This window comes from Bidens hawaiensis, unplaced genomic scaffold (assembly GCF_021521415.1).
Source record: "Bidens hawaiensis isolate Kalapana, Puna unplaced genomic scaffold, B.hawaiensis_p1.1 tig00001269_1, whole genome shotgun sequence".
Lineage (NCBI taxonomy): Eukaryota > Viridiplantae > Streptophyta > Magnoliopsida > Asterales > Asteraceae > Bidens > Bidens hawaiensis.
In genome coordinates this window covers 2,885,148-3,029,326 of record NW_027491072.1, presented here as the reverse complement: position 1 = coordinate 3,029,326, position 144,179 = coordinate 2,885,148, and the positions used below count along the sequence as shown (strand labels likewise).

The 144,179-nt window shown below is 36.4% G+C and overlaps 4 protein-coding genes, 2 long non-coding RNA genes and 2 pseudogenes across 8 annotated transcripts; 7 read left to right on the top strand and 1 right to left on the bottom strand.

Annotated features, from left to right (window-relative positions):
* The first annotated feature begins 2,141 nt into the window (after positions 1-2,141).
* On the top strand, positions 2,142-8,734 carry LOC143570384 (uncharacterized). The gene is made up of 21 exons (XM_077056047.1): positions 2,142-2,268; positions 2,667-2,746; positions 2,849-2,935; positions 3,020-3,070; positions 3,183-3,300; positions 3,749-3,805; positions 3,885-3,949; positions 4,039-4,122; positions 4,847-4,897; positions 4,986-5,048; positions 5,137-5,183; positions 5,280-5,349; positions 5,422-5,484; positions 5,565-5,654; positions 5,745-5,783; positions 6,049-6,276; positions 6,349-6,434; positions 7,064-7,112; positions 7,207-7,287; positions 7,362-7,455; positions 8,313-8,734. Exons 1-21 carry the CDS (start codon positions 2,151-2,153, stop codon positions 8,477-8,479), a joined length of 1,788 nt encoding a protein of 595 aa, XP_076912162.1. The 5' UTR covers positions 2,142-2,150; the 3' UTR covers positions 8,480-8,734.
* Positions 8,735-14,405: 5,671 nt separating this feature from the next.
* LOC143569794 (uncharacterized) lies at positions 14,406-24,897 on the top strand. The gene is made up of 6 exons (XM_077055621.1): positions 14,406-14,501; positions 14,612-14,737; positions 14,794-14,868; positions 24,380-24,439; positions 24,516-24,620; positions 24,709-24,897. The coding sequence occupies exons 1-6, from the start codon at positions 14,406-14,408 to the stop codon at positions 24,832-24,834; spliced, it is 588 nt and encodes a 195-aa protein (XP_076911736.1). The 3' UTR covers positions 24,835-24,897.
* A 4,920-nt stretch (positions 24,898-29,817) lies between these two features.
* Positions 29,818-32,736, top strand: LOC143570213 (uncharacterized). The gene is made up of 6 exons (XR_013141887.1): positions 29,818-30,216; positions 30,295-30,337; positions 30,417-30,508; positions 31,235-31,284; positions 31,396-31,466; positions 32,715-32,736. It is a non-coding gene; the product is annotated as an uncharacterized LOC143570213 (long non-coding RNA).
* On the top strand, positions 32,734-35,675 carry LOC143570218 (uncharacterized). The gene is made up of 3 exons (XR_013141889.1): positions 32,734-32,779; positions 35,292-35,389; positions 35,631-35,675. It is a non-coding gene; the product is annotated as an uncharacterized LOC143570218 (long non-coding RNA).
* Positions 35,676-39,527: 3,852 nt separating this feature from the next.
* On the top strand, positions 39,528-40,060 carry LOC143569774 (importin beta-like SAD2 homolog pseudogene; annotated as a pseudogene). The gene is made up of 3 exons (XR_013141795.1): positions 39,528-39,673; positions 39,745-39,832; positions 39,910-40,060. The product of XR_013141795.1 is annotated as an importin beta-like SAD2 homolog pseudogene (transcript).
* Positions 40,061-40,920: 860 nt separating this feature from the next.
* On the top strand, positions 40,921-64,236 carry LOC143570370 (importin beta-like SAD2). 2 transcript variants are annotated; one of them, XM_077056039.1, is made up of 18 exons: positions 40,921-41,049; positions 41,260-41,444; positions 42,145-42,318; positions 43,219-43,364; positions 43,975-44,098; positions 44,210-44,390; positions 46,282-46,441; positions 46,521-46,562; positions 46,651-46,769; positions 46,833-47,031; positions 47,104-47,235; positions 47,345-47,448; positions 47,603-47,782; positions 55,890-56,029; positions 61,975-62,114; positions 62,205-62,365; positions 63,557-63,683; positions 63,773-64,236. In XM_077056039.1, the coding sequence occupies exons 2-18, from the start codon at positions 41,308-41,310 to the stop codon at positions 63,934-63,936; spliced, it is 2,430 nt and encodes an 809-aa protein (XP_076912154.1). In that variant the 5' UTR covers positions 40,921-41,049; positions 41,260-41,307; the 3' UTR covers positions 63,937-64,236. The 2 variants fall into 2 exon arrangements, with proteins under 2 accessions (XP_076912154.1, XP_076912156.1); XM_077056041.1 differs by lacking the exons at positions 40,921-41,049; positions 41,260-41,444; positions 42,145-42,318 and having other exon boundaries at positions 43,226-43,344.
* A 3,318-nt stretch (positions 64,237-67,554) lies between these two features.
* Positions 67,555-70,967, top strand: LOC143570202 (putative amidase At4g34880). Its single transcript, XM_077055919.1, has 4 exons — positions 67,555-67,763; positions 67,824-68,069; positions 68,154-68,349; positions 70,516-70,967. Exons 1-4 carry the CDS (start codon positions 67,618-67,620, stop codon positions 70,870-70,872), a joined length of 945 nt encoding a protein of 314 aa, XP_076912034.1. The 5' UTR covers positions 67,555-67,617; the 3' UTR covers positions 70,873-70,967.
* A 514-nt stretch (positions 70,968-71,481) lies between these two features.
* On the bottom strand, positions 71,482-102,429 carry LOC143569765 (65-kDa microtubule-associated protein 6-like; annotated as a pseudogene).
* Between the last annotated feature and the right edge of the window lie 41,750 nt (positions 102,430-144,179).

Here is a 144,179-nt window from a genome sequence, read left to right as displayed (position 1 = left end):
AGGTAAAGGTCTTACCAAACTCAGATAGCTCTTAAACGGGTTATAACATCTCATTATATTAAAAATTAATCTCATCAAATATTTGATATGAAAATCCTATAAAATAGAGATATACTAAAAATTAATATCTTATTTTATTTATAAAAAAATATTATTTATAACTAAGAAACAATTTTATAATAAAGAAAATAAATGAGTAATGTGTAGCAGAAACCTAGATAGCTTTTAAACCGGATTATAACATATCATTTATTTGTGAAACCATTTTATCATCAAACCTCAATTGTATTAATTATTAACTTTCTTACAATAAATAAAATTAAAATCCAAATATATATATATATTAAAAACGAATAATGTAAAACAGCCCCCGTAATATGGGGGATAAAATCTAGTTATATATAAACGAAACCTTTAAAAGCTTTCTGATTGCTCCCTACATTCTCTCAAGCCACCAGATTGCTTTATTTGTAAATGGAGACTTCTCATGCATTTGACCCATATTCATGGGTATGGGTCTCACCAAACCCAAATAGCCCTTAAACGAGTTATAACAACTCAATAAATTAAAATTTAATCTCACCAAATATTTAATATGAAAATTCTATAAAATAAAGATATACAAAAAGTTAATATCCGATTTAAAAAAAAGAAAGGTATTATTTATAACTAATAAATAATTTTATAGTAAAAAAATAAGCGAGTCATGGGTTTTACCAAACCTAGATAGCTTTTAAACCGGGTTATAACATCTCATTTATTTGTGAAACTCTTTTGTCATCAAATCTTAAATATATATAAACGAAACCTTTAAAAGCTCTCTGGTTATTCTCTAATCTTCTCAAGTCACCAGATTGCTTTATTTGTAAATGGACGCTTCTCATGTATTTGACCAGAATTCACAAGTATACGTCTCACCAAACCCAGATAGCCCTTAAACGGGTTATATCTCATTAAATTAAAAATTAATCTCACCAAATATTTAATATGAAAATCCTATAAAATAAAGATATACTGAAAGTTAATATCCGATTAAAAAAAAGAAAGGTATTATTTATAACTAATAAATAATTTTATAGTAAAAAAAAATAAGCGGGTCATGGGTTTCACCAAACCTAGATGGCTTTTGAACCGGACTATAACATCTCATTTATTTGTGAAACTCTTTTATTATCAATCTTAAATATATATATATAAACAAAACCTTTAAAAGCTCTCTGGTTAGCCTCTAATCTTCTGAAATTACCAGATTGCTTTATTTATAAATGGATGATTCTCATGCATTTAACCCAAATTCACGGGTATACGTCTCACCAAACCCAGATAGCCCTTAAACATGTTATAACATCTAATAAAAATAAAAATTAATCTTACCAAATATTTGATATAAAAATCCTATAAAGTAGGGATATAATAAAAATTAATATCCGATTCTTTAAAAAAAATGTATTATTTTTTATAATGAAGAAACAATTTTATAGTAAAACAAAAATAAGCGTTTCATGAGTCTCACCAAACCCAGATAGCTTTGAAACGGGTTATAATATCTCATTTATTTGTAAGACCCTTTTATGATCAAACTCTAAGTAAATTATTAAATTCCTTACAAAAAATAAAATTAAAATAAAAAAATATATAAATATTATAAACGAAAACTGTAAAACAACCACCGTAACCGACAATAAAACCTAGATATATTATAATAGAATTGGTATGCATGTGTAAACCCAAACAAGAAAAAGAATAACTAGAAAAAGGAAAAAGAAAAAATGTAAAAAGGGTTTGGGTGATGTGAAATGGGTTGTAGGGGTTTAAGCATGAGCAAGTATAATAACAAGTTAAACTAAACTATATTATTATTCTTCTTCTTCCCCTGCATATATAGCCGCCACATCTCACACCTCTTTCTTCATCTTCACTCGCATTCTTCCACCTTCAACCTACAACCTACTATATGCAAAAGGGTAAGTAATCCTTTTCTTGTTTCTCATTCACCCCATGTCTCTGTTTCATGTATCTGTTAAACAGGGCTGTTATTATTATTTTCTTTGTAGAATAATTATGTAAAAAATGGGATTATTATTTGAGTAATCAACTACTTATTATTTTGATGCATAAATGGTTGTAAATCAGCAGGAATAAAACAAGAGATGAAGTATGTTCTTGTGACTGGAGGTGTTGTTAGTGGCCTTGGAAAAGGAGTAACTGCTAGCAGCATCGGTGTTCTTCTTCAAGCTTGCGGTCTTCGTGTCACTTCGATTAAAATCGGTTTGTCATTCTATCATATGCATGCAACTAGGATTAAACTTTAGTAAATCATTTGGATAATAGATATAAGAACATATTAAATATAGTTTGAAGATTGTTGAAGAAGACAGGAATAAAAAGCTTTCATTGTTTTTTCCCCAATGGATAAATGGATAATTTAGATTAATGAGATGGCTTTGGTTTTGTGTCTAGTCATCATATTCATTTTAGTAGTTAATTTTTATGACAAAGAAATGGTCTTTGGTTGTCTCTTGTATGTATCACTTCCTATTTGATGGAATTTTTTATAATTCTTTTTGGTTTAAAAATGGTCAAATTAAGCTGCTGCTATCTAACACATGATATTTAACAAAAGTACTATATAAAGTTTTAATTTTTATGATATGCTTTTCTTGCAGATCCATATTTAAATAAAGATGCAGGAACAATGTCTCCTTTTGAGCATGGAGAAGTTTTTGTATTGGATGATGGTGGAGAAGTAAGTAAAAAATTGTTTTTTATATTAATAGGTTTGATTCATAGGGGTAATCATAAATTTGTAAATAGTTGAGGGTTCAATGGATTTATGTTTTGTTTGAAGGTGGATTTGGACCTTGGAAACTATGAGCGGTTTCTTGATGTCAAGTTAACGCGCGATAATAATATCACCACCGGAAAGATTTACCAGGTAAATTTTTGTTGAATTGTTAAGTGTAAGATGCAAATTTGATACTTCTTTATTGTCGGTTGATTTTGTAATTATTGTATGCAGTCGGTTATTGACAAGGAGAGGAAAGGGGATTATCTTGGAAAAACGGTTCAGGTATTACAAATTACGACTTGCGTGTGACATAAAAACATTGAAAATCATATTAATAAAATAGGTTAAGAATGTATTATTAAACAATGGATTAATGGTATCATCTATGGTTCAGGTTGTTCCCCATATCACGGATGCAATTCAAGATTGGATCGAACGCGTGGCTGCAATACCTGTCGATGGAAAAGAAGGTCCACCCGATGTGTGTGTTATTGAACTAGGTGGTACTATAGGTATGTAATGCTATTATACATACATATATCATTTCAGAACTCCAAAAAATCAAGAACTTCTACAAACTCATAACAACCAAACATTTTTTTTTTATTTATTAACATTGTTTGAGACTAGTTTTACCATATTTTATAAAAAAAAAAATTATTACATATAAAAATCAAAAGTTTACATATGTGTAAACTTTATGTAATAACAAACTTACATATATGTAAAAAAATTTAGATGTGTAGAAACTAATTTTCATAATCATAATCGTAAATATAGATATTAAAAGTGATAAAACTACAATCAAATAACATTAACATATAAATCTTTTTACAAAACACTTTAGTTATTAAGAGTTCCTTCAGGTTCTTAAATAATTTAAGAGTTCTGTAATGATACTCATCCTATATATATATATATATATTGGGTTTTTTGCCTGACAATTTCCTGTTCATGCAGGGGATATTGAATCAATGCCATTTATTGAGGCACTTGGACAATTCTCATACCGTGTTGGTAAGTATTATTGTTAGTGCTGGGATTCTTCCCAACAATTCTCATGTTTCGTGTCGTTAAATTTGTGCCATTTGGTTAGGTGCTGGGAACTTTTGTTTAATACATGTCAGCCTTGTGCCTGTTCTAAATGTTGTTGGTGAACAAGTGAGTTTACATTTAATTTAGAGTTTTTTTTTTTGAAAAAAAATGATAATGTTGCTTATGTGAAAGTAATTCTACTTTTATTTTTGCAGAAAACAAAACCTACCCAACATAGTGTTCGGGGATTAAGAAGCTTGGGATTGACTCCAAACATATTAGCTTGTCGCAGCACAACGGTCTCAAATTCTTAAATCAATTTTCTTGCTTATATGATAACTAGAGGTGGCAATTTGGATCCGGTTACTTATTAATGGGTTATTCGGGCTACGTTTTTTAACAGGTCAAATGGGTTGAAAGTCAAAATATTGTTTTAAATGCATGACACCTTCTACATTCTTGATAAAGTTAGATTATTGTTGAAATGATATAATCTAATTTGACCCATTCTTTTATTAATTGGTTGATTTGGGTTATATTCATTAACGGGTCAAATAGGTCGAAAATTGCCCAAAGTGTATTTTTAATGCTTAAAACCTACATTATATTCAAATAGTTAGATTATTGTTGAAATGATATGATCATATTTGACCCATTTACTTATTAATTGACAGTTTCGACCCATTTGTTGTGACGGGTCGAAAGTCAAATTGTATTTTAAATGCATTTTTTTAGCAAAAAGTTATAGCTTATTGTTGAAATGATATAATCATAGGCTGACTTGGGTTACATTTCTTAATGGGTCAAATGGGTTTAAAATCGCCCAAAGAGTATTTTAAAATTTTAATTTATAATTGTATTCAAAAGGTTAGATAATTGCTGAAATGATATAATAGTTGTGATCATATTTGACAAAAGTTATTACAGGTCAACCCGACACGACTATCATTTTTGCTACCTCTAACACTATCAATATGACACAAATCCGTTTAATTACTAACTTTTTTAGCACTAAATATGCAGGAATTGGATACAAATGTGAAGAAGAAACTTTCAAGATTTTGTCATGTCCCGGTAACATAATGAATAAGAAATATTCAGAAAATTTTAATATTTTAAAATCTAGCTTTTAGTTTATAAATGAATCGCTACTTGCTTTCAGGAGGAAAACATAGTCACTCTGTATGATGTTTCCAACATATGGCATATCCCTCTACTCTTACGTGTATGTAAAATGAGCATACCGTTTAACTTTACTCATATTTATTTAATATCAACAGACACACTTTAATTATACATTTCTTCTAATATAGGACCAAAAAGCACATGAGGCAATATTGAAGGTGCTAGACCTTCCTTGGTATGTTCTCTAACATGTTTGAATATCATTCATTTATGATCTGATTATAATTATTTTATCTTTTAACGAGTTTGAAAAAATTATTCTTTTGTATAGTATCACATCCAAACCCGTGTTGGGAGAATGGACGGCTCGTGCACAACTTTGTGACAAGCTAAATGAGCCGGTAGTTTTTTAAGATAGTTTTAACATAAATTTATCTTTTTGCTAATATTTTATGTTTTTTATATCTATATAGATTAGAGTTGCAATGGTCGGGAAGTACACGGGTCTTTCAGATTCTTATCTTTCTGTATTAAAGGTGACACTTTATTTACACAAGATGTTTATTTTAGACTTTTTAATTAATTTTTTTTTAAAACGGGTGCATTCTTGTTTCAGGCTTTGTTGCATGCATCTGTTGTTTGCAGAAGGAAATTAGTCATTAATTGGGTCTCTGCTAGTGATCTTGAAGATGCAACCGCCATTGAAGTAACTATCTACCTATATATGTGTGTGTGTGTGTTGCATGCATCTGTTTGTTTTACTGATAGATCATGATGGACGTTTTTATTTTCACAGAATCCTGATGTTCACAGAGCCGCTTGGGATTCTTTAAAGGTTAGTCAAAGTTAGAGGTGACAAAATGGGCCGGTCAAACGGGTTGGATTTGATTGACTGAATCCTTTTTGTCCAGATTTCTTTTATATTTTTTTAATAATTAAGTAGCGTCAAACATGATTAAATAATTACATGATTTCATAATAATCTAATCTTGAATAAAAAGCACACTTCACGCAACTTTTGATTTTTTTTTCTTATTATCATTTTTTATTATTACCCATTTGACCCGTTAAACATAACCCAAAGAACAATATGTTTACAGTCAGCGGATGGTGTTCTCGTTCCGGGCGGTTTTGGTGACAGGGGCGTAGAAGGTAAAATAATTGCAGCAAAATACGCGCGTGAAAACAATGTCCCGTATCTCGGGATTTGTTTAGGAATGCAGACTGCTGTGATCGAGTATGCAAGATCTGTTCTCGGTCTTGAAAATGCTAACAGCACAGAGTTTGACCAAAACACTAAAAACCCATGTGTTATATTTATGCCCGAGGTTTGTGTCGTTAGACTTCCTTTAATTTCTAATACATGTATACAGTTACTTTGATACACTCTGTTTTAACAGGGTTCAAAAACTCATATGGGCGGTACTATGCGGCTTGGATCCCGAAGGACTTATTTTCAAGTTGCAAGCTCTAAAGCTTCACAGTTGTAAGCATACAAATTCACATCAATTTTTGAGGGTTTTATAAAAAGAAATTTTTTACAAGGATTTTGTAATTTGGGGCAATTTCATATATATCCCTACAAACTTGGAAAATATCGTATAAGTCCTTACAAAGTGGTTAAAATTATCAAATAAGACCATCTTACCTTATTTCTAAAACTTTCAAATTTCATCGTTGACTTCCAAATTCTATTTATTTACTCATTTTTAGCTTAAGTTTTCTTTACCCATTTTAACTTAAATTAGTTTCATTTTTACCCGTAAACAATAATTTTCTCAGTATGTTAGATTGCTTACGTTTCAATTACCATGCAATTATACCTTGTTCGATTATCTGATTCGAACATACAAATTCGATTGTTCAATTATCTGTCGTCAAGAGAACCAAATTGGAGAGACGACGGTTTGGCTCGCTTGCCTATCGTCAATGCCGATTAAAATCTAAATAAAAATTAGGGTCTAAACACATATAATGGGAAGGGGTAGAATGGTCATCAAGCAAAAAAGCATTAAAGTCGGACATATATAATATTTTTAGTTTTGCTTGATTATATATGAGTAGTTTGTAAGGGTATATATGAAATTGATCCTTTTATTTTTGGTTGGTTTTTAGGTATGGAAATCACAGGTTTATAGACGAGAGACATCGCCATCGATATGAGGTATGGTTTCTTTCAGGCTAATATTATTTATGCAGTCATGTGGAATTTTTTTTTTAAACTATGTAACCTTTTTAAAACTTTAAATTTTATTTAGGTGAATCCCAACATGGTGTTGCAGCTTGAACAAGCTGGTCTGAGTTTTACAGGCAAAGATGAAAGTGGTCAGCGTATGCAGGTGGGTACATATGCAGGTTGGTATCAGATAATTTTGATATTTGGTTTGACATTTTTTTTGTAATTGATTTGCAGATTATTGAAATTGGCAATCACCCGTACTTCATTGGTGTTCAGTTTCATCCTGAGTTTAAGTCCAGGCCGGGAAAACCTTCTGCGCTTTTCTTAGGTACGAATATTGTAGCTCAATTACATGATAAATAATTACATGTGATTTGCATGTACGGGATGTAGCATGTTGGTTTTTGGTTAAATGAAGTGATTTAAACTTTCTGTATTGTTACCATTATCTATTTTTTAAAATAAAGTGATTTAGAAGCACACAAGGCGAGCCGATCCCGAGCTCGGCTTGTTTAACTTACGAGAGCTCTAGCTCGAGTTCATCTTGAAAACTCTATTTTTAAAGCCTGAGCTTGGCTCGCTAGTAGTTTTTCAAGCTCTAAATGGTCTTGTTTATTTTTTGTTAGTTAATTAGTCTACATTTATTAATCTGTTTATATGTATATATTTTAAATAGGCATATATATATAGGGTTCCTATATATATATATATATAGAGAGAGGAGGGCTATTCTAAAAATAAGTAGTTTCCTAGGAAGGCTAGGAATAAATCATAGTCATTGGATTATGTTACTCAATGGTTGAGATTTAAAATTACCAAAAACCGATATAGTTTCCTAGAATTGGTCTTTCACCATAGTTTGTAATGCCACATGTCAAAAATCTACTGGTTCTTTACCAATCCTAGGAAACTTCTTATTTTTATTTGAACTCTTTTTTTTTTATATATATATGCTTATATATATATTTATATATAAAATAATATATTATTTAGTTCTTTTATCACAGTTTTGTATACTATAGTTATCATACAAGTATATGCCACATAAAAGTTACAATAAATATCACTTTGGCAAGTTTAACCCGTGTTTTTTAATCTTTTATCACACTTTTTTTAGCATTGTATTTGTTAATAGATTGAATGTTGGAATGCTGATATCTAATGAAAACTGAAATATGATTGCAGGGCTTGTAGCAGCAGCTAGTGGGCAGTTAGATGTGCTGCTTAAGAAAAGTGTTGCTACAAAGTCGAACGGGTTTACAAATGTGATGGCAGCAGGATCGCCACATAGGTATGGGAATGGGGTCAATGGCATTCATAGCAACGGGAATGGCAACGGTTTGCATGCTTGAAGCAAGAAGCAAATGTCTGTGATGGGATTTTGTTTTGTTTTATTTTTTGAGTAGTGGGTTTTGTATAGTAATCGTGTCGGCACGGTGTTCTTTTGTTTTTCATAATGGAATTAGGAAAGAATGAATACTAGGAAGTTGGAAATCTGTGGTTTCACTAAGATTAGTACTTGGGACAAGTTTTGATGCTAACACCAAGGCATGTTGGCCTCCTAGAAAAACAAAGATAGCTTAATGGATATGAACTTTTCCAAAATTCTCTTATTATTCTTTTTAATGAAGTTTTATCAGTTTTAAGTAACATTTACAAACATCTAGACCCTATTATTTACAAACATATACTGTTTGAGTAGGAGGATTGTGTGTGTTAAATCTGAAAAATGTTTCACATATACTGTGAAGATCTGAAGTGAAGAGTTGTTTGTTTGCCCTTTTTTTTTTTTTTTTGTAGAATATCTTGATTATTGCAAACTGTAAGGTTAATCATATGTTCACTCACTTCAGGTTTTAAAATCTTTTTTTTTAATGAGTATGAAAAATCTAAGAGTTACTATTGGTTATTAAACCTACCAATCAACCTTAATTCTTGTGAGTCGTTCGCAAGGCAATTTCAAGATGTTAAGGGTGGTGTGGATCTTAGCCTTTAACAATGGAGTTTTACAAACAAAGCATGGTAATTAGTTCTTAAAAGTATTTAAATATCAAAAGTACTAAACCTAACTTCGCTTTATATATATATATATATATATATATATATATATATATATATATATATATATATATATATATAATACATGAGACAAGGGTAAATTAAGACACTTGATTTTAATAGTTTTACAAATACTAATGCATAAATTACATGCGTAAGAAGGGGTAAACTTGTCTTTTAAACACAGTTAACCTAACTTACAAGTTTGCTCCGTCATCGTTAACCATATTATGTTTTGAATTTTAGGGTTAGGTTCAAATAAGAAGTTTGATTTTTCCTAAGAAGACTAAGAAGGAGGGTATTTTAGTCTAATACTTTAATATGAAAACCCACTTACTTTAATCTCAAAACCCACTTAAATTAATTTCAAAAACTCACTTACATAAAACCCAATTACATCTTCACTCATCTCTTACAACCACCACCACTCCACCGCCCACCGTCACCACCTGGCCGGAAAAGTCCCAAAAAACACTATGAAAAACACAATGAAAAATACACTACGAAAAAAAACACAATGATAAAAACACGATAAAAAACACAATTGTATGACACAATGGAAAAACACAATGAAAAATACTATTTTATAACACAATTTTGTAAAACACAATTTGTAAAAAACCCACTAATTTTTTTTTAATTTTTATATTACAATATGGTACTCGTATAAAAGATAAAAAGACACTCGTTATTATGGTGAATTTGTTTTTCAATAAAAATATCGTAAAAAAAGTTATAGACGTTTTAAAATAATGGGGGAATTTAGCATGTGGAGAGAGAAAGTCAACAAAAGTGTTATTTCATTTATGCCCTTTACCTTATGTTCACACTTGAGTTCCTCCTAAACTAATCTCAACCCTTTATATTCAAAATCAATGGACAAGATTACTTCTTATCCTTCCTACAAAAAGTATACTTCCTATTATAACCTAACCCTTGAATTTTAATCCTAAACTAACTTCATACCACGATTTTTAAATGACCATAATTTTTTCGTACGCTAATATTTTTGTAAAAAAAAGTGCACCATAAAATCGAGCATTTTTTTTATTTGAGTGTGATATTATTATAATTCTTTCAATTTTAAAATATTAATAAGTTATGTAGGGGAGCTCAGTGCCGGTTTTTTATGATTTGTAAGTTAAACTTGTAAGCCCAACCATTAGTATCGATTTTTCATCGTCCAAAACCAAATATGAATCATTGAAAATTGTAACCGAATCGTTACCAACTCTCTTATATATAACAAAATAGGAAAAATGATAATTTTAGCTACATAAATGGTAAAAATTAATGGAACACCTAGGATGCGAAATTATAACAAGAACGAAGATTATAAAATATCATACTGGAATTAGGTTAACTTAAAGTTTTAATATTCATGTTTACTTGTATTAAAAAAGACTTCTTCAATTATATACTATCTATATCTATAATCTATACTATATATAATACATGAGACAAGGGTAAATTAAGACACTTGATTTTAAGAGTTTTATAAGTGTTAATGCATAAAGTACATGTCTAAAAAGGGGTAAACTTGCCTTTTAAACACAATTCACCTAACTTACAAGTTTGCCCCCTCATCTTTAACCATATTATGTTTTCAGTTTTAATCTTAAACTAACTTACCATCACGATTTTTAAACGACTATAATTTTTTCGTCCGTTAATATTTTTGTAAAAATGTGCACCATAAAATCGAGCATTTTATTCTCTTTAATTTGAGTATGATATTGTTATAATTTTTTCATTTTTTAAAAAACTAATAAGTTATGTAGGGGTGCTCGATGTAGGTTTTTGATGTTTTGTAAGTTAAACTTGTGAGCCCAACCATTAGTATCGATTTTTCGTCAACCAAACCAAAATTGAATCATTGGAAATTGAAACCGAATCGTTCCAACTCTCTTATATATTACAAAATAGGAAAAATAATAATTTTAGCAACATAAATGGCAAAGATTAATGGAACACTTAGGGTGTTAAATTATAAAAAGAACGAACATTATAAAAAATCATAGTGGAATTAGGTTAACTTAAATTTGTAATAGTCATGTTTCCTTGTATTAAAAAAAGACTTTGTTCTATTATCTCTTATCTATACTATATATAATACATAAGACAAGGGTAAATTAAGACACTTGGGTAGCGTTTGGTATGCAGGAATGACAGTGGGAATGGAATGTTTCATTACGTGGGAATGAAAAAATTGGTGTTTGGTTGCTCAATAGAATGGAATCAATCATTACACATGGAATTCCATTCCATCAAAACCATTACTTCCCACCCCCCATTCTTTTTTTTTCATTCCATTCCTCATTCACCATACTTTCTCAACAACACCACCACCTAACAATGACCACCACCACTATCGGTGCTGCCACCACCACCTGATCGCCACCGTGGTTGTTGCCACCACCTTCGTCACCACTACCGCCCTCACACCACCACCACCGTCGTCGCCGCCCTACCATCGCCATCACTACCAATGCTACCACCGCCACCCCCCCACCACTACAACTACCGCCTACCACCACCGTCGTCGTCCTACCATCACCATCACTACCAATGCTACCACCGCCACCCCCCACCACAACTACCGCCCACCACCACCATCGTCGTCCTACCATCGCCATCACTACCAATGCTACCACCGCCACCCCCCCCCCCCCACCACAACTACCACACACTACCACCGTTGCCACCAACACCACCATTTTCGTCGCCGGAGCTACTATCACCATCGCTATTGCGAGGTTTTTTTTTCTGTAAAAAAAGAAATTTAGATAGGAGGGTTTTTATTAATTCTATTTCATTCCTACAATTGTTTTTGGATACCAAACAACATAAAGTAGTAATTCATTTCATTCCCATAGGTTAACCAAACAAGACAAATGAATGGTAATGATCAATTTCATTCCCTTGTCAATTTCATTCTTTCTCCTATTACATTCCCCCTTCATTCCATTATCTCAAACCAAACATACCCTTGATTTTAAGAGTTTACAAATGCTAATGCATAAAAAAAACATGTGTAAAAATGGGTAAACTTGTCTTTTAAACGCAATTCACCAAACTTACAAGTTTGCCCCCACATCTTTAACCATATTATATTTTCAATTTTAATCTTAAACTAACTTCCCACCACGATTTTTAAACGACCATAATTTTTTCGTCCGCTAATATTTTTGTAAAAAAAATGCACCATAAAATCAAACATTTTATTCTCTTTTATTTGAATATGATATTGTTATATTTTTTTCAATTTTTAAAAAACTAATAAGTTACGTAGGGGTACTAGATGCCGGTTTTTGATAGTTTGTAAGTTAAACTTGTGAGCCCAACCATTAGTATCGATTTTCCGTCGTTCAAACCAAAATTGAATTATTGAAAATTGAAACCGAATCGTTACTAACTCTCTTATATATGACAAAATAGGAAAAATAATAATTTTAGCAACATTAATGGCAAAGATTAATGGAACACCTAGGTGCGAAATTATAAAAAGAACGAAGATTATAAAAAATCATACTGGAAGTAGGTTAACTTAAAGTTGTAATAGTCATGTTTACTTGTATTAAAAAAAGACTTGGTTCAATTTATATCTTAACTATCTATATCTATACTATATATAATACATGAGACAAGGATAAATTAAGACAATTGATTTTAAGTGTTATACAAATGCTAATGCATAAAGTACATGTGTAAAAAGGGTTAAACTTGTCTTTTAAACACAATTCACCTAACTTATAAGTTTGTCCCCTCTTTTTAACCACATTATGTTTTTAATTTTAATTTTAAACTAACTTCTCACCACGATTTTTAAACGACTATAATTTTTCCGTACGCTAATATTTTTGTAAAAAAGTGTACCATAAAATCGAGCATTTTATTTTCTTTAATTTGAGTATGATATTGTTATAATTTTTTCAATTTTTAAAAAACTAATAAGTTACGCAGGGTTCTCGATGCCGGTTTTTTGATGGTCTGTAAGTTAAACTTGTGAGGCCAACCATTAGTATCGATTTTTCATCGTCCAAACCAAAATTGAATCATTGAAAATTAAAACCGAATCGTTACCAACTCTCTTATATATAACAAAATACGAAAAATGATAATTTTAGCAATATAAATGGCAAAGATTAATGGAACACCTAGGATGCAAAATTATAACAATAACGAAGATTATAAAAAATCACACTGGAATTAGGTAAACTTAAAGTTGAAATAGTCATGTTTACTTGTAGTAAAAAAGACTTTGTTCAATTATATTTTAACAATATCTAATATATATAGCAAAACTTGTCAAATACTACATAATAAAAGAGATTAAAATGTATACAATATTTAAGTTTGGTCTGATTTCATATGGTCGGTTTTCAGCATAAGCCGTGAACCAAACCGTTAGCTACGGTTTGAAAATTTTAAAACCAACCAACCGAGTGAAAGTAAAAAAAAAAAACCGACCGTAAAACCAAACTGATAACCGGTTTAAAAAGTTTAAAGGCTTTAAACCGAACTATGAACACTCTTAATTGTTATGTGATTCACAGGATTTGCGTTCGGACACCCGCGGCATCACGCGGGCACTCAGCTAGTGTGTGTGTGTGTGTGTGTAAACGAAAACCCTAAAATCCTACGTGTCGTGATACGGTCGCTTCCCATTACCGCCAGCAGCCGCGACCCATGAATAATGACGGAGGCGGTGGAGAGGAGGTGATGGGGTGGGGGTGGTGGTGGTTAAAGGGTATAATTGTAAAAAATATATTTTTCTAAGAATTTGAAAATATGGACGGGAAAGGTAGGAAACATAAAAAACAGTCTCACAAGACGGTTTTTTGAATAAAAAAGATTTGAAAAAATATGGACTTTTGTTCCAAGATTACAAAATACTTTGGACTTGCACGACATTATTTCCCCAAATCTCATATTTTACAAATTTTGATATCATGGAAGGTACGGTGTAGAGTAACTTTTTAAGTTTCCTGAATGGAAATGGAATAGAAGCATGACTATTTGCCTTGTTCCATGTTTGTACAATCCTTATTATTATTACGAGTATCGTATGGTTTTGTGAAGGGGATGAATTGTGAAGGAACGTAGTTTGTTGATCAACGTTGTCAAAACAGTCAGGCATCTACTCTAACTCTATTGAATTGAATTCCCCAAATAAATAAATTATTCTCTCTTCATTTGCCAATACAGTCATATAAGAAAATGGGTGTACATGGGCTGTTGTTTCAGGTCATGAAAGCAGCTGAAGCCACCATCAAACTACAGGTCATAAACAAAATTGCTGCTGCTGCTTCTGCTGTACAAACATTATTATTATTTGTTAAGATCCTGATTTATTCTCTTCATCAGATGGTAGAAAAATTTGGACTAATGCTTTTCAGCTCTGCAAATTCTTTTCTTTATTCTAGAAAAATGAGACTGATATAAAGGCTCAACCCCTTGCTCATGCCTCTTTGCTACTAACATATAGTCCAATAGAGGCTGTTGCAATGGTCCCTGGTGGTCACACAACCACTTTAAACCCTTTTAATCAGGTGCCTTTTTTTCCAACTCTTTTTGAGTTATAAAACTTGTATATTTTTGTGCTTAGGCTGTTATTGGCACTCGAGATCAGGAGCAACAGATTTTAATGTTGACAAAGCATGTTGCTCACTACTCAATCAAGGTAGATTGATGAAGAGGTAGGTCCCAGCAGAGCCCAGTTGGACCCACAGACTCACCTTGAAAAGGGACGTCTGCGCAGTTCAACCCGCAAGACTCCTTAACGGACGTCTGCGCGGTTGAACCAGCAAGACTAAACTAAAGGAACGTCTGCGCAGAAACCAACTGGATCAGCAGGACCCACCACGCTCAGAGACGTGACGTCCTCACGTGCGGTACGCAAGCTGTCCCCGCAGGAAACGCCTACCAATGGTTCTCAGGTATTCCGCCTGTTCCCGCAGTTACGGATACCGGCCATCAGGGAAGGCCACCCGCGCAGCATGGCTACACGCACAAGGCTTAACTCTCATAATAATTCAGCAGTCACCTGAAGAAGGAATGAGCAAGCCGGGAACATTCCCGCACAAAGGCAGGAGGGGGAATACTCCCGCCCAAATGAGCCAGTCCGTACGATACTGAGGATCTTTTACTGTACCTGACGAGGTATGGGCAAAAGATATGTCCAAAGATACGACAGCTCATTGACAACAATATGGCGAGCAGCATGCTCCTGTACTGTATGTCACTATTAGCCGCTACCTACTCCCCAACTCCTGACATACCACGTGCCTAGCCTGTAGTTGGTGAAAAAGGAATAGTACACAGCAGGCCTGGTCACTATCAGCCGCTGCCTACTCACCAACTACCAGCATGGCACGTGCGTAGGCCACTGTTGGTGGAACAGGAATACTATTCAGCAGGCCACACCTCCTTGGAAACCTACCTCCGGCTATAAATACCACAAATGGTATGACCATCTTATCTTAACATATCTTATCATATTATACCTGATATTTGCTCTAGCAATCTCTTAATATACATTTATATTTAAAGAGCAATCTAGTCTGATTCTCACGCCGGAGGGTGGTCACAAGGAGGAACCCCCCCCCCCCCTTCTCAGTGACAAGCTCACGGTGTCTGTTTTGCAGGTTATCAGAAGAACCATCTTTGCCGGGTCTAACCCCTCGTGGGAAACAGCTATCTAACCCCCAGGTTACCCGTAATCTGCCCGGGGTCCGGTTAGTGTTTCTTCATTGGCGCCATCCGTGCATAAAAGCTAGAACTTCATTTTTCTCCAGTTTTTTCAAACTTCTGGAAAGATGGTTAACGTTACTCCGGTCCTAAGGCCAACAAGTTACCAGGAAGCCCCGGTAACCACAACCCCAGCTACTGGGGGGAACACCGGCGAGCACACAAATTTTACGAACACTACCCCGGTTACCCAAGCCGGGGCAAATGCAGTAAATTTTACGAACACTACCCCAGTTACCCAAGCTGGGGCAAGTGCAGTAAACAACCATCCCCTGGGATTCAATAATACCCAGGTGGAAAGACAGCGGACGAGACTCCCCCGCCAAACAATTGAACAAGTTAAAGCGTGGGCGGAGGCACGTCAGAAGGAATTCCAAGCTGAGTTGGACGAACGCTTACGTTCCGTCCAACAGGCTGACGAATTTGGAAGCACTCGCCAACAGCTCAACATGAGCAGTGAGTGCGAGTCCTCGGACGATGATCAGGAGGAATCCGACACCGACGCAAACCCTCGCCTTAGGGCGAAAGGGAAGCGTAAGGAAACGGACTTCCAAACGAGAAGGAATTTCGGAGAAACCTTCAAACAAAGAAACGCGGGGAGAAACCCACGTGACTTCTCCAAAACCTTCAGACCAACTGCTGCAAACGCGGGAACATCCAAGTTTGCAAGGGATATTGCGGAAGCAATCGCCCCAAAAAGTGCCGAGCAGATGCCCAACATCGGCACCTATGATGGTATATCCGACCCAGATGATCACCTGAACAGATTCATAGCGGGGGCAACCGTCAGCAGCTGGACGGAACCCACGTGGTGTTATATGTTCCAGATGACACTGGTTGGAGCGGCTAGAGCGTGGTTTGACCGTTTACCGGTCCACCACATTTATGATTGGGCGGACTTCCAACACAAGTTCAGCCAACACTTCAGTCAACAGAGGAAGTATATTGAAGAGCAGTGGACGATCCTCAACTGCGTTAGAGATAAGGATGAACCTTTACTAGACTTCATCACTCGCTTTAACTCGAAAAAGCTGAGTCTGGGCGTTATAAGCGAAGACCTTGTTCGCGCCGCTTTCATCCAGGGCGCCGAATACCCAGAACTTATCCGCACGTTGACGGGAAAAGATGGCATGCCACCCACATGGGATGCCATCATGACGGCAGCCAAGCGCTTTGCCGAAACGGAGAAGCAACTGGGTGGGAATCTGCCCCAGACTACAAACTTCTACACGCAGGGGACTAGAGAAAATAGCATCCAGTCCGCCTGGCAAAACAAAAGGAGGAAGCCAAGCATGTGGCAGTCAAGGGTAAACTTTGACACCTCATCCAGCTCTCGCTCCCTATTAGGCGGAAGGGATAATACACACCCATCAGGCCAACACACCAGGTGGACGCCCCTCGCCAAAAGCGTCACGGAGATATTTGCCACTGAGAAACTCCCATGGCCAAAAGCTCCAATGGTCCGACAACGACCTGACGCGGACCAGAGAAAATACTGTGACTTTCACGGCACAAAGGGTCACACCACTGAGAAGTGTTTATCTCTGAGGAATATTATCGAAACATTCGTCAAGGAAGGCAAACTTACACACCTGGTGGCATCAATCAGGAATAGAGGGCAGAATGACAACCGATACAAAAGCAACGGACGAAAGCCCGTTGACATCAGCATTCACATGGTTCGTGGTAACATCAGAGGAAGAAAAAGACAGACGACAGAACCATGCGCATGGAAAGAAGCTGAGGTGCGCTTCCCGCGAGTGCCAGGAGGACCCAGCAAAGAGGGCCCTATCGTCATCAAAAGCCAGCTGGGACACTACATCACTTCCCGCACTCTTGTTGACAACGGTGCCTCATCAACAGTTATGTACAGGCAGTTCTTCGACAAGTTAGATGATGAAGACAAGGAACGCTTGGAAACGGTCTACGCCTCGATGGAAGGGTTCGACGGCAGCACAAACACCCCTCTGGGCATCCTATCTTTCCCCGTCACTCTCACAGACGGAAAACTCTCCCGCACAGAGGATGTAGACTTTGTCGTAATGAGGAAGCCACACCACACGTACGACATTCTCTTCGGGAGAGACGGGATGGCAAGATTCAACGCCGTAGTATCTTCAGTCCACGGCATGATGGGATGGCCAACAGCTGAGGGCGTGGCGATGGTCACCGGTATTCCCCAGGTATGCATCGCATCTGTCTCATCAACACCCAAACCAAAGATGGCTAAACCCACCATCACCGAACCAGAAGAATGGGCTTTTAATGGAAAATACCCCGACCAGGCGGTTACCATTGGCCCAACAATAACTGATCCTACGCGCACATTACTCAAACGCTTACTACAAAAAAACGCTGACATCTTCGCATGGAAACCAGCAGACATGACTGGTGTACCTCGAAGTAAAGCAGAGCATAAGCTCAAGTGTGACCAGGCTTTTACGCCGGTCATACAAAAGCGTAGAGTAATGGGGGCGGAACAAGCTAACGCGTGTAGAACCCAAGTCAAGGAACTCCTTGACGCGGGCATCGTACGCGTTAGCAGATATCAAACTTGGGTTGCAAATCCCGTTATGGTACCAAAGTCTAACAAGCAATGGCGCATGTGCATAGATTTCAAAGACTTGAACAAAGCATGCCCCAAAGATTGTTACCCGTTACCCGAAATTGATCTTAAGGTAGATTCGTTATCACCGTTTCGCCTTAAATGCTTCCTTGATGCGTATAAAGGATACCATCAAATCCACATGGCCGTTGACGATCAGGACAAAACCGCATTTCGGACGCCCGATGGCACATTCTGTTATCAAATGATGCCATTCGGACTTAAGAATGCCGGGTCCACATACCAGCGCCTGATGGACAAAGAGTTTCATGCCCAAATTGGGAGAAACTTGGAAGTATACATGGATGACCTGGTCATTAAAAGCCTTAACCCAGAAGCGATGTTAAAAGACATCGAAGAAACATTCAACACACTCAGAAGGATAAACATGAAGCTCAACCCGAGCAAGTGTTCCTTTGGGATGGAAGAAGGGAAGTTCTTAGGAGTCATCGTTACAAAAGATGGCTTCAGAGCGAACCCTGAAAAGGTCGAAGCCATTATTAAAATGGAATCACCTACCACCATCAAACAAGCTCAGACACTGAACGGACGCCTAGTTGCACTTAACCGCTTCTTGGCAAATCATGCGGATAGGTCGTTCCCATCGTGTCGACGCTGAGAAACTGTCTATAGAAAACGCACTTCCGCTGGACACCAGAAGCGGAAGCAGCTTTTCAGGAAATTCGGTCACGTTTGATCGAACTCCCAACGCTCACAGCACCAGAAGCGGGAGAGGAATTAATCCTATACCTCTCCGCCACAGATAGAGCGACCGGGGCCGTCCTGTTAGTCGAGCGAAAAGGCATCCAGATGCCAGTCTACTATGTTAGCCGTCTCCTAACAGACGTCGAAACTCGGTACTCTACCCTGGAAAAATTAGTTTTAGCACTTGTACAGGCTTTACGCAGGCTAAGACGATATTTCCAAGGTCACCCAATTACTATTCTCACCAACTTCAAACTTGCAAACGTTTTAGGCAAACCCGAACTTTCGGGACGCCTAGCCAAATGGGCAATAGAATTGGGAGAATACGCGATAAAATACAAGCCAAGGCCAGCTATAAAAGGCCAGGTCTTGGCCGACTTTATTGCCGAAGTCCCCGCATCGCGGGAGAAAGAGTGCCAGGACGAGGCTCAGCCCTCTCCAGCACTAGACATCGATGAAGTCTGGCGACTTTACACCGATGGAGCGGCCAGCAGCGAGGGCTCAGGCGCAGGGTTAAAACTTACCAACCCAACAGGCCAAGAATACACTTACGCTATTCGACTGGACTTTCCAAGTACGAATAAGGAAGCTGAGTATGAAGCATTCTTGGCCGGGTTATGGATTGCGCGTAAAATGGGAGTAAAGAACTTGGAAGCCCATGTGGATTCCATGTTAGTTGCCAATCAGATAAACGGGACGTACACGGCCGTGAACGACACAATGGCCATGTACCTCGCTCAAGCAAAAACCCTCATGCGCGATTTTAATGATTGTAAAGTCATACACGTCAAGCGTAGCGAAAACAAATCTGCGGATGCGTTAAGCAAGCTTGCGTCATTAGTTTTCACTCACTTGGGAAAGGACATCCGCATTGAACTTCTGGGAGCACCATCAGTCCCACACAAGGAAATCTGTGTCATCCAAACCGGCACAGAAACGTGGATGACACCAATAATAAATTACCTTGCGGCGGGCATACTACCAGAGTCAAAAACACAGGCAAGAAAAATACGCTGTAAAGCATTGAACTATCAATTCATTGATGACGTCCTTTACAGACGTAACTTTCTTGGCCCCCTCCTCAGATGCGTTGACGACCAAGATGCCAACTACCTCCTAAGGGAAGTACACGAAGGCATCTGTGGGATACATGCAGGTCCACGCGCAGTTGTAGCTAAGCTAAACAACGCGGGATACTTTTGGCCGGGGATGCATACGGATGCGCTGGCGTACATCAGAAAATGCAGGTCTTGTCAGCTCTACGCACCCAACACGCATCGCCCGAAGAATGAACTTGTTCCAGTCACCTCTGCATGGCCATTTCAGAAGTGGGCCATCGACGTGACTGGCCCATTTCCCACAGCAGCAGGGAACGTCCAGTTTCTAGTGGTCGCCATCGACTACTTCACCAAGTGGATAGAAGCAAAACCCTTAGCCCAAACGACCGCAAAACATATCAAGAAATTCATTTGGGAATTTATCATTTGTCGTTTCGGGCTCCCACAGAATTTGGTGAGCGATAACGGCACCAACTTTGCTGACAAGAAGCTACAACAGTGGCTTAAAGAACTTCAAATCACCCACACCTTTACCTCGGTGGCGCACCCGCAGGGTAATGGTGAGGTGGAAAGAGCAAATAGGAGCATCGTCGACGGCATAAAGAGAAGACTATTGAAACACAGATCCGGCTGGGTGGACGAAGTTCCACACGTACTTTGGGCACACAGAACGATGAAAAAGGCAAGTACGGGAGAAACCCCGTTCAGCCTCACTTATGGCACTGAAGCCATGGTCCCGGTCGAAATTGGTTTACCCTCACCAAGGGTCATGATTCAACCAGAGGACAATAATGCGGAAAGACGGTTAGACCTTATGCTAACCGAGGAACGCAGAGACTTAGCCGCAATGCGTGAAGAGAACTACAAACGACAAATGCAAAAGTACTACAACACGCGGGTAAAACTCTGCAACTTCAATGAAGGAGACTACATATTGCGTAACAACGAGGCTTCGAACCAAGATCGCCCAGGAAAGCTGACTCCTGTCTGGGAAGGTCCGTACGTTATCAAACAAGTGCTGGGAAAGGGCGCATACCGGCTCGAAAGGCTCGATGGCACTCCCGTCCCAAGAACATGGAACGGAGCTCAATTACGCAAGTGTTACATGTAGATCAATTCCAAATTTGTAAAAGGCCCAGAGCCACTTTTAATGGAAATGATTCTCTTTAGAACATTGACGCTGATGATTTTATACTTGTAAACTTTCCACACGGATATGCCGGTCTTCACCGCATAATTACGAGGAAAGTCGTTGCGTGGGGAAGGCGGCAAAACCCGCATAAACCCAAAAAACGGCAAACCTTCACGCAGGTCAGTTGAAGGGGAAAAGTTCAGTCATCCCACTAAATGAAAGTGCCGGTCTATCCGCATGAATCATGATAAAAGAAACTGAACACTAACCTATTGACAACCGCGCATCGAACGGTTCAAAACAGAATTTCTAACAAAAGGATGAGGAAAACCTACACGCAGGTCAGATATAGGTAAAGTTTAGCCATCCTACTAAGTGCAAGTGACGGTCCTACCCGCACAATCACGAAAGGAAGCAAAACTTCACACCTATTCTGTCACGTTCAAATGTTAACTTATCCAAAACACTGGGAAAATTGCTAAAATAAACTAAAATATGCATGCGCAATTCATATAACGTTTATAACGCAAGTCTCAAAGATTCAAAAGTAAGCGGGAATATACCCCTTACCTTGGCAACCAAGTAACTATAAGACGGGTGCGGGTACAGTGTCAAGGCAAAACCCTTCACATACTTAGCACCCGCAGGGAATTGAAGCCAAAAATACCTCGGCAACCAAGTAACTATAAGACGGGTGCGGGTACAGTGTTAAGGCAAAACCCTTCACATACCTAGCACCTGCAGGGAATTGACGCCAGGAATACCTCGGCAACCAAGTAACTATAAGACGGGTGCAGGTACAGTGTTAAGGCAAAACCCTTCACATACCTAGCACCCGCAGGGAATTGACGCCAGGAATACCTTGGGAGTAAAGTAACTATAAGACGGTTGCGGGTACAGTGTCAAGGCGAAACCCTTCACATACCTAGCACTCCGCAGGGAAATGAAACCAAGAAGGATCTTCTGGGCCATGCTTGCGCACACGGGAATAACATCCCCGCATAGCGGGAACGTCGAGAACTAGATTGTTTGAAACTTCAAGATGGAATTTGTGGTTTTAACATAATTGATCACTATGTTTAAAACTACCAAAACCTCATGGAGAATCTACACAAGAGGTACTCAACGCTCCTGACTTGCGAGGAGGTTACAGACCTACCCGCATCATACCCAAAGATCAAGCAGAACAGTGGGAAATTCTGCGTGACATTAGGACTTCCGTGGGAGGAATCCCCATGGAAAACCTTAAAACTAAACCCTTTTCAAAAACCCTTTGCTTAAGTCCAAAAGTTCACCTCACTTTATTAAACATTCATGAGAAGAACATTGGACTGGGGGGACTTGAAGAGGTAGGTCCCAGCAGAGCCCAGTTGGACCCACAGACTCACCTTGAAAAGGGACGTCTGCGCAGTTCAACCCGCAAGACTCCTTAACGGACGTCTGCGCGGTTGAACCCGCAAGACTAAACTAAAGGAATGTCTGCGCAGAAACCAACTGGATCAGCAGGACCCACCACGCTCAGAGATGTAACGTCCTCACGTGCGGTACGCAAGCTGTCCCCGCAGGAAACGCCTACCAATGGTTCTCAGGTATTCCGCCTGTTCCCGCAGTTACGGATACCGGCCATCAGGGAAGGCCACCCGCGCAGCATGGCTACACGCACAAGGCTTAACTCTCATAATAATTCAGCAGTCACCTGAAGAAGGAATGAGCAAGCCGGGAACATTCCCGCACAAAGGCGGGAGGGGGAATACTCCCGCCCAAATGAGCCAGTCCGTACGATACTGAGGATCTTTTACTGTACCTGACGAGGTATGGGCAAAAGATCTGTCCAAAGATACGACAGCTCATTGACAACAGTATGGCGAGCAGCATGCTCCTGTACTGTATGTCACTATTAGCCGCTACCTACTCCCCAACTCCTGACATACCACGTGCCTAGCCTGTAGTTGGTGAAAAAGGAATAGTACACAGCAGGCCTGGTCACTATCAGCCGCTGCCTACTCACCAACTACCAGCATGGCACGTGCGTAGGCCACTGTTGGTGGAACAGGAATACTATTCAGCAGGCCACACCTCCTTGGAAACCTACCTCCGGCTATAAATACCACAAATGGTATGACCATCTTTTCTTAACATATCTTATCATATTATACCTGATATTTGCTCTAGCAATCTCTTAATATACATTTATATTTAAAGAGCAATCTAGTCTGATTCTCACGCCGGAGGGTGGTCACAAGGAGGAACCCCCCCCCCTTCTCAGTGACAAGCTCACGGTGTCTGTTTTGCAGGTTATCAGAAGAACCATCTTTGCCGGGTCTAACCCCTCGTGGGAAACAGCTATCTAACCCCCAGGTTACCCGTAATCTGCCCGGGGTCCGGTTAGTGTTTCTTCAATTGAATAATAATCTAAGTCCTGCAACAACACAAACATTCGCCATATTAAGTTAATGCATACAGCCCCATAATTGTTATTTCAAGGACTTAATCTTCATCTCATAAAAAACACTTTTCTCCAAATTTACATTCTCTATATTGTTTTCTTTTATCATTTTTTTCTCTTTCTTTCATGCATAAGGTACTATACTAACTAAAATGCATAAAGTACATTTCAAAATGCTTAATATACAATATTTAAATTTTAGAGGTATGATTATTGAGCCTATATATAAATCAAAACCTCTATATTTTAGAGATGAAAATAAAGAGAGAGATTCGGATGATGAAGAAAAGAAAGATAAAGAAATTCTTTATAATTTAGAGATGGAGAATAAAATAGAGACGCCAATGTGAGTGCTCTTAGATTATTATTTTTCTGTAATCAAAAACCAACGCATTAGTAGTTTATAAAAGCATCTATAATACCAGACTTTTGTGTGGTTACTTAACTGCTTTTGTTTTACTTTCATGGTAGTAAGATTGCAACTGCTATGGTTTACAGGAAGCTCAAATGCACAGTGAGAAGTCTGCTTTGGAGAAACGAATTGCTTACATGCGTTTGGTCAGCAAGATGTTTATTTACACTTATCATGTAAACTTTCCTTGAGGTATACTAAAACTTACAATGCCTGCTATAGGTCTTTGATCAGCAACAAAAGGATCTTGTTGATGCGGAATCTAAAGCCCTATCGTACAGACAAGACATTATTGAAGAAAACATACGTATGACATATGCATTTCAGGTACTTACCGTTCGTTGGATATGTTATCAGTATGCTTGATTTGTTTGTTGTATATGCAGGTGCAAATGTTTGACTGTCTTGTTTTCAGGATGCAGAAGAAGAGAGATCTACATTTGTATCGTCTTTGATGTCTTTTCTTGCTGAATATTCTCTTCAACCATCGGTTGTGGATGCACAGTCCATTTTTAGTAATGTTAAGGTTTGTATTAATTAACATGTGTCTTTGTTCTTCTAGTTTTTTGGCTTGTTTTCAGTATTTTCTTACCTGATGTATAATTGATGGACAATTGTGTCTTGATTGGTTCTTTTTAGACATTTACAAGAGAAGCTTGTAGGTATTGAGGTAAGTTATCTTTGTGTGTTGAATAATATGAGTCTATAAATATGCTGAAATTTCAGCCCGTATGTTGATTCATGCCAAATCAGTAAAGTCATAAACTTTTGCTAAAGAGGGAACGATCAATGGGTCAAATGATCAGAATTGTTTAAATTATCTTAAGAGTATTTTATTGCATTCAGTTTGTTCAAACGTTCGATTATTGCTGTAATCTATTCAAGCGGATTCTTCATAAGAGGGACAATTTCATATATATATACCCGTACAAACTTGAAAAGTAATCATATATACCCATGCAAAAGTAAAAATATCATATATCTATCTATACTAATAAATAAGTACTTCAAGATGCCACTTGTCATCTTCTTAGCCATTTTCACCAATTGTAACCCATTTTCATAAAATGGTATTTCCATCGGTTTAACCCGCTCCAATAGAAAAAACCAGATCCACTTTTTTCATTCTTTTTTTTTTCATCAACCCTAATTCCATTCCAGTTCCTCTCTCCTTCTCTCCTGCTAGCCATCATCAACCCTAATTCCAATCACTTGCCGTCGCCTCCTTCATCTCCACCGCCATCGCCCTATTCTGCTGAACAGCCACCGTATATGGTTATGGTGGAACAGGGAAAACGTACTTATGGAAGACCTTGTCAACTGCCATAAGATCAAAAGGCGAAATCATCCTAACTGTTGCTTCAAGTGGAATTGCTTCGTTAATGTTAACCGGAGGTCGCACAGCACATTCCAGGTTTCATATTCCTATAAATCTGAACGAGGATTCTACTTGCTACATGGATCCAGGCACAGACGAGGCACAATTATTAGAAAAAACCAGATTAATAATCTGGAACGAAGCTCCAATGGCTTCCAGGCTCTTGACAGGTCTTTAAAAGATGTTTGATCTTCTAATTTGCTATTTGGCGGAAAAGTTGTTGTATTTGGTGGAAACTTTCGACAAATCCTACCTGTAGTTCAAAAGGGCACTAGACTAGACATAGTAAACGCCTCTCCATGTTCTTCTTACATTTGGAGTGAATGCAGTGTCTTGAGATTAACAAAAAATCTAAGGCTAACTATAGGTAGGCAATCATGTGATGTTGAAGAAACCAAATTATTTACAAAATGGCTTTTAGATATAGGTGAAGGTAATGTTGGAGGTCCTAATGATGGTGTTGCAATGATAGATATACCTGACGATCTACTTATAAAAGATTCTGTGGATCCTCTATCTAAACTTTTTGACTTTGTGTATCCTGATATTCTACATAATTACGAGAAGCAACATTACTTTCAGGATAGAGCGAAATTGTTGATGAGATTAATGACAGTTTGCTCAAGTTTTTTTCCAAATGATGAAGTCGAGTACTTAAATTCAGATACCATATGTAGTTCAGAATATATCAATGACACGGTTGATGCGGCTTTATACTCGTCTGAACTACTTAATGGTCTAAGAATATCCAGACTACCAAACCACAAGCTTGTGCTAAAATTTGGTGTTCCTGTTATGCTCCTTAGAAATCTTAACCAGAAAGAAGGCTTATGTAACGGTACTCGACTACAAATTATATCTTTGGGTACTCGTGTAGTTGAAGCAAAAATTATTTCTGGAACTAACATTGGACATATAGTTTTGATCCATAGATCACCATTGACTCCAACAGACAACAAAATAGCATATAAATTTCAAAGACGACAGTTTCCCCTTGCAGTATGTTTTGAGATGACCATAAACAAAAGCCAAGGTCAATCATTATCTAGGGTTGGTTTGTACTTGAAAAAACCCATGTTCTCACATGGACAGCTATACGTCACCTTGTCAAGAGTTACAAGCAGGTTTGGGCTCAAGATTCTGATTCTTGATAAACAAGGCAATCTGACCAATACAACCACAAATGTAGTGTACAAGGAAATTTTTTCTTATTTGTAAACTCATTGCGTAATGTTTTTCTTTCTAATTCCCATAATTTTAATGAAAGTTGTAATTGTATTAACAATATATGATAATTGTGTTATTGATTGTATTTTGTTTAACGTTTAAATATTGTAATTTTCATTAATTTCCTGTGTAATAAACAGGTCTCAAACTAGTGTTCTTATGAAGTAGTTAAAATATCAAACATACCCAATTCAATAGGCAACTCATTTACCCTTGTATTCCAAAACTTTAAAACATATCATCTTTAACTTCAAAACGACACGGCGTAATTTCGAATAAACTTAAAAATAAGTTCAACCTTTTGAGTTGCCTATTTTCCCTCCACTAAATTCGGATCCCTAATTAAATCCCTACAATCGATTTGTATGCGCTTTCTTCTTCAGAATGGATTTATCATATAGCTAGAGATGAAAAATTACTTACTTGAAATGTTACCACCCATCATATATCACATTAAAGTATTATCCATTTATCAGAATTCAAATTAGCGGTTTATGAAATCCAATTAAAGCTTTATTTTTACTACATAAAATTGTTAAATTCTCCATAAATTTACATCTTCTTCGTAATTTTCTAAATCAAAATACAGAAAGAATAATTTCTCCAAATCAATATAAAGAAAAGGCATTAAGTGGGAGTTCTCATATTCGATATTTAAATTATTTGAAAAATTAAGTTGTAGCCTTTTCATTTGAACATTACTTCTACATTGCAGACCTACGGAATACAGAAGGAAATAAAACTATTTGTTTCAGCACAGGCTACAAATCCATGGAGGCTGATTGTTTGGTTGAGTCAGTAAATTCCGAATGTTACGGATTTATCTAGGGAAAAGAATAAAACATAATAAAAATTAAAATTTTAATTGTTTTTAATCAAAAATACGTCGTTTTGATGGTTTTGTGTGTAAGCTTAGGTGCCCAACAACACCGTATTCAGTTTTTCTTTTTTCATTTACCCCTTTTTAGCTTAGATTTTCTTTTACCCATTTTTAACTGAAGTTTTTTTTTAATAAATACTCATAAGGAATAAGTTTCTCAAAATATGTTGTTGATGCCGGTCAATATATAAATAGAATATAGGGTGTAAACAAATATAATGGAAAGGGGTAGAATGGTCATTAAGAATTCATTAAAGTTGGGTATATATGAAATTAATCCTTTATATTCAAAGTAGAAAATTAAACAAAAACTGTTTTGGATCAATCCATGAACCCAACATGAAAAATTAGTGTTTTTGACCGAACCCACTTGTGACCATCACTTGACCCGTCCCATATGAATGACTAGTCTCGTGTGGGCCCTACAGAAGTCCCAATACATGTATACGCTGTACGTTAACAATTTCAAACTGTTCATGGTTTGATTTAATAAACCATCTTATAAAATTCTTAAAAATTTTCAATTTTCATAGAACCAAAACGGGCTTGAACTGGTCTCGCAACAAAAACAAACATACCCCGATGGTCAATTACAAAATTCATCAGATCATATAGCTGCAAGAGGCTGGGATGTTGCAGAAAATGTGGGACCCGATTCAGGGAGGTATTCATCTCTAATAAACAGGTGAGAACATTATATCACGACTAGGCCATAAATTAACCGAACGTACACGAACGGTACATGTTTGCGTTTCTGTATTTAGGAACTTTAACCAAACAAACGAACAGGGTTTTCTTGCTCGCGTTCGTTCGTTAAGAAAATGAATGTGTTCGTGCTCGTTTATTTTCGCTTGTTAACTGTATAAATGAACAGATCACGAATGTAAACGGACATAGATGAACAAAGATAACTGAACTAAAACTAATTAGAAGTAAATACGAACACCAATTTGTTGGTTCTAAAAAGTTATTAAAAATAGACTAAATTTTAATGGGTATAGAATATATTAACGAACGTAAACGACGAACTTAAACGAACAAACTTAAACAACCGTAAACTAACGAACATAAACGAATTTAAGTGACGTATGTTCACGGACATAAATGAACGAATGAGACATGCGTCCCTGTTCGTTCGTTTAACTAAATGAACAAATTTTTTTGTTCATGTTTGTTCGTTTATTAAACAAACGTTCTGTTCGTTTACTGGCCTAATCATGGCGGTTCGTTCTATTGAATAACACTTGATTCTGTTTGATGTATAATCTTTAATAATAGTGTTATTTTTTGCAGAAGTGAACATACTCTAGATGCAAATGCTGCTAGAAATCAGGATAATTCGTTTCCAACGAGTAAAAATGAGGAAGTTACTAATAAACAAGTTACATTTAGTTATCCCGTTAGCAGTAATGATGTTGATGTGGAGGGAAACCGTGATGAAGGTAACAAGGGAGAACCGTTTGCGAATTGGAATTCCAGGAACTCGCCATATGCGAACACTATTGAAGATCCTAACTCGTATTCGCCATATTTAACTCCAGTTCTTGAAGAATCTGGTTCTTCTTTCTCTGAAGATGTTAATACAATTTGGTAATTCAATGCGTTAGTTATGAGTGGGTCAATACCGATTCAACGTGTCAAATGGGTAGAAAAAATTAAATTAGTTTATTGGGAAATAAATCGAATAACACACCAGTTATTCATAAAATATAGTGTTTTAGGTGAACCAGTATGACCCGTCTCGTTTTTACAGTAAACGGACCGAATGCTCAGTGAACCATTCGACGGGAAGTTCGTTCATGTTTGTTCATTTAATAATTGAACAGTACACAAAATTTAGTTAAGCAGACGAATATAAATGCATGCCCCATTCATTCTTGTATGCTCGCCAACACTTGTTTATGTTCGTTTGTTGACGTCCGTTTATGCATTGCTCTTTTATTTACGCTTGTTTATAATCGCTTTTCATGATCATTCGTTTGAACATTCATTCAAGTATAGTATTACTAATGATAAGTTGTAACAGTTTTCATATTTTGAAACCCTTTGTTTACTTTTAAATTTTTAGATGTAATGATGATGGTGCATTAGAATTTAATTTGGATATTCACGTTTAATTTTAATTATTATTTGTTTATATTCGTTGATTCATGTTCATATATCTTCGTGAACTGATCTTTTACAATATTAAACCTGTTACTTGCCTGACCAGACCATTTTGATAACTCTAGTAATACTGCTAACGTCTATCTGGTTTAATGAGTTTTAGCATGAGTTGGTGAAAGTCAAATTTGATTTTTCTGTTTCAATGTTCAGCTACAGATGATGATCTGCTTCCTACTGTGGAGTCTCTCCAAATTTCAGGTGATGCATTCCCAGGTCGAGAACTTCTTGCAAGTGGTTATTCTCTTAACGGAACCACAAGTTGTAATTTTGATGTCACCATGACACCATCTTAACCTTTTTAAGTTTGCTATTTCTAGTGTTCTTATTTTTGTTTTATGCATATTTGATAGTGGGTACGTCATAAGGAAGATGGGTCTGCTTACTATATAGATGGTATTCCTCCTTTTGGCCTTACGTATTTCTTCTTTTATTGTTATTATTATTCATTTTAATTGGAGAAATTGTGAAACAGGTGCGAAGCAACCGACTTATCTTGTTACTGCTGATGATGTGGATACATATCTTGCCATTGAAGTCCAACCCATGGATAACAGAGAGAGAAAGGTGTTCTAACTGAATCACTGATCTAACACATACCATTAATTGAACGGGGATTTCTCGTTCATGTTCGTTCGTTAAGAAAATGAACTTTTTTTATGTTCGTTCATTAATTGTATAAACGAACGGTTCGAATGTAAATGAACACAAACAAACTTAAACGGATTAACTTAACTAAATGTAGATTATACATAAATAAGCAAACACCAATTAAATGTAAACGTGAACATAAATCTCTCTGATTAAGAAAATAAAGAAAACCTAATTAAATTGTAATTGGGTGATATTTTGATTTTCATGAAACTAGATTAAATTGTGATGGGCCTGAAGTATTTATAAGAATATATAAACGAACAAACTTTGCTATTTGTGGGATTTACTGGGTATGGTTGCTGTTGTTGTATATAAACGAACAAACTAGCGTAGATAAACATAAACAAATTCAAATGTATGAACTTAAATAGATGTTCATAAGCATAAATGAACGAACTAGGCATGTATTCATGTGCGTTCATTTTAACATAATGAACAGAACATTTTGTTCATGTTCGTTCGTATAATAAATAAACGGACATAAACGAACTTCCCGCTTAACTGTTTACTGAATGTTCAGTTCGTTTACTAACCTATCTGTTTGTATTATATCTATAGATTATTCTAGCTTTTATTTGATATAAAATTTTGCAAATCCATGATAGTCTATATAATATTTTATTTGACCTATATTTTCAGGGTGAACTTGTAAAAGGTTTTTGCCAATGAGCACAGAAAAATTGTATGTGGTAAGCTTTTCTTATTTCTTCCTTCTTGAGAACATTTTATGTTATCATTTGTTTTAGTTATAACTGTTATCATATATTAATTATCAACCCTGTTATCTCTTGTTCGTGCAGATCCTGATATGCATGAACATATCAGAAAAGCTCTTCATACTGGTCATGCTGAACACGGATTGTCCTTATGGGTATGACTTCCTATACGTATAATTATGTTGTATCAGTTATTCAGTACTACTAGTAGCCAGAGCTGGCAAATACCGTTTCGGTTTCAGCCTGTAAACGAACCAAACGTTCAGTGAACCATTTGTCGGCAGTGTCGTAGAACTCGCTAGGTGCTAGTCAGGCAGTGGGGTACTGACTAGCGATCGGATTGGAATTTTATATGTATTTTTTCACAATTATACGCACACACACACACAAAATTTTATATGTAACTTTTTAAACTTGTTAATCGGATTGGATTAATAAGTATTATTTTTCAAATACTTCAAAGATTTTAACTGAAATTTGACCATTATTGACAGATTTTGATCGACATTTGTCTGATTTTGAATGATTTGGCTTGATTTGGACCGAGTTTGACCGATTACTGATTATTGCATCTGATTATCTGAAATCGAATTGGTCGCTCACTGGTTTTGGATTAAACGCCGACTAATACCTATTTTTACAACAGTGATCATCGCAAAGTTCGTTTATTTAATAAACGAACGGACATAAACAAAACTTTTGTTCATTTAGTTAAACGAATGAACATGTACATGTCTCATTCGTTCATTTATGTTCGTGTTTGTTCGTTTATGTTTGTTTAAGTTTGTTCATTCATGTATTCATTTAAATTGTCAGGTCCATTACAAATTTGTCTGCTTCTATTAAATTAAAATATCACTCATTGCAATTTTGTTTAGTTTTATTAAATTCTTTAGGGCCAACAGATTGATATTCACGCTTACTTTTAATTGGTGTCTGCTCATTATGTTTGTTTATATTTTATGTTCAATTCGTTCTTTTATGTTCGTGAACCAATCACTTATACTATTAACAAACAAACATTAACAAACAAACATGGACATGAACAAGAAAACCCAGTTCGTTTTACTTTTGTGTCGTTTATCCGGTTAAAGTGAAACAACAAAAACGAACATGCCTCGATCGTCTTCGTGTGGTTCATTTACAGGCCTAGTTGGGTTATGCACATGTGTTGACACAAAACATTTGCGGTCCAAATATTAGGACCGCTTTGGTGTGTAATTATGATTACAAAACTATGTCATTTTATTACAATTAGTTTTCTGAATGAAATAATGTAGGCGGTTTTATGCACTAAAATGACACTTTGCACTCATTTCAAACCCACTTGAGCCGTTTTAGGAAAAAATATAATCCGAAGTAACCTAAACAGTTAAATTTCTTTTTTACTTGTTAATATGCAGACTGAATATCTTGACATATGGGTAGTGGCACTCCCAAAACCGACAAGTTCTCTCCAACCACAACAGTATGTTTTCCCACCCTTTTAATTTAATATGTTTAGAGCATTCCCATCCCCTCTACCATTTCTAAATCCAAAATTACACTAAAAAACACTACATTTTCTCTCTTCTTTTCAATTAAATAATACTTTTTTATACCTTTATCATTACCCTTTCTCTCTCTTTCACCCACAACCACTTTCAACAAATATTAAAAAATTATAGGGGGGTGAACAGTAGTTTTTCTACTACATTTTCTCTCTCATCTACTCACAACACCCTAAACCACTCCCTAAATTATAAAAAAAACTCACTCACAAAATTTGATGGTTTGAATGCTCTTATACTTTTATTTTTGCTAAAATGTTAGGTTTTGTAGCTTTCAATTTGCATGATACACTTCTTTTGTGATCTTAAAGATTTCATATACCCACTTCAAAACTTGGTATAAATCAAATAAACCAACAAATATCATAATATCAAATATACCCTTTTTCAAATTTATGACATTTATATCCTCCGTTAAAACTTGCAATAGGATATGAGTGTTTGGAGTGTAAGGAGAAAGACAAGGGCTTAATAGTCATATTATAAATTATATTTAATGAAAGGGGTAAATATGAAGTTTAAAGTATTTTGAATGGGTATAAACTATAATCATATTACCCAATAATATCATAATATCAAATATACCCTGTTTCATATTTATGACATTTATACCCTTACCTTAAAACCTGCGTAGGATATGAGAGTCTGGAGTTTAAGGTGAAAGATAAGGGTATAATGGTAATATTAGAAATTTTATTTAATGAAAAGGGTAAATTTGGAAGTTTTAGGTATTTTGAATGGGTATATATAATATTAATACTTTTTTTGGTTGGTGTAGATGGAGAGCAGCTACAGGAGTTTTGTGTGACAGGAGGTTCCCAACTAAATTAAAGGGGAAATTTTATAGGGTTGCCATTCGACCGACAATGTTGTATGGAACAGATTGTTGGGCCATTAAGAAGGCACACGCTCGTAAGCTAGAGGTAACAGAGATAAGAATGTTGAGGTGGATGTGTGGGAATACAAGATCTGACTGAATAAGAAATGACGTTTTTCGGGAAAGATTAGGGGTAGCTAATATATCAGAAAAGATAAGGGAGAGGAGATTGAGGTGGTTTGGACACGTGAAGAGAAAACAAACGACAGATCCTGTTAGATCCGTAGAGAACATTACTATAGAAGGCAAGAGGGGTAGAGGTAGACCCAAATTAACTTGAGAGGAGACGATTAGGCACGATTTGATAAACCTGCATCTCTCAGAGGATATGGTTGATGATAGGACTTCTTGGAGACGTAGGATTAAGGTTAAGGACTTTTAAGGAGATGATATAGTTTTGGTTTAGAAATATGTCTTAGAGCCATAACCTTACCAACTTGTAGGGGTGAGCAAGATAAGGGTCAGACCCTTGAAACCCTTTTACCCGACTTGTAAAACCCTTAACTAGACTCGAATATATAATAAGGGTCGGGTAAAGGGTATTTAAATTTCTCCTTAAAGGGTAAAAGGGTTTCAAGGGTCCGACCCTTTTTCAGACCCTTTACCCGTTTACTAGTTTCTATATACATCGGATTCGTGATTAATCTGAAATGTATGAGAGGTTTGTATTTTATTTATGATTCATTCATCATAAATTTTCCAACTACTAAGAAAAATAAAAATAAAAGGCCATACTACTGATTGGAAACATATAATGTATATATGAAAATCACTGAATTGTTCTCTATATGAAATTTGTGAATTTGAATATTATTTGCATCGGTTCAAATGGTTGATAAACTTTCGAAGTTAGAATTTACTGTGTTATTAAATGATAGTATAATGGTTCTTGGATTTATATATTAAAGTCATATATGATATATGCAACTAGTAAATGCAGAAGATGAGCTGCGGTTACTGCTTTAAAGGGTAAAGGGTTGGACCCTTGAAACCCTTATTTATACCCGACCTTTTTATTGTTTAGAGGGTAGGGTCTCGGGTCCACATTTCTTCCTAAAAGGGTAAAGGGTCCGGGTAGGGTATTAGGTAAAAGGGTAGGGTCTTACCCTTTGAACAGTCCTACCAACTTGGTATAATTTGTTTTCTGTTATCAGTATTGTTTATTTTTACTACTAATACTATTATTTATTATGATTATTTTACTTATCATTTTTTTCTCGTTAGTACTAAATATTACAATTTTCAATAGTCGATTTTATACTTTATTTACTATTCTACTTTTATGTTGGTTGTTTTGGAGCCGGGGGCCCCTTGGACGCAGCCTCTCTATTCCCTAGGGATAGAGGTAAGGCCTGCCTACATCCCACCCTCCCCAGACCCTACTAATAGTTTTTGCTATATGTGGGATTTACTGGGTATGATTGTTGTTGTTGTTGTAATACTTTTTTTGGTTGAATAAATATGATATATTATGCATAAACGAACAAACTGCATTTCTGTTTATTTGACTCGATGTTTTCAATTTAATTCCAGAATTTTGTTGACATTTTCAGGTATTTATTCCATGTGGAAATCCCTTTGAGTTTTTTATTTATGGTTTAGAAAGTGATAAGATACGGCGTCAAGTTGAGCAAGGATCAGCTGCTATCAGGTGGTTTTATTTTAATATTCTCATTTGACCAGTTGGCCCATCATCAATAAAATAAAAATCAAATTGATTAGTTTTCTAATGAAAAGTTGAAATTGCCGGCCTCTTATTATGCACATCAAAATTTATGACTTTGAAGGGTATTATTGTAATTTACTTGCTAATGGTAATTGTGGGAACTTATCTAGATTCCGTTGTGTTTGTTAGTCTGTTGTTTGTAAACAAAGTTTAATAACTTTTGCAGTTTAAGGGATGTAATTGTTCTCACGATGAGATACTTCATCAAACGCGTACGTCTCACTTTGACATATAGCCAATTCCGGAAATTACATTAACACATGTTAAACAAGAAGAATGAAGGTGTATGTCAAGGTTCATGTTGATGTTATTCCATGGAAACCAAAATTTATATTATGCCGAAAGGAACTAGAGGTTCAACCCAAGACTGAGGCTTGGGTTACCTCTTTGAACTGATCTTTTACTTGTATGTGCAGAGTTCATCCAAGACTATTTCAGGAGATAAATGGATAATGGATAGTGGATGTTCTCGGCATATAACAGGCAATATTAATCTCCTTACAAACGTAAAATCTGATCACCAAGATCGAATCACTTTACAAGTTGAAAGTGAGGGATATCCGAATTGATAATGGCACTGAATTTAAGAACAATATGATGAAGTTTTTCTGTATTCAACATGGTATTCATCATGAATATAGTGCTCCCTATGTGCCACAACAGATTGGGGTTGCCGAAAGAAAGAATCAGACCATAATTGAAGCGGCTAGAACCATGCTAGCAGATTCTAAGCTTCCTATTCAATTCTGGAACGTGGCTGTGAATATTGCTTGTTATACATTGAATCGGGTTCTCACGGTAAAGAAGCTGAAAAGGACAAGTTATGAACTGCTGAATAACCATAAGCCGAATCTTCAATTCTTAGAGCCTTTTGGGTGCCCTTGTACAATGTTAAAGAAAGAAATGGGTAAATTTAAAAAGAAGGCTATTGAAAGTTACTTTATTGGGTACATGTCACCTAAGAAATGGGTTTTTAATTTCTCTTCTGGGTGTGCTGAAGAACTGTACCATGTAGATTGTCAAAGGTACACCACACCACCCGCTGACGAAGAACCTGATTGGATGTTTGATTATGATGGTCTGTTTGATTCTTTCTCTCCCTCGGTTGATGTACAAACTAAAGATTTGGTTTGTGCTTATTTGGAAGACGAACTTTTATCTTCTCCATGATCTTCTACTTATCAGTCTACATCTGTACATGCTCAACCAGAAGTTTCATATGATGTTTCTGTTTCATCTGATGATGCCGACTATGAAGATTCTACCGCTAAACCATTAGTTAAATCTCATGAAGTTCTTAAGATACAATCTGGAGAATCTTCCAAACCTTTGATTGTTAAAGCGGCTGAAGAAAAAATCACCAACTTACACGATAATGTTGAAGTTCCTGAGCATCTGACTCTTTGGATTCATTCTTATCATCCCCAGGACAATGTTATTGGTGATTTCAATGAAGGAGTGTGTACAAGACATCAAGTTGCTAATGTTGTTGATGATCAGTTGTTGTGTGTATATGCTAACATGAATGCATCGGGAATTATGAGTATCGCCAAATGCACTTGCTATCTATCACAAATTGAGCTGACGAGTGTTTCTATGGCACTTCAAGAACCATCATGGGCAGAAGCAATGCAAGAAGAACTGCAACAATTCGTCCAACTTGGTGTTTGGGATCTCACAGACGAACTAGTTCGGGTGAAGAAGGAAATCCTAACAAAATGGGTATTTAAGTGTAAGAAAGATGGTCGTGGGGTAATTGTGCGTAATAAGACAATATTGGTAGTCTAAGGATTTAATCAACGTGAAGGAATAGATTACAATAAAGTGTATGCTCCGGTTGCAAGACTAGAGGCTATACGAATATTTTGGCCTATGCAGCTTTCAAGAATTTCAAGGTTTATCAAATGGTCATGAAGAATGCATTTTTGAATGGGGAAATTCACGAAGAGGTGTATGTGAATCAGTCTCCTGGTTTTGAAGGTCCAGACTATCCTGAGCGTGTTTACCGATTAAACAAAGCTTTTTATGGTTTTCACCAAGCCTTGAGAGCTTGGTATAGCACTTTGGCAAACCATCTTATTGATAGTGGCTTCAAACGAGGGACTGTGGATTGTACTCTTTTCTACAAGACTGTGGAAGATGATCTTCTCCTTGTCCAGATATGCGTTGATGATATTATCTTTGGCTCTTCAAACGACACCTTATGCAAGGAATTCGAGAAGACAATGCGGACGAAATTCAAGATGAGCTCAATATGAGAGATGAACTTCTTCTTGGGGTTGCGGGTCTGATACTGGTATCTTTATTCATCAGACTAAGTACGTGAATGACATCTTGAGCCGATTTAAGATTACGGTCAGAGAAGTCCCCTCAATTCCTCTTCCTGTGGGTCACAATTTGTCACTGGACGAATTGGAGGATATTGTCGATCCGGGCATCCGGCCCTATATCGTGCGATGATCGGTTCGTTAATGTATTTAACTACTATCGTCCTGATATTGCGTTTGGTGTCTGTTTGTGTGCTAGATATCAAACGAGTCCCTGAGTGACTCATCTGGAGGCTGCTAAGCGTATTTTCCACTATCTGAGGGGTAATCCTGACATTGGGTTATGGTACCCCAAGGACGATAGTTTTGATCTTACTGCTTATACAGATTCAGACTATGGAGGGTACAATATTAACTTCATGTCTACCACAGCAGGATGTCAATTTTTAGGAAACCGGCTTGTTTCCCGGCAATGTAAGAAGCAGACAGCGGTCTCCACTTCAACTGGCGAAGCCGAATATGTGGCAGCCTTGAGTTGTAGTTCATAGGTTTTATGGATCCAGCAACATCTGCGGGATTACAGTTTGAAGTTTCTTACTACTCCCATCTTTATTGATAATTCTGCTGTGATATGTATTACTAAGAACCCCGTCCATCACTTTAAAACTGAACACGTTAAAATTCGTTATCATTCATCCATGATTGGCATGAAAAAAAATTAATCAATCTTGAGAAAATTCACACGAATTTTCAGATAACTGACCTTTTTACCAAGACATTTAGCAAAACGAGATTTACTTATCTGTTTGGTTTAAATGGTTTAAAATCTTTTTCTGAAATCAAAAGCTCGTTTGATCAATTTTTACTTTTTTTTGTACAGTTTTTTGTTATTTTCTTTCATTATGTTTTTAATTTTTGAGAGAAAATACATGAGAAAATAAAAAAAGATTCTGATTCTTGTTTGAATATATAAAAATACAAAAACATTGAAAAATGTAAAACTTTGAGAAATTTGATCCGACCAAAATGGGAAATGATGGTACATTGACTTAATGGACCTAGCACACGGATAAATTAGACTAAAAATTGTCATAAGCTCAACTGTATGATGTGTGTGATAGACTTGACAAATCGTACAAGTGTTGAAAAGATAACATATACAAAAACATATACAAATTGGTAGGCACCTATTTCTCGAGATAACATATACAAAAACATACATTTGGCCCGGATCATGTTTCAGATATTGGAAAAAATCGGTTCCGTGTATGAAACCAGTTACGGTTTTTGGGTATTATCAGGTACAAATTGGACCCCGTTCTGGATACAGGGTTTTATACTGAAACGCAATCGGCATCCATACCCTACGAGTAAAGTCGGGTCTGGATACTAAAAAACCGGGTCTAAAAGTTTCAGTTCCAAATATTTTGATCGAATACGGTTCCGAGTACCCATTTTTTGCGCACCTCTAGATTTAGGTGAGCTAACAAGGTAAGAGAGTCTTTTAGATTTGAGACACCCTTAAATTCATTAGTTTTTGACGTCTGAAAATGTCCAACCAAAAATCTAGAAAATTAATTTTGTTCTTGAGCTTAGTTAATAAATAAATAAATAAATACAATTAAAAATAAAATTGTAACAACAGCCGCGTGAGGACGGTTGTTAAAACAACCAAAAAAAGACTAAAATTTACCCGGCTCGGCTGCCTCAATAAACCCTGCCCTAATGGTTTATTAATATTAACTGGTTTCCTTCATTCTCTTGATCTTGTGTAAAGGAATCTGAGTAATCGGCGGATGGATCTTCCAAATCTCGTTGCACTTAGCCCCAATCCAGCTCAACGCAAGGCCGCTGAAGACACTCTCAATCAGTTTGAGTATACTCCTCAGTATTCATTTTAAAAACTTCATTGCTAAGAATTGGTCACCTCATGATGCTGCAGGTACGCACTACTACTACATCATCATCATCATCTTATGTTTAATAATCAACTGTGCTATTATGTATGTGCAGAGGAACAATCCAGGATTCTGCCGGGCGATAAAGATGTTGTAAGGCAGAACATTCTTGTTTTTGTGCCACAACTTCCTCCATTGTTGAGGTAACAACACATGATTTTGCACCCATGGACTGACTGCATAGCTTGTGCTTTTGTGCCTTTCTTATCTTTCTTTTCAGGGCACAGTTAGGTGAGTGTTTAAAGACAATTATACACGCCGATTATCCTGAACAATGGCCAGCTCTTTTGCACTGGGTGACGCATAATCTGCAAGATCAGCAAGTCTATGGAGCCCTTTTTGTGCTTAGAATTCTATCTACAAAAAAATGAGTAAGTACTTTGCTTATCAATTACCATATATGAGCTACATTTGTTATTATAACTTTTCCTTCATAAACCAGAATCAGTTGTATCTGATTCATGGCGACGCCACCAGTTGCATTTACAACATCTATTATTAGCCTTTGATTGTCGTGGCTGATCTATATGCGTGTATGCCATACCAAGTTCCATTTTTTAAAAGTTTCAAACCTAGGCACACAATACTTACATGCATCTGATATGTAAGAACACGAATACATGCACCTACTAGTGCTTCTTAGTCCGTTATGCAATATATGATCTGAACACCTTATAAAACAGTTCTGCCTTTTTTATCTCGCACATTCCCTTGTGGTAACAACAGTTACTAGTTCTGTATCGCAAAATAATGTTTTCATTGCTTATTTCTTATGCCAGTAAAACAGTCAATACTTTGCTTTTTCTTGTAATTGTAACATGGTAGTTTTGTAAATACTACAGACCAAATGGGTTTATATGTTCACATTCATATCGATTTTTAATCGATTCATTCAAATAGTTGTGGTTTGGAACTAATTTATCACATGAAGATGGAATATTCTAGGGCATTATTCTTCTCTTCGTGAAGTTAGTTTGAACATTGTTTAGTTGTCATCAAATATGTTAATGAGGAATGATATTCTCATAGGCATATGCTCCTGGCTGCAACTTAGTCCCTTTTCGATACCTATGAGACAAACAGTACCTTATATGCTGTCATTGATATATTTTACTTTTATGTATTAAACAATTAATGTCGTTGCTTGTTAGGTCACTTCAATTTGATCAATACGTGTACCTGACCTTGTATTTGTAGATTCAAGTCAGATGAGGAGAGGATTCCAGTTTATCATGTTGTTGAGGAGACATTCCCTCATTTGCTAAACATATTTAGCAGGCTTGTTCAGATAGGAAATCCTTCAATTGAAGTAGCAGATCTTATTAAACTCATCTGCAAAATATTTTGGTCATCCATTTATGTAAGTTGCTATATTGACATATTGACACATTCACATAATTTTAGCATATAATTTCATGTGTTCATTCATGGCTAGTGTACTTTCTTGGTTATGAATTTATGATCACGGATTTAAATATGGATTTACCTCCGACCCTACCAATAGCTTTGCTATGGGTGGGATTTATTGGGTACGATTGTTTTTTTTAATATGGATTTAAATGTCGTTCAGTTGGAGATTCCCAAGAAACTGTTTGACCCACTTGTGTTCAATGCTTGGATGGTTCTATTCTTAAACATGTTGGAGAGACCTGTTCCATTAGAGGGTCAACCCACCGATCCTGAGCTACACAAGTCGTGGGGATGGTGGAAGGTTAAAAAGTGGACCGTTCATATATTAAACCGCCTCTATACTCGGTGAGTCAATGCTTCTCAAAGTTTCTGGCTTTGAGACTGGTTTAAATCTTCCAAGGGTTGTAAATGAATTGAAGGTTTAGCGAATAGTTTGGCTGGAAGTTCGTTTATGTTCATTCGTTTAATAAATGAACAGACATGAACAAGGAATCCTGCTCGATCAATTAAATGAACAAACAGGAACAGAGATCACGTTTGTTTATGTTCATTCATTTACACTAGCTAAGGTTTGTTTATTTTCGTTTGCTTATGTTGCTCATTAGAAGGTGCTTATATTTTGTATTTTTTATGTTATCATCCAAAAATTTGTAACTTTTTTTTTTAAATTTGCACCGCAGCTTAATTTCTATTCCATGTTTATTATAATGCTAAATGATTTCAGATAATAATGTCAGATACTAATTGTTTGCAGTGATTGCGTCTTACTCAATAGATTAGGAATGCTGATATTAATTTTTTTAAACTAATATATGTTTGTGTTCGTTTAGGTTTGTTTAACAAATTACGAACAAACACAAACGAACAAGAACAAATTCTTTTCCTAAATGAAGGAACACGAACAAGGAAATCTGTTTTGTTATCTGTTCGTGAACCGTTTGTTTGTTCGACGTATGCTTAACGAATGGACATGAACAAGTTCTTGTTCGATTCGGTTTGGTTTGCTTACACAACTCTAGTCTCACCTATATTTCTCTTATCTCAGGTTTGGAGATTTAAAACTGCAAAATCCCGAGAACAAAGCTTTTGCTCAACATTTTCAGAAAAATTATGCTGTGAAAATTTTGGAGTGTCATCTCAACTTGTTGAATGCAATCCGTGTTGGTGAATATTTACCTGACAGAGTCACCAACCTTGTTTTGCAATACTTGAGCAACAGGTGTGCTTCATATAATTGATTTCAGAGTAAATTAAACTTTTTGGCTTTTAAGTATATAGAAAGTTTTAGGTTTTGCTTTTTCCTTAACTAACATTAAATTTCTTAGTTAAATCCTGTCATGTGCGCTGGACATGAGGCAATGTGGATTTACCCCTTTTAATGAAATTAATAAAGAGTAAATTATTTATGGGGCCAGGTGTTAATAGATTTTGCTTAAATAATGTAGGAAACAATTTGTGCCCTTAATCAACTAAATCTAATGGTTAAGATTAATCCAGTGGCAGGTTTGTAATTAATTGGACGTTAGCAAGGGCTGGAAAGGGTAAACGAGAGAATGTCTATGTGTTAAGACTTTTTACATTAAATATTTTCACCATTTTTTTGGACTTAATAACTTTTATGTACTATACTATTTTTTTGAAGTTATACCATAAAATGGGGTAAACTGGTCATATTGCCGCCCTCATGTGCACGACTGTACTTCACAAAAAAATTAACACATGTTAGTGGAAAGGACAACACATCCAAACTTCTCTAACCGATTCTTGTTATTTTTTAGTTTAAGTACGAAATCTGAAACTTTCTACATACTAAGGACGAAAAGTTTAATTTACTCTTTATTAATTACTTAACTCATTAGTTTTATAAATTCACTTGATATTATTGTCCATCCATGCTGCAGTATTTCCAAGACTACCATGTACGAAATCTTGTTATTTTTTAGTTTTAAGTACGAAATCTGAAACTTCTCTAACCGATTCTTGTTATTTTTTAGTTTAAGTACGAAATATGAAATTTTCTATATACTAAGGACGAAAAGTTCAATTTACTCTTGATTTAATTACTTAACGCATTAGTTTTATAAGTTTTACTTGATATTATTGTCCATCCATGCTGCAGTATTTCCAAGACCACCATGTACAATCAGCTCCAACCAAGACTTGATGTTGTTCTTTTTGAGATAATATTTCCACTTATGTGCTTCAATGACAATGATCAAATGCTTTGGGAAGAAGATCCACACGAGTATGTGAGAAAGGGTTATGGTGAGTTATTCGCATATGATTGGTTCCTACTTCCATTCAAGATCATAGGCTTGTAAACGGACGAAACGAAGAACGGACCATGTTCAATTTCGTTCTTTTAACTTTAACATGAACAATTAAGACGAACATGGTTTTCTTGTTTGTAAACAAATGAAGTAATGAACATGCTTGTGTTGGTTTATGTTCGTTCTTAACAGTATAAACGAGCAATTCACAAACATAAACAAATGAACATAACTGAGCTAAAACTAGTTAAAAGGTAATGTGAAAACAATGTGTTAAAGCCTAAAAAGTTATTAAAGTTTGACTACTTTGTGATGTGCCTGAAAATTTAAATAAATATATTAACGAGCGTAAGCTAATGGACTTAAAACAAATATAAACTGAACATAAATGAACGTAAACAGACGAACATACGCAATTTTAAATGAACGAACATACACGTGATCTTGTTTGCTTGTTTAATCAAATGAACGATTTTTTTTGCCAACATCCATTCTTGTTTTAAATAAACGAATTTCCAGCCGAACGACAGTTCATGAACTGATGATTGAATGTTTGGTTAGTTTACAGGGCTACAATCACTTAAAATTACTGTACTTATTTGCAGATATCATTGAAGACCTATACAGTCCGAGGACTGCAGCAATGGACTTTGTGAGCGAGTTGGTTAGAGAACGTGGAAAAGAGAATCTTCAAAAGTTCATATTATTCGTTGTGGAGATTTTTAAGAGGTATTTGATATTCCAATCTGCTATAAGCCGATAACACATATGTGTGTATATTGCATATGCAAAGAGGCTGCAAGTTTTCAATAATCTATCGTCTTATTGTATTTTTTTTAGATATCAAGCGGCATCAGTTGAGTTTAAACCTTACCGACAAAAGGATGGTGCCCTTCTTGCCATCGGGGCGTTATGTGATAAACTAAAACAAACCGAACCCTATAAGTCTGAGCTTGAGCCCATGTTAGTACAACATGTTTTCCCAGAGTTTGCCAGCCCTGTTGGCCATCTTAGAGCAAAGGCAAGTATCATACTTTATTTTATATTTTTGGTTCTTTTGTCATTTCAGCAAGTAGGCCTGCAAACGAACCATAGTAATCAAAAGCGCTCGCTTTGGACGCGTAGGCGCTAATTTTAGTCGAAGCGCAATTCCAGCGACTGCCATACTAAAGGTGCAATTTTAGGAGGTTAACACGGTTTTGATTTTGATTTTGATTTTTTTTTTGATTTTAATTTATCACTTACCATTTTAAACCTGCATACCTAAAATTCATTGGATTAACAAAATTAGTCCTAGTCTGTCATTCTATCTCTAGTGATCAATAATTAACTCTGTATTTCCAAAGCAAGAAACAGAGGGTACCACAGGTTAGTAATTGTAAAGATAAACATGCTTATTTATTGATTTTTTAAATGATGTGTACGACGATGTTAATAAAGAGCATGCAACTTTTAACAGTGATCGATTCTCATATTTTTTAAACTTTAGTTAATTGAAGATGCATGTTTTTTATTAACAATGATGAATTCTTTTAGCAATAATTGAAGATGCTCGTGCGTTTTATAATTTAAAATTATTTAGTTGTTGAATAAACTGTCTTTGTTTTAATCAAAGATACTCAGTTTATTATCTTTTGAATTTACAGTTCATTTGATGATATATTTTGTTTTGCTTATATATTTTGGGATTTGAGATTGATTTTGGTACTTCATGTTGAGGAGTATGGTATTGGAATATTTTGGTAATTGAAAAATGTGATATTGCATTACATAATATATTTTGTTTTATTTTATTTAAGTACGCTTTCTTTATTTGAGGCCCACACTTTTTTTGAGCTTTGCGCCTAGGTCCTCAGAGAGGCTTTTGCGCCTTGAGTGTGCCTAACGCTTTTAATAACTATGAAATGAACCGAATGAACAAGAACTACGCATGTTCATGTTCGTTCGCTTAATGCTAACCAATTAACCAAACAACCCGAACACAAACAGTTAAACGAATGAGATCTTGTTCGTGTTTGTTCGCTAACTGCTCAAACAACGGTTCGCGAATGTAAACGAAAGCACGTAACTCAACATAAACGAACAAACTTAACTGAGTTGCAACCAATTAAAAGTAAATGTGAACATCAACGTGTTGGGCTTGAAAACTTATTGAAGCTAAACTTAGGTGTAATGCGAAACAAATGTAAACTAGTGAACTTAAACGAACGAACATAAACAATTCAAATGAATGAACTTAAATGAACGGTTCATGAACATAAATGAACGAATGAGATATCATGTTTGTTCAAGTTTCTTCATTTATTAAGTAAACGAACATACGTGAACAAAGATTTTTTGTTCCATTTAGTTAAACGAACTTGAACATGAACACATGTCTCGTTCATTTGTTAACGTTCATTTAGTTTCATTCATTTAAATTTGTTTATGTTTGTTCGTTTACGTTCATTTATGTTTATTAGTCATCATCATCACGATGATGATGATGATGATGCTTGTTTGTTACTATAATTGTTCAATTTTTTAGGCCCATTACAATTTGTTTAAAACTAAAGTAAATTGCAATGTGCCTCAAAATGTAGACGAATATATTAACCAATGAACTTTAAACAAACATAAGCTAACGAACGTAAACGAATTTAAATGAATGAACGTAGTGAGTACATAAATGAACGAGCGTGACGTGCTTACATTTATTCGTTTTAACAAAATGAACAGAAATCTTTGTTCATGTTCGTTTGCTAATCAACTAAACGAACTTCCCACCGAATAGTTCACTGAATGCTCAGTTCGTGTATAGGGCCTACCAGGAAGTTATCAATGTGCATTTTTACTTTTTGAACGAACGTTTTATCCGTTCATTTTGTAGTATGGCTACCTTAGTCTAAAGAAAACTACTTTTTGAATGTTAGGCTGCATGGGTTGCGGGACAATATGCCCATATTAATTTCTCTGACCCAAATAATTTCCGCAAAGCACTACAAAGTGTGGTTGCTGGTATGCGTGACCCTGAGCTTCCAGTTCGTGTTGATTCCGTTTTTGCATTGCGTTCTTTTGTTGAATCTTGTAAAGGTAAATAAATGCATATCCAGTTGACTTCTGTATATTGTTTTGTTTTGTAAAAACTGGATCATATTTCTAAAATCTACAGATCTAAGTGAAATCAGGCCAATTCTTCCACAGTTACCTGACGGTATGCACTTTTGAACAAGTTTTTATTTTCATATTATGGAATTGGTTATATTCGTATTTCATTCACATGCTTTGTTTTTACTTTTTAGATTTCTTTAAGCTAATGAATGAAGTTGAAAATGAGGATCTGGTGTTTACCCTTGAGACAATTGTTGACAAGTTTGGGGAGGAGATGGCGCCCTATGCTCTCGGCTTATGCCAGAATCTGGTAGTGCTTGAAATTGTGAACTCTACTTTTTTTCTTATTCTCTAACTAATGTGATGTCATTAGGCTGCTGCATTTTGGAAGTGTATTAATACTTCCGAAGGTGATGAAGAAGCAGATGATCCTGGTGCTTTAGCAGCTGCTGGTTGTTTACGTGCCATTAGTATGATTCTTGAATCAGTAAGCAGGCTTCCTCACCTATTTGCTCACACTGAGCCGACTTTACTACCGATGATGCGTCGCATGCTTACAACTGATGGCCAAGGTAATATGATTGATTATTGTCTCATAGTTTTCTATGAAATTGCAAATAGCTCAATTACAAACCCGATTGCAGATGTCTTTGAAGAAGTTCTTGAAATTGTGTCATACTTGACCTTTTTCTCAACAACAATATCAATGGAAATGTGGACTCTTTGGCCATTGCTGGTGGAAGCTCTTGCTGACTGGGCTATTGATTTTTTCCCAAGTATGACACCTCTCTTTAAGCCTTTATTTCATCCTTGTCTGTAAGAAGTTATATTTATTTCTTTGTTAGTTATTATCTTTTTGTATTTTGAATTTTTGATTTGGTGCAGATATTCTTGTCCCATTGGACAATTATATATCCAGAGGTACAGTGCACTATCTGACATGCAAGGAACCTGATTACCAACAAAGTTTGTGGAATGTGCTTTCCAATGTATGCTGCTCATCTTTTTTTTTTCCAATTTTTAAAATTTTAAAGAATATTTTCTTGGTCCATTTATAATGTGTTTTACCGATAAAGTGCTATTCATATATGTCAAAATTATCACTATAGTTTCCTAATTACTTTTTTTTTCTCGTTTTATCAGATAATGAGTGATAAGAGCTTGGAGGACAATGACATTGAACCTGCACCTAAGCTTATTGAAGTGGTGTTCCAGAACTGCAAGGGCCAGGTGGACCACTGGGTTGAGCCATATATTAGACTCACCGTTGAGCGCTTGCGTGTTGCAGAGCGACCGTACTTGAAATGCCTTCTGGTGCAAGTGGTATGATAGGAAATGGAACGATTAACAAAGAAAAATTAAGAACAAACTCAGAGATTGATAAGAAACAGGAGAGCTTATTCTCATAGAAAAGAAAAATACAAAATGATAACCAGGGAAAAACCCTCTCTCCTCAAAGGAGCCACAATCGTTTGTAACAAACTAAATCCTGAAAACAATCAATCATATGCTCTCCTATATATGCTAATAATATTCTAACAAATTCTCTTAGCCACTTGTAGTATTTCCACTTCGCCCCTTCCTAGAATAGACAAATAGCATTGGAGGTTTTTCTTTACGTCCTCCATGTTTACCCTTTGTATTACTACTCTCGCCTTCAAAATGAGTCTTGTCCCCAAGACGTATGTTTGGAAATTGACCGGTTATCCATTCCTTGTCCTCCCACGTAGCATCTTCAACCAACTGCCCCTGCCAATGAATTAACCACTGTTCGACTGTTTCGTCCCCTAACTGAACCATACGTGCAGTCAACGCTTCCTGAGGAATCATAACATCACCCATATCAGCTGATAAATCAGGAGAAAGGACAGTCTCGGCCGGTTCATACCGGTCCCACTGTTGCATCAATCTGGAATGGCCCAAAAAATTTTGGTGCCAGCTTCTGATTAATGCGAGAAGTGACCGACGATTGACGATATGGCTTTAGTTTCACATAAACCCACTCTCTGACCGAAAAGCTGACCTCCCGACGTTTCTTGTATGCCTGAACCTTCATTGAATTTTGAGCATTAGCAAGATGAACTTTTAATTGGCGAAGAGCCTCATCTCGATCCCGTAACTCACATGCCACGGCCTCCACCCTAATCTCACCCATAGCATAAGAAAAAACCGATGGTGGAGAGCGACCATAAACTGTTTCGAACGGCGTGACCCCGGTAGATACATGAAACGTCGAATTATACCAAAATTCTGCCCAAGGTAACCATAAAGCCCAAGACTTGGGCTGGTCTACCGCAAAGCACCGTAGATACGCTTCAAGGCATCGATTAATCACTTCGGTTTGGCTATCCGACTCGGGATGATAAGCCGAACTCATATGCAATTTCGTTCCTTGAGCCCGAAAAATCTCTTGCCAAAACTTACTAATGAACAACGGGTTACGGTCACTCACAATAGTGCTCGGAATCCCATGAAGAACAATTTCCTTGATGAACACATCGGCCACCGAACGGGCTGTATAGGGGTGTTTTAAAAGTACAAAGTGAGCATATTTTGACAAACGATCCACGACTACCATGATGACATTGTAACCTTTGGACGAGGGTAACACGGAGATAAAATCCATGGAGATGTCTTCCCAAATAGCAGCCGGAATCAATAACGGTTGAAGCAACCCCCCCGGAACTGTTGTACTTGCCTTACATCTTTGACATACGTCGCATTCATGAACAAAGGTTTTTACAGTTGCGGTCATACCTGGCCAATATAAATTGGCAGCCAAACGACGGTATGTGCGGTAAAACCCGGAGTGACCTCCTGAAGCAGCCGAATGGAACTCATAGAGAAGAGCCGGAATGTACTTGGAATGTTTGGGAATAACCAAACGATTGTGATAATATAGCAGCCCATTTTTCACAGAATACCTCGGGTGTTTGGACGGATCCGCGGTACAAGAAGTAATTAATTGCTGGAGAGTCGGGTCAGCCCTCGCTTCCTCAATTAGTAAGGCACCTTGGACCCAAATTGGAGAAGATATACATTGTAAGAATTCCCCGCTTTCTGCTCTTCGAGACAACGCATCGGCTGCTCGGTTTTCTCGGCCCGGCTTATAGAAAATATCGAAATCATACCCCAAAAGTTTAGTGACCCAGTTTTGTTGATCCGGAGTCGAGACACGTTGTTGCAATAAGAACTTCAAGCTTTTTTGATCGGTAAAAATGGTGAAACGAGAGCCCAACAAATAAGGTCTCCAATGTTGTACTGCAAGCACAGATTTTGAAAGGTTCTTGTCACTAAGAGCTTTGCTAAAATATGCAATTGGACGATTGTGTAGCATAAGTACAGCCCCTATTCCACGCCCCGACGCATCACACTCCACTACAAACGGTGAGGCAAAATCCAGTAAGGCTAGCACCGGCGCTGAACTCAACGCATCCTTGAGTTGAACAAACGCTTGTTGAGCCGTCTCATTCCATGAAAAAGCGTCTTTCTTTGTCAAGTCAGTAAGCGGTCGAGCAATACTACCATAGTGTTTTATGAACTTCCGGTAATAGCCGGTTAAACCCAAAAACCCTCTTAACCCCTTGATGTTTTTCGGGACTGGCCAGTCCCGTACGGCTGCCACTTTGTTCGAATCCATAGCCACACCTTGTCCATTAATTACATGGCCCAGATAGTCCATCGTGGTCTGAGCAAATGAACACTTATATGTGTTGACCCTAAAGTGGTGTTGAGTGAGGAGTTGGAATACCAATTGCAAATCAGCCACGTGAGTCTCCCAAGAAGGGTTGTAAATCAAAATATCATCAAAGAAAACGACTACCTTTTGGCGTAACAGGGGTCGGAAAACATCGTTCATAATTGCTTGGAAGGTAGCCGGAGCATTCGTTAACCCAAATGGCATGACGAGGTATTCGTAGTGACCGTCGTGGGTGCGGAAGGCTGTTTTGTCAATACTATCGTCTCGCATTCGAATTTGGTTGTATCCCGATTTCAAATCCAGTTTCGTAAAGAATTTAGCCCCAAATAACTCATCTAATAACTCATCCACCACGGGAATGGGAAATTTATCCAGGACCGTAGCCTTATTAAGGGCGCGGTAGTCTACACACATCCGCCACGACCCATCTTTCTTCTTAACCAAGATTACCGGACTAGAATAAGCACTACGACTTGGTCGAATCATACCTAATTTCAAAAGTTCCTTGTCGTTCAATCTCTGTTTTCTGAGCATGAGGGTAAGGACGAACCGCGATAGGATCCGGGGTAATTAATGTGATGCCATGGTCATGTGTTCGGACCGTGGGTAGACCCGTGGTGTCCTAAAACAGGGCAGGGTATGAGTTCAATAACTGTTGTAATTCAGAACGTTGAAACTCGGTTACGGTGTTTGAAGAATTACCCTCCATGGAGCACAGAGAGGAAACGACACCACACTTGGCAAAACCGTCCTCCATGGCTAACCACTGTTGCAGGGCAGTCGGACCCGTTTGACCATGAGAAACACCTTGTAAGGTTACTAACTGCCTGTGATATGTGAATTTCATCCAAGCGTTCATCCAATCATGAATAACCTCACCTAAGGACTTGAGCCAATCCATTCCCAAAATGACATCCAGGTTACCGGTATCCAAAACTAATGCATCAACTTTAAAAGTACAGGATCCAATACAAATGTTGACCCCCCACACAACGCTGAGAAACCAATACAAAGTGCCCATCCCCCAATTTAATTCGAATACCTGAAAAAGTAACCACCGGGAGACCCAAAGCACGAGCTAAACGACTCGAGATGAAGTTGTGGGATGCGCCGCTATCCACTAACATGCTTACCGGAATTCCCAACAGAGCCCCTTCCAATTTTAGAGTTTTCGAACCCCCTGTGATCGTCGTGACCCTGTCTAATTCCAAAGAAGTGCATTCCCTTGTAGGAGATTCTAAATCAGAGTGACTGTTATGTTGGGTTCGTAGGCCTTGTTGGCCCGGTTTATTATATGAAGTCAAAAGAGGAGACGGGTGTGGGCGGTCGGGCCCAAGCCCGGCCCGGTTTAGATTTCTTGCATAATAATTTACTAACCCTAGTTCAGTCTCTATATAAACAACATTATGTACTTGTAATATTTGTCACTCAATAAAGATATACCTAGTTGCCACCCGTGGACGTAGGTCAGTTTAGACCGAACCACGTTAAATCCTCGTGTTCGTTTATTGCTTTCGTGTCGTGTTCGGTTTCGTGTGTGCGTTTAATCCTAACAAGTGGTATCAGAGCTTAGGTTCAGATCACGCGAAGAACACGTTGAACCAGCCGAGTCGCCGCCAAACCATCCAGCCGCCGCCACCCTACTGCGCTAGGGTTCCGCCGCCGATACAGTACCGCCGCCGCTACAGTACCGCGCCGCTGCTACAGTACCGCCGCCGCTGATTAGGGTTCCGCAGCTGCTGGTTCGTTTTTTCTGATCAGTTTCGGTTTAGCAAAGTACGAGCTAAGAACAGTTGAATCGATTCCTATTTTCATTGAAGAACAGTTTTAAGTCAGAAGAAGCGTTAAAGAAACGGAGAACCAGTGCCAACCGCGTTTGCAGGTTTATCGTTTCAGTTTAAAGTTTCGGTTTCTGATTTTCAGCTCGATATTCCGCTGCGTATAAATAGGTTGATTTGTTTAACAGAGTTCAGTAGAACAATCGTTAAGTTCAGGCTCGTGTTGCTGTGTCTGTCTCTGTTTTTATCCAGTTTTTCGTTTTAGTCATTGTTATGGCAGAAGACGGAAAGTTTTCGATACAGAAGTTTGACGGACAGAAGTTCGGTTGGTGGAAGATGCAGATTGAGGCACTACTTTGTCAGAAAGACTTGGATGTAGTGTTTGAGGATGAAAAACCAGAAAAGATGTCAGAAGCAGATTGGAAGAAGTTAGACAAGAAAGCTAGGACTTGTATTACATTGTCGTTGTCGGAAGATGTGGCGTTTAACATCATGAAAGAAACCACAGCACGTGGTATGATGGAGGCGCTATCCAACATGTATGAAAAGCCTTCGGCAGCGAATAAAGTCTATCTTATCCGAGAGCTAGTGACAACAAGAATGAAAGAGGGTGGGTCAGTTACAACTCATATCAATAATCTTAATTCGATCTTGTCCCGCTTAGTGTCAGTTGACATTAAGTTTGATGATGAAGTTCAAGGCCTCTTGTTATTATCCTCTTTGCCCGACAGTTGGTCGCAAACAGTGACTGCAGTTTGTAGTTCGTCTACAAATATTACTTTCGATGGGATTCGAGATCTGATTCTGGGAGAAGATTCAAGACGCAGAAGTTCAGGTGAATCATCAGGCAATATGCTAGTCACAGAAGGTAGAGGTAGGGGAAAACAGCGAGGCAGTGGGAGCAGGAAGAGGAGTCAGTCTAAGACTCGTAAGGATATTGAATGTTGGGGTTGTAAAGAGAAAGGACACTTCAGGAATCAGTGTCCGAATGGTAAGAAAGAGGTGAACGTTACAGAAGACGACACAGATGACGGGGTCAGTAGTGATGAGGCTTTGGTTTGTAGTGTTGAGAGTAGCGTTGATGCTTGGGTGATGGATTCTGGTGCATCGTTTCATGCCACTCACTGTAGTGAAACGATGAAGAATCTTAAATTTGGGGATTTTGGAAAGGTTCGACTAGCGAATGATGATATTTTAGAGGTTACGGGTATGGGAGACGTTGATTTGATAACTTCAGCCGGTACTTCTTGGACTTTGAAAGACGTGAGGGTTATTCCAAGTTTGAAGAAACGTTTGATATCAGTTGGACAGTTGGATGACCAAGGGCACGATGTTAAGTTCGGGAATGGGCAGTGGAAAGTAGTCAAAGGGAATCTCGTGGTTGCTCGTGGCAAGAAAATGGGTTCGTTGTATATGGTCGATATGTCACCGAAAGGAGTGGATCCAGTTTTGGTGAAAGACAAAGTCCGGTTCACAGAATCTCGTGGGCAGAAGAAGGTTCGTTTTGCAAGTAACAAACCCAGAGCCAAAGTGAAGATTCAGGATGAACGAGCTAGGAAGGTTAAATCAGTTGGGGGACATCGTGACAGTGGGAGCACAGGTCGTGTTTCAGTTACAGTTCCAGGTCGACAGTGGATTAAGAAAACCAGTATTCCAGCTGTAAAAGTCTCTCCAATGAATTACTTGCTGAATATGGAGAGTGTTTGTTCTCAGGTTATCTCAGGATCCGGTAGTTCGTTACAGTGGGAGCCGGTAGGGACAGAGAACGGGTCAGGGGCAGTTTCAGCCATGACTGACGTGTTGGAGCTCCGGGGAGCTTCAACGGGCCTTCAGGTTAATTGATGAGAAGGCGGTGGCAACTAGAAGAAGTTTAATGTTCAGATTACAGAAGTACAATCAGGAGTGCAGACGAGAGTACTCAAGGCCTCCGAGTGGGAGATTGTTGGGTTCGTAGGCCTTGTTGGCCCGGTTTATTATATGAAGTCAAAAGAGGAGACGGGTGTGGGCGGTCGGGCCCAAGCCCGGCCCGGTTTAGATTTCTTGCATAATAATTTACTAACCCTAGTTCAGTCTCTATATAAACAACATTATGTACTTGTAATATTTGTCACTCAATAAAGATATACCTAGTTGCCACCCGTGGACGTAGGTCAGTTTAGACCGAACCACGTTAAATCCTCGTGTTCGTTTATTGCTTTCGTGTCGTGTTCGGTTTCGTGTGTGCGTTTAATCCTAACATGTTAGGGCTATTCGGTACCTCGAGTCCTAAGTTAGAACCCTCTGAACCCTCGTCTTCATCCTCTCCAAGCAAAAGGATACGAAGCCGGCCTTCCGGGCACTTATGAGCCGGACCGTACAACTGACCGCAACGGAAACATAAACCCTTCCGACGACGTTCGTCATACTCTGGACGTGACAAAGATCTCATTCCCCTATCCCGTGTGATAGACGGAGATTGGGGTAGGGCAGGTGACGACCCTGTACGAGGTGGGGTATAAACCCTAGGTCCCTCCCATCGGCTGGAGTTGGACCGATCCAGAGGTCTAACCATAGATGGGCCTGAAAACTCCCTCGGCCCACTTGGAGGTTTGGATTCACATAATGATGAAGCCCATTCTTCTCTGCATAACGGAAACGAGAGAGAGAGCCTAACGCCGACGATGGACGGAGCATAGCTTCCACATCTTTTGCTAAGTACATGGCATCCAGACGGGATTGAGGTCGTTGCAAACGCACCCGTTGCTTGACATCATCTCGAAGACCGGCGATAAAATACCCCAAAGATTGGGCTTCCGGTAAACATGGAACAAGGGGCAACAAGTATTCAAAATCATCAATATAATCCAAAATCGACTCACCTTGATGCAGAGCAGCCAGTTGCTCATACGGGTTGTGAATCTCGAGGCCACTAAACCGTTTGAGAAGTTCGGATTGAAAGTCGGTCCACGAAAGAGACGGATTCACCTCAGTTACGATGGTGAACCAGTGAAGAGCGACCCCCACCATGCTCAATTGAGCAAGGCGAATACGAACACCGTCCGGTGTGTTGTTGATATCAAAATAGAGATTAGCCTTCTTAATCCAGCCTTGAGGGTCGAAACCCTGAAATTCCGGTAACTTAATTTTCTTCACCGCCCATGGTACCGCCGATTTGGGAATGGAGTTGCCGGAGAACTCGAATTTGGGTGAAGACGGACCCTCTGTTTCCGGTAAATCAAACACGCCTCCTCCCTCCGGAGGCGGAGACGACAACCTAGACACGACCGGACGTTTCTCTAGCTTATTCATCCAAGAGACCATCAACTTCTGCAAATTCGCTACCTCTGTGTGGACAGTGTCGATCGACGATTGCATAGCAGTGACATTCGATTGGATCTGGGATAATTGTTGATCATGAGCATCCAAACGATCGGAATTGGAAACCATGTTGCCGGTAACAGGGAGGTCGGACCAATGATAGGAAATGGAACGATTAACAAAGAAAAATTAAGAACAAACTCAGAGATTGATAAGAAACAGGAGAGCTTATTCTCATAGAAAAGAAAAATACAAAATGATAACCAGGGAAAAACTCTCTCTCCTCAAAGGAGCCACAATCGTTTGTAACAAACTAAATCCTGAAAACAATCAATCACATGCTCTCCTATATATGCTAATAATATTTTAACAAATTCTCTTAGCCACTTGTAGTATTTCCACTTCGCCCCCTCCTAGAATAGACAAATAGCATTGGAGGTTTTTCTTTACGTCCTCCATGTTTACCCTTTGTATTATGGTAAGTCATCAAATTTTTTATATATCTGGTTACTACGCACAAGTGGAGTTTTTACTTGTATTGGAGTTTTGAAACAGTTACTGTTGAGATCTCATTTACATGAGAACAACTAAAAAGAATACTATTATTTTTATAATTAATCTGGTTCTTGATTTTAGATGTGTGTATATTATGCAGATTGCTGATGCTCTTTACTATAATCCATCTTTGACACTCAACATATTGCAAAAGCTTGGCGTCGCTACAGAGGTTTTCAATCTCTGGTTCCAGATGTTGCAACAAACTAAAAAGAATGGTGCGCATGCTAACTTTAAGAGGTAATTATGTTTCTTCGGTTTCCTAAGAACATTGAATTTGGGCGTTTTTATGAACAGTGTCCAATGTAATTACCAAATTTATAGTATTTTTGTAATAAAGTACTTTTTGAAAATGATGATTTAGAACATTTTATGCTTCAGATGTACACTTTAGGAGACATTCGATCTATTTGGCTCATTTCCTTTATAAACTAATTCTTTAGGTTTTACCCATTTGATCTGTTAAGAGATAAAACATGTAAATGGATTGTTTCTAGCTCTGCTTGTTACGGAGTGTAAGCTTGTAAATGAACCGAATGAACATGTTCTTTTAACTTTAACCCAACAGACGATTGAACATGAACAATTAAACATACAGGGTTTTCTTCTGCGTGTTTGTTTGGGAAGAGAATGAGCATGCTTGTGTTCGTTTAAGTTTGTTCGTTAACAATATAAATGAACGGTTCATGAACGTAAATGAGTCGAAGATATTGAACACAGATAGACGAACACAACTGAGCTAAAACCACTGAAAAGTCATGTGAAGAATGTTATGTTGTGGTCTCCGATCCATCATGGGTCGGGTCCGGTTTAGACGAATAGACAGAATTAGGAGATTAAGCTGTTTGAGTTTTGGCCAAGCTCAAAAGCTCTAATCAGGCCCAGTTTAGTTAAAGGGTTAAACCCTAATTGTCTAGTCTATATATTCTCTCCTGTACTTGTAAGTTTGTATCACTCAATAATAAGAAAACCCTAGTTATCGACAGTGGACGTAGGTCATACACCGTGACCGAACCACTTAAATCCTTGTGTCTCTTTCGTTTATTCTTTCGGTTTTACTATTGTATTCGTGTGTGTGTGACTCCGAACCTAACAATTGGCATCAGAGCCTGGTTCTCGATTATACACACAGTTCCGCCGCCGCTGCTCCGTTGCTACAGTTCCACCGCCGCTGCTTCAGTACCGCTGCCGCTGCTACAGTACCGCCGCCGCTACAGTACCGCCGCCGCTGCTACAGTTCCGCCGCCGCTGATTAGGGTTCCGCAGCTGCTGGTTCGTTTTTTCTGATCAGTTTCCCGTCCTTTTATTCCTTGGGTAGTTTGGTTGTTTGCTGTAATCAAAACTCAGTTTGGATAATGGCTGAGGACGGAAAGATCAAGATTGAGAAGTTTGATGGTCAGGATTTTGGATGGTGGAAAATGCAAATTGAGGATTTGCTATGTCAGAAAGACTTAATGGAAGCACTAGATGAGAGGAAACCGGAAAGTATGAAAGATGATGAGTGGAAGGTACTTGACAGAAAAGCCATAGCTGTTATTAGACTCTCACTAGCTAAGAATGTGGCATTCAATATTGTAAATGAAACTACCACGTATGGTCTTATGAAAGCCTTGTCAAATATGTATGAAAAGCCTTCTGCATCAAACAAGGTATTTCTGATTAGACAGCTAGTTAACACCAGAATGAAGGAAGGGGCATCTGTTACCTCTCATGTTAATGACTTCAACACTATTATTTCTCGTTTGTCTTCTGTTATCAAGTTTGATGATGAAGTTCAAGCGTTACTCTTGTTATCCTCGTTACCCGAAAGTTGGTCAGGGACTGTTACTGCAGTTAGTAGTTCTTCTGGGAATACTAAGCTTACTTTTGAAGGAGTCCGGGATTTGATTTTAGGGGAGGACATAAGAAGAAGGAATTCTGGTGAGACATCTAGTTCTATATTGAGCACCGAAGGGAGAGGTAGGAGAAGAGAGAAAGGTAATGGGAGGGGTAGGTCAAAGTCTAGAAGAAGAAGTCAGTCAAAGCCCAGAAAAGACATTGAGTGTTGGAATTGCAAAGAAATGGGGCATTTCAGAAACCAATGCCCTAACCCCTCAATTTCAAAAGAAAAGAAAGAATCTAAGAAGGAAGTTAATCTGGCCACCGGTTCAGATGATTCAGAAGGTTCAGAAGAGACTCTTATCTGCTGTGTTGAAGAATCAACAGATTCATGGATTATGGATTCTGGTGCATCTTTTCATGCCACTTATAGCACGAAGAAGATGAAGAATCTCCGAACAGGTAATTTTGGTAAAGTTCGTTTGGCTAATAATCATGCTGTTGATATCACGGGGATGGGGGATATTGAACTAAAAACTTCATTGGGCACCTCATGGACTCTAAAGGATGTTCGGGTCGTTCCTAGCCTTAGAAGAAAGCTAATTTCTGTTGGGCAGTTAGATGACCAAGGATATGATGTTATGTTTGGTGGGGGTCAATGGAAAGTTGTGAAAGGGAATCTTGTGATCGCCAGAGGTAAAAAGAAGGGCACTTTATACATGGTTGAAATTCCAGCTGATGGGGTAAATGCAGTGACCAGTGGACCGAGTCAGTCTAGTTTGTGGCACCAACGACTCGGCCACATGAGTGAAAAAGGGATGAAAATGTCGTTGCTAGAGGAAAAATTCCAGAACTGAAGAAGGTTGAATCTGAATTTTGTCAACCATGTGTTTTCGGTAAAAAGAAGAAAGTATCTTTTGTGAAGACCGGAAAACAACCGAAAGCTCAGAAATTGGAGCTTATTCACTCTGATGTCTATGAACCAACTTCAGTCTCTTCTTTGGGAGGATCGCACTATTATGTCACCTTCATTGATGATTCGACACGCAAGGTATGGGTTTACTTTCTTAAAAATAAATCTGATGTTTTTGATACTTTTAAGAAATGGAAAACTGCTGTTGAATTGGAAACTGATTTGAAGGTGAAATGCTTGAAGTCGGATAACGGTGGCGAATACGTTAGCAAAGAATTCCGTGATTATTGTGAAGAGTACGGTATTCGGATGATCTTTACAGTCCCTGGCACTCCTCAACAAAATGGAGTGGCAGAACGAATGAACAGGACGTTAAATGAAAGGGCAAGAAGTATGAGACTTAATGCCGGGCTTCCAAAGACGTTCTGGGCAGATGCAGTTAACACTGCAACTTATTTAATTAACCGGGGATTGTCAGTACCGCTGGGTTTCAAGACACCAGAAGAAGAGTGGAAAGGTAAAGCTGCAGATTATAAGCATTTGAAAGTCTTTGGGTGTAGCACTTATGATCTAGTGAAAAATGACAAGCTTGATGCTAAAGCTAAAAAATATGTTTTCATTGGATATGGGTCAAACGAAATGGGCTACAGGCTTTGGGATTTAGAAAGCAGAAAAGTAGTCAGAAGCAAGCATGCAACTTTTAATGAGGCTGAGTTATACAAAGATAGAAACACTTCAAAATCAAGGGTTCAGAAAGAGCAGGTTGAATATGAAATTGATGCTCAGAAAAAGACAGTTGAGTCAGCTACCGAACCCGAGACAGAAACTGAAGAAACCACAGTTCCTGAATTTGAAGATGATGATATTGGTGGAAATGAAGAGTCAGAGGGAGTCTCTGACAGTGGGAGTTCAGAGTCTGAGGATGAACAGTCTCCACAAGAACCTGACCCGCCTCAGCACTGGGTTAGGAGGTCCACCAAAGTTTCTAAACAGCCGGTACGTTACAAACCTTCAGTTAATTATCTCCTTTTAACTGAAAATGGTGAGCCAGAGAGTTATTATGAAGCACTTAAGTTGAAAGATTCGCTCCAGTGGGAGCATGCTATGAAGGAGGAGATGAACTCTTTGAGTAAAAACCAGACATGGGTTTTAACCAAGTTTCCACCAGATAAAAGAGTTCTACAGTATAAATGGGTCTATAGAGTCAAGGAAGAACATGATGGGTCTAAACGATACAAAGCTCGTTTAGTGGTCAAGGGTTTCCAGCAAAAGAAGGGAATTGATTATAATGAAATATTCTCTCCAGTTGTGAAGATGACCACCATCAGATTGATCTTAAGTATTGTTGCTGCAGAAAATTTACATCTAGAGCAATTAGATGTTAAGACAGCATTTTTACATGGTGATCTTGACGAGGAGATCTATATGGCACAACCTGAGGGATTTCAGGTTGCAGGGAAAGAAAAATGGGTCTGCAAATTGAAGAAAAGCTTGTATGGTCTGAAGCAGGCACCTAGGCAATGGTACCTAAAGTTTGATGATTTTATGGTGAGAACTGGGTACAAGAAATGCGAGGCCGACCATTGCTGCTACTTAAAGAAGTTTAAAGGCTCATATATCATTCTACTTCTTTATGTAGATGATATGTTAATTGCAGGATCTGATATGAAGGAGATTCGCAAGTTGAAGAAACAGTTGTCTGATGAATTTGAGATGAAAGATCTTGGTCCAGCCAAACAGATTTTGGGGATGAGTATATCCAGAAAGAAAGATGGCTCCATAACACTATCCCAAGAGAAATACATAGGGAAAGTGTTAGAAAGATTCAGGATGAATGATGAGAAGACTAAACCGAGAAACACACCTTTGGGAAGTCATTTCAAACTTACCAAAGACCAGTCTCCCAGAACAGAGGAAGAAAGAACAGAGATGGCTAAAGTTCCGTATGCATCTGCTGTTGGCAGTCTCATGTACGCCATGGTTTGTACACGGCCAGACATTGCTCATGCTGTCGGGGTAGTTAGTCGTTTTATGTCGGATCCGGGAAAGGAACATTGGGAAGCGGTGAAATGGTTACTCAGATACTTAAAGGGTACTTCCAGTTTGGGGTTATGTTTTAAGGGGAAGGATACAATTCTCAGGGGTTATTCAGATGCTGATCTGGGTGGATGTAAGAAAACGTTTAAAAGCACTACTGGTTATGTCTTCACAGTTGGGGGAACAGCAGTATGTTGGATGTCCAGACTTCAGATAAGTGTTGCTTTATCAACCAATGAGGCAGAATATATGGCAGCAGCCGAAGCAAGTAAAGAATTAGTATGGTTGAGAACTTTTCTTGAAGAGTTGGGAAAGAAACAGGCAGAGTTCTTCTTATATTGTGACAATGAGAGTGCAGTGAAACTTGCGAAGAATCCAGTCTATCATTCGAAGACTAAGCACATCGGGAGGAGATATCACTTTGTCAGAGATTTGATCAGTGATGGTGTTTTTAGTTTGAAAAATATCTCAGGTGCTAAGAATCCAGCAGATATGTTCACCAAGCCGGTGATACTGGATAAGCTGAAGCTGTGCAGAGCTTCAGCAGGCCTTCAGGAATAATGTTGAGAAGGCGAAGGGTAACTAGGAGGTGCAAAACCAGATGGGTTTTATTTTACATGTACAAGGCAATGCAGGTAAAGACATTTTACGTCTCCAAATGGGAGCAGGTTGAAATGTTTGACGCATCCAAGTGGTGGTTTAGAGAAGATGTCTCGAAGCCCAAGTGGGAGATTGTTATGTTGTGGTCTCCGATCCATCATGGGTCGGGTCCGGTTTAGACGAATAGACAGAATTAGGAGATTAAGCTGTTTGAGTTTTGGCCAAGCCCAAAAGCTCTAATCAGGCCCAGTTTAGTTAAAGGGTTAAACCCTAATTGTCTAGTCTATATATTCTCTCCTGTACTTGTAAGTTTGTATCACTCAATAATAAGAAAACCCTAGTTATCGACAGTGGACGTAGGTCATACACCGTGACCGAACCACTTAAATCCTTGTGTCTCTTTCGTTTATTCTTTCGGTTTTACTATTGTATTCGTGTTTGTGTGTGACTCCGAACCTAACAAAGAACAGTGTGTTGGCCTAAAAAGTTATTGACACTACACTAAGCTGTAATGGACTAATGGCCTAAAAAATTTTAATGAATATATTAATGAAAGAACTTAAAAAAATGTAAACTAACAAATCTGCAAGAATTTAAGTGAGCAAACATAAACGAATTTAAATGAAAAAACATTCACAAATATAAATAAATAAACGAGATGTGTTAATGTTTACTTGTTTAACTAAATAACAACTTTTTTTTTATTAATGTTCATTAAACCAACTTCTTGTCGAACGGGTCACTGAGCATTCAGTTCGTTTACAGGATTAACTAAGTGTAATGTTGCAGCTATTGATGACTGTTACATTTATTACAGGGAACATGATAAGAAAGTGTGCTGTTTGGGTTTGACATCTCTGCTCACACTTCCTGCGGATCAGTTACCTGGGGAGGCGTTGGAGCGTGTTTTCAAGGCAACACTTGAGCTGCTTGTTGCTTACAAGGATCAAGTAGCAGGTGCTATTTTTGTATTTTGTCAATCACAATGAGTTTTATTGCTTTTGTAGGTCTACGTTTCTTATTGTGATCTTATGTTTCTATGCTCAGAGGCTGCAAAAGAGGAACCAGAAAATGATGATGACATGGATGATGGTTTAGAAACAGATGATGATGACGAGGATGATGATGATGACGACAAGGAGATGGGTGTTGATGCAGAAGATGGTGATGTTGCTGATAACTTGAGACTTCATAGACTAGCTGCACAGGTATTGTCGTTTGTTTTCCTAAATAAACGAGAAAATAATCATATATAGGGGGTGTAGAAGAGCCAAGCCTAAGCCCGTCTCGTTTAAAGAGAGCTAGAGCTTGGCTCGTTTGGAGTCTAGTTCTAAAGCTCGAGTTCGGCTGTTTAATATCTATTCATTAATTTATTATTATTATTATTATTATGTATAGAAAATTGCACAAATGGTCTCTGTGATCTGACTATATTGCAAGTTTGGTTTCTATATTTAAAAATTGCCAACTTAGTCTGAACATTTGTGAGACGGTTGCACATTTAGTCCCCACTGTTAATCCCAGTTAGTATTTCATCCTTTTCAAATTTGGAACCCTAATAATATGCTATTTCAAACTACATAACTCCTAACATCGACTTCATCACCTTCGGTTATGCACTTTAACGCTAGGAGTCTTGGAGTTCGAAAGTATTTTATTAGGGTTCTAAATTTATAAAGACATAATTACCCTCACATGAATGGTACATGACATCAGTTTTTCGTTAAACACTAACCAGAAATAACGGTGGGGACTAAATGTGCAACCCTCTTGCAAATGTTTGAACTAAGTTTCTAGATTTTTAAAATCTAGAGACCAAACATGCCAAATGGTCAAACCTTAAGGACTATTTGCGCAATTTTCTCTAATAAAATATTAATTACACAGTTGGTCCCTGTGGTATACCTATATTACGTATCGGATACATTTTTTCTAAGAATAATTAAATGTTTAGTCCAACGGTTGGTCCCTTAAGTTGAATAACAAAAAGTCTGATGGGACTCACCTATTCGTTATTAAAAGATAATATACACCTTGGGCCCCATCAATGCCTAGGGTTCTTTCTTACCCAGTATGGCAAGTTGATTGCATGATTTTATAATTAACTGTTCGACTAAACATGTAGTTTTTATAAAAATGTATCAACTCCGTAACATGGGTATACCGCCACATAATTAAAAAATGTAATAGTTATGTCAGTATATATTTAATGTATGAAGTAAAATTTATATATAGAGCAGTCTCGATCCTCTGTTTAAGTTCGGCTCAGTTCGAGCTTTTGGCAAGTAGATATTGTGTAGCTCAATAGCTGCTTGGCTTGTTTACACCGCCTGACTCTTGTATTAATTTATAATAAAGATTCTGATGTATTTGTCGGTGTACCAAACACATACATACAGGCCAAGTCATTCCGTCCAGCTGATGATGACGATGATGACTCTGACGATGATTTTAGTGACGATGAGGACTTGCAATCACCTATTGACGAAGTCGATCCGTTTATTTTCTTCATGGATATTGCAAAAGGTAAACTGAATACACATATGCACAATATGCTATCTAGCAATCATGTCTAACACTGGAATACTGTGTTTTTGTTGTTTTGATTTTATAAGCAATGCAAGCTTCAGATCAAATCCGGTTCCAGACTCTATCCCAGACACTTGACTTCCATTATCAGGCACTTGCAAGCGGTGTTGCTCAGCATGCCGATCAGAGAAGAGTGGAGATTGAGAAAGAGAAGTTAGAAAAGGCAAACGCTGCAACAGCCGCCTTGTGAGGTTTTTAACCGGTTTTCAGATTTTTGTATCAATTTTTTGGTTGGAGATTTTGGCGTTTGCAGTCATTGGCGACTATCTTAACGAGAATTCAACAGAAGTCGTTTGAGTTTTATTGAAAGTGTGGGTTGTGGATACTAGTCGAGTCGTATGACGGGCATGTCTATGGGAGATGATGCCAGTCAAAGTCCCTTGAGGCTGGGGTACATAGTCTGGATTCTTGAGTGTTCTATCTTTATTGTAAAGCATTTATTTATTGCTTGGATACATGTTATGGGCTGGTCATGAGAAGTTGATGTACATTCAAAAGGTTCTATTGGTATTATTGTTTACATGATAATGTGTATGGTGCTTTTGTTTGCTTCATATGTTATGAATTATTTCTTTATTACTCTTCATGTACTTAACTCCTCTTTTATATTAATTAGGTGTTAATGTATTGAGCCTGTAAATAGGGGCTTTGTACTACATATTGATATATCAATAATAATCAATCTTTTTCTCTCTATTCTCTCTCACTGTGGATATAGATCTTGTTAATAGGTTGTTTCATAATGAAAGTTGTGTGGTGCTAATTTATTACCTGAAGTGAATGTGATAATAAAATGATCGATGTAAAGGCAACGATCATGTACATAATTAATGAAACCGTAATTCTCTCTCCATGAAAGCTGTGTGGTTAATAATCCATTCCTTGAGGTTAATATGATGATTGGTGTAAACTCTATGATCATGGTAATTGAAGAAATTGTTATGATGCTCATGTTAAGAACGAGCAAATTGTAATGACCCTCACGCGGATGATGAGACCGACCGTGGTAATAGTAAAATCAACCACAAGAAGTGGCACACTAAGGGAGTGATTATACGAATATAAAATCGGGAAACGTGTTTTAACATGAATGTTTGAAATGATATTCTCTCGTATTTTTTGTCGTGTATTAAACAAACACGAGTGAATGTTAGTATACTTTTGGTGTGACAAGTGCTAACAGCTGAAACGATTAGTCGCTGTGTCTTTGTAATAGTTTATTATGTTGAGTTAGGCTTAGAATGGTTTATAAGAAATATGATCAAATGCTTAACTGTGAGGGGTTTAGACATGCCATTCGCCTAGGTTATAATACCATACGCAAGGAAGGAAGTGTATGGACACAAGCGAATGATTGGAAACTTAAGCCAATGCCATGCTACAGCATAAATAGTTCACTTGTATAGGCATATGATAGCGAATCATATGTTACGAGCCACGTATTGTAACAAACCTCTGCTGAAATTTCTAACCGAGCCTCAACACGTTATTATTTACATCTCGTGTTAGGACTCGCTTGTTTTCGCTGATGTGTTAATCAATCTGTTTAGGTCATTCATTTTGATCAATTTTTCATCACAACAGTTTGTTCACATGTACGAGTTTGATCGGGAAATAGTAAAAATGATGGTGACGTTCATTGTTGCCGTGATCCTAATTTGACTCTTTCTCTACGTTTCCGGTGATAACAAATATTTCCAGCGACAAACAGAATTTTCCTTCCGATCTGAAAATCAAGTTACATTCAGTTTTCATCACCGTTCAGACTTAGTCATCGATGTGTGCTATTCTGAGTTGGTATACAAGCTCAAGTTCTGTGTTTATGCGAGTGCTGTTTTGTTCGATTTTTCATAGATCAGTTTGGGTTTCGTATTCGGTGTTCGGTTCATTCGCGTGTTCCAATTCAAATTTTGTTTTCTGGAAGGCCCCGGACCCGGTGCCCTACTTTGACGTTGGATTTACTGATAAACACAGTTACAAAATCATAGTTAATTAAAATATTTCGTGGAATAATAAAACTTCAACCATCCTTTATTACCAAACAGTCGAATCTCTTTCAGACGGACATTAGAACTTGTCTCAAATTCAAAATATAAAAGGAACATGATAAAATTCTTGTTTCTTTCGATATCAGTCTTTATTCTCCAACACCATGTGTGCTGCTCAAGCTAACTACCTCAGTCTTTATGCAGAATCATAAGGTTGTGAAAGTTTGTTATAAATACAAGATATATACATGAAGGTCAGGTAGGGAAAAGTAAGTGGAAGAAACTGGGTGAAGAAGAGAAAAGAAAAGAGAAGGAATGTGAACGTCAGATTAAGGAGAATGTAACAAGTGCTTCATGGTCGAAATTTCAGTATAAGGGTATTGGTGTTTCAATTCCTACCAACCAGAAGCCTTCTGATAAACGTTCATGGGAAGATATGAGGCGAGAGTACAGAGAAAGAGTATTTGGTATGAAAGACTGAAGCTGATTGAAGATTCAAGACCTAGCAACATCCAAGAGGGAGTTTGCTAGAGCATAATGTCTATTGCTAGGGTCTTAATATGCTTTGTATGCGTTTAATGCCAAATGTATTTTTGTATGTAACTATAGTAGCGCATAAGTCATAGGAATGGATATGTTATGCGCCGGATAACATATACGTCCTTATGATCTTTCATGTCAAACCTATAAATAGGATGACTTATGAGTGAACAGTAGCTTTTAGTCATTAATGTCAATTGCTAGAGAGAGAAAGTAGAGAGAGAGAGTGCTGTGTCAAGTCATTTCTTCTGTAATTCATTGCTATATTAATGAATATGGACTTAACATTTCTTGTGTTTTTCCGTCCTTGTTGTTTTCCGCACCTCAAGGCTTGAACGATAACATATTCGATCCGTACGTACATTCTACGTCACCCTCCAACGTCTTTTCAGGTGTGACAGTAGACGGTGGTGGTGGCCGACGGTGGGTGGTGGTGGTGATGGACGGTGTTATATTAGCTTACTTTCTAAAACTATAAAAACATTTTTCAGGTCTTACTTTTATATTAGAAAAAAATAATAAACTGTGACCTTTTAAACAAGGGAAAATTCCCAAAATAGCCCATCTATAAAATGAGTTTCCAACTTTGTCCCTCTAAATTCAAGTTTCTAGTTTTGTCCCATAGTTATCTTGTCGCCGACGACGTGTTAGGGAATACCGACGACGTGTTACTAAACGAACCGGAGAACGACACGTGGCCGGAATTTGGCCGGAATAGGTCGTCGACGATGTGTTTCCGCTGCCATTTATCGCCGACGATATTTTATATCACGACGTCAACGCCGGGCTGCCATATCTGACACCTGTGTTCACATCGCCGGCGACGGCTTGCCGGATCTCATGGCCGGCAACTTGTTGACAAAACATAGGGTCGAAAATGCATTTCTGGTGCTAACGCAGGGTTGAAGACGCGTTTTCGGTGCTAACGTAGGGCCGTTACCTTTTAAACCCAACAGAAACTTTTCATCATCCAGCTTTTACTTAAAAATTAAAAGACGCGTCGTAATCCAAAGTCAACTACAATAAGATGAGTAATAGTAATAATAATAGTTTGTATAATTCCAAACCATGAACGCCGGTGAACCCTCTAATTTTAATTTCAGCATACCGGAATCCACAATCAGCCTTCACCCAGAAGAAACTCACATCTTGTCCAATTCTACCTCCACCAAATCCAAATCTACAAAGCCGTAATCGAAGTCAACCCAGACGCAATTCATCAAACCGCCCGGTTTCCAGATTACCCTTACACGGTATCCCCGTTTTGCTCAAAGAGCCCATATGTATCAACCCTTGATCCATGTGGTTCAAGCACCGGATCGGCTATATCAGTTGCAACAAACATGGCTACTGTATCACTGGGAACAGAAACAGACGGCTCAATCCTATGCCCTTCAAGTGTCAACTCGGTTGTCGGGATCAAACCAACCGTGGGCCTCACAAGCCGATCAGGAGTCGTTCCAATTTCCTCTAGGCAGGACACCGTCGGGTAAGTCTAGAATCATATTCTCACCTTCCATTCAAGTTTGCTAACCGTTTTCCGAGACAGACCGATGTGTAGGACTGTTTCAGATGCTGTGTATGTTCTTGATGCCATTGTCGGTTTTGATAAATATGATGCGCGTGCAACTAGAAAAGCTTCAAAGTATATTCCAAAAGATGGCTATGTAAAACACTTAGTTTCAAGTGGACTCAAAGGAAAAAGATTAGGGGTAATGAGGGAGTATCCTTACTTTGGATTTGGTAATGACACCGAAACGTTGAATAAGTTTGAGAAACATTTTGATGTATTAAGGTGAACATTCAACAACCTTTGTTTATCTTTTGTCTCTAAAATCTATTTGTGACGTTTCTATCTTGTAATTTTGCATGAAACAAGACGAAACGGGGCTATCTTGGTAGAAAATTTGGAAATTATCGACTTCGAACGCATAATTACAATGTTTAATGGGGAGGATATAGCACTAACAGCAGAATTCAAGATGGCTTTGAATGCTTATTTAAAGAAGCTCGTGGTTTCACCTGTTAGATCTTTAGCAGATGTCATAGCCTTCAATGAGAAACATGCAGATATGGTAAGTAAAGATCACATCTTGACTGGTTGACCTTGTGTATAAAGAATAAACTTTTGAGGAGTGGCCTAGTGGTAAGTAAGGGTGTAAATGAGCTTGAGCCAAGCCAGAGATTGACTAGGCTCGCTCAAGCTCTATTTCTAAAACTTGAGCTCAGCTCTTGAGTAGTTTTCTGAGATCAGCTCGGGCTAGGCTTGTTTATTACTTGTTAATTATATATATATATATATATATATAAATATATATATTTATTATTATTTTTTTGTATAAAATATAAAATACGTTATTTAGTTATTTTAATACTTATATAAATCTAAATTCAATATATCAAGTTAAAGTTATATAAATAGTAGGCTCGTTCTCTCTCGTGAGACAACTTAAGCACAATAACTGGCCCAGGCTCGTTTAAACAAAGCTCAAATCGAATTATTAGCTAGCCAATCTAGAGTATCTCATGAGCGGCTTGGCGCGTTTACACCTTAATGGAAAGCACTTGAGCCCCTCTACTTCCACAAGCTTAGTTTTAGTCTCAAGCTCGTTTAATGTGTTCTCATAGTTGAAATTGATGCAGTTTCGGAGGCGATCAATGGCTCGAGAGACTCATGATTAATCAAAAGACGATAAATTGAACCGAAGTTCCAAGAACAATGTTCTTCTAATAATAAACTTAATCACAAAACTTCTAAACAACCTTGGATCCATATTTATACTAAACATGGAAAAAGATAAAACTAGGAAACGAGATAACATAAAATAATAAAAGATATTAAAAATCAAAATTCAAATATAGAGATAATTCTGCATCACACTCTCCATCTTCAAAAAAACTCGTCCTCGAGTTTTGCCTTCTGATCAAAGCCACCCGAATCAAACGGAACATCAACCCAATTTCGGTTTTTTATTATAACAACCCAACTAAACAATTCAATCTCGCAGGTCATCTTGCCCAAGTCTGAACCTATACCACCAGGGTCGAAGGGAGCATTTGGCGAACTGTTTTCTTGATCGATAAAAATATTTGGACAGGAGCTTCGTAAGTCTAGCCTGAACAAAGCAATGGGCTCATGTGCATTCTCTTTCTTCTTGGTTTGCATGCCATCACTAAATTTAGAAACAATAATATTATCGTCAGTTTGAATCTTAATCAGTTCCGAAGGTTTTGGTTCAAAAATCGAACCATTATCTTCAAATTAAATTTTCAAATCTGCACTTCCCGAAGAATTTGGCATTTCAGTTTGCAATTTTCCCATTACCCATGGCTGAATTGTTGGTGACTTCACGAACGATTCATCTCCTCCGTCCACTGAACCACCCTTAACTACTATTGTGCCACCAGAGACCATCGCATCCTCACCATCTTAATCGTCTCCTTGTGCTTCCTTTTTTCCCTCTTGAACAATAATCCCGTCAAGAACCTTTTGCATGAACACACATTCTTCCCTCATCGGGTTCAAACCCGTCTGAATCGAATTTCGGTCCGTCTTCCGACACACCCTCCAGATAGATTGGTTCAAAGAATAGGTATGGATGACGGCTAAACGGCTACTGCTCTCCGTCACCACCTTCGTCCCAGATGACGGTGCTTGACTCGGTTTCCGTCATGCACATCTCCTGTTGTAACTCGAGATTGCGGACTCGTTTTCGGAGCTGTTCGATCTCTTCAAGATCGCGGACTCGTTGTCGGAGTCGTTTTATCTTCTTAAGATCCTGTGGGTCGGAATAGACTCCACCGTTGCCTCGGTCGGTGACTCTGCGAGTAGGATGTCGATCTTCTCCACGGGCACATGAATAGAAAACACTCATGTCGTTGCCTCTGTCGGCGAATCTACGAGCAAACAAGTATTCACGTTCATGTCGAGCCATTTGAGAACCAAAAGCTCTGATACCAACTGATGCAGTTTAGACTAGCAATCAAATAGCTAAAGAACACAATGATTCTATTCAAACAATTCGAACCGAATGATTCAGTTAACAAAGCTTAAAGCTTACAAATTCTTTATTAAAAATCAATCAACTGTCTCAACAAAAGACCTAGCAACTTTATTAATAAATAAAATAAACAATTGGGCCGGGCCAACTTAATGGACTGGATGCTCCTGCATGTGAAATAAATTAATATTATTAAAGAATGTTTTTAAAGACCCATAATAGCCATTGTATTATGTACAGGAAAAGATAAATAAATACCCTCAAGACTTGTTTTTGGCAGCTGAGAAAACTAATGGCATAGGCAAGTCAGAGAAGGAAGCATTAATAAATTTAAAAAGAGCATCAAAGTTAGGGTTTGAAAAGTTGATGAATGATAACAAACTGGATGCGTTAGTAACACCATATTCGAGCAGTTCTAGTGTTCTTGCGGTCGGGGGATACCCGGGAATCAGTGTGCCAGCCGGGTATGATAAAAGTGGGACCCCTTATGGTATTTGCTTTGGAGGTTTAAAGGGGTCAGAGCCAATATTGATAGAAATTGCATATGGGTTTGAACAAGCAAGCAAGTGCAGAAAGCCTCCTGTAATTAAGAATTAGCTGTGATCTGCTTTAAATATTGTAATTGTATCATTTATGACACCATGTATTTGGATGTGTGTTGTATTATGCTTTTTGTTCATTATATATTTATTTGAAAAAGCAAGTTTGTTTATACTTTAGAATTCTTGATTTCTTCTGGTTTCCTGAATTCAGAATAGTTTCTCATTTGTAAAGATTTATTTTCTAATCACAATGTAACCTTTTAATCATGAATTTGGCGTCAGCGTACTCGATAAATCTTACCAATAGCAAAGCTATGGTATGGTAGGGTGGTAGGGTATAACCGTCTGATGAGGGTAAGATGTAGACAGCCTTATCTCTACTTGATAAATCCTTTTTGTTTCCACGTCAATTGAGGCTTCATTTGATGACGAATTCGGTAAAAGTCAGACGAATACTATACCCATAAAGTAATATGATTATGATTATTATTATGCAAATACCCCATCCTAAAAGCAAAAATCTATCGTATCCTTCAAACACAAATCATTATCCAAGATGCCTTATAAAACCATAATGGCTTAAAAAGGCTATTAACTTAATTTACAACATCACACACCCTTCCAGTATTCACAATCTTTTTGCTGCTCTAATCACATATTTAGCTTAGAGGAGGAGACCTCTGAAGTTAAGTGGTCCTGTAGACAACTTTCTCAATTCTTTAAAGCACTCGTTATTGTGACGCCCTGAATATGAACGCGGTGTCATAAGATTTAGAGTTCGATTCCCATTCGAGTTCCTATGGAGAGTCGTGGGCAAAGTCCCATTTGTTGCCTTTCTAAAACTATTAGCTCTCCTTGGACTCGGCTTGGACCCATATATAGATTCTTTTTCTGTAAGTAGCAAGTCTTTAAGCTTCTTTTGATCCTACACAAAAAATGTAATGTGAGTCATGTTAAATGACAAAAATACCCTTAATAAGTAATCTGGGCCGTCTAATCAAAAGGCATTTGCCAGTGGAATTTTGTGTTGTTTTAAAATTGTTCCGTTGTGTATCAGATCTAAAATACTCTTTAATAAAAACGTTGATGTTTTGTGTGCCAAAATCAATATTACTTTGTTTTTCAACCAAATATTTTAAATACCGTTTAAAAAGGATAGAAATTTAGTCGAACAAATTACCCCCATCCGCTTCTTTTCCTCTTCCTTTTGTAGTCTTGAAAGCTTATATTCCACCAAAATCATCACCAACCACAATTTTTATAAAAATAAATAAAATAAACCATAGGCGAATAGCATTTGAAGAACAAAACAAAAACGTGAAGCATCATATTACAATGCATTAAAAGTGTAAAACTCACCTCATCATAAAGGACAACTTATTTTTATCATCTTCCCATTTGACAGTTTTGCGTATCAAGTTATCCACAATGGCTATAATCGATAGATCATAAGTATATAACGGTTTGATCAACCTTATGAAAGAAAACATGTTAAGAAAAGAAAGAAAATATATACATGGAATCTTCTTGGTGGTAATTCGCGCTCGTTCAGCCCGTTTTAAACTTATATGACCACTTCTTCCACCACTGAACTAGTTTGGATCCTACCAAAAAATTATGAAAATTAGATTTTAATAATCCAAAATTTGATAACATAGATAATAGTGGGGCCATCATAACAAAATAATCAAATAAACAATATATAGTGGGACCATCACACCAATAATCCACGTATAAAATACGATTCCAACGTATATCCACATTTTAAATAAAGTTTTTTTGAACAAATTTATTTATACGATTTCAAAAACACGGATAAAATAACCAATCCTTGATTCTGAGATCTTCAAGCTTCTTTCTCTGGGCAATGCCTACGGCTGGCTCAATGATTCCGGGATCAATTAGGTTCCAAAGTTGTTTTGCACGATTCTCCATCATTTCACTCCAGTGTTTGTAATGACCATCGAACACAGGTATCTTCATATTCTCATCACTCATACTCGCAGCACTCTTTTCAGTGATTGAAGTTTTTTGTTTTCGCTCTGATATCAATTGAAAGAGTTTCAATGGTATATGATAATTGCTCAAAAAGCTTAAGTGTTATAAATGGCCATAATCGGCTATAAATACAACAAAGATGCAACGGAAATAAACTAGAACTACTACAAATAAGGAAGCACTTTTTATTTTATTTTTATTTTTTCACAATAGTCATGAAACGGCCACAAATTTTCATTTCAATTTAGGCATTCAAACTCGTTGAGTCGGCCCTGCTCTGTAAATTGATTTTTTAAAATGATAATAAATGTGAAACTGTAAACTACTTAATCAAACAAACAGAAATAAAGAAATATGAAAACATATTTTTGTAAATAAGTAAGTTGATTAATTATTAATTCAAATTTTAGTAAAAGGTTATAAAATAAAAGTGATAAAAAGAATTAAAAAAAAAAGATAGTAATAAAAAGATAAGAAAAGAATCTGAAAATTACAAATCCTGCAATTTAGTTGTAGAGATATAAGTGTTATTTAAAAAAAAAAAAACTAATAGAAAATCTAAATACCAGTGGAAATAACTTGATGTATAAGGCATTTTTTATATAATTCTGATTTAAAGGACACAACATTCAGGCGTAGTTAAAGGACACTGTAAATTACTCTATTTATTAAAATACAAAAACAGACGGAACAATTGTTCATCCCAACCCGCCCAACTTATACTAAAAGAGCATTTATTTTGACCTGTTACCCAATCTGCTTGGCATAACAAATTGCTTACCAGAATCTATCATTGCATTAGATTTGTCAATAGTTGTACTAGGATCAGGCTCGATGTGCGTTTCGAAACATTATTCTTCCAATTCTACCCTCATCTTTATGACCAGTTCTTTCATCCGGCTTCTTTTCAGTTTATTTAGCCTCTCAACCTCTTGTGAAGCCTTTAACAAGAATGATGCTATTAATTGTTATGTAATAGTATAACCAATAAACAAAGAGTTAATTACACATAGGGTTTGACAAAAATAATAGTTTTGGAGTCTAAGTTTGTAATCGTTGAAGAATGATGGCACAGAAAGAAAAGAAGAAATGAAGCGGGGGAGGAAAATTATGTTATCTTGGAATGAAAATTGCATACAAGAAACAAACCATACATTCACGCCGTATATGTAATACGGTGTGTAAGTTACACGTCGTATAACATATACGGCGCGTACACTCTTATACGCTCACAAAGTTTAAGCGTAATAGGTTTGGTATATATAATTTTCAACATACACATGTTAAGGGTCTAACACTAACTTTTGTTAAAACATCTGCTAAATTCAAAAATTGATAGTTTTTCCATTTTAGCTAATTACATCAATGGTTATTGTTGTAACAACTTTAGGTTCTTAATTAAACTACTTGTACAATTAACTCTTAACTTGTGATTTACTTTGGCAATCGTTTTCCAAGCGTAGTGTATACTTTCATATTAATTATATTTTCGAAATTTAGTTAATAGTTTTAAATTTTATGTGACTAATTAAAATGGCAACAGTATCATTTTCTAAAAATTTAACAATAGGCAAATATGTTAAATTACCATGACTAATAATGCAATTAAGCTAATCTATAACAAAGAAAAAAAAAGAAGACATGGGTACAAACCTGTTGGATAATCTCGGTTGCAAGAGCTCCCGGTTCAACAATATCGGCTTCCGACAGTCGAGTGATGGATGCAATTCTAGAAAAGTGGTGTTTTTCTTCTCTTGTTGTGTCCATTATATTCCAAAGTTCAAATAGGGATGCTACAATTTCTTTCAGCTGTAATTTTATTATGTAAAAGGATTATTTGCTATTGAAGTAAAACTATGAAAGCTAGAATTTTATTCCTGCCAAAAGTATAACAAATTGACATTTTCTTTCCTTTTTTAACCACCTTTACATCCTTTAAAAGAACTAGACGTTTAGTGAACTATTTGACGGAAAGTTTGTTTATGTTCGTTCATTTATTAATAGAGCGAGTATGAACAAAAATTTTGTTCGTTTAACTAAAGGAACGGACATAAACACACGTCTTGTTACGTCCGCATATATTCGTTCATTTATGTTGGTTCACTTATGTTCATTTATATCCACAATTATGTGCGTTAATTTATGTCTGTTTATATCAAATAATTTGTGAATGTTCATTTTCGTTTGTTTAAAGCAAGGCCGGCCCTAGGGTAGGGCGAGCCGGGTGGTCGGCCGAAGCACGTAATTTTTGGGGTCTAAATTTTTTTGTATGCATATTTTTATAGGGATGAGATCCAATACAAATAACATTAACATACTAAACATACAAATAACTAGAGTAATTACTATTTTAAACTAAAGTAGTTATGTTACAAAAAATAAAATAGTGTCATGATAATTACTCTAGTTCAAAAGTTATAGAGTAATAATAATTATTCTAATGTTAACATAATTACTCTAGTTATTTATACACTTCTCATGATAAAGGTCATTTTTATTTGACCCAAACCCTTTTATATATGTATTTTTTTTTATTTTTAATAAAATAGGCATGGATTTTAATCTTCTTAAATGTATTGGGTCCAAAACGTTTTTTTATCCATAATCTATTGACCTAAACTGCATGGTTGATCCTTGTGGTTTGCACATATTGCATGCTTGATCCCCAAACTTAACTAATTACATACTTGATTCTTATAGTTGTAAACCTATAACTAAGGTGGTCCAGATGTATGAATTTTGTAGCTGCATTGATCCTTACCTGCTAACATTGTTAATTTTTTCAGTTAAGTCTATGTAAAATAACCAAACTACCCTCAATATTAATAACACCGAACTAAACACTGCCACCAAGTCACCAACCCACTGTAAAACTAAAAACCACCACCAACAATTCAGCAAAGAGATGACAAGGGGCTATAAATGTTTTGCTGAATTGGTGGCTTTCGATCTGAACATTTGTAGCCCCTTGTCACCTCTCTACTGAATTTGTAGCCCCTTGTCACCTCTCTACTGAATTTGTATGGTGGTGGTGTTTAGTTTGGTATTATTAATATTGAGGGTAGTTTGGTCATTTTACACAGAGTTAACTGAAAAAATTAACGACATTAGCAAGTAAGGATCACCGTAGCTATAAAATTCATACATCTGGACCACCTTAGTAATAAGTTTACAACTATAAGAATCAAGTTTGTAATTAAATTTGGGGATCAAGCATGCAATATATGCAAACCATGTCGATCAACCATGCAGTTAAGTCTAATCCATTTAAGCTATTGGGTCCAACCTAAAAATAAATAACGCTAATCGTCATTTAAAGAAATTAACTTATATATTTTATTACTCATTAGGACTACATGCATTTTTATTTCTGGCCGGTCGAGACATTTAAATTCCTGGGAACGACATTGGTTTAAAGGTCCATGCAAATTATTTGTCATAATTACTAATTTCAAATCAAATTGATTTTCAGATTTTAAAACCGTTAAAACTAATTTTAGGAATAGTCATATAGTATTTTAAACTTAAATATTTTTAGTTTAACAGGTTTCTATTTGTGTTAATTTATTTTCATGAATTATTCATTTGTTTTTAATGTTAGACGAATAAAGATGGATGCATCCGTTTTCTTAACGAACGAAGATGAGCAAAAAAATATGTTTAGGTAAGTGTTCGCTTTGTTTGTTCATTCAATAAAATCAAACGAACATACACCAACAAGTCTCATTCATGTTAGTTCGGTCTGTTTACAAGCTGTTTAGTGGTACCAATTCCAATAAAAACTTTGACTAATATATGGTCAAACAATACCTATTGAAAGCGGTCTTTTCGTTCTGTTTTCAACTTAAGAATGACATTCTCAAGGCCTTCCAATTTGGTATCGCTTATATTTGTGGCATGCATGAGGCTTTTATTGTGCAAGCTCGGATGCACCGAATTATGGACCCAAGAATGTTGCACATCAAATGCACCTCGTTCACATGCATCAAAACTTTTTGGATACGATTAGACTGCAACACAGACGATGGCTCGACTTAAAATTAGCTCCATTTGATATAAATATTATTTTTAGTCAATTGATATTTTTTTTTAAAATAACCCATTTAAACATGAACTCATTTTAGTAAGAACTATTAGACATGAAAAGAAGTGTTTTTTCTGAAAGGGTGAATTTCAAAAATTTCTTGCAAATAAAGTATCATATTTACCCATTTCCTTATCTAACAATCAAGAATTATAACATTCTATCCTTACCTTTCTCAAAACTTTCAAATTTCACATTCGTCCCTTTTTAATCTTCAACAATATTTTTTTTTTAATTTATAAAACTTGTTCATTCATTAAAACAAAATAACAAATTAATTTTCTTTTCATCGGCTTCTTTTGTAACTTTTTAAAATTTCTTTTAGAACAAGTAAAAAAACCAATTAGACTAGTATCATATAATAATACGGTTTTTTAACTTTAAAAATGCCTAAGTAGTAATGATAATTCTCTATTTATAAAAGGGATATTGTTTTTAAATACTCTTAACTTTGACCCATTGGTAGATAGCACTTATAACTTATGAAATGTTCCCCATCACTCCCAACTTTTAACATATTTTCTTCTGGCACTCCCAGAGTAACGAGACACTAACTTCGTTAGTATTTAGGGTAAAAAATGTCATTTTTAAAAATTCAAGGAATAAAATCAAAATTTTGTTTATTATATATTCAACATTCCTCTCCACCCAACGACCACCCTTCTTCCCTGCCGACAACCACCACACCATTGCCACTATATATGGAAATTATGGATCAAAAGTGTAAAAACACATATTTTAAAATTTTTGTGTTTAAAAACCACTACAGAACAACAATTTGAGTGTCTAACTGAATGATTACTATGAGAAACCAGTGCAACAAACAACAAAGTATTGATTAAATAATCGATCAGTATATCACGTGTGTTAATAAACCAATTAGAAACCCTAAACAGTTTCTATTTATTGTTAGCACTCATACCATGCTGATTACCATTACCATACCATCTCTGATGCACGGCCGTGGAATTGTACGACACATGATGAACCTGTTGCGAGTACGACATCTGAACCGGCCGGTATCCATTACTATCATCAGAATCATTACAGCGCATCCGTTTTAAATACAACCGGTACTTCTGAAAATGACTAGCAACATTTTCATGAGTCAATCCGGAAGGTTAATCTTGAAGTATCAACAAATTTGAGGGTTTGTTTTGTTAAGTTCATTTTAATATGGATTATTCTAGAACAAGATTGTCTTGGTTTCCAAGTTAGGTTTGTCTTGGATAACAAGTTTAGTAGATTTATAAATAGGGGTCTAGATTATTGTTTATTGTGAGTCAAGATGAGTCTCTTCTCCATTTATGTTTGATAAGTTCGTGATATTCGTTTGATAAGTTCGTTTGGTTATATAAAAAGAGTCGAGGGTTGTCACCCCAAATTTCTTGTGTTCGTTTGTTTGATCTGATTGTTTGATCCATCTGGGCCAAGAATTGGTATCAGAGCTTAGGCTTGTTGTTCGTAGAAGTTCGTGAATTACAAATTTTGTTTTGTTATGTTTGTCGTGACTTGCAACTAAGGGAAACAAATCAAGCCTTGGAGATGCCATCTTTTTTGTGTTCATAAGTTTTAGCGACTGAGGTTTTTCTTTAAAATCTTGAGACAGCACATATATATTATTTTTTTTGTTCATCGCTAGAACAAGAAAAAAAAGCAAAACCGTTTGAATCATCGTCGATTGCGTTAGTATTGTGGCATGGCCGATGATAAAGAAGGGAGCTCAGGAACAATGAAAGAATTGATGGGTGGTTTTGTTTTGCAAGCTCCGAAGTTAACTTCGACCAACTACGCATCATGGTCGGTTATGGTGAAAATTATATTGGGTGCGAATGGTTTGCATGATGCGATTGATAAAGAAAAGGATGTAGGAATTGAAGAAAGAAAGAAACTTATGGCGTTAGGTGTTTTCTTCCAAACCCTACCTGAAGACGTGATGCTTCAGATGACCAAGTATTCAGAACCAAAAGATTTTTGGGAAGCGTTAAGAGTTCGTTATCTTGGTGCAGAAAGAACTCAAAAGGCTCGTGTTCAAATGCTAAGAACCGAGTTATATGGATTGAATATGGGGAGACAAAAAGTATTAATGATTATGCAGCGATGTTGGGTGGAGTATAGTCAAAGTACAAGAGCTTAGGAGCGGTACTTGAAGAGGAGGTTTTGGTAAGAAAATTCTTGAACTCTATGCCGGATAAGTATTTACCTTTTTCTTTGATGGAGCTACTCGCAGACATTGAAACAATGGCGTTTGAATATGTGGTTTAACGTTTAAAGGCATATGATAAAAGAAACAAGTTCAAGAATGTGAATGAAAGTTCATCCCAAAGTCAAATCATGTTCACCAAAACCGAAAAGAAAGTTGAAAACTACCGAGGACGTGGAAGATACAATGGATGAGGAAGAGGGAACCCAAGATGGAATGGTGAACGTGAGAATGATGAACAGGGTGCCGGAAAAGGAACCCAGAAGAATGGCAAGACAGAAGGAAGTATGTAACGTGCAACAACTGTGATAAGATTGGGCACTACTCGAACGAATGTAAAGAACCGAGTAAAGGGAAAGAAGAAGTGAATTTAACAAAGAAAGAAGATGATATTTATCCTTCTTTGTTCAATAAAGAAAGTAAGTTTGAATGAAGAGAGGGTTATCCCTTGTGTGTCTGAAAAGGATGAAAAGAATGAAGGAACGTGGTACTTGGACAATGGTGCAAGTCATCATATGTCAGGGAAGAAATAGTTTGTTACCACCTTAGATTAACGAGTTTCAGGTCAAGTGAAGTTTGGTGATGGATCCGAGATCGAAATCAAAGGTAAAGGTAATGTGACTACGGTAAGTAAGTCTGGTGAAGAGAAAACGTTTTGTGATGTTTTCTATATGCCTAAGTTGAAGACCAATCTTCTTAGCTTGGGTCAGTTGGATGTAAGATTGAAATAGCCATTGGGATATTGAGGCTATATGATCAGAAAGAGAGATTGTTGATAAAGATTCAGAGAAATCTGAATAGGACGTACAACATCAAGCTTCTGGTATGTTGTAATCCTAACAACTTTGAAGATGAAAAGGGTGAATATTATGATGTGAAACCGATTATGAAAGTGAAGGATATTCAGTTTGGAATGATTCCAAATGATTTGTTTGGAGTTCGTGAAAGCATTAGTCAAGAACGAGTTGATGAAAAGAAGCGAGTCGAGAAAGAAAGTAGCAATGTTGCTTGTGACATTCGTCAATCTTTGATTCGTTTTCGTATTTGTAAACCCGACCCGTTGGGTCGTTTCGATATATTAAATATTTTAATAAAGTGATTCTCGAAATTTAATGTTCATTATTCGTTATTCGTTGTTATTCAATTGTTTATAAATTCCCGAGCCTTAACGTACGAATAAACGCGTAAATAATCCAAAAACCGAACACTATTTAATTCGATTATTAAGTTTAGGGTTAAAAGTGTAAAACTTGAAAACTTTATTTAACTTAGAAGGTATTGATATTATCATTTAAAGGTTCTTGAAAGTTTTGGGGCTAAAACTGTAAATTATATTTAAATTATAATATTATAACAAAACCCTACCCGCCCCCCCCCCTCCTTTCCCCTTTTTTCTGGCCGGCCGCCGGTGGCGGCGCTGGCGATGGTCAAACCACCGTAAAACCTATTTTTTTTGCAAAATAGTTATATAAAAACGTTTCTCCGTCGTCGTAAAACATTAACCAACTCATTAATTTTGTTATAACAACCTGTAGCCGCGTGAATTAAACCCGCGATCCCCGCCGGATTTTTCGTTAATCAAATCCTTGGAATTAATGCGTAGACGCTCCTTCCACTAGTATAAATAGGACCCTAACCTTCATTAGAACTCGCTCACTCCTCTTAATCCCCCTCTAATACACCGAGTTTCTGTAATTGGGAGTTTCTTGGTTAACTTTTCCGGCAAACTTAATCTCGGCCAAACCAAAATGTATAAAGGTAATTGTTATATGCTTATTATTGTCGATGAACCAATAAACAATAACCCTAAAATAATTTGAACAACATAGAACAGAAACCCCAATTGATAAAATTAGGGTTTATTGATTGATTGATAGGGTTTATGTTCTTGATAAAGGAAGAAGATGAATTTTCATTATTATATATTATATAATGTTTTTCAGATGTAAAACGAATATGACTCACAGCCCAACTGGTTAACTACATAACATGTATCCAACAGACCCGGGTTCGAAACCCGGGTCAAGCGCTATTTCATTCTTTTTATTTTCTGATGATCTGTTTATTATTAATATTAAATAAAACCATTAAACTGTAATACTATATATGTATATTTACAACCAAGACCTTAACGAATATGAGGCCTAGCTCAGTTAATTAAACATGAAACTAATAACCTCCGGACCCGGGTTCGAAACCCGGGTCAGTCACGTTTTTTTTATATATTATTTAATAACAGTTTATTTATTTATAACTAATAAATCATTTTAAGCAATTAAAAATCAAAATAAAATTATAAAATTTTTTTTAAGTTAAATAAAAATTATATAAATTAACTATAAAATGTATCTCACCATTTTACACTAGAAACCGAGTTTTTCATTCTCGTAAGCCGTAACTAAAAATCGTATGTTAATTGCGACGTAAACTTTAATATATTAAAAATCATCTCGTTAAAACAAAAATTATATTTTTTCGACTTGTAAATATTAGTTCAAGTATTTCAAACATACAAACTTCGTATCCCCGCCGTTATAATAATTAAACCATATTAATAACCGATTTCCGTTAAAACATAAATATTAATATAATAATCAAAGAGCCGTAAAGTTTGTAATAAAACAATAACTAACTTCTAAATCTATTCATTTAACCAACTTTAAAGTTCCGTTAGAATAGTCATTTAAAGTCATGTTTATTCTTATTATAGTTCGTACGGATTGATTGCTTCGGTTCCTTTGACACCTTCAAGTCATTCTTATTCCTTTTTCACTTCAATTACTAAGGTGAGTTTTTCACCACCCCTTTTTAATGTTTTAATGTTTTGGGGTAGCATATGTATCCTTATAAAAATTCAAGTATTATTTCTTCTATTACCAAAACTACAATTCGTATACGGACTTGTGTGTTACTTGTATTACTTGCACGATTGGGAAGCCTCATTAAGTATGATCATACGCCCCCCTTTGCACTCTGGTCCATTTGTATCGAGTGTAAAAGGGCCTCATTATCCAAGTACGTTGGTTGTTACCAATTGGAAAGGACCTTACTTGCGCGATTATCCAAGTACGTTGGTTGTACCAACTGGAAAGGACTTACTTGCTCGTTTATCACATGTCTATGAATTGTATGGTTTTTATGTACGTATTTAAACTGTGGAAACTCACCAGCTATATTTATAGCTGACTATATTTTATACATATGTTACAGGTACCGTGATTAGGGGTTGAAGTATTGAAGACACTTAGATTACTTAGGGTATTTCAATAAAAGAACTATTGTTATGGTTATGTTTTGGTTTGAACTTGTATTGTTACTTTCGAACTTGTGTTACTTGGCTTATTAAATGAATTAATGTTATTATGGTCACTTAATAGTGCCACATGTGTTTGAGCAATCTGTACGTCACACTCGGGAGTTTCCGCTTAAGCCGGGGTGTTACAGATTGGTATCAGAGCCGTGGCTATAAGATAGGACATTAGACGTAGTGTTCTAGTTTAGCTATAGCTTAATTGTTTAAATTGTTTAGGTTGCATGATTAGAAAATTATGTGGGCCTTTATTTGATTGTTTGAACGCACTTACTATTATTGCTATGTTGCTTAATTCGTTTACGCCTCATGTACACAAAGCACACACAAGTCCAAGGCTTATGCCTAAGCAAAAATTTTCAAAATTTTCAAATCAATTTCTATTATGGTGTTCCGATAATTCTCTGCATAAAGATGACTCGTCATAGCGGGTATGTACTAACTGGAAGGGGGACGTGCTTGTTTCCCGAACTCTTGACACCAAGGTTAATGAAACCTAAGGATAAGCAATGCGCATAAATCCCAATCAGCCGCGGGACCTGGTTGCTTACCTGGAGAGTTCGGGAAGGGCATGAAACTTATTAGGCCAAAGCATACTACACCAAACGCCATACGATTCACCACTTTATGTTTTCAACCGTGATCATGTCTTCTTTGTGATAAGGATATGGTTGCACTCTTAGGGGTCATAGAAGTCATGGTGGTTCATGCAACGTGTGACTCCGACCCTCTATGTTTTACAATATGTTTTAACCGAAAGTCTGTCAAGTCGTGGTGATACACGAATAGCCAGCTTTTGGGTTCGATTTACTTTTGAAATTTCGATGTTGTGTTGGAACACAAGAGTCCATGGTGGTTCATGAAAAACTCTAAGTTTCCCACAACACTTATTGTATTTATGATTTTTATATTTTAACAAACGTTACAAAAGATTTATTTTCTTTATGTATATCATGCACTATTCCGAGTCTCACGATTTTCGTCACCCTTGTTCGCAGAATGGCTTCCCGCAACCTTAAGCGTCGATCATCTAGCAGCAAGATAACCTCCCAGATTACCAAGCATTTGACCGCGGTCCTCCCTAATATCATGACCCAGATGCACCAGAACATCATGGCCAACGTTAACCCTCCTCCTCCCCCACCTTCAGCTCCCGTTGTAACCTACAAGAACTTTAATGATGCCAAACCTACCAAGTTTAATGGAACTCAAGGTGCCACTGCCCTACTTCAGTGGTACGAAAAGATGGAAAGCGTGTTTTACCAAATTGAATGTCCTGATGATAAGCGAACCCGATTCGCTACAGGTATGTTCGAGGAAGGCGCACTTACATGGTGGGTCAAGGAAAAGTCGACTCGTGGTGTTGAAGCTGCCATGGCCTTGCCATGGAACGAATTGAAGGATCTTATGACCCAAGAGTTTTGTCCTCCAAACGAGCTCATGAATTTGGAGGCTGAGTTTTGGAACCTCAAACAAGAGGGCGGTGAGCACTTGGCTTACACCACCCGTTTCAACGAGTTGAGCGTGCTGGTGCCGCATCTTGTTACCCCTACCTCGCGTGCCATCGAGAAATACATTAGGGGACTACCAAGGCAAATCCAAGATAGTGTCTTTAGTAGTTCGCCTAAGGAACTTGGAGATGCGATTAAACTAGCCGCAACCCTAACCGACAACCATGTCAAAGCCGGGACTTTGACATTAAAATCATCCAAGAAACCGATCGAAAGACCCGCTGCTGAACCCAAAGAACCCATACCCGAATCATCCAAACCCGCATACTCCTCCCACAACTGCAACAAGAAACGCAAGAACTACGCGCTAACCCAACAACCCGCACCTTCAACCCAAGCCAACCCCATGTCACCTCTCAAGAAACCTTATGGCGGACCTCACCCATTTTGTAGCACCTGCCAACGTCACCATCCCGCCTATGCCTCTTGCCGACAATGCACCCGTTGCAACCGTTACGGGCATCTTAGCCCCACTTGTCGTGAAACCACCATAGCGGCTCCCCCGAGGGCTGCTCAACCAAATCCTCGACCCGTACCATATGCCCAACCCGTTAACCAAATGCGGGCTTGCTATAATTGTGGTGAACTTGGCCACTTTCGTAGTGCGTGTCCACGACTTGCAAACGTGAACACACTCCGGCTGGCTCCTGCTCCGCAATTCCAGCTCCAAGCTTACCAAGCCTACCAAACGATTCAGCCACAAGTTCCTCAATTGATGGCTAATCAAGCTCCACCACTGCTAGCTATTCAAGCACCTGCACTTCATGAGGCTCAAGCCGCTCAAGTCGCTCAAGCCGTTCAAGCTCCTCAAGATAACCGTGGGCGTGCTTTCATGATGAATGCCCACCAAGCGCAACAAAATGGCGATGTGGTGAACGGTACGTTTCTTGTAGACGACCACTTTGCTACCATTTTATTTGATACCGGTGCCTATATGAGTTTTGTGTCTTTTGAATTTGAGTCCTTTCTTGCTAAGCCCCGATCTAGACTCAAGAGCTCATACACTGTTTAAGTAGCGAATGGTAAATCCGTGACGATCGACTCTGTTATTCGAGGTTGCAAGATAAATCTTAATGGCCACACGTTCTCAATCGACCTCATCCCGATGCAATTGGGAAGTTTGGACATCATAGTAGGCATGGATTGGTTGTCCTCTCACCGTGCCGAAATTGTTTGCTTCGAGAAGATAATTCGTATTCCGATTGCCGATGGTCAAACCCTTCGTGTTATTGGTGAAAAGCCTTATCCTTCGAGTCTTAACCTCATAACGTGTTTTCAAGCCCAAACATACTTGCGCAAGAAGTATGTAGCGTTCGTGGCTCACGTTGTTGAAAAGAAGGAGAAAAAGATTGAAGACATTCTGGTTGTTCGCGACTACCCCGAAGTGTTTCCCGATGACGTTTCTGGTCTTCCTCCCGTTCAAGAAGTCGAGTTCCGCATCGATCTTGTGCCTGGTGCAACTCCGATTGCGAAGGCTCCTTACCGTCTTGCACCCTCCGAGATGCAAGAATTGTCTACCCAACTCCAAGAACTTTCGGAAAAAGGGTTCATTCGCCCTAGTTCGTCTCCATGGGGCGCACCCGTTTTGTTCGTCAAGAAGAAAGATGGTTCATTCCATATGTGTATCGACTACCGCGAGCTCAACAAGCTTACGGTCAAGAATCGTTACCCCTTGCCTCGCATCGACGATCTCTTCGATCAACTTCAAGGAGCTTCTTGCTTCTCCAAGATTGATCTTCGTTCGGGTTATCATCAACTATGCGTGCATGAAGATGATGTACCCAAGACCGCTTTTCGGACTCGATACGGACATTATGAGTTTAGGGTTATGCCCTTTGGGTTAACCAATGCACCCGCGGTATTCATGGACCTCATGAACCGCGTGTGCAAGCCATACTTAGACAAATTCGTGACTGTCTTTATTGATGATATCCTCATATATTCTAAGTCCAAAATTGAGCATACAAAGCACCTTCATTCCATCCTTGATCTCTTGAGGAAGGAACAACTTTACGCGAAGTTCTCGAAGTGTGAATTCTGGTTGAGCGAAATTCCGTTCTTGGGGCACATAATAAACGAAAAAGGAATTCACGTTGACCCCACCAAGGTCGAAGCCATCAAGAATTGGAAGACTCCAACCTCTCCTACCGAAGTTCGTTCGTTTCTTGGTCTCGCGGGTTATTATCGTCGCTTCATCCTCAATTTTTCCAAGATCGATTTGCCCCTAACCGCTTTGACTCACAAAGATAAGCCTTTTGTGTGGGGGCCAAAGCAAGATGAAGCATTCCAAACCCTCAAACGTATGCTTTGCGGTGCGCCGATCCTTGCTCTCCCCGAGGGCAACGAGGACTTTGTTGTTTATTGCGATGCTTCTAACCAAGGCCTCGGTTGTGTCCTTATGCAACGAGGTAAAGTCATCGCCTACGCTTCACGGCAACTCAAAGTTCATGAAAGGAATTACACGACGCATGATCTCGAGCTCGGTGTTGTGGTTTTTGCGTTAAAAATTTGGAGACATTACCTTTATGGCACAAAATATGTGGTATTCACCGACCACAAGAGTCTTCAACACATTTTTGACCAAAAGGATTTAAATATGCGGCAACGTCGATGGGCCGAATTACTTAGTGATTACGACTGGGAAATTCGCTACCACCCTGGTAAAGCGAAGAGGGGTGGTGGTTAGGTGGAGAGGATGGTGGAATACATAATAAACAAAATTTTGATTTTATCCCTTGAACTTTGAAAAATGACATCTTTTACCCTAAACACTAACGAAGTTAGTGTCTCGTTACTCCGGGAATGCCAGAAGAAAATATATTAAAAGTTGGGAGTGTTGGGGAACATTTCGTAAGTTAGGAGTGCTATCTACCAATGGATTAAAGTTGGGAGTATTTAAAACCAATATACCTTTATAAAAGGTGCCATGTTGAGTTTTAAAATTTTGAAAGTTTAAACACCTGAATTGAAGAACTGTTTCATCGTTTGTAACATCTAAATTTTACATCAATCGATTAGTATCCCCATTCCAATCAAAAACCATAAAATATTAGTTTGAAATTCGAAAAAACTTAACGGAGTTAATTTTTTTAACAAGGGACAAATGAAAATAAATAGTGTGAAAAATGGGACCGGCGATAGCAATTTTTTGAGATAGGATTATTATTGGCCAAGCGGAAAATATGGGAGTAATAAAATCCATTTTTTCTAAAAATAAAGGGTATAATAGTTATACGTACCTTTTCCTTTTGAAGAGATCAAAGATAGAACTAGTATTCACCAAGTTTTCTGATAGACAAGTCTTGTTCTTCAATATTCAATGAGTTTGTAATTTGATTGTATCCCAATATTTCACTATTGATCTTCCCAATTTGACTCTTTATGTCTTCAAATTGTTGATTCTTTCCTCTTTTTTGGATTTCAAGTCTTCTACCAATGGTGTTACTATCATGAGATGACTTTTCAATGATGAAGCTTTCTTCTCCGCATTTATCTTTAATTCAACAACACAACTTATTAAAGAAAAATACTTCCAAACATTACGTGAAAGTGCCCCACAAGAAAAACTGGAAACACACCGACACACACACTAAATTTTATCCCCCATATTACAGGGGTTGTTTTATATTATTCGTTTCTAATGTTTATATAATTTTTTAGATTTTAATTTTATTTATTGTAAGAAAGTTAATAATTAATATACTTGTGGTTTGAGGATAAAAATGTTTCACAAATAAATGAGATGCTATAATCTGGTTTAAAATGTATATGGGTTTGGTGATACTCATGACCCGTTTATTTTCTTTATTATAAAATTGTTTTTTAATTATAAATAATATTTTTTTAAAAAAAAATCAAATATTAATTTTAATATATCCATATTTTATATGATTTTCATATCAAATATTTGACAAGATTAATTTTTAATATTATGAGATGCTATAACCCGTTTAAGAGCTATCCGGGTTTGGTGAGACTCATACCCGTGAATTTGGGTCAAATACATGAGAAGCCTTCATTTACAAATAAAGTAATCTTGTGGCTTGAGAGAATTTAGGGATGTTTTGAATATATATATATATACTAGCTTTTATCCCCCGTATTACGGAATTACTTTACATCATTCGTTTATAATACTTCATATATTTTTTTGAATTTTAATTTTATTTAATGTAAGAAAGTTAATAATATACTTAGGATTTGATGATGAAAGAATTTCACAAATAAATAAGATGTTATAACCAAATTTAAAAGCTATCTGAGTTTGGTGAAACTCATAACCCACTCATTTTTTACTATAAAATTGTTTCTTAATTATGAATAATATCTTTTTTCAATCGGATATTAATTTTTAGTATTCCTTTTTATATGATTTTCATATCAAATATTTGGTGAGATTATTTTTTTAATTTAATGAGATGTTATAAACCGTTTAAGGGCTATTTGGGTTTAGTGATACCCATACCCGGGAATTCGGGTCAAATACATGGGAAGCATTCATTTACAAATAAAGCAATCTAGTGGCTTTAGAGAATGTAGGGAGTAACCAGAGAGCTTTTAAAGTGTTCGTTTATATATAATTAAGATATATATATATATATAGACTAAGGGGGTGTTTGGCCTAGCTTTTATTTTTTGGCTTATGCTTATATTTTAAAGTAGCTTATAGCTTCTTTTTTATTATTTGATAAGCTCCTCTTAAGTGTTTGGATTAGCTTATATTCTACAAGTTGATAATAACTTGTTAAATCCATCATTCTTTAATTTGTTATAGTAATAAGTTGCTTCAATAATTATTAATCCACCATCATTTGAGGGCACATGAGTAACTTAAACCCTAACACAAATAAGCTTATTCAAATAAGCTAAAAAACCATCTACAAATAAGCTTCTTCAAATTAGCTTATATAAGCTTATAAGCATAAGCTTAAAAAGCTAAAACAAACACCAAACTAAGCTTATTTTATAAAAAAAAGCTAAAAAATCTATAAGCATGGTTAAATAAGCTAGGCCAAACACCCCCTAAGTTGTATCCCCCGTATTACGGGGGTTGTTTTACATTTTTCATTTTTTAATATTTATTTTTTTGATTTTAATTTTCTTTATTGTAAGAAAGTTAATAATATACTTAGGGCGCGTTCGTTTCAAAGAATTCGTGGGAATTCAAAGGGTCTGGAATTAAAATCCTATAACATGACGTGCTCGTTTCGTTGAAATTGAAATCTTAATTTCATTTTGGTGTGTTTGGTTCAAAGAACTGGAATTGGAATTGGAATTTCATTTCTTCAAACTCCTTTAAATAAATGAATTCCAAATCATTCCAAAATGTCGAGGAATTCATTGGATTCTTCCTCGAGTTTTTTTTACGATGACAACGAATAAAACATTTTAGTTTTTTTTTTACTTTTTTTGTTTTTGATTTATATTTTTAGTTATGTATTTATTATTAATATTATTATTTTTGAATATTTTTTTGAGGGTTTTTTCATCTTAATAGAAAAAACCTCTAAAAAAATTCAAAGAAATAATAACGCAAAATATAAATAAAAAACAAAAAATCTAAAAAAACTAAAATGTTTTCGCCGTTATCATCGTTAAAAAAACAATTCCAATTCATTTGTAGTGATAGATTATAATTCATTTGTCAAACGAATACATCAATTATGAAATTAGATTTCAATTCCTTCAAATTCCGGTTCCTATTAGAATGTTTAGATTCCAAATCCATTTCTTTCCAATTCCAAATCTTATGCGAATTCCAATTCCAATTCTATTCCATTCTGTGAAACGAACGTGCCATTAGGGTTTGATGATGAAAGGGTTTCATAAATAAATGATATGTTATAACCCGTTTAAAAGTTATATGGATTTGGTGACCAATGACCCGTTCATTTTTTGTTTTTAATATTTGTTTTTTGGATTTTAATTTTTTTTATTGTAAGAAAAAATAATATATTTATGGTTTGATGATGAAAGTGCTTCACAAATAAATGATATGTTATAACCCGTTTAAAAGCTATCTTGATTTGGTGACCTATGACCCGCTTATTTTTTTACTATAGAATTGTTTCTTAATTATAAATAATATTTTTTTTAAAAAAAAATTGGATATTAATTTTTAGTATTTCCCTATTTAATAAGATTCTCATATCAAATATTTGGTAAGATTAATTTTTAATTTAGAGATGTTATACCTCGTTTAAAAGCTATCTGGGTTTGGTGATACCCATATCCGTGAATTCAGGTCAAATGAATGAAAAGCCTCCATTTACAAATAAATCAATTTAGTGGTTTGAGAGAATTTAGGAGCAACCAGAGCTTTTAAAGGGTTCGTTTATATATATTTAAGATATATATATATATATATATATATATATGGAAGTATAGAATGAAAACCAATGTTAGTTGTGAAAACCCGTGAAGACCTTATGTAACATCATTTTTATTTTTTTTTCACATGTAATATATGTTGTTACATTTAATACAAAATATCGAAAAATAAAAAATAATTGTTTTGCTATTTTTTAACATTTTTTTACTAATTTTTATATATGATTTCAGGAGAGAAAAAATGTTATATTTATGCTTACATTTTTTATTAACTTTAATTGTGGACCATAAGATTCAAACTTTAATTAAAAACATGTGGTTGAGATTGGGTTTCTAGAGTTTTCACAACTCAAGTGGGTTTTTATTTTAAGCTAACCATAAAATATATATATATATATATATATATATATATATATATATATATATATATATATATATAGCGGTGGGATTTAGAGAGAACCCCTCTTAAAGAGAGAACTAAAGAACTAATAAAAACAATTTTTAACTTTTCTTAAAAAAATATTTTGCGATTTTTTTTCTTTCCTCTTTCTAATAAGATGATATTGTTCCTAAAAAAAAATACCGGCGATGTAGTGCATATGTGCACTGATGTAGTGCATGTGTGCATTAATGTGTCTTGCATATATACAATAGTGTTTTATTGCATATAATACAACACAATTGCATTATACAATACACACTATTGAATATATGCAAATACAAACACTAATAATTGTACTCAAAGCAAACTATCGCATATACATAATACAACACTAATGCACATATGCACTATAATGTTTTTTTGGTATTTTTGTATATAATATAACACTATTGCACTAATACAATAAACAATATTGCATATATGCTATTCAACGTTATTGCACATATCAAAATATACACTAGTGCACATATGCAATAAAAAAAAGTCGATGTATTGCATATGTGCACTACAACGAGTTTTTTTTATAATTTTTTTTATATTTTTCGAGTAAATGGTAACAAAATATAAGAATAATTGCAAAAACGAAAATTTAAAAATATTTTTTTAGTTAAATTAAAAATATTTTTTTATTAGTTCTCTAGTTCTCTCTTAAAGAAGGAGTTCTCTCTTTATCCTCTCCCTATATATATATATACATATATATATACACACACACATATGTATATACTAGGTTGTATCCCCCGTATTAAGGGGTTTGTTTTACATTTTTTAATATTTATTTTTTGGATTCTAATTTTCTTTATTGTAAGAAAGTTAATAAGAATATACTTAGGGCGCGTTCGTTTCACAGAATTCGTGGAAATTCAAAGGGTTTGGAATTAAAATCCTATAACATGGCATGCTCGTTTTGTTGAAATTGGAATCTTAATTCTATTTTGGTGTGTTCGGTTCTAAGAACTGGAATTTGAATTTAATTCCTTCAAACTTCTTTAAATAAATGAATTCCAAATCATTTCAAAATGTGGAGGAATTCATTGGAATCTTTCCTCGAGTTTTTTTTACGATGACAACGAATAAAACATTTTAGTTTTTTTGTTTTTGATTTATCTTTTTAGTTATGTATTTATTATTATTATTTTTGAATTTTTTTGAGGGTTTTTTCATCTTAATAGAAAACCTCTAAAAAAATTCAAACAAATAATAACGCAAAATATAAATAAAAAACAAAAAAATCTAAAAAAATAAAATATTTTCGCCGTTATCATCGCTAAAAAAAACAATTCGAATTCATTTGTAGTGATAGATTATAATTCATTTGTCAAACGAATACATCAGTTATGGAATTGGATTTCAATTCCTTCAAATTCCAGTTCCTATTAGAATGTTTAGATTCCAAATCCATTTCTTTCCAATTTCAAATCTTATGCGAATTCCAATTCCAATTCTATTCCATTCTGTGAAATGAACGCGCCGTTAGGGTTTTATGATGAAAGGGTTTCACAAATAAATGATATGTTATAACCCGTTAAAAAGTTATCTGGATCTGGTGACCAATGAGCCGCTCATTTTTTGTTTTTAATATTTATTTTTTGGATTTCAATTTTCTTTATTATAAGAAAGTTAATAATATACTTAGGGTTTGATGATGAAAGGGCTTCACAAATAAATGATATGTTATAACCCATTTAAAAGATTTGGATTTGGTGACCCATGACCCGCTTATTATTTTACTATAGAATTATTTTTTAATTAAAAATAATATTTTTTAAAACAAAATTGGATATTAATTTTTAGTATTTCTCTATTTTATATGATTTTCATATCAAATATTTAGTAAGATTAATTTTTAATTTAATGAGATGTTATAACTCGTTTAAGAGCTATCTGGGTTTGGTGAGACCCATATCCGTGAATTCGGGTCAAATGAATGAGAAGCCTTCATTTACAAATAAAACAATCTAGTGGCTTGAGAGAATTTAGGAAGCAACAGAGAGCTTTTAAAGCTTTCGTTTATATATATGATAGATATAGATATGGTAAAATGAGCTCGGATCAAAACAAATCGTAAACACTGCTACTATTAAATAATAATCTTTTTAGTTTTACTCAATCAGCATGTTTTCCATAAAACAGGTATTCATTATATTGATTTTGGACCACGAGATTCTATTGTGAAGGGTGTATTCATCATGATGTGTAAAGTCAGCTAAATTGGTCAAAATTAGCATTATGAGGTCATTAGTTGCCGCCGCACTGAAAACCTAAACCGTCGCTGCCGCTATTTTTTCCGGCGAAGTTTGAAAGATCCAAATGGCCTAGGCCGGAAGTCTGGTATGATGTTCCTGTTAGGAGGGGGAGAGGAAACAAGGGAGAAGGAAAACAGAAGACGAGAGAGGTATTTACGAAATTCTTTGTGTCTAACCTGCCGGAAAGATGTGCCTCTTCAGATCTGATTGAGGTTATGAAGGGTTTTGGGGAGATAGAAGGTACCTATATTGCTCAGAAACGTGATAAACTTGGTAAACGATTTGGTTTTGTGACATTCCCAAACACTAGAGATGTGTCAAGGTTGGAGGCCGAATTAAAAGATATTTGGATTGGTAGTTATAAACTGTTTGTTGTTCTCGCGAGATTTGTCAATGGAGAGAAGATGCAGAGGTATTAAGAAAGGAACCTGTATCGGGTTAAAGATCATAAACAAGGTGTCGTCAAGGAAAGCGGAGAATCGGGAATATGATAATATGGGAGAAAGAAATCAGAATGGAGATGCTGGGATGACCCAGAATTCCTCGAGTCCAGTTACGGGAGGTGGTAAATCATTTAGAGATACAGTTCTCAATATTCCAAAGGAGGTAAAATATGATTCGATTAATATTGACGGTAATGTGGTTGCGTTTTCAAATTGGTTTGAAGTGGCCCTGGTTGGGAGGGTGGTAGATTTTGTGACTCTTACGGGGTTGAGGAACTTGTTAAAGGCTGAGGGGTACAAAAAGATTGAAATCAAATATATAGGACGTTATAATGTTCTGCTTGTTTTCACGAACCAAGATGAGGCAAAAGAATTTTTTTTCAGACAAAGATACATGGAATACATGGTTTGAGAAGTTATGTAAATGGGAAGGGCAAGTGGTGGAGTTTGAGAGGATTGCCTGGATCAAAATATATGGAGTTCCTTTACACCTAACTATTGATCCAGTTTTCAATATAATTGGAAACCGGTATGGTCGGTTGGCTTAGTCGGCAAAGGTGAATGAAAAAGATTATGATTATTCGTTTGTTTGTCTTGGTATTTTGAGTAACAAAGTTGACAGGATAGAAGATAAGGTGAACTTGTCTTGGAAAAATATGAATTTCTCGGTAAGGATAGAAGAAGAAGTTGGTGATTGGGTTCCGGATTGTGTGGAGGAATTTGAGGTCGAGGAGGTAGTTCTGGACAGAGAGGAGGGGGAATGGAGGGACAACATGGATTTTGGTAATGAGGTGGAAGTCGGAGAAGGAGTGGAAGGTGTAAATCCGATCAGCGAAGGTCAGATTGGCGGTTAAGCATCTAGTGAAGGTATTAATTCGGAAGGTATAAATGGAGAATTGGAAAAGGTTGACAATTTTGCATGCAATTCAAGTTCTGGCGGTATTATGGGAGGATCAAAAAGAAAAAAGTTTTTTAAAAAAAAGGTTGGGTCTAGGTCTCGGATCTTGGTATCGCCCCAAGTCCAGGAACGGCCTAATAAAAGGCCCAGAGAAAATGAGGACCCTTTTGGTATTGATAGATTCATAGGTATTTTAAATGGGGGCCCAAGTAAGGAAAACATGGTGAACGGTATGGAAGGCGACCCAAGAGATGGCTACAATCTGGACCTGAACAACGATTTTATATCTAAGGATAGAGGGGAAGAGATTTTTGTGGACAGAGTGCAATTGGGTAGCCAGAATTGCTCTAAGGCTACCGATCATTTGGAAAAAAACTGAAATTTTGAGGGGTTCGAGACGGTGCAGCTAGGTGTTGCCTTAGGCGCAAATAATTTAGAAGACTTTCAAGCTAACTTAAACAAGGTGATTGATGATGAAGGTTTTCAAGTAGGTCCTAAATGAATTTGATCTCGTTAAATATTCGTGGACTGGGGAATCAAGGTAAAAAGGACTGGGTTCGAAATTTACGGGCTCTTCATGAGGTTAGTTTTATTATGATGCAAGAGATCCAATTTGAGTCTCTAGATAGTGTAAATCTGGATGGGTTTTGGGGGATAGGGAATACTGTAGTGAATAGGTTGAAGCTACGGGTCGATCAGGTGGTTTAATTTCCTTGTGGGACCCGAAGTTGTTTAATATGTTGTCAGTGGTAAAGAATAGATATTATCTGTTAGTTTCGGGTGTTTGTAAAGGCAGCGGGGAGGTGATTAATTTTCTTAATGTATACGCTCCTCAGCAATCTGCAGTAAAAAAAGATCTTTGGGTCAACTTGTCAAGATTGATAGAGGGCTTGGTGGGGTATTGGGTGGTAGGGGTGATTTTAATTGTGTCCGAAGTAGAGATGAGAGGAGACATTCTAAATTTAATGTTGTTTCGACTCGTGAGTTTAATGATTTTATTGAAGATGTTGGGCTCCATGAGTTTGCGTTTAAAGGTAGAAAGTTTACTTTTTGCTCAAGTGACAAGCTCAGTCGTATTGATAGAGTTTTAGTATGTTGGAGATTCCTGAATGATTGGCCAAATGCTGAGTATAGAGTTTTGGCTAAGGAGAAGTCAGATCACTGCCCTATTCTGTTAAAAGTTGTTTCTAGGATTTTTGGCCAGAAGCCGTTTCGATTCTTTAATTATTGGTTAGGAAGGGAAGATTTTGAGGAGGTGGTGATTAAAACGTTATCACATTTCAGGGGTGTCGGGTCGCCGGATATTCTACTGCTTCAGAAATTTAGAAGTCTGCGCAAAGTGATTATTGAGTGGAGGAATAAAAAGAAAGGTTTGGAAATTGAGGAAGAAATGAACTTGAAACAGGAGATACGAGAATTGGAGGCAGTAATGGAAGATAGAGATCTTACTGAAATTGAAGCATGGGTTTTCGAAGAATCAAAGAAAAATTATCTGAGTTGGAGGAGTTTAAGTACAAAGATTTGAAGCAAAAGGCGCGTGTGAAGTGGGCGAAGGAGGGTGATGAAAACTCAAGGTTCTTTCATGGTGTTATTAATAAAAGAAGGATCAACAATTCGATCCCTGGTCTTTTGGTTGATGGGCGGTGGGAATCTAAACCTAGCAACATCAAAAAAGAGGTGCTTAATTTTTTTAAAAACAAATTTGTGGAGGAGTTGGTAGTTCGACCGAGATTGGATTGTTTTGGATTAAAGAAAATTGGCTTAGTAGATGCGGAGGGGTTAGTGGCGGTGTTTACATAGAAAGAGATTAAAGAAGCGGTGTTTGAGTGTGGTGATGATAAATCCCCTGGTCCAGACGGATTTAACTTTCGGTTTATAAAGCATTTTTGGAGGTTTTTTTCGGAGGACTTCAGGAGAATTTTTAATAATTTCTTGAGTCGGGTAGTATTAATCGAGGAGTGGGATCGTCTTTTATTACATTGGTGCCGAAAGTTAGGGATCCTGTCACTCTTGGAGAGTATCGTCCGATCAACTCATAGGGGTGATAAGCAAGACGATCTCCAAAGTCTTGGCTAATAGATTGAAGGGGGGTTATGGGTGGTATCATCTCTGAGTCACAATCGGCTTTTCTGTCGGGTAGGTATATCTTGGACAGCCCTATGATGATCAATGAAATTTTGTCTTGGGCAAGTAGGACGGGGAAGGAATTACTTATGTTTAAAATTGATTTCGAAAAGGCTTATGATAATGTTAATTGGGAGTTTTTGTTGTCTATTATGCGACAAATGGACTTCCCTGAATGGTGGTGTAGGTGGATTTTTGGAGTGGCGTCTTCTGCTAGATCCTCGATTTTAGTTAATGGCGCACCTACATTTGAGTTTGATTGTGGTAAAGGTTTACGGCAGGGGGAAAATTTCCCCTTTCTTGTTTATTATTGTTATGGAGGCGTTATCCGGTCTTATCAATAAGACGTGCTCGATTGGGGCTTTGAATGGGGTGGTGCTGAAGAATGGTGGTCCAGTCCTGTCACATCTTCTATACGCTGATGATGCAATGATCATGGGGGAGTGGTCCGATTTTAATTTTTTGAATATGAAGAGGATCTTGAGAATCTTTTATTTATGTTCGGGTTTAAAGATAAATCTTCATAAGTCAACTATGTATGGTATTGGCAAAAGTAAGATTGAGGGGAAATTAAAAGCGGATATGTTGGGGTGTTGCTTTGGTGAAGCCCCGTTTGTTTATTTAGGGATTATTGTGGGTGCTAACATGAATAGGGTATCTAATTGGGATCCGGTGGTAAAGGTTTTCCAAAACCGACTTTCTAAATGGAAAGCTATCACATTGTTTATTGGAGGTTGGGTTACGTTAATAAAATCGGTGCTTGAAAGTTTACCCACGTACTACTTCTCAATCTATAAGGCTCCGGTTGGTGTTATTAAGAAGCTAGAGGCGCTGATCAAAAAGTTCCTATAGGGGGGGGGGGGGGTGTGGTACGAAGGGGGCTAAAGTTCATCGGCTCGCTTGGGATAAAGTTACTCTTCCAAAGCGAAGTGATGGGCTGGGTCTTAGTAAACTAGATTTGTGTAATAATGCTCTCTTACTAAAATGGATGTGGAGGTATCGAAACGAATATGAAGCGCTCTGGAGAAAGACTATTGATGCAATTCATGGTTCTAAAACAAGGTGGGACACGGTTCCATGTAATAGAAGGATTCCGGGTACATGGAGTAGATTGGTGGCTGCTGTTTACAGGGTGAAGGTTCAAGATAAAGATGTTAACAATATGTTTCGTGGGATAGTGGGGAATGGAAGAAGAATTCAATTTTGGATTAACTCATGGGTCACCAAGTGCCACTAAGGAGTTTATTTCCAGACCTATTTCGCCTTGAAAAAGATAAATGGTGTCTTGTAGCTGATAGAGTTGGGCTAAATAATGATTCAGTTGTTGTGTCTTGGTCTTGGAACAGGTACCCCACATCGGATGATCATTGTCGTGAGTTGGTGGAGTGTCAAAGGTTGGTCGATGGCATACGGTTGTCTAATAAAGAAGATGGGTGAAAATGGAATGATGGGTCAAACGAGATCTTCTCAGTAGCTATGGTTATAAAATGGCTAAAGGGTGAGGAATTGGTAAGTAATGGGGACGTTTATAAATGGTGTAAATGGCTACCACATAAGTGTAACATATTTATGTTGAGGGCCTCTTTAGACCGAATTCCAACTAAGATGGCTCTTCGAAGGATGAACATTGATGTAGATGATTCCTTGTGTGCTTTTTGTGGTGTATATGAAGAGACAGCGGATCACCTTTTCTCGGCTTGTGCGATTGCTATTGGGGTTTGGCAAGGTATAGCGGTTTGGTGTGGTATTCAATTCCCTTTTCAGTTCTCGGTCAAAGATATGTTAATTATTAATAGCCAAATGATGGTCCCGAAGGAGAAAAAAAAGGCCTTATACGGCATTGCTATATTAACGTGCTGGCAGTTATGGAAAGCTAGGAACGAGTTAATTTTCTCGAGCAAAAGAAGAGGTGTGGTTGAGATAGTTTCAGATGTTAAATCTTTGGGGTATCTTTGGTATAGGAGTAGAGTAAAAGCGACTACAGTAGATTGGAATGGGTGGTGTAACTTTGATGTAATGTAGTTTGTTTTGTTTTTTGGCGTCCCCTATTTCTGTCTTGGAGATAGGACGCTTGGTTCTATTAAAGTGAGCTTTTCAGAAAAAAAAAAAAAAAAAAAGATAAAACGGTTAGGAAAACCATTGTTTAGGATTAACAAAGTTATTGCTATATGATTAATCCATTAATCTACTAGCAAAAGTCAACAAAATAATTCCATACCAACCAAAATAATTATTTAGATTAAGATGTATCATAAACCTGTTGGTCCCGTTTTATATGTTTTAGTCTTTTGTATTGGTTCGGTTATGTTTTTGGGGCCGATTGGTCATTTTATATGTATTGAGTCACAGTCCATTGTAAAGAAGCCCATTGGGCATTAGTGAATATAAATCATGCTTCTCATGCATGCCTCCCTATAAATAGGGAGCATGCCATGAAAGAAACAACCTTTTGCCAAAAACTTATTACACAATCTTTCCTTCTCTCGGTTCTCTCTTTCTCTCTTTCTACTCTCAACTGAACATAATCTCTAGATCCGAGACCTCTTGGTTGCTTAGTGTGATTTCCGCTAGCACTAAGTTAGGTTGATCTAAAGACGTTGTTAGATCCACCCGAATAGGGACCTACAAAACCAATAATCCACACTTTCAATAATTATGCATAAAAAGTTTAATAAACCAATAATTCACACACTTTCAATAACTATGCATAAAAAGGTTAATGAACCCTACATAGACTATTATCACGAAGCAAATATTTGAAGTCAAAATGTCGGTTAAACCTGATGGAAGGTAAGGACGTACTGATATAACAAGTTATAAATACACTAGTGATGGTTTTGACCCGCTTATTATTTAACGTCCTAAACCATTTTATATAACCATAAAAGAGATGAGTTTTTTACTTATTTAACACCGGATATCATTTTATATAATGTCATCAATCATGAAAAAGATGATTTTTCTTTTACTTATTTAACATCCTAAACCACTTTTTTATAAAGTTGGCTTCTTTTGAATTCATTTTAACTTTGATCATAATATTTACCGGGGATTGGATGGTAAGATCACCGAGGGTAGCCATGAGGGCGGCGAGTTCTGCTTCTTTTTCAGCAACCGATTGATGAAGACGGGCTTTCGTGTTTGCAGCCTCGTTGGCTTTTCTTCTGTACACTTCTAAACATTCTGTCCCAATTCTATTAACATTCTATCTTTATCCGCTTCTGTCTCACCTATGTCCATCCATATTTGCTAATTACACAAAATAGATAAAAAAACACATCAATAATGAACATTCAAATTGCTAAACAGTAAATTCTGTAATCAGAAATAAATGAAACTAAGTAAACTTAATAAATCAAGATCCTGCTTTTCATGGACTTAGATTTAAAATTATAAAACCATTCAAGAAACTAGCATACTCAATTCAAGATTCATCTTTTAAGTCTAAAATACCATGAACACCATCATACTTTAAGGGCGCGTTCGTTTCACAGAATGGAAAGAAATTGGAATTTACATAGGATTTGCAATTGGAATGAATTGGATTTGGAATCTAAACATTCCAATAGGAATTGGAATTTGAAGGAATTGAAATCCAATTCCATTCTTGGTGTGTTCGTTTGATAACGGCGGAAACATTTTAGTTTTTTTAGATTTTTTGTTTTTTAATTTATATTTTGTGTTATGCTTTTTTAATTGTTTTTATTGAATTTTTTTAGAGGTTTTCTATTAAGATCAAAAACCCTCAAAAAAATATTCAAAAATAATAATAAAAAAAATTCATAACTCAAAATATAAATCTAAAACAAAAAAAAGTAAAAAAACTAAATATTTTATTCGTTGTTCTCGTAAAAAAAAAAACCTCGAGAAAAGATTCCAACGAATTCACTTGAACTCCTCCACATTTCGGAAGGATTTAGAATCCCTTTATTTAAAGGAATTTGAATAAATTGAAATTCCAATTCCAATTCCAATTCCAATTCCTTGACAACCAAACACACCCAAAGAAAATTAAGATTCCAATTCCAACTAAACGAACAGGCTATGTCATGGGATTTTAATTTCAATTTCTTTGAATTCTCACGAATTCAGCGAAACGAATGTGCCCTAAGCTTTTATGATGGGTCCATTAAAAAGATTACAAGAATATAGCACAAATCTTCAAGAAAACATGTTATCAAGTAAAACTATATAAAATACAAAAAATTGAGCTGGAAAGTGAGCACTTGAAGTTCTTTATTTTGGTAAAGAGAACTCAGTGGCGGAGCCACATGTGATTAATCGGGTTCGGTTAAACCCGGTTAGTTTTTGGTTTCATATAATCTATAGGTACGAATGAGTGAACTAATTCTTTTCTAGCGAGCGAATCCACATCATTTTAAAAAAATATAGGAACTCATTGATTATGAAATATTTAGTTAAAAAGTTTTTTCAGTAACGAATAATATTTCTATAAAATATAAGATCGTTTAAAAAAGCTACAAAAATTAGTAACAAACTTTATAAATGGACCAATAGTAACTCATAGGGTAAGGATCCTAAGAGAACCATTGGCAAATTGAGAACTTTGAGAACCATTTTGGACCACTAAAAAAACCCTTTAAAAAAATATTAAAAAAATTATAAAACAAACAAAACCGAAAATTTTAAAAAACTAAAAAAACCAAAATTCTTATATTTCATTCCGGTTTCATTTTAAAAAAAAAACCGAAATTTTTTTTTCTTTTTAATTCGTATTATACCTATACACATATGTATACTTTCATTTAATCTTTAGTTACGTAATATACACATATGTACATTATCATTTACCTTAAATTATACATATGTGTATAGGAAAAAACATGTGTGTACATATTATACATATATGTATAATAAAAAAAAACCGATTTTTTTTTTAATTCGTATTATACCTATACACATATGTATACTTTCATTTAATCTCTAGTTATGTAATGTACACATATGTACATTATCATTTACCTTAAATTATACATATATGTATAGGAAAAAAAACATGTGTATACATATATGTACATATTATACATATATGTATATGTATAATTTAGCTAAACCGAGAATTTGTTTTTACGTTTTTTTAGAAACCGGGATGATAAATAAGAACTTTGGTTTTTTTACTTTTTTTATTTTTGTGTTTTTTTTTGTTTTATGATTTTTTTTATTTTTGGGTTTTTTTGTGGTCCAAAATGGTTCTCATAGTTCTCAATTCCCAAAAAGTTCTCACATGATCCTGATCTGTAACTCATATATGTTATATAGATGATAAAAAAACCCAAAATTATTAATAATATGAGTAAATAAACCCAACTTATTTAACATTATACGTAATACCAAAATAAAAATCAAATAGAAAATAGCCAAAAACAACACTGATCAATATCTTTTCTATCAACCAGGCCCAAACTATAGCCTCTTTCATTAGTTTGGGCCAAAAACAACGATAATGTCCATTTGTTATGATAGTGATATTGCCTTTTATTTATTTGGCCGAATGACCAACCTGACCCATCCAGGCGCGGAACCTTTGACGACGGAAAAAGATCGAGTACCGAATTATTCCGAACCCATTTTCTCTCTGGCTCCGCCACTTAGAGAACTAACATACCTAATTAAAGATTTCCACTTTAAATATTGAAATACCATGATACTTCAAGTTTTTATGATGGGATCATTAAAAAGGTTATAAAAACATAGCACAGGCAAAAAGTAGTTACAACTCGAAGATTTCCATTTTAGAGTCTTAAAAAGACCATGAAAGGCGTCATACTATAAATGGGTCCAATAAAAAGATCCAGTTATATGATTCAGATTTCATTTTTAAGCCTTGAAGACACCATGAAATTACTATTTTTATGATGGGCCCATTAAAAATGATCCCATGAACATAACACATAATTTCAAGAACACCAAAAAGTAGGTATATGTTAAAGAATTTAGCTGAAAAGTGTGAGCACCTGAAGTTGTTGAAGTAAAGCATTGCAAGTATTAGCAACCCTCAACATTGTTCTTTAATCTTTAATCTTCAATCTTCAAACACAAACAGCAAAAACAAAATGTGGCATTTTATGGTAAAAAATGGAAGCTATTAAAACCAAAAAATCAAGAAGTTTGTGGGTCACTTTCCATCCTTCTTACTTGTTTCTCTTTAAATTAGACCTCAAAACAACCACTATAGTACCTGCAGACAGATTGAAGCTTCCTCAGAAAGAAAGAAAAGAAAACCAACTAACCCTTTGTCTAATGTTTTTGGTTCAAATAAAATCCAAATATGATATTTGTTGACATGGAAAAGAGGATAAGAAGCAATAGAATTCGGACATTTATGAATATATATACAAGCAACCAATCTTGAGGAAAGAGAGGGAATGGATTATGCTAAACTGCACCATTTAATAATAAAGATTCTTCTATCAATTACTATTTTTTTTAAAAAAATTTTATTCAAGAGCCGCTAATCACTTTATAATAACTAACATAACATATTGTTTATATGATTAGCTTCAAAAACTATATTTTTGTGGGTAATATCTAGTAGCTAGAAGCTTTGAAGGAGACAAGATTAGTAATTTTTTCAATAGCCAGTTTGTTTGACAATTGACATATATGGGTTTAGACCCGAGAGACAAAATGATTTGGCTCAACACGATTAAACTCTTAACTGCCTAGATACCATTGACTCGTATGCCGAGTCTAGGTCTTCGTCTAAATTTGAGTGTCTTGAACGTGTCTATATATATATATATATGGATCAGGATCATGTGAGAACTTTTTGGAAATTGAGAACTATGAGAACCATTTTGGACCACAAAAACACCCAAAAATAAAAAAAAAATCATAAAACAAAAAAAACACAAAAATAAAAAAAGTAAAAACCAAAGTTTTTATTTATCATCCCGGTTTCTAAAAAAAAACGTAAAAAAAAAATTCTCGGTCTAGCTAAATTATACATATACATATATGTATAATATGTACACACATGTTTTTTTCCTATACACATATGTATAATTTAAGGTAAATGATAATGTACATATGTGTACATTACATAACTAGAGATTAAATGAAAGTATACATATGTGTATAGGTATAATACGAATTAAAAAGAAAAAAAATCGGTTTTTTTTATTATACATATATGTATAATATGTATACACATGTTTTTTCCTATACACATATGTATAATTTAAGGTAAATGATAATGTACATATGTGTATATTACGTAACTAGAAATTAAATGAAAGTATACATATGTGTATAGGTATAATACGAATTAAAAAGAAAAAAAAAATTCGATTTTTTTAATGAAACCGGAATGAAATATAAGAATTTTGGTTTTTTTTACTTTTTTAAAATTTTCGGTTTTGTTTGTTTTATAATTTTTTAATATTTTTTTAGAGGGTTTTTTAGTGGTCTAAAATGGTTCTCAAAGTTCTCAATTTGCCAATGTTTCTCTTAGGATTCTATATATATATATATATATATATATATATACACACACACACACACACACACACTAGATTTTATATTTGGATTTTAATTTTATATATTATAAGAAAGTTAATAATTAATATACTTGAGATTTGATGATGAAATGGTTTCACAAATAAATGAGATGTTATAATTCGGCTTAAAAGTTATCTGGGTTTGGTGATACCCATTATCCGTTTATTTTCTTTATTATAAAATTGTTTCTTAATTTTAAATAATATCTTTTTTTAAAATAAAATAGAATATTAATTTTTAGTATATCCCTATTTTAGATGATTGTCATATCAAATATTTGATGAGGTTAATTTTTAATATAATGAGATGTTATAACCCGTTTAAGAGCTATCTTGGTTTAGCGAGACCTTTACCCGTGAATTCGGGTCAAATGCCCGAGAAGCCTTCATTTACAAATAAAGCAATCTGATGGCTTGAGAGAATGGTTGTTTTACATTTTTCATTTTTTAATATTTATTTTTTGGATTTTAATTTTCTTTATTGTAAGAAAATTAATAATATACTTAGGGTTAGATGATGAAAGGGTTTCATAAATAACAACATGTTATAACCCGTTTATGTAAGACCCCGAATCCCGGGAATCCTACAGTTGGTATTCATACAAGAAACTTACAAGATACTTAAACTCAAACAATTCATTTCATTTCAAAAACCATTTCAGAGTATAAATCAGCGGAAAATCAAAATTATTTAAAACAAGTTCCCAAAACCTGGGAATTATGCCCAAAATCAAATTTCAATGTATTTAGTAAAAATTTAAAAGAACAATGTTCATTAATAAAACTTCTGACTAAACATGCCCTTCACCGTCCAAGTATCCTCGTGCACGTCCAAGCGGTAAGGCATCCTCCTTCTAACCTGAAACTCACACTAACATGCACACAAAGTCAGCTTGAGCTGAGTGAGTTCAAGTTTTAATAATTGACATCTATAATAATAATCATCATTCCAAGAATTTTAAAATAAAACGGGATACAAACAGTTAGGCTATCACCAACAATAAGTAGTCATACTTATATGTATACATCTATATAATTATATCCCTATAATTATCATCCAAGTAATAACATCAGGGTCGAGCACACGTACAACCCAAACACGTAACACCTCATCCAACGTATGCAAACACAAAGTAGGCATACATAAACATCCTTAGTCGATAACGACTAATAAACATCGCCAATTATTGGTCATACAATAATACATGTATAAACATACATACAACATACAATAATATTATCCCAATGCCTACCCTACATAAGTAAGCCTATGCAAAATAATTTAAACGGTTCATCAAGCAAAATCACTTAGGTGTGCATGCTAGCCCAAAAAATTAAAAAGAGTAAAAAGGGGCATCATGAACTCACCTGACACAAGGCATGAATTCACCGCGAGCTAGAGAACCCCTAAGTATCCCCACAACTCAAAAGCCTGTCGGTTTATACAAACATTACTAACGACACCGAAAGGACTCGTGTATCCTACGGCGTTCTAGCATGGTTCGAGTTACCTAAAGCCTAGACCTCATCAAACTCATTCATAACAGCCCTCGGGTCCTTAAGTTTACCAACACGACCCTTAGATACTCCCGGGAATAAAGAATTCCCAAATTACCCTCCGGAAGCACTAGGTGATACTAACACGCGTGTTTAAGAGTCGTTTAGGCAATTAACATCCAACTCAGCCCTGTGTGGACCCAATATGATAAGTTCACAACCAACAAGTCCACATGACGCTACACGAGTCAAATGGGTCGGTAACTCGTAAGCACAACGCACCAACTATTCAATAAACGCGAATGCGCGTTATACCGACCCGTTTGAGTAACTGACAACCAATTCAGCCCCAATACTTATAAAAATCATTTTCCAACAGCCCGTACATTAAACCGAAGCTATCCGAACTGAATTGGTCATCACTTACTTTATCCCTCGCGTTAAACGCAACAAATCACTATTCTAGATAATTGAAAACTAGTTTTCAATCTACCACTAGTTGACAAATCAAACTAACACCAATGGACATGATTTTAAAGTATGTTATAGTAGACATACCTAGGAAGATTTTGGCGCAAAAACCTTAACCAAAACAGCCCCGAAAATGTTAAAATTGATAGCCACCCGGTAAGCCTACAACACGCGATTTAACGGTCAATAAACGAGTTATTATGACCAATTAAGGTGTAAAAGACTTGGGGGAACATAGAACTAACCTTCAATTGAAGTTTTAGACTGAAATTGGCTGCACAAAAAGAAAAAGAGGCGTGTGGCTGCTGTTCCTTTGTCCGATCGCAGGTGAAGAGGGAAAGGGGTTAGGGTTTTTGCATTATAACATAAAATGTTACACCCTAGCCCTTCAAGTTTAAAGAATATGGCACCTTGAATGAAAAGTTAATTATTTTAACGTACCGGGACGACGAGAAGGTTTCCGAGAAATGCCAGATAAACCCCGAGAGATGTACATACTTTACAAGCTTTAAATCATTAAACCGAAAGTGTCGGGCGTTACAATTTAAAAGCTATCTGGATTTGGTAACCCATGACCCACTTATGTTTTTTTACTATAAAATTGTTTATTAATTATAGATAATATCTTTTTTTTAAAATTGGATATTAAATTTTAGTATATCCCTATTTTATAGGATTTTTATATTAAATAATTGGCAAGATTAATATTTAATTTAATGAGATGTTATAATACGTTTAAGAGCCATCTGGTTTTTGTAAGACCCATACCTATGAATTTGGGTTAAATCAATGAGAGGCCTCCATTAAAAATCAAGCAATTTGGTGGCTTCCATAAAAGGGGGGAGCGACCACATCACGACACGTAGGATTTTAGCGTTTTCGTTTATTTTATATATATATATATATATGTATGTATGTATATGGATATGCAAAGTATAAAATGAAAACCCACTTGAGTTGTGAAAACCCTATATGACATCGTTTTTTTTGTTGTTACATGTAATATATGTTGTTACATTTAATACAAAACATCGAAAACATAAAAAAAATGTTTTGCTATTTTTTTACATTTTTTTACTAATTTTTATTTATGTTTTCATGAGAGAAAAAGTGTAAATTAACTTTAACATTTTTTATTAACTTTAATTGTGGACCACAAGATTTAATCTTTAATTAAAAACATGTGGTTGAGAATGGGTTTCTAGAGTTTTTATATGTTGTTACATTTAATACAAAACATCGAAAACATAAAAAAAAAATTTTGCTATTTTTTTACATTTTTTTACTAATTTTTATTTATGTTTTCATGAGAGAGAAAGTGTAAATTAACTTTAACATTTTTTATTAACTTTAATTGTGGATCACAAGATTTAATCTTTAATTAAAAACATGTGGTTGAGAATGAGTTTCTAGAGTTTTCACAACTCAAGTGAGTTTTTACTCTAACCTAACCCTATATATATATATTGTAGATTCCAAATGAGAACCACTTTTAGTTTTAAGAACTCGAAAAAACTCAACGAAACAATTTTTTTTTACACATACGTATTATATTTAGGTTACATATACGTAAAAAATTACAGAATTTTTTACGCACCGAGTCGACTTATTACATATATGTAACGGATGTTTAAATTTGTGTAATCACTGTACATCTTTATTCTCTTTCGTATTATTTAATCACATTTAATCTCAACCACATAATCTAATCTATTTAATTAACTGCATGGTCAAGAATTAAGTTCTTAAACTCAACAAGGTTCTCAAAATATCCCTTCCATATATATATATATATATATATATATATATAGAGAGAGAGAGAGAGAGAGAGAGAGGATCAGGATCATGTGAGAACTTTTTGAGCGGATGTTCAAATCAGTCCAAATTCAAAAGTTCGTTTATCGAGATTTAGTTTCCATGTAAAACGAATGTTCGCTAGGGTAGTCGTGACAACACCGTATGATACCTCTATTTATCATTGTTTACTAGAAATGTTTGATATTTCACTCAATTATCATGGGCGAGCAACATTCGGCACCATCGGAAACAAAACTTACTAGGTACTCTGTTAAGATTATTCCTCGACTTTCGGGTTTCGGTAACCAAGCCAATGTAAAAAAAAAACCCCCTATTCGTGACGTATTATTACACTGTGAGGTAATAGTAAATAATTTTTCTCTCATAACCTATGCCTACATTACTTTTATTTGTGCTCCTTGTTAAGACACAAGTCAATTGTTGACTTCACTACCTCACTCCATCCAATGTTTATCAAAGGTTTCTAGTAATCTTATTATTAATGGGTTAACCATACTTCTATATGGTCAACACGCTGTATTACTCAATAGAACAAAAATTTTCCTCATTCCTTTTGTAATTGGAGTCATAACCTTTGGAGCAAAACTCTTTGCTTACGTTACATAGTAATTTGCAATGATTGAAACTATTCACGCCCCCGCGCAAACATTTCAAATGTCTGCAACATGACCTTTTATACTGCTTAATGATTCAAACCTACTTTACATGTGTTCGAATTTACACAACGTTAAACCATATTAATACATTCTTGTTGCTTTCCTTGGCCTACACTTTATATTTTTGTCAATCCTCTCAACTTTATCCTGACAACTGTCATTTGCATCATACTCATACTCCTTGTGTTAATCTTCATTACTCCAACGATCTATAATCATCGAATTAAAAAGTGCACGTCGCTTATACAACCCTACAATTTAAAGTCATAGACCAATTGTTTTGTAATGGTTGAACCCACCCTATATCGTTCTAAGGATTGCTTCATATCCCTTCCCTAGTTCAGACTAGAAATGATTGCGCCTTATGATGCATATCAAGCACGCAAAGATCAATTTCTTATGTGTTACCCTATGATGATCATGGAGTATTAGTAGTTCTCAAAATCTAACCTTATTTAGTTTTAAGTTGATCCTCATGTGGAAGTCGAAATTTTCAATCACCTAGACAACTTTCTAGACATGCTAAAAGTTACCAATTAGAACGAATTAAGGAACTCTCTAAACGAAATCTCATCACTCGAATGTGTGATCTTATGCTAAAAAATTCATATTCCGAAACTCAGATCATTTAAACAATAAAGTCCACAAATTTTAAATAAAGTACACATGGTTTCACAAATTAAAAAGGTGTTAATCATTCCTTGAACACTCAGATCGGTCACCGACAACAAATTATTTTATTAACATGACGATGGGGCTCTTCATCTATGACTATAAACTTCGTTGAGGTGTCTTTCTATAAATGAAATTTAATACTAATCAAACTCTTACATATCAAGCTCATCAATTCTGACATTTGAGTAAAAATATATCTAAAAATTCGTACTACTTGTTCTTACATGGTTGTAAGACACCATTTAGTTATACTCACCCGCACAACTTATTTCTCTTGTTTAAGACTTGAATTGAAATCCTCTAAGGATTGGCATTCACGCCACACTTAAATCTGATAACATTCTTTTATAAAGATCCATATCCTACCTGCTTTTCAGCCTACTTTATCGGGATTATCATTTTACAAAAATATGTTGATTTTAAACACATGAAAAAAAAACACTAAAAGTTGTTACATATCATACAAAAAGTTGCACAAAACCTTTGGGTAAAAATATATTAGCTTTTCGTAACAATTTTGATATCTAAACGTCGCTGATATTAGATAATATTAGCAAAATATAAAATTTCAAAATGTAATTTTCAGAATTATAAATTACATAGTTATTTTGAAAACAGTTGTGTACTATTTGAATAGTCCTATAAATGGATAAATTACTAAATTATTTGAATATCCTTTTGACACCTAGTTCCTCCACAAACCTACTAATCCTTGTTCTACCATTACGATCATGTGAGTAAAAAAAAAGTATCCCATGACAATTATTTGGTTATTTGCAACTTTTTATAAACCTTGGAGTACGCCAAGCTCTCGTATAACGGTCCCTGAAACGATTGAACTTCACTTCGCCAAATTCTAATGATCATTTAAATCCCATCTTGACCTTATAGTTATCTCATCGTTGACACACTTTCTACTCGATGGTGGTTAAGAAAATATAAATTTACCTTCTAAACCAACATCCTATGTTACTATTGCAACTCAATTCCAACACAACAGCATATTCCCAACCACCGATTCCCAATTAGTTGGGTCTAGAATAATCGACATTTGTAACAACGAACCAAATCCAATAAACAAACTTTGGCACTAGAGGGTTGAAATGATTGTTAGCACCAATAATCTCAGAACGACATAAGACTTCCTAAACCAAGATATGACTTATAAATCATGATAATTTCATCCTAGAGTCTTGTCATCCATTTTAATCATTATAAGCCCGGTTCCCACCATTGTTCATAAAGCGCTTCCTTTAAGACTAAAAAAAAAAGAACTTCGAAGTCTACAACCATACTCAGTCACTTCCCATGCGAATTCTTATGTTTTGTGTTTATAAAGCAAATAGAGAGATTATTCCTTTATGCAAACATGAATTTTACGCACCTATATCTCTATGTTGCTTGCACAAATCTTAATCGCTGGAAGTAGATGTTGCTTCTCGTGGCATGACTATTAACCTCTATGTTAAGGATACAAACGACAAATGTTATCCTTCTCTATAAATCACATCAAAGTAGGGTTAATAGGTTACCCTTTTCATTGCAAAGTTAGCATTTTGGAGCTAACAAATTCATATACTTCTGGTGATAAACTATATGATTCACCTCCCTAATTTTGTGTTCGCAATGAGCCTCTCAACTAATTTTGTTGATAATTTGAATTTACCTTCTACATAATTTTAAAAGAAATACACTCCATGGGAATGCTTGATCTCTATAAAATTATCACTAGGTGGACGTATTACTTCTAATAAGGTCCCTAACCATAATTATGTCATGGTTTTCTTTGACATTGATAATTAACACGCCGATGTACAAAAACACTAAAATCCTTTATGACGTGATATATTTCCTATATGCCTAAAACTTCTTAATAAATCCTTGTCATTGTGCCTTCACTCTATCGACCCTAAATTTCTCTATCAAGCACTAAATTTAGTCGTGACCATTAATTCGTGGATACGTGGCATATTACATACAAATTTAGAGTATTCCTTTATACCGACAAGATACACTATGTAGGTCCTCTAGATGGATCTCAAAACTTGACTCGGATCAATCCGTGTTATTGGTTAGAGGAAATCACCAACGAAACTCGGATCTCGGATCTTAGTTTGTTTGGTTTATTTGCTTGAAAGAAAGAAGAAGAAGATAGAGAGAGAAAACTTTATTTCCAAAATGTGTTTCTCTTGAGTTGTGGAGAAATGGGTTAAGTGGCCTTTATATAGGGTCCCCATTTCTCCAAAGTTTACATAATAAACCTACAAAATAAACGTACCGAGTACGTAATACACCGACTAAAAGCAAACTATAACGACATATACAATCCTAAAAACAATATATAATATTGGCCCTACAATCTCCCTCTAGGATTGAGTATGTCGAGGAACCTTCGTCAAGTTTTTTGCTTCGTCTTTATTTCTTAAACTTATTACTTGTCTTGATCCAGTAGCTTGAACGAGATTGGATCTTGGACAAATCTTTGTTTTCCGGTCTTGTAGACTTGAATTTCCATCTTATATTTGGGAAGGATCAGCAATTGCAAATTTTAGAAACATTAGATGCGGGAGGCTCGACATCTAATTTTCTTTTGTTGACTTTCTTGAGCCGACTGGTTTCTTTCCTTGTCTTTGAATGCAGTCAGTTCATTTTTAGCTTCAACTTAGAAACATTAGATGCGGGAGGCTCGACATCTAATTTTCTTTTGTTGACTTTCTTGAGCCGACTGGTTTCTTTCCTTGTCTTTGAATGCAGTCAGTTCATTTTTAGCTTCAACCACCAGCTTTCACGTTCTCATTTTCTTTTTGCTTCAGCGTCTGTAACTCCAAGCAGATTTGATCTTGATAACCTGTCCATGTATAGCTACACAAAACTTAAAACGATAAGATTCGTTCACAGACCCTCTCGAGGGTCAAGAAGAAATCGTTCATAGGCCCTCCCAATTTCAGTCCCTCAACTTGTAAATGATTTGTTTAAGTCCCAGATTTCCAACGAACTTTGCATGAACGACCTTGACAACAAAACACATGACTTTGAATGAAACAAAGTTTAACAAAATATGTACGAACATAATAAAAATTTAAAATCTTTTTGGCATTTTCATATATTTTAAAAATAATGAAAATATATACATAACATTTTGAAGTTGAAACTAAAATAAAACAAAATCAAAATAAACAATAAAATATAGGAGTAAAGATGAAACTAATATTATATATCAATAATATTTACAAAATTTTCTAAATGATTTTAATATTTTTGTGAAAAGATCACAACATGGAATCATATTAATTTGTAAAGCCCTAGATCGCGTTTCCATTTTGATATTATTATGTCACAATTTCATCACCGACTGTAGATATTGTCCGTTTGTTTAACTTGACAAGTGTTTTGATGCCAAAGTGATACGTTTAAAGTACAATTAGGCACGGTGCTTATGTGGTCCCCACTTAATCAGACATGTTACTTATTCCATCATATCTCGGGCTTACTTTGTGTTAACATATCACCTCAATTTGACTTAAACCTTTCTTATTTGATCACAGTATACTTATTAACATACTTGACACTTTATTCTTTATTTTTGCACACTTGACTCGATCTAGAAAGATTCAAATAAAGCAGAAGATTCAGGGCCTTAACAATCAGATATTGTATGACTACAAACAGAGAAAGTTTAAGGCTTGAATCAAAATAAATGAAGAAATAAAGCAGAATTAAAATCCCTAAGATTGACTTTTTTCGACTCTTTTTCTTTTTCTTTTCTGACTTTTTGTTTTTCTTTTCTTTGTTTTCTTGACACTTTACTTGACTAAATAGAAATTAAAAATTGACACTTATTTCATAAGACAACTGTGATCAGGTAAAGAGAGGCTTGGGTATGACATGTATAATTACATTTCTGCCTTCATGAATATGACTTCACGGAATCATGCAATCGCTTCATAATCGTATATCCACTAGTACCGGCAGGAATTTAGATTTATATCACCCGACACTTACTTGTTTGTCAAGCCTATCTACACATCTGTGAGTGATTTTGTAGACTTTTGATATACTCTTTTCATGCGCTAGGATCATTGTATATCAATGTACTATCATTTTCCAATGGTCGGATCAATTTCTCAAAATTTGAAAATTTTAATTATCCGACTCCCTCTAAGCAGAAGCTCCCTCTGAACAGGACAATTTCTTTTAGATTTTCTTAAAAGTAATATAAAATCTTTTTGGTAAATCAAATGATTTGTTTTTGCTTTTCTTAAGATGAATTGAAAATATTTTTGGTGAGTTAAACTTAACTCACTTTCTCCCTCTAAAATTGTGATATATTTGAAAAATATTTACAATTTTATATACAAAAAGATAGATAGGTTGTTTTAATCAAGATTGATCATGCCGAACGATTCGACCATAAATTCAAAACGAGCATGATCGATGGTTTAAGTGAAAAGGTCAGCAAAGTTGTTGTCAGATGGACTATCTTAAGCATGCATTATCACATTGTATAACAAAGTTGAAGAGATTCAAACCGAGACCCAACAGCTGATGCTGGATCCATCACTTGAGAGATGCAGTTGGACGAGGTTAGTTTGAGAAACGCTCGAAAAGTTGTTGTTGAACCATTTAAACAAGGCTTCCCTTCCTTGAACTTTGTCCTCCCATGTCGCTTATGAAAGACTCGAATCCGCCATCGAATGGTTTAGCATCAAATAGCAAGGGTTCGTCTCCCATCATATTCCGGGTGCAATCACTATCTAAGTACCTAATACTATTGATAGTCCTCCTTGATTGACCCTGCATGCACTAAGCGTTCAAATAGACATGGGTTCCCGGTATATTTTTATCCTGGGAAGGTTGACCGTAAACTGACCAAACTTGATTTTATTTCCTGAAAACCATTTATTTCTTGGTGGAGCCTCACTTGATAAAGAACAGTCCTTAGGAATTCAAGCAAAAACTTGTTCCTTGGTTTTGTCAGTTTTGGACTTTTCTTTTCTTGATTTTGAAACTATTTTTGGTGAATCCTCAGACTTTACAGTCTTAGGATCCTTTTTGATTTTATCCTTCTTGGTTTTCCAAAAAGATTTCTTTTTGTGTTTTACTTTATTTACTTTGGATCTCACATCCGTCTAACTGAGTTCACTATCAGCTTGATCAGTCCTTGAATCAGGGCTACTAAAAGCTCCTTTTGGGGACTGACTAAGCTGCCTATCAAGCTGTTGCTTGAACCAGTGTTTGCAATGTCTTGCAAGGTGAGAAGAGTGACCACACACAAAACAACACTTTCTCCTAGGAGTGCCATAGAACTCATCTGAACTATAATGTGGTTGGTGCGATGGGAAAGGAGATCCTTGGAAAGGAACATGATTATAAAACACATTTGTGTAATATGGATCAACAAAATTTTGTTGATAATGACCATAGTAGTTGTTGTCACAGAAGTTGAATAGCTGAGGATTTCTAAATTTGATTGGTTGTGTGAGAAAATGATCGTCTATTTGGTGGAATATATTTACACGAAGTACTTTCTTTTTCATTTTCAAAAACTTTACTTTCATTTGAATTATCCTCAGTCTCATAACTTGATATGTTCACCTCAACAGGCCTACTTTCATTGACACATTTTTCAACAAAAGTTTCTCCACAAACGGTTTCATAATCACAACTCGTGTCCATTTCCACCGACCCACTTTCTTCTACACAACCAGCTTCAAAAGATACATTGATGTTAGATTTATCAGATGATGGGATTGGAGCAACAGTTTGAGAAACTGGAGGGACAAATTTCACAGGTTTTGGTATTCTACCAACCCCATATGACATTTCTTCCTCGGGAGCAGTATTATAGCTAAAGTGGGGTAAGCAGGTAATTATCATTTAAAGGTGGAGGTACAGCAGTATAATCATAACCTAGCCCCGCTTTCAGCTTAGTACTTCTCTGGGCTCCAATGATATCATCCAACTTCTCAGATGATGTTTCAAATCTTTCGACTATCTTTTCGTGTTTCTTTTTCTCAGAAGCATCAAGTTTCAATTTTTCAATTTCATCTTTTAATTCATTCACTATGTTTTTATAATATATAACATCATGCTCCTTTTGAAAAATTTTAAGTTTAAGATTTGGCACACCATTACGATGAGTATCAATCTTCTCAACGTAAATCTTGTCAGCCTTTACATATTCAGCATTTAGTTGTCAAAGTTTTGCATTTTCTTTCAAAACTTCGTTTTCATGATATCTATAATATGTAACCTTATCAATGCAAGCCTGCGTGCATAAGTTGTGGTTTACCTCATCGCAAGGTGATGTGTCGAGAATGATAGGACATGCATGACTGCTTTCACCTGTAGCACTTGTCCCAACTTTATTACTTGTCCCAACTTTATTTTCTTTGGACTGATTGTTCATTTGGAGCTTATCTTCCATTATTTCAAGACTTGATGGTAGAAGCCAACTCTGAGAGTGTCATGGTATACAGGTCTGTGGTTCTTTTAATGGTAACCACATTGATGTTCCATGTGTAAGGTAGTGAATTCAACAACTTCATGTTGATCTCAAACAAACCATAGATGATACCGGCACTACTTATTTTGGTGACGAGTGACTCTAATCTGTTGATAAGAGAGGCAACCGATTCTCCTTTAATATGTGTAAACATGTCGAATTCTCCTTTTAACATTTTCTTTCGGCTTTCTCCCATATCCAGATTTCCTTCAAGCTCAGGTTCGTAAGACATTTTTTTTAACTCGGTTAGATTTTTTTTTAAAAGAAAAAAATTTAAGCTTTTTTTTTTTTGCTACAGTACCGAGTTGCTACAGTGTTTCGCATGAGTCGCTACAGTGTTTCGCATGAGTTGCTACAGTACCCGATGCGAAGCGAAACGATTGCTACAGTACCCCCCGTGCGAAGCGAAATGATTTGTTACAGTACCCGTGCGAAGCGATTGCTACAGTACCTCGGCGATGCGATTGCTATAGTACCCATGCGAAGCGAAACGATTGCTACAGTACCCCCCGTGCGAAGCGAAACGATTTGCTACGGTACCCGTGCGAAGCGATTGCTACAGTACCTCGGCGATACCATTGCTATAGTACCCCCCCCCCCCCCACCGATTGCTACAGTACCTCGGAAGCGACTGCTACAGTACCCGATGCGAATTTTTTTTTTTTTTTTTTTTTGAGAATATAACACCCAAACTTCCAAAAAGTCAAAAAGACTTTAGTCTAAATATCAATAATTCGGCCTAGATCTGAGTTTTTAAGCCGAATCTGAGCTCGGACACTAAAACTTAAAACACTAAAAACATAGAGTTGGTGATTATCGTGTATTTCCAAGGTGTAAGGGACTCCAAAAGAGGTGAGTAACACGAAATCAACCTCAAATCCAACAAAAACTAAGATCAAAACCCAAAAAGTTTGACCCGAAAACCATAAAAAGTCGAGCCGAAAGCTCTGATACCACTTGTAGATCCTCTAGATGGATCTCAAGACTTTACTCGGATCAATCCGTGTTATTGGTTAGCGGAAATCACCAACGACACTCGAATCTCGGATCTTAGTTTGTTTGGTTTATTTGCTTGAAAGAAAGAAGAAGAAGATAGAGAGAGAAAACTTTATTTCCAAAATGTGTTTCTCTTGAGTTGTGAAAGAGTTGTGGAGAAATGGGTTAAGTGGCTTTTATATAGGGTCCCCATTTCTCCAAAATTTACATAATAAACCTACAAAATAAACATACCGAGTAGGTAATACACCGATTAAAAGCAAACTAGAACAACATATATAATCCAAAAAACAATATATAATATTGGCCCTACACACTAAGATTGTGGAAAAATCCATATGGAATCTTCATTAGTTCCTAATGACTGAGTTCACTCTCTACATAACTTACCAAAGATGGATAAATCTCATGTACATGCCGCTTGGCTAATAATATATTCTATTGAAAGTTGTCGGTTTCGTTGGTTGTGGTTCCCACTCTCGTTCAGATCGTCCAAATTATTGAGAGTAACTATTGATCGCAATAATTGAATTTAATTCAAACTATTTTTCCCAAAAATGCATGTATTGTATATCCGTACGCAAATTCGTTCGTGTGTGCATCGCAAAACCAAACAATATGCTACCAATGTCCTTTTAAATTTATCATTCTGTATGAGATAGAGGCTCGAAAGTGGTGGCACACTTTTTCAGTCGATGACTTAGTTTTCCACTATTGGCGCCCAACCATTCCAAATTCTGGCAGTATTGTCTACTAACTTCTTAGTCAAGATAATAGTTTAAATAATTTATTCTTTGTGCGAGACCACCATTGGATGTATTCATAAAGACTTCGGAACACCATGGGACTTTGTGTCAAACAATTAAACATCCAGTTTGGTGATTCATTTTTTTGGTAGGCATATAAATCTACCCATCAACTTCGAACAGCGCATTCCTCGAAAGGTCGTCCTTAATACCCGTTGAGGACTTAGCCCGTAAACTGAATTTTAGGACGAAATTCTAATAGCATGGGGAGAATGTGACACTCCGTAATTAAGCCGCTTTACATACAAATACTAAGCATGATTTCTTTACGTTAATTCCCTCTAGATTAAATTTTAATAAATTTAATCATAAGATCTAGCATAAGCCCCCATATGCACGATGCATTGCATTTATATAATTTGTTTCTATTTTAATTACTTGAACTTTTGGATATATCTGACGGGTTGATACGAGCGTTGGTGATATTGTTTAGATAAACCAAATATATATTTAATATATATTTGAACGAACCCGGATGCTTGAATTCTATGTTATTCGACTATATTTTATAATTATCATTATAAAATATTTGAACATCGAACATTAAGAACTCTTAGGGTGTTTATTATTTATTTTGTGAAATATTGTCGAATAAAAGCGTATAAATACTTAAACATATATTAGGCTAAAATGCATATACAGCATATATATATATATATATATATATATATATATATATATATATGTTTGGAGACATTTACGTTGCATTCTTGAGTCTTTTATTTAAAGGGTTGGAAAAGAAAAGATAAGAAAATTTTTCTTGTTTTATTCTTGAGTTTTTTTATTAAAAGAAAAGAAAAAGAATGAAAAGAAAAGTTAGGCCTTTTTTTCTTTAAAACTTTCCTGCCAAATATGGCCGGATTATGAAGGAAAGGTTTATATATTACTAATTTACCTATCTTTTCCTTCCTATCTAACTCAAGAATGAGGGCATAATTGTAAAGTTACAATTTTTTTCCTATCTTTTCCTTTATATCTAACTCAAGAATATAATTAACACTTTCTTTTCTTTTTTTTTTAACTCGAGAATGTCTTTTAAATATATAATTCTTTTCCTTTCTTCCCTTATCCAATCTTATCATTTCTTTTCTTTGTATTTTAAATCCGAGAATACATTGTTAGGATAGGTTTAATACCAAATCAGGATAGATTATGAATATATGTTAACATTTAAAAACAATAATAAATGAATTTAATCATCAATCACTACCAGAAAAAAGGACTTCAATGACACGCATGTCATTGATGGGTACAGATGACACGCAAATGTGTGTCAAGGAAGCCCATGCCATAAACGAAATATGACATGCACCTGCGTGTCATATTATATGACACGCTTTAATGACATTCATTTGTGACACGCGTTTATGACATACAGGTATGACACGCTTTCGTTGCTCACATTTATGACACAGTTTATGACAAGCATTATGCATATCATCGTATACTTTTTTTTAAAAAAAAATATTATATAATATATATTGCATGATTACTAATTTTCACATTAATTTACACAAATATAGCATCAAAATTATATATATATTAGACAACGTAAGTAAAAAAAATACATAAAAAAATATTATATAATATATATGCCAAACCTTATCTTTTAAAAACTAAGAAAATATGTTAGTTAGCAGACACGAAATATAACAGCAAAATCATATTATTATGATGATGATCAGATCGTAGTTGAAAATCCGCAGCAAACGTGATTTGATCTTCTAGTGGTCAAAATGTACAGATTTCAATGCATCATGTACACACCAGTTTTAACAGAACTATCACTTCACCCATATTTTTCAACTTTATACATCATCAAATCTTTTACATGGACTGGTGGTATGGGTGAGTCAAAGATACTTGATTTTTTGCCAAATATCTAAAATACCCTCAACAATAATACCTACTAAACCCATATAATCAATTTACAATCTTCAAAGGGTAAAATGTTACAACTTTAAACTGTGACAAAGGGACACCAATATATGGAAGGTTACATGTCTTCATCATCACCATCTACCTTCATGTGATTTAAGCCTCCAACTAACTAACTGCTTTGTTTTCATTAATAGAAAAACCAACCTCCATTTGACTTTCGAATAAATAAATGTGTACGATAGCAACGTATAAGCGATGTTTTCAATTTTATTCATTTCAATAACTGTCAATCCAAAGGTAAAATGTATACACAATACAACACCATATAGCAAATCATAAACAAATCATATATTTCTACAAGCAAGCATAAACACTCATAGTACAACACTAATACCCAACTATCCCTACTTAACTATAAGAACATTTACATTTTACACGCTCAACATCTAATATTTGTTATTATTAAGCATAATTAGCAAGCAAACCCTAACAAAGATCAGCAATTAACATTAATAGTAGACCTAAGTAATTAACAATTCAGTAATTATAAATCAAAGGTACACATCTTCAATTATAGTTTAAAATTAGTATAACTAATTAAGCAATTAACAATTCACACATCATTAAGTAAAGTAATTATTTAACAAATTAACATTAGGATTTTAAACTACCAGATTTCAAACAACACTAAACCCTAACCTAACAGTAAAGTAATTATATCAGAATGTTTGCTTCGATTTCAACCTAACAAAAGTAAAATTGAGGACCAATGGAGAACCTACCTGCAGACGGCGGTGGTTGTGGCGGTCGCGGTGGTTGTACAATCGCGGTGGTTGTGGTAGCTACTGAGTTTAGGGATGTCGCCGAGATTTTTCGGGCATCCATTGTGGAGAGAGACCGGCCAGGGACTATTACGATATCTAAGAATTTAGAGATGAAGGGGGAAGTTAATGATATCCGAGAATTTGAGAGAAGGGAAGTTAGAGGCGGGGTGTATTTTAATTTTGGGATTTCAATATGACACTCAAATATGACACGCATTGGTTAATTTTTAGAATTATGACACTGATTTAATGACATGCGAAAATAAATGTCATAAATTCTCTAGTTTTTAAAAAATATGACGTTTTTATGATGACACACACAATTGTCTGTCATAAATCGACACATGTCATTGTAAGCATGTCATTAAAGGCCTTTTTTCTAGTAGTGCATTAAATTCCCAATCGATGTCTACGAAACTACACCCCCACCCAAATAGATTATGTTTGTTTGAGATAAACATGCAACACACATCATATAAATGTTTCTTTAGCCATGCAAAAGTTGGCATGCAAATCAAGTGTTAGTTCCACATCCTTGTTAAATTAATTTAAAATGTTATGAATTATTGTAAAAGAAAGGGATGTGATCCTTCTACACCACCCCCATATGTTTATACGGCTCGTATAGGCCTACACGGTCGTATATGCTACGCATTACCGACAGGGGGACAAACAAAAACAGCTTTTTTCAACCTATACGACCGTATAGGTATTAAATGGCTTGTATAGGGCTATCTGACACACCAGAACACCTATACGGCCGTATAGGGCTATACGACCGTATAGAAAAACAGCTTTTTTCAACCTATACGACCGTATAGACCTATACGAGCCGTATAGGGCTATCTAACACACCATAACACCTATACGGTCGTATAGGGCTATATGACCGTATAGAAAACTTTTGCAGAAAAAGTCAGCCTGCCTTTGACCACTGTTAACCACTGCCGTATAGGATTTTGGCCAAAAGATACTGATAAACATCTAGTTCACATACATAATAATAAAAGTGCACCCCAAAATACATCATGCTCCAAACACATGGTCTACATGCATAAAATTAAAGAGTTCACCCCAAAATACATCAAGGTTTTAACAAGTGGTTCACATACATAAAGTTTATAATAGTGCATATACTGAAAATAAAATAAGAACTACTGTGGTGGTGGCCCCTGTGCCTGTGGCTTCGGTGCCGGTGGTGAACCAGGTATATCCGGCACCATGGGAACTGGAATGCACTCCTCCGTCGCCTTGTGAATCATCCAATCCATCATCCACGTGACCCTAGCTTCTATCCGTCGAGTCCTATTCGGCCGTATAACCCTATACGCCCTATAGGTCTATACTGGCATATTAACGTATTAATATTTAAAATTTTCAAAAAAATTGTCTATACGACCGTATAGCTCTATACGTCCCGTATAGGTCTATACGACTGTATAGGGCTATACGAGGCACTACAAACAATGAACGACAATCTCTGACACAATCTGACATTATTCAGGTGCTATACGACCGTATAGTCCAATACGAGCCGTATAGGAAAAAATGTGGTGTATTAAGATCCAAGGTGGTGTGGGAGGATCGGCTGCCAAAAGAAAATATTCAACACCTACTGATGACCGTTGTTTGAGTCATGCAAAAACCTAATTAACCTAAGTAGCTATGGTAAGTCAGGTATCGTATCCACCAGGAGTATGTGGTCAGTGTGAAGTGAAATCAATTCCTAAACTTATGAAGTAATTCAATTAAAGTGTTGATCACACTAGTAAACGGTTTATATGTTATAACAAGCAACCAAGTAATCACGTATTCAATCAATTAACAAAGACAAATCACACCCGGGAATCCAAGTAATTAACCTAACAGTAAACTCATGCAACTTAACAGATTAACAATCGCTGATCAATACCGATAGACTAACTAGATAAACCTTAGGCATCAACGCTTACTAATACACGGCATTGGTTATCAAACAGTCCCTGCCAGTGTGACTCAACTAAGGGAAAGCGTATGCTTCATCCCATTCAACTAGTCAAAACAATCCTATAAGCAATTATCATAGCAACTGGCACAATAATCGTTCTGATCGAAATAAACCTAAACTGACTGAGTGCACAATAATACTAGACATCAATACTCATAGATTAATCAAAGATCATTACAATCAATTCGTTCTAACTACATGAGAAAAACTGAAAGATACAATACTCTACATCCCGGGTATGACTCGAAGAAACAACTCGCGCATCGGCATCTCTCGGGCCTCGGTTATGATCTGGTAGGCCATGTAGGACACTTAGAGATGATTGGGGATGATCGGGACTTTCTCTTCTGCTCTGGAAATCGCCTGGCAGGTGAAGAATTACGTCTCGGGTCGTCAAAACGTAATATAAAACAAAACCCTAACTTTCATGATTCTGGGGACCATCGCGTAGCGCGTTGGCCTCCTCTCCTCTCACACCCATCGCGCTACGCGATGGGTCTCCTTTCTCAGCAACTTCACATGATTGCCTCGGTAAGCGTGCTGGACATCCCGGGTCTTCATTCCATGCTCGTACAGGTCCAAATTAAACGCGTTAAGTACCTCTGACCTGAAACACAACAAACACGTATGAAGTACCAAAGTTCCTAAACTAAACACATAAAACAAGTACGTTAACACAATTAAATATGTACAAATAAACCGAACATCACATCCCCACACTTATCTTTTGCTTGCCCTCAAGCAAAACTCTAAAGTAAACATTAACCGCTATCATAGGTCAACCAATTATCACCATTAATACTAGCAAGGTTTAAGGTCATACCCGGTTTCCTAGACTGACACTTTCTAGATTGACAACCCACAAATAAAGTTAATGCTACCATAAAACTATAGAATCGTCCCGACAAGTGTACTTTGTTTCCGGTTAGAGCATACAGGTTCATACCCCTCACACTATCAACACTCCTCTCGGTTTAATATCTGAACTGACAAAAAAATGTGCCAGTATATGTCTCTGCCCTCAATATACCTAGTATGAGTTACAACTTAATATGCTTGCAGGTCAGTCTTATCTCCACCCATTAACCACCGGTTGCATAAAGACTCGGACTAGGGTTTTGTTGAGGCTTAGGTTTGGGTGTGGATTAGGCTTATTTAGTGACTTAGGTGGATGAAACCCAGTTAAACAAACCAACATACAGATTCACAAATACAAACGAACTAATTACATAATCAACTGCTATTTACAAACTCAACTGCTAAAAACACCTGCAATACTAACTGATAACTTCTTTTTGTATTTTTGCTGATTTTTTTTTACTAATAACTGAAATGACTGAAAATTACAACTCAGAACTCGACAACTTTACAACTCGTCTGACTAAGTACAACTCGATATATATATAACTCGATAACGAATTGGATTTCATCACACGGGTAAAAATAACATAAAGGCCAAGGCTGAAATGGTGTGTAATGTTCAGTTTAACAAACGGAAAGGAATAAGGTCCAAACGGGCTCCTAGGGGATAATGTCGGGTAAGGAATTTATTTAGTGAGGAAAATATGTACGGAATGGGTTTTCTAAAGTCCTAATCTCCATACAGGTGGTGGTATTAAGATCTCGAAAAGCATGTGACAAGCAAGTTCTAATTCTGTAAAACATACCGGTTTCCCTCAATAAATGGTAAGACATGTTTTATATCTATTATATAATATGTGTATTAAGTATAGGGACCAATCTCACAATGTGTCTGGAAATATGGGCTGCTGATATGAAACGTGTATACCCATCCCATTGACTCGTTATCCCAGTCTAAACGATTCCATTTTCCAATTTCTCATTTTAAAAACATTTGTCGGGAAAACTATCGAGAAGCAGAAAAACCAACCATGACCAAAAACCTCTAACTTGGCATTAATAGCAATAAGTGACAGTTAACAACTTAAGTTTCTGAATACTATTCGAGGTACTATCGGGTTAAAAATTTTCAATTTTCCCCCATCCCCACACTTGAGGTTGACATTGTCCTCAATGTTAAGATAATAAAACAAATAATAATCATTTGGGGGACGGGGTTGAACTGACAGTTTGACCACTTAAAAACTCGGGGAACAAATGTGATGAACTAAAGTAAAATATACAATTACATTTCCACCAACAAAACTAAAAAAATAAAAAATACAACTACAAAATAGTTTATGAAACCGAAATCACCTGATAATAATCACAATGCAATGCGAAACTCGGCCCACAACTCTCAACACACTCGTGACACATGTCTCCATCACTGACCAATTCTGTCTAACCAAATCTGCACAACTCTCGAGACATGTATAAGCAACCACTCACAAGTATAAGACTTAGGTCTTACGAGAGTTAAAATTATTATTATATTATAAAATCATTACCTAGCCAAGTTAGTCAATTTCATAAAAAAAATTTGTTAATTATTTAAAAATAATAAAAGACCTAACTCACTTTCGTAGGAATCACGATTGCATTTAGCGTATGCAACAAGCCCTTTAAACCCCCCGGTAGCCCGGGTGGACGAGTGAGGTCTCGTGAGGGTTTATAGTGAACACACCCACAAAGTTCCAAAGCAACACAGACAAACATACAAAGATATACAAATACACAATTCACATACAGCAGACAAACATCACAAGATATATACAAATGTTACCCAACCGGTTACCCATACATGTTTCCCAAATATAATATAATAAAACATACAGACCATAAACATGGAAAACAATCAAAAATGGCAACCGGCGTCTGCTGCCAACTAATCTCCTCCCGCGGGGTCAGGCTGATCAGCTGCCTGACCCGACCCCGACGCCTCCGCCTGATCTCCAGCCTGCTGATGTGTCTCTAAAGATGCTGGGATCGGTACCTGGAGATGAGTGAATAGTATGTGGAAATACTCGTCCTGGCGGGCCATGTGGGCCCGCATCTCCATATGCTGCTGATGTATACTCTCTAGTGTGACTGGCGGCTGTGGTGGCTGCGGTGGCTGGCGTAGAGAGTGCTGCTGCTGAGATCTCATGATGTGGGGGACATGGACGGGTTGTCGGTGAGTCGGAATACCCATCTGAAGCGCGACAGCCGCGTCTGTCCTCGGAGGTGGTGGTGCCTGAGGACCCTGTCGGACCGGTACAAGCGTAGGTGGATCATGAAGCTTACAGTACCCGACCTTCCGGGCGTCCTCCAAATCATATGGGGCCGTAGCAGGCCCTCGGGTAAAATAATAAATCGGATAACGGTCAAATACCCTAAGGCGCTCTGCTAAGCGTGTGATATACGGCCCCATGGATAGCTGGGTAGACCGACCCTGCCAGCTACGGCTCCGGGAGAACGACGCGAGAAGCAGCGTCGCTATATTGGCCTCCCGGCCCGTGATCATTGATAGCAGTGTGACCAAATCAATGTTGCTGCACTTATCGTGGCCCGAATGATGGCCCACGATAGAGCAAGCAACTATGCGGTGAAGGTAGCGGTGGACGGGGTCCCGAATGGATGACTCGACCACGGTGCTCGAGTGGGCCCCGTCCGCTATCGTGGCCCAAAACTGGCCTAACTAGGCCTCTGTCAGCCAAAACTCCCGGTCAGTCTGCGACCGAAGAGTATAACCCCGGACGCTCATAAGAAACGTCGGGGTCAGCACCTCCTCTGTGGTGTAGTAGCCAGTGGCGACGGTAAACTGAGGAACCGACATCTCAAATGTCTGCCATCCCAAGGCAAATGATACCGCATGTGACTCGGAGAAATCGGAGGGTACGTGTCTAAAAGTAGAAAAGAACTCACGTGTGAGCTCGACGTACTGTGCCGAGTCACAAGTGAGGACCTGGACCCACCGATCACTCAACATGGCCCGGACGGCCTCCTCACGGCCCACTGCAGCGAGCAGGGGCCAATCGACCGTCCGGTGTCGGAAGAGCTGCATCGCCGTGAAGTGACGATACGCGGTCTGCTCCTCCGACAACGGAGCGAATCGCAGAATGATGTGAGGGAAAAGGCGGCCGTCCCCCACGATCGCCTCCCAATTCGTATCGGGAGTGATCGGGATCTCGTCCCCATCGTACCTGATGACCCGTGGTAGGCGCACCACGGGCTGTGGGGGCTCTGGTGTACCTCTCGGTCGGGCTACGGGACCACGTCATCCCGCGCCGGCTGGTCTCTGGCGCTTGCGCCCGGCGGCGCCCGAAGAAGATCTAGGAACGTCTGACATACTGCACGACAGAGATAGAATATCAATAAAAGACACGAAAATGAGAAAAATTCGGGATACCCTGTATACAGAAAAACTAAACCAGGTATCTCCTCCCGAATGGAGATTGAGTACGGGCGGATAACCTAAACACAATCAACGCACCAAATCCCGAACACAACGTAATACACACTCGACTCGAACAAACTGACACGAAAACAGACACACTGACTAATGTCACGAAAAACGTGCAACACGACAAACACAATCAGGATTCACAAAATCGGGCGGATCGGGTCTCGAGATTCACTTACATTATTATATTAAATTATTATGTTATATTAAAATATTATTAAATTCATAAATTAATTAATATTATATTAAATTATTATAAAATTAAGTTAATTAATTTAAGATTTTATTAGTAGTATTATTAATAATAAGTAAAATTTTAAAATATTATTATCTTAGATTATATATTATTATAATATTAAATTATATAATATATTAGAAAATATTGTTAAATAATAATATATTAGAAAATATTGTTAATATTATTATTATTAGTAGTAATGGTTCAATTTTTAAAATATTATTAAAATATTAAAATTAAATTTTTATAATGATTATTATTATATTATCATTATTATTAATTAAATTAATTTTATGTGATATTATATATATTAAAGTTTTAAACTTAAATTTTTATACTTTGATATATTCAAATAATATAAAAAAAATTTTAAAATTTTATTATTACTTAGTTATTTTAATTCTATTATTAGTATTATTATTACTATTTAAAAATAAAAAACGAAACCCTACCCGGCACCTGGACATTTAAACATAACCCTACACAAACTAATCTCTGCCAAACTCCAACCCGCCAAAACCCGGTAACCAAACACAATCAAACTCAAACAACAGTTACTAATAATCTTAAACTTAGGCCGACGAAACCCGACACCAAAATTATCGCCTAACACCTTGAAAAATCAAACACTAATTACTCGATTAATTCAGTTTTTTTTGGTACCTCAAAAAATGAGAAATACACGATGAATGAAAGAGATATAGGACGGAGGTGTAGTGGTCGGAGACAAGGATGGTGATGACGGTGGTTGTGACTGGTGGCGACTGGTGGCAGTGGAGCAACAGTGGTGAAGGCAATGGATGACAGTGGTGATGGAGATAGTGGGTGGTGGTATGACAGTGGTGAGATGATGATGGTGGATTAGGTGGTGGGTGGTGGGAGAGGTGAGTGGTGGTGATGATGAATAGGTGAGTGGCGGTGGCAGAGAGACAAGGAGAGAGAGAGAGATGAGAGAGAGATGGCGTGTGATGTATATAAATATATATATAATATATTATTATTATTATTATTATTATTATTATTATTATTATTTTTCGGATTATCCATGGCCCATCGCGTAGCGCGATGGGTCTTGGACAATTGGATCGCGCTACGCGACCCAATTCTGATCAGATTAGGGTTTAGGGGCCATCGCGTAGCGCCATGGTCTCTGATCTGGCGTCATCGCGCTACGTGATGACGTCAAATGTCTGGGATGCCAAGGTAACTTATTATTTATTTTATTTATGTATTTTTTTTAAATTTCGGAGGTCCGAGGACCCATCGCGTAACGCGATGGGTCAGGTAAGCCAAGGTCGCGCCACGCGACCCAATTGATATGGAATTAAGGTTCAGACACCATCGCGTAGCGCGATGGTGTCTGGTCTGGCGTCATCGCGCTACGCGATGACGTCAAACGTCTGGGATGTCTCAGCCACCATCGCGTAGCGCGATGGTGAACTGTCCAGGGCCATCGCGTAGCGCGATGGTCCCTAGTGAACAGAAAGTTTTTGCCGAGTTGGGGTCGGGCATTTTCGGACCTGGTCACTTTTCGACATCCCGACATTACCCTGAACACATTTCCGAAGTCGGAATTTGCAATGCGTACCTGGATTGACGTGAAATTAACCAAATGCTTACCGAACCTCATGATACACACCTCACCAACAGCCTCCCCACACTTGAGAAATGCTGCATAGAACTCGAGACCAAAGTCAAACAACGACACAACGAAAAGAAAATAAAATGGAACACACTTACAAACCCCGGGTTGCCTCCCGGTCAGCGCTGAATTACGTGTCTACAGCTCGACAATGCCTCGAATGCTTCAAGTAGCCTCATAAACCGGTGAGGTCACCATAGAACTCACTGATTTCTTTCCTCTCCTTCCTTTCCTTGCTGTCGGTTTCTCTCCATCTTTCATTTCAACACCTCTCTCATTCCAACCTTTCTTCTCACTGCTACCCTTCAGGTCGTTCCTGTCAGTTACAAAACATCCATCTCTTGTATGATTTGTGCACGATGGTACGCACTTGTCAACAAGAGGGTTAGTAGCATTTTCAAACAATAATAACCGCTTAACACGGTTCCCACACTTAATGCCCAAAAATCCCTCAGCACAATCAATTACCGCATGTGCTGTGGCAAGGAACGGCCTGCCTAGTATGACTTTAGATTGTTTAATATTACCCTTAGCATAATCAAGTACCAGGAAGTCAACTGGGTAGCTAAAATCGTCCACTTGAACCATTACATTAGTGACCATCCCTGGGGGTGTGTATGAGTTTGATTCGCCAACACCATGGTGGTGTTTACACTCTCTAACGGGCCAAACTCATACTGATCATATAAACTGCCGGGCATGACACTAACACATGCTCCAAGATCTAGAAGTGCCCGATCAGTTTTGAAATTTCCAATTTGAATTGATAAAAGTGGCACACCCGGGTCTTGGAGTTTACTTGAGGTGGTATTATCCTTCACCTCCTCATCATCCATGTTGGTCAATTTGGCATTTAAACACTTTTCATAAATGCAATTTTCACAAAAAGTTGATTCATTAGAGTTCGATTTCAATTCATTTTGAGAAATTGTTTCCTTTGGACCAACACATTCATTCTCATCATTAACATCATTCACCACCGCCTCAACAAACTGCGGTGGTGACTCAACTTCAACACAGGTAATTTCAAAATGAGGTAAAAGACTTACCGCGTTGATGTGCACACTGTTACTCTTCTTCGAGCTTGAGCTGGCATGTTGCGGGTTTACTGTGGTATCGCTTGGTAGTTGACCCGCGTTCTTCTGAAATCTCACCACGTCTGCTACGAGCTGACCAATCTACTTTGACATCGCTTTTGTTGACTTGTCTCTCAACTCGAACTGTCTCTGCGTTTCCTTCTGATTATCAGTCACGAGCTTCAACAACACATCGAGTTTCGAATGAACTGACTCGTCTGAATTTCCTGAACTACCATTATGATGGTCCTGCAACTGATTACCCGACGAACTGCTACCCCTGTAACCATATCTGTTATACCCCCGATTGTTATACTGACTGTTCAAACCACCCTAACGGTAGCTGCTCTTCTGTCGGTTCTGACTGGACCCCTGAAACTTCGGGTTCGACTGGTTCGACGCGTTCCTGTATTTGAAATTCGGGTGATTCCTTAGGCCCGGGTGACAAGTGTTGGAATTGAACCCTTGGCCCTTGGACTCCCCGTACGCGTAACTGACTTCCTCCTCATCGGTATACTAGTCATCATCGAACCCGGGGCAATCTTCAACCTTATGCCCCAATCCACCACTATCTGAACAAACTGGGAATTTCACCCCTACCTTACCAACCTCCTTTTTCTCTTTCCGATAACCCGCGAGTTCCCGTTCCAACTCTGTAATTCTGACTGACTCGCTCGAGGTTGATTTAACTGTTCGGGTGACCCTGACTTTTCGTCTTCGATCTGCAGCTGCCTCTGACTTGGAATCTTCACACATAAACTCCAAAAAATCCCAATCATCTTCATCGGGTTGATTCAACAACTGACTATTACAAGAGGCTTTCAAATGTTTTCTGTCTTCATATGTCAACCCGTCAACGAAACACTTAACCAATTCCCATAACTCGATCCGATGGTCTGGGCACTTCCTAATCATTTCCTTATAACGAGTAAAGGCCTCGTAAAACAACTCACCCGGTAACTGTGAAAAATGTCGAATTTCCATTCGGACCTCGATGGTCTTTGACTGTGAATAATACTCGTTAAGGAAAACCTGCTGCATCTCACCCCAGTTCTCAATACTGTGCATCGGTAGCGAGTTAAACCAGTGTTTTACTTTGTCTTTTATTGAAAACTGGAACAACCGCAACCGAACCTCATCCTGATCGTATGTACCATCACCGATAGACCCGCAAATAGCTGAAAAAGCTGACAAGTGTGAATACGGGTCTTCAGATCCCAATCCGCGAAAGTGGGGAACTATGTTAATATAGGACGGGCGGGATTTGAATGTCGGTTGTCCCTGTATTTGAACCTGTGGGAAAATCGGTGAGGCACCATCTAAAATAGCCGGTCTGAACCGACTGTTAACACCCTGAACCGGAGGCCGATAATTCCTTCGTCTGGCCCTCGGTTCCTCAAAACCTGCCCGTTTAACCTGAATTGGATGTCTTCGTACCTCCCGATATCTTCCAACACCATCTCTGTCTCAGTTTCTGTTCCTCCACCTGTCACCTCTCACCATAACTGGTTCCTCAACCTCCTCATCTGCGTTTCTCGGCTCAAACCCGTTATTCCGTCTAACCCTCCAATCATCCCCATTACTACCATCATTCCTTGATTCTCGTTCCTCCTCATCTACATCTTCTTCGTCTTCAGTATGAATGCTGACATGATCAAAATCCCTTATAATCGGCTGTCGGTGACGAGGGGTATTGTTCGGGGCTGATGGCCCGGGTCTGTCAAGGTTTCGGTTTCGATTTCTGGATTGTCGGGCGGAATTTTGTGGTTGTGGAATGGTGTTTATCGGTGGTAACTGGTCATTGTTTGGTGGATTTTGGTTATTTGGTGGATTCTGTTCGGGTTGGAAAACATTGTTCTCAGGTGGTGGGTTTTGGTTTTGATTCTGGTTCTGGTTCTGACTTTCCATGACTGGCTGTCTGATCTGAGCTCGGTTCTGCCGAGCTATACGTTCGATTTCTGGCTCGTAAATCAGTGGAGAACCTCTTCCTGAATGGTGGGTGTGCATAAACCTGTTACCTGCACAAACAACACACCCTGCGTAAAATGAGAAAATAAAACTAAACTAAAATTAAAAACAAAAACTAAATTAAACTAAACTAAACAAAGAAATCAATTAATCACAAAAACACTAAGCGTACTAACTCCCCGGAAACGGCGCCATTTTGATGACCGTCGTTTGAGTCATGCAAAAACCTAATTAACCTAAGCAGCTAGGTTAAGTCAGGTATCGTATCCACCAGGAGTATGTGGTCAGTGTGAAGTGAAATCAATTCCTAAACTTATGAAGTAATTCAATTAAAGTGCTGATCACACTAGCAAACGGTTTATATGTTATAACAAGCAACCAAGTAATCGCGTATTCAATCAATTAACAAAGACAAATCACACCCGGGAATCCAAGTAATTAACCTAACAGTAAACTCATGCAACTTAACAGATTAACAATCGCTGATCAATACCGATTGACTAACTAGATAAACCTTAGGCATCAACGCTTACTAATACACGGCACTGGTTATCAAACAGTCCCTGCCAGTGTGACTCAACTAAGGGAAAGCGTATGCTTCATCCCATTCAACTAGTCAAAACAATCCTATAAGCAATTATCATAGCAACTGGCACAATAATCGTTCTGATTGAAATAAACCTAAACTGACTGAGTGCACAATAATACTAGACATCAATACTCATAGATTAATCAAAGATCATTACAATCAATTCGTTCTAAATACATGAGAAAAACTGAAAGATACAATACTCTACATCCCGGGTATGTCTCGAAGAAACTACTCGCGCATCGGCATCTCTCGGGCCTCGGTTATGATCTGGTAGGCCATGTAGGACACTTAGAGATGATTGGGGATGATCGGGACTTGTTCTTCTGCTCTTTATGCTAGTCATTTTCATTCATGCATGCCTTACATATCTTCTGGTCATGGATATACGTATATGTACATATTCATTCGTATAAACATTCCATAATAACATTCAATACTTAGTCATACATATGACATATTCATTCGTATAAACATTCCATAATAACATTCAATACTTAGTCATACATATGACATACACATATCATACACTACCACTTAAGTTAAGTGTATTAACAACTATCACAAAGGAGTATGCACATAGCCCCAAAAACATAACAGATAAAAGGGCTAGAAACTCACCTGAAGTCGGTTTCTCTCGCCGTTAATAGTAATGCCCTTCTTTAGTTGTGCACGGCTAACTGTATAATGCATTACAAGTATCAAATATCCATTACTACTACTTCTTATATCTAAGTCAATGACACCCTCCACTAACGGGGGTTCGGGGGCAGCGCCCCTGGTAGCGGGGTCTAGGGGCGGCAGCCCCTAGCAGGATCTAAGGGGCAGCGCCCCTGGCTGGGAAAAATTTTATTTTCATTAACAATCCTTTAACAAAAATGCATCAGAAAATGAATTTTATAAAATTTTCGCATGGAAGAATTTCGCTTCGCATGGGATTGTTTCGCTTCGCATGGAAGCGTTTCGCTTCGCATGGACGCGTTTCGCTTCGCATGAAACTGTTTTGCTTCGCATGGACGCGTTTCGCTTCGCATGAAACTTTTTCGCTTCGCATGGACGCGTTTCACTTCGCATGGCTAAGCGAAGCGAAATGCCTGTTTCGCTTCTCATGGCTGAGCGAAGCGAAATGCCTGCCTTTCTTTGCTTATACCATTTTTAAGCCATTTTACTTCGTGGCTCTTCCTCAGGACCTGATTTTTACTCTTTCCCAACTTTTAACACATTCTGACCCCATGCACCTAATCCTGAACCCATCTCTCAAAGTCCAAACACCACCTTTTTATCACAAAGTGCACCCGAGAGGTTATAACTTACCAAGTTTATATTTTTCTTACATTTCACAACTCGATCTATCATTATAACTGTTTGCATGCCGATTCTAATCACAAAACTTAACCATTTTAAACTAAAACCCACCTTTTGCTTGCGGGTTAGAGTTCAGATCTTGACAACTCGAGGATCTGGACGTGATTCCTGTTGCTTGACGATGTTAAACACGAGATTCCACCCTTCTTTGTCTTGGATTTTAAATCCGAGTGCTAGAGAGAGTGTATGTGTGTGTTTCTTGAGTGTGTGTGTTTGTGTGTTTGGATGAGAAAAAGAAAGGAAAAGAAGTGGTTGGGCTTATATAGAGGGGGTTTCACGGGTCCCACCACCCATTCCCAAATCCTACTCCCAAACACTTAACACAAGACTAACTTAACGACACACAGTTAAATAACAAAACTTTCCGTCATTCATTATTTAACAAAAAGTTGGACGTTACAACTTTTATGCGTGAGTTGTTTGTTAGCTAGTGGGGCTAATCACATGTCGTATGAGAAGTGTACTAGGGATAGTCTTGCTCATAAGTTTAGTATGCGTGCCATGTAGGCCATGTAGGACACTTAGAGATGATTGTGTATGATATGTGTATGTCATATGTATGACTAAGTATTGAATGTTATTATGGAATGTTTATACGAATGAATATTTCATATGTATGACTAAGTATTGAATGTTATTATGGAATGTTTATACGAATGAATATGTACATATACGTATATCCATGACCAGAAGATATGTAAGGTATGCATGAATGAAAATGAAACAACTAGTTGGGTGAAAGTGACTAGCATAAACTGACTTGCGAATCGATAACGGTAACTAACTGACCTTACGCTTTTAGGATGTGTGAAGGCAGCGGACCCCAAGTCTAAACTGATATTACTAGCGAACCAAACACTGAACTCATGAGGTGAGTTTCACAACCCCCTTTTACTGTTTTATTGTTTTATAAATTCGGGGGTGGAAAACATACACAACTACTTTTATATACGTTAATTAGAAACAAAAACACCTAATCCTTATGCGAACATGAGTTGAACTATATAGTGCTATAAGTCCCTTGCTTGCATACTATAACCATTAGCTAACAGAGTTAGCCACAGGAATATAAGAATAGTACTATTGACGTTGACATTTCCCCCTATTTTAGGTTAGTCGCTCTAACCTCCGATATTGCATCAAAATAGGGTGCGTATATTCCATCTGTGAGATTTGAACCGGGCAAAAGGATATAAGTCGTGGTTTGGTTATAGGCTCAAGGTTCGTCATATTAATTCGTAGATTTAGCTAGTCTACGGAGGATCATCGTATTTGCTTCAATATATTATCGTATACTTATTTGTGAACTGATTCAATGCTTTATGAATAACGTGATTTCATATGGAGTCTCAAAACCTGTGAACAACCATTGTGTTGATTGTTTAAAACATATGTTTTTCAGGGAATTAACAAGCACTTAAGGAATCATGAAGACGGGACCTCAAGGCATAACTATGATACCTATTGATATTTAGGGTCATATATAAGAAATCTCAGTTTTGTCTTAAAATAATTCATTTAAAAGCATGTTATGGTTTGTAAACGCTTTTTAAACAATTGGTATCCTAATGCTACTATGTTGGCGATAATCATATGCTTAAGGTATACATGATGTCACGCGCCCGCACTTTTGTTTTGGCGGGGTGTGACATGTGTATTGGTATAATACGAATTAAAATTTTTTTGTGTGTTTTTTTTTATGAAACTGGAATGAAATATAAGAATTTTGGATTTTTTTACTTTTTTAAAATTTTCGTCTTTTTTGTTTTATAATTTTCTAAATATATTTTTAGAGGTTTTTTTAATGGTTCAAAATGGTTCTCAAAGTTCTCAATTTGCCAAGGGTTCTCTTAGGATCCTTATATAGGATCAGGATCATATGAGAACGTTTTGGGAATTGAGAATTATGATAACCATTTTGGATCACAAAAAATCCAAAAATAAAAAAATCATAAAAAAACACAAAAATAAAAAAAGTAAAAAAACCAAAACTCTTATTTATCATCCTGGTTTTTAAAAATACGAAAAAAATAAAATTCTCGGTTTAGCTAAATTATACATATATGTACACATATGTATAATTTAAGGTAAATGATAATGTACATCTGTGTACATTACGTAAACTATAGATCAAATGAAAGTATACATATGTGTATAGGTATAATACGAATTAAAAAAGAACTTTTTTCGGTTTAGCTAAATTATACATATATGTATAATATGTACATATATGTACACATATGTTTTTTTCTATATACATATGTATAATTTAAGGTATATGATAATGCATATATGTGCACATTACGTAACTAGAGATTAAATGAAAGTATACATATGTGTATAGGTATAATATGAATTAAAAAAAATCGGTTTTTTTTAACAAAACCAGAGTGAAATATAAGAATTTTAGTTTTTTTACTTTTTAAACTTTTTGTTTTTTTTGGTTTTATAATTTTTAAAATATTTTTATAGAGATTTTTTTAGTGGTCCAAAATAGTTCTCAAAGTTCTCAATTTGCCAAGGGTTCTTTTAGAATCCTTACCTTATATATATATATATATATATATATATATATATATATATATATATATATATATATATATATATATATTTATGGGAGAGGATCAAGAGAGAACTCCTTTTTAAAGAGAGAACTGGAGAACTAATAAAAAAATATTTTTAAATTTCCATTTTTTGCCATTATTCTTATATTATGTTACCGTTTACTCGAAGAAAAAAAACTCGTTGTAGTGCACATATGCAATACATCGACTTTTTTTTATTGCATATTTGCACTAGTGTGTATTTTGATATGTGCAATAATGTTGAATAACATATATGCAATTTTTTGTATTGTATTAGTGCAATAGTGTTATATTATATACAAAAATACCAAAAAAACAATATAGTGTATATGTGCATTAGTGTTGTATTACGTATATGCGATAGTTTGTTTCGAGTACAATTATTAGTGTTTGTATTTGCATATATTCAATAGTGTGTATTGTATAATGCAATTGTGTTGTATTATATGCAATAAAACACTATCGTATAAATGCAATACACATTATTGCACATATGCATTACATCGCCGGTTTTTTTTTAGGAACAATATCATCTTATTAGAAGGAGGAAAGAAAAAAAAATCGTAAAATATTTTTTTTAAAAAAGTTAAAAATAGTTTTTATTAGTTCTCTAGTTCTCTCTTTAAAAGGAGTTTCTCTAGATCCCACCCCTATATATATATATTGAAATGGGAACAAAATGCAAATCAATGATCTTTTGCTAAATCTAGGATGAAATGGGCCATTATGGTGACGAAAACTCTTTCTTTTTTTTTTCATTTGTGTTATCAACCAACCATCGAGAAAGGGAGTATTTGCAGCTTAATGGTTAATGGAAGTTGGATCAATAGTCCTAGAGATATATAATTGAAGGACTTTGGCATCTTTAAAAAGAAGTTTGATTGCAATCATAGGGTTCATCCAAAACTTAAAGCTAACCAGTTCAAGAGACTGTTGTATTCTGACTCATCTTTTGTGGTCATTCCATTGACTAAAAACGAAATTAAACTCGTAGTGCGGGATTGTGGTAGCGAGAAGGCAATGAGGGGTGGCACCATTTTAGCCATTCATACTTTTGTTTTCTTAGCATCTATTTAAACCATAACACGCTTGTTAAAGGGTGAGTTAACTAAAGCCTACTATCTACGCGACAATGACGTGGCATTGATGTGATGTTTTAGATAGCCATGCTAGTCTAACCATACCTATAACGTTATTATTAATTGTAAGGCCCCGAATCCGGTAGCCTTATATTCGGTATTGGATTTACTCATAAACGTAGTTTTGCTACAGCGAAGTCTATACAAATCGCAGCGGAAATCTAAAACATTTATAAAACAATTTCTTTCTTTATCTAATCTTCAATATGGATAGCCCCGTACGCGTCTTGAGCTTGCCATGTCATCACAATACCTGCATGCATACTAAAAATCAACTATATGCTGAGTGAGTTCTAACGTTTCTTTACGTTTCATAACATGCTATTTGTAAATACATCACATCTTTTATACATAACATCCGAATGACTTTTGAGCCTCCCGTGTGAGGAATTGAAGCTGAATAGATTACCCTCAACCTGATATAATGTTCTTCTCCATCTACCCTCAACCAAATAGTTTCTCCCTTCTTCTCCAGTCCCGAATCGTGACCCATCTTCTTCGGTCCTACCCATGAATCGACCAACCCTTTGAAGCGACAAGCCCATCTGCTGCCCAGGTAATTTTTTTCTTCAATAGCAGGTTGCGATTCCCGAAATTGATGTTAGAGATTAGGGCTTCAATTTTTAATTTCCAAAATCTGTGTCTTTATAGTTTGTAAGATGGATTCATAATTGTTAAGAGATTAGGGTTTCAATCAAAATGGTGAAATAAAATGGGATTGGCCATGTATATTGTGTTTGTGTTTAAAATAAGGTGTAAGGGTGCAAACGAGCTGAGCCAAGCCCGAGCTCGACTCGTTTAACTTACATAGAGCCCGAGCTCCTCTCGTTTAACTTACATAGAGCCCGAGCTCCTCTCGTTTCAAACTCTATTTTTAGTATTAATTACTTGGAACGGGATAAAATCAGATTGGGTTAAAGTTTAGGAGGTTTGGGTTAAACTGGTTTTTTTTTTTTTTTTTTTTTTTTTTTTCCTGTATAACTTGATATTGGCTTAAGGTTAAAGTTTCGGAGGTTAAAACTGGTCATTTTTATAGTTAAATTATAAACGGTGTAAATTCCACAACCAGATTGGGATAAATTTTAGTTGGTTTGGGTTAACACAAGTCCGTTTTCAGTATGAATTGAACTATTGAAGCAACGTAAAACAAGGCCGCGTTAAAATTTAGGACATTTTGGTTAAACACGTTTTTTTGTATAACTTGAAACGCGTTAAAACCGTTTGGGCAAATTTTATAATTTATATATATGATAAAATTTTGTGGTCTATAGGAAGATAGGAGCAATACTGTCTTGTGCATTGTTTGTTCCTGATCTGGCCTCATAATATGACTATTTGGCCACATTTTCCAAAGGTTTAAATCCAGTTAATTAAGAATATTTTGATCTTAGCCTATATGTTCGGTTCATACTGTCGTAATATTGAAAAGTTAAATAGTTTCCAAACTATAATAGTTGTTTCAAAAGACTTGGTAGTGCCATCCAATGTCCAAATAAGCTTGACATACACATACAATTCCTTTTCTTTGCACTCTTTTAATACTTATTGTTTGACTCTTCACTTTTTCCAACTTGTCATTACTTTCTTGTTTGAACTATACAAATCTTTCATTTCTGTATAAGTTAAATACTTGTTTAGTCTTGTCAAAATCAACAATATTTTATATACTAACCACATCTATAATTTATATATATGATAAAATAATTACTATAATAAGAATCCCAATACGACTAACTTGTAATTGTCGCAGTAAGCTATTTCTTCTTTTTTTCTTTCTTTGAAAGATACTATAAAATATTATTTTGAAGGATTTACTATTGACAAATGCAGGAGATGAAAGTGCTGGTTATATATTACCAAACAAAGTTCTAACTGAAATTGGTAATATGGTTATTCTTCATCTTTTTTTTTATTAAAGTTCAATATTAACTCGCTTATTAGTCTGTCAATTTTATAAAGCAAAGCAAATGCCAGTGACACCTGCAAAACTATGCCACCCATTGAAGTCGAGGCTCTCATACATTGAACGAAACCTTGGTGTGGTTGTTAGTATTATCAAGCATTCGATGTAGAACGTGGTTGCACTTGAACCCGTTGCCAAGAAGCTGAAGGAAGAACACATTGAAATGGTTAGGTTTCTTGAGTTATAGTTTAGTTTCAAAGTTTCAATCTTTAAAGAAAGAAGCAAAATCTGAGATAAAGATGTTTACTTTATTTGAAAAATTATTGAATTGTGCATATGGCTGCAACAAATGCTAAACTTGCCAATGGTGAAGAAGTTGCAGGTGAAAGTAATAGTAATGTTGGTGAAGACGACTCGTTTGAAAAGGAAGTTGGAAACTTTATCATTGGAGCGAATCAATGCCATAAATTAGATGGATCGTCTGTATGCTATTAGCTTGTGTTCTTTCTATTTATACAAAACTAAAGATTCTTTCAAGTAAAATGATATTATTTTCATATGTAGGGTTCGAGAGTAAGCATGGAGGTCCAAAAGAAACCGAGTTGTGCCTTTGGAGCCATGTTTGGAAACACAGCAGGAAAGAGAAAGTTCAATCTTGAATCAAAGGTTGGAAATTTGTTTTTGCTTGAAGGGTATTTTAGTCATTTTGCTAAGTTTACGTTTGTTAACAGGCAACCAAGGAGATTAAGGTTAAACAGATCAAACTTTTGTCGGGTCTTTCATCAAGCTCCCAGAAGCGTGCAGAAAAAAGTGCGGTTTGGGGACGACGGGTCCGATGGGGAAGATGGTGATGGTAGTTATAATAATGGGAACGGGGAAAAGAAGAAGGGTGGTGGAGGTCGAAAGGAATCGGCTGGTGGTGAAAGGAGTGGTGATTTTCAGTTGGGTAGGCGACGGCAAGCTTTTCCTGTGACGGGCAACCGAAGTTCAACTTTCCGGTGAAGGCTTGGTGTCATGTTGTTTGGTTAATGTGAAGGAAGTTTAGGAACTACCGAAGAAAACTTGAAATTTCAGGGGAAAAAACATTAAAAAAACATCAAAATTGTTTGAATCAAGTTTCAATGGAATTTTATCTTAAATCACGCACCATCAGTTTCCATGGTTTTTAACTTTTTATGTTATGGTCTTTCATTTTAGTTTCTTGATTTATGGTCTAATGTTGCTTGATATTCTTTCTTTTATTTGTTAAAAAGCGCGTTTGCAACTGTTTTGACGCTTACAAATGGTCGTTTTTGTAGTAGTGGGGACTTATTTTAGACTCTACATAAACATATTCTGGGCACAACAGTCACAATGAAACTCAACCATTGAGAAGCCTTGTTTAATGTTTAGGGCTCGTTATAATGAAAGTTTGTTTTAAGATGTATTTTGGTTGGTTATAATAAAAGTTTGTGTCATTTATTACAGTTATTAAGAGCTCTGAATAAACAGATATCTTTCATTTAGCATTAAATAGTTCAGAGGGGTAAAATAGTCATTCAATGTCCAACCAAACGACACTTACTGGTTCAGCACTTACTGGGTCAGAGTTTCTTAATCATTCAGACGTCTTAATGGTTCAGCAATTGCCAAATAGCCCCTTGCTCATAACCGAGCCTCCTATCCTTGCTCATAACTAGGCCTTCCTTGCTCATAACCGAGCCATATAAAGTTAGAGGGATTTGTCATCCTAGCTTATTGTGTATGCATGAGGCCCGAAGGCTCTACCCATGAACGTATACACATTCTTCTATACACAACATTCATACTCGTTTATATTCCTATAACATTCTACGCAATCATTAGTAGGGTTTGTTCCCTAACTCTTTCTATTCTATCAGCTATCAATCAAACATTCAAATATATATTAATAAATTAATATATAGACACGTTCTTACAAGATATATGTCATTAACTAAAATTGCATATATCTCTTCTTTCACATACGAGTATACATACAACCCGAAAAACATTTAAAGGAAAAGGAGGCTAGAACTCACCTGTAGTCGATTCCTTTCCGAATTAATAGTAATTCCCTTCTTCAAGTGAGCTCGACTAACTTTTAATAACGAACATATATTAATCCTCTATATTTTTTTGCTATTTAGTTTCTTAAGTTAACCGGGTTAACTTTTAAGTTAACTGAACCGGCATGTATTCTTCTTTAACCGTTCGTATTAATTTAATATACTTTAATCCTCATTTATTAGTATCATATATTTATATTATATTCGCTTCTTTATTATTAATTCATGTCCTTAATGCGTTTATGAGATAACGTCCTTAAGTGGGTTCATACGTTTAGGCTTCTCTAACGAGCTTCCTAGGTTGACGGATTCTAAACGTGTAGGGTCTCGAGTTCGGGTTTCGTTCAAGTCCTCACATCCAATATACACTTTTTATTATTATTACGCAATATTATTATTATTATTATTATCTAATTACCTTTTATTTATTTATTATTATTATTATTTTACTTTTATAAACTTCCCAAACTACCTCTAACCCTAACGCTATGTTCCCGAGTCTCACTTGAGGAAAAGGGAGAGGAGAGAAGGAAAAGGTGAAAAACTTTATAGATTCCTAAATTACCCCCACGATGTCTCACGATCTACAGCAGTTTTCTTTGGCGCTAACCTACATCTTTTTGGCGCAAATATACATCTGCAGAGCAATTGAACATCTCATCATCTTCCTAGAATCAAACTTCATCCTGAATCAGGTTAGCTTTCTTCCTAATCTAGTTTTCCATGTTTTGCCCTAGTTACAAACATCTGATGATATATATTCAAGTTATCGAATTAATATAATTTTATCTAATTGACATAGAATGCAGCATCAAGTTTTTAAATCTTTCATGGTATATGTTTGTTGTTGGTGAATCTTTATTCGTATGTCAAAATAATAAAAAACAATGTATTAGATGTGAACAGAAGAGATGGATAATAAAGTGTTCCAAAGCTCATTTATGTATTAAATTGACATAGAATGCTATGCATTAAATTGGCATTTATATATTAAACCATGTGAACATAAGGGATGGATAATAGCATTCTGTGTATTACATTGACATAGAATGCTTCCAAGATCTATGAACAGAAGCTCAGTTGTTCCAAAAGTGAATGAAGCATGAATGTATTAGAAATAAGGAGTGAAACGAGCCAAGCTCGAGCTCTATGTAAGTTAAACGAGCCGAGCTCGAGCTCTATGTAAGTTAAACGAGTCGAGCTCGGTGTCGGTTCGGATTTTGCATCCCTAGTCATATTGGCAACAGCTTGGTATAAAATGTGCAGATGCAGCTTGTGGTTTAGAATGTGCAGCATCTTAAAATGTATTTTAGGTTCTAAAAGTTATGAAATATATATATATATATATATATATATATATATATATATATATATATATATTGTGTTATATATAAAATTACAACTGCAAAATAAAATATATAAATAGTTATAAATATGAAAATTAAATAATAAACAGTAAACGGGCTGAGCCCGAGCCGAGCTCGAGCTTAAACAACTCCTCACGAGCCAAGCTCGGGCTTTAGAAATAAAGATCGAAACGAGCCATGCTCGAGCTCTATATAAGTTAAACGAGTCGAGCTCGAGCTCTATGTAAGTTAAACGAGTCGAGCTCGGTGTCAGTTAGGATTTTGTATCCCTATTAATATTGACAGCAGCTTTGGTATAAAATGTGCATACACAGCTAAACCAACAGAACATATCCGACTCATTTAATAGTTTTAAATATTTACGACCCGTTTAACCGTATAAATCTTTAACCTTTAACTCTAAACTAAAAGAATACATCTTTGGTGCTTTTATGGTTATCCATGTGTGGTGGGATGGCTTTTTTTTGTTCAGATAACTCTTCAAAAAGCTTCCTGTGCAGGTTTTTATTTTCTTCGCTGACTACCAATATATGAGAATATTTTTTTCGTGGGACTTGAAGTTAATGTGAAATACTTGATTGAGGAAAAATTATGAAGTTGCCAGACTTGAGTTATGCTCAAAAGTGAGATCCTGTAATTTGATCAAAGTGTCATTTGATTGACCAAATTTTGTTAACGAGAAGAGCCAACGAATGTTATCCCATGTTGTTTCTATTTTAGTTTTATTTAAAGGGTATAATAGTAAAATTATAACTTTCTTTTCTTTTCCTCTCAACTCGGGAACACATAAAATATTTAAATTCCTTGGTTTTTCTTTCCATCCCATTAAACTCGGGAACACAAAATAAAACCTTTCATTTCATTTTTTTTCTCTCATACTTTCTTTTCCTTTCCCTCCCCTTATTAAATTAGACTCGGGAACACAGTAAGTATATATAAGTATATCTAACCAACTCCACCCTCACCCACTTCTCTATCTTCTTCTTCTTTTCATACATCACGGCAGCACCACCGCCGCCACTCCGGCTTCCGGCACCATCATGACGAAGGAGGGAGGCTGGCTAGGGTCTCACACAATTCTAATTGCATAGGGGAGAACAACCGCACCCACATGAGTTGCATAAAGGAATTCGCACAACAATGATTCGCATACAAAAGGATTCGCACGCCCCAAAAGAATTCGCATGGCATGCGAATCAAACCCTGAAAACCATTCGCATCACTCTTATTCGCATCAAACGATTCGCATCCAAAACTATTCGCATGTCGCGCGAATGGTTAAATCGATTCGCACGGAGTGTGAATGGAATTGGGAAACCAAGTCGCACGGGCTTGTGGGAATGGTTCCGGTCAGGTCGCGGAGGCTCAGCTGGGTCTGGATCTGGTTTAGTTAGCTGACTCCGCCGGTGCTCGAGCCATTCGCGATCAACATGAAGGATTCGAGACCCATTAAGTCATTCCGGATTCGAGACCCATTAAGTCATTCCGGTTCCTTCGTCGCTCAGATCTGGGCTTGAACGCGTGCACCCCGGACCTGTTTGGGTTCTGCTTTTGCGTTTTCTGGTTCGAGCCCCTTTAACCTGGGCCGAACAGCTTGGAACTCGGGTCTCGTTGAACCCGTTTACATCGATTACTATTGTTATTTGTATTCTGTTAAATCTCAATATATTATTATTATGAGATTTGTTTGAAGCTTGTTTATCCCAGTTCGTTTTATGTCGTTTTGGCTGGGTTTACGTGTTAATAATCTTAACGAGAAAGGAATTGAAATAAATATAAGGTTTACCTTTTAGTATGATTAACTAGATCTTGAATGAATGGAAAGACGGATCGTGTGCACAGGAGATTTTTTTG

Excerpts from the sequence above, each read along its gene's own strand:
- LOC143570384 (XM_077056047.1), top strand. The coding sequence starts at position 2,151 with ATGAAGTATGTTCTTGTGACTGGAGGTGTTGTTAGTGGCCTTGGAAAA. Across the intron at positions 3,950-4,038 it reads TAAATGTTGTTGGTGAACAA|AAAACAAAACCTACCCAACA; the intron begins GTGAGTTTACAT and ends TTATTTTTGCAG. Across the intron at positions 4,898-4,985 it reads CAAGATTTTGTCATGTCCCG|GAGGAAAACATAGTCACTCT; the intron begins GTAACATAATGA and ends ACTTGCTTTCAG.
- LOC143569794 (XM_077055621.1), top strand. The coding sequence starts at position 14,406 with ATGGGTGTACATGGGCTGTTGTTTCAGGTCATGAAAGCAGCTGAAGCC. Across the intron at positions 14,869-24,379 it reads TTGCTCACTACTCAATCAAG|GAAGCTCAAATGCACAGTGA; the intron begins GTAGATTGATGA and ends TATGGTTTACAG. Across the intron at positions 24,621-24,708 it reads GTATGACATATGCATTTCAG|GATGCAGAAGAAGAGAGATC; the intron begins GTACTTACCGTT and ends TCTTGTTTTCAG.
- LOC143570370 (XM_077056039.1), top strand. The coding sequence starts at position 41,308 with ATGGTTCTATTCTTAAACATGTTGGAGAGACCTGTTCCATTAGAGGGT. Across the intron at positions 46,442-46,520 it reads TTTTGTTGAATCTTGTAAAG|ATCTAAGTGAAATCAGGCCA; the intron begins GTAAATAAATGC and ends TAAAATCTACAG. Across the intron at positions 47,449-47,602 it reads TGTGGAATGTGCTTTCCAAT|ATAATGAGTGATAAGAGCTT; the intron begins GTATGCTGCTCA and ends TCGTTTTATCAG.
- LOC143570202 (XM_077055919.1), top strand. The coding sequence starts at position 67,618 with ATGGCTACTGTATCACTGGGAACAGAAACAGACGGCTCAATCCTATGC. Across the intron at positions 68,070-68,153 it reads AAACATTTTGATGTATTAAG|ACGAAACGGGGCTATCTTGG; the intron begins GTGAACATTCAA and ends GCATGAAACAAG. Across the intron at positions 68,350-70,515 it reads ATGAGAAACATGCAGATATG|GAAAAGATAAATAAATACCC; the intron begins GTAAGTAAAGAT and ends TATTATGTACAG.